This window comes from Dendroctonus ponderosae, unplaced genomic scaffold (assembly GCF_020466585.1).
Source record: "Dendroctonus ponderosae isolate FM_Combo_2020 unplaced genomic scaffold, Dpon_F_20191213v2 Dpon_F_20191213_8, whole genome shotgun sequence".
NCBI lineage: Eukaryota > Metazoa > Arthropoda > Insecta > Coleoptera > Curculionidae > Dendroctonus > Dendroctonus ponderosae.
In genome coordinates, this window is record NW_026019016.1 from 3,314,492 (window position 1) to 3,419,728 (window position 105,237).

General features: G+C 36.2%; 6 protein-coding genes and 2 long non-coding RNA genes across 14 annotated transcripts; 6 read left to right on the top strand and 2 right to left on the bottom strand.

Annotated features, from left to right (window-relative positions):
- Nucleotides 1–19,603: 19,603 nt before the first annotated feature.
- Nucleotides 19,604–31,767, top strand: LOC109546468 (limbic system-associated membrane protein). 3 transcript variants are annotated; one of them, XM_019917443.2, is made up of 10 exons: nt 19,604–19,914; nt 26,027–26,254; nt 26,306–26,559; nt 26,618–26,831; nt 26,889–27,086; nt 27,402–27,613; nt 28,425–28,599; nt 29,392–29,460; nt 29,608–29,658; nt 29,796–31,767. In XM_019917443.2, the coding sequence occupies exons 1-10, from the start codon at nt 19,839–19,841 to the stop codon at nt 29,876–29,878; spliced, it is 1,560 nt and encodes a 519-aa protein (XP_019773002.1). In that variant the 5' UTR covers nt 19,604–19,838; the 3' UTR covers nt 29,879–31,767. The 3 variants fall into 3 exon arrangements, with proteins under 3 accessions (XP_019773002.1, XP_019773001.1, XP_019773003.1); XM_019917442.2 differs by lacking the exon at nt 19,604–19,914 and adding an exon at nt 20,464–20,675; XM_019917444.2 differs by lacking the exons at nt 19,604–19,914; nt 29,392–29,460 and adding an exon at nt 20,467–20,675.
- A 263-nt stretch (nt 31,768–32,030) lies between these two features.
- LOC109538430 (iodotyrosine deiodinase 1) lies at nt 32,031–33,562 on the top strand. Its single transcript, XM_019905658.2, has 5 exons — nt 32,031–32,169; nt 32,341–32,543; nt 32,598–32,825; nt 32,899–33,215; nt 33,269–33,562. Exons 2-5 carry the CDS (start codon nt 32,393–32,395, stop codon nt 33,449–33,451), a joined length of 879 nt encoding a protein of 292 aa, XP_019761217.2. The 5' UTR covers nt 32,031–32,169; nt 32,341–32,392; the 3' UTR covers nt 33,452–33,562.
- Nucleotides 33,563–35,315: 1,753 nt separating this feature from the next.
- On the top strand, nt 35,316–77,471 carry LOC109546463 (ribosomal protein S6 kinase alpha-5). Of its 3 annotated transcripts, none has more exons than XM_019917428.2 (8): nt 35,316–35,849; nt 51,772–51,840; nt 55,149–55,367; nt 59,302–59,417; nt 63,913–64,104; nt 73,041–73,182; nt 73,245–73,422; nt 73,966–77,471. In XM_019917428.2, exons 1-8 carry the CDS (start codon nt 35,648–35,650, stop codon nt 75,677–75,679), a joined length of 2,832 nt encoding a protein of 943 aa, XP_019772987.2. In that variant the 5' UTR covers nt 35,316–35,647; the 3' UTR covers nt 75,680–77,471. The 3 variants fall into 3 exon arrangements, with proteins under 3 accessions (XP_019772987.2, XP_048525436.1, XP_019772988.2); XM_019917429.2 differs by lacking the exon at nt 35,316–35,849 and adding an exon at nt 39,554–40,268; XM_048669479.1 differs by lacking the exons at nt 35,316–35,849; nt 51,772–51,840 and adding an exon at nt 39,553–40,268.
- Nucleotides 77,472–79,137: 1,666 nt separating this feature from the next.
- On the top strand, nt 79,138–81,349 carry LOC109546471 (V-type proton ATPase subunit d). The gene is made up of 2 exons (XM_019917448.1): nt 79,138–79,373; nt 80,156–81,349. Exons 1-2 carry the CDS (start codon nt 79,253–79,255, stop codon nt 81,079–81,081), a joined length of 1,047 nt encoding a protein of 348 aa, XP_019773007.1. The 5' UTR covers nt 79,138–79,252; the 3' UTR covers nt 81,082–81,349.
- A 419-nt stretch (nt 81,350–81,768) lies between these two features.
- On the bottom strand, nt 81,769–86,318 carry LOC109546472. 3 transcript variants are annotated; one of them, XM_019917449.2, is made up of 6 exons: nt 85,360–86,144; nt 85,098–85,245; nt 83,015–83,218; nt 82,762–82,961; nt 82,463–82,704; nt 81,769–82,409 (listed from the first exon to the last, which is right to left on the bottom strand). In XM_019917449.2, the coding sequence occupies exons 1-6, from the start codon at nt 85,603–85,605 to the stop codon at nt 82,187–82,189; spliced, it is 1,263 nt and encodes a 420-aa protein (XP_019773008.1). In that variant the 5' UTR covers nt 85,606–86,144; the 3' UTR covers nt 81,769–82,186. The 3 variants fall into 3 exon arrangements, with proteins under 3 accessions (XP_019773008.1, XP_019773009.1, XP_019773010.1); XM_019917450.2 differs by lacking the exons at nt 85,098–85,245; nt 85,360–86,144 and adding an exon at nt 86,163–86,318; XM_019917451.2 differs by lacking the exon at nt 85,098–85,245 and having other exon boundaries at nt 85,360–85,446.
- Nucleotides 86,319–91,669: 5,351 nt separating this feature from the next.
- On the bottom strand, nt 91,670–92,787 carry LOC109546448 (neurogenic differentiation factor 1). Its single transcript, XM_019917413.2, has 2 exons — nt 92,602–92,787; nt 91,670–92,544 (listed from the first exon to the last, which is right to left on the bottom strand). Exons 1-2 carry the CDS (start codon nt 92,751–92,753, stop codon nt 92,064–92,066), a joined length of 633 nt encoding a protein of 210 aa, XP_019772972.1. The 5' UTR covers nt 92,754–92,787; the 3' UTR covers nt 91,670–92,063.
- A 3,334-nt stretch (nt 92,788–96,121) lies between these two features.
- LOC109546454 lies at nt 96,122–96,652 on the top strand. The gene is made up of 2 exons (XR_002172777.2): nt 96,122–96,332; nt 96,433–96,652. It is a non-coding gene; the product is annotated as an uncharacterized LOC109546454 (long non-coding RNA).
- Nucleotides 96,653–99,036: 2,384 nt separating this feature from the next.
- LOC109546453 lies at nt 99,037–99,577 on the top strand. The gene is made up of 2 exons (XR_002172776.2): nt 99,037–99,247; nt 99,348–99,577. It is a non-coding gene; the product is annotated as an uncharacterized LOC109546453 (long non-coding RNA).
- Nucleotides 99,578–105,237: the final 5,660 nt, after the last annotated feature.

A 105,237-nucleotide genomic window follows, 5' to 3' on the forward strand; every position in this document is an offset into this window, starting at 1 on the left:
AAGATTTCGTAGATAACAGTATTTGAAAACCGTCGACTTTTGGATAACACAAATTAAAAAAACATGAATAATGTTAATTTTTGGCAAGCACAAGTAGCAAACCACCTCTGAAGATGCAAGCCACGCGTGCTTGCAAAACGTCTGCATAAATTATTTTCCATCACAGCTTAAAAACGCAGAAACTCATTCGATTTATTCTAGTATATATTTGTTTATCTAAATTGATATTTGCCGATTAATTAGCGAGCGGCCGTGGCAGAATGTCATCTCCGCTCTCAAAGGCGGACGAGACAAGTTTAATTTTACGCTCAATTAAACTGTTGGGGTCAACAAACACTGTTCCAACTTTTCTCTTAATGACTCTGTATACGAATTTAAATATAATTTAAACTGCCGGCCATCGAAAGGACCGCCTCCCAGTTAAATTGTTCAATGAACGTGCCCCGAATTCAACTGGCTTCAGAAGCCGATTAAATTGAATTAAATTTTGGTAAACGATTACTACTGAACAAACATTAGGAACTTGCTTTTACATGATGGTATTCCGTTCCGCAATTGATTGATCGATTTGAGCACGAGCTGCCACTGATTCTTCAATACCCTAAAGGTGTGCAAGGCAACCATATGGACGTGTTTCAAATGGGTATTCGCATGCCTACCGGTCATTTGACGAAAATCAGCTGTCCGGAACACCTACGTAGGGGTACTTTAAAGCACTGTAATCTCCCCCTAGTTTTCTATTGTCATTTTGCATGCAGACCCAGCTTTTATCGTCGACTAATCCCGCTTGTACTTCCAAACGGTGTTTGTTGTTATTGGAACTCGACGAGATCGCAATTTTTCTTAAAACGTTCATACTTTCACCAACATAAATAATCGTGACCATGGAATTGGATAGACAGCACCCGAAGCTTCTCAAGTAGTTCACTAATTGATTTAAACATGGAAACTAATCGTTAAACGCACCTGGTAATTTAGCTAGCCTTTCTAGATTAAAGTTTAACTATCAGTTGCTCCATACTGTTTCTATGAAACCGGTTCCAAACCCATAGAAGCATTCTTAGAGCGAACAGAAGTCAGATGGTTTTTGTCTAAAAAATGTATACTGCAAAAATTATTTAAACTTGGTCAGCATTGTCAAACGCATGAGTAAAGTCGCGGTAAATGGTTGAATACAGTTGTCAAACGCGCAGAAATCATTAAGGAGTGTTTCAAATGTTGTCGCAAAAGCACTTGGAAACCTGCAAAATTTTCCGGAAAATCGATGCTCCTCTTTTTTTTTCACTTTATCTTTAATGACATCAAAAATGCCGATGACAAAAACTATCGAGCTCTAAGCCATCGTTTAGAAAAGTAATTCATTTATAATACCCGATAACCAAGACAATATGATTTTATACCAAATAAGTCATTATAGTTTAACTGTTTTGATGGATTATCCTCCATCTATTCTATAATAACACAAAATTCCCTGAACATTAAATTTTCCGCTCGTCTGTCGAAAAAAAATGAGTTGCCAATCACAAATGGCTTCAATTACACTTACCTATTCGACTCTTTCGACACCAGATTTTTCTCAATATGAGCAAAAAACTGATTGTAACAGTTACTGCTCTATAAAGCAATTGCTTTATGAGAAATTAGCATGAAAAAATGCATCCAATTGTAATGTAATATTTTGGGAAATTGCCGCCTATTGGCAAGCTGACCCCAATAAAACTATGCACAACAGAGCAGAACTTGGACGGTTTTTACAACATTAATTAGTCGCTCCAAAGTACTCCAATTAAGATATTTTCGCTGTTAAGCAAGGCAACTGATGGAATATGGACTATAAACTTCGGATTTTCCCATAAATCCTCCAAACTACTATCAACAGTTTGGAAGGACCAATGGAACTAATGCATGTAAAAATTCTATGCTAAGCTACATGAACTGTATCTGTTGTATCTAAATAGTTAAATCTTGCAGCTGCAACTTGTAAAATTTTAGAGCGAATTTAATCCTCCTTTGATGATGAAGATCAAAGAACACCACTGTTAATTTTAGGCGAAAAATATGATTGATGAACACTAAACACTGCCAATCTTTAAAAGCTTACTTGTGTGGATCTGCAATATTTTTATCGATTTTGAACAGGCACAATTCGATTTTCCATGTATTTGAAGCATGCATTGCAATAAACATAATTAACATTAATGGACGACCCATCAAACAATCCGCTCCTTTTAGTCAAGCTCATAAAAGCATGTTTGAGGGCATCATTAATGTTTTATAGGCTTGTAGTAGAACATGGGCTTGTCACATTCCCAGATTAAACGGGAAAAATCTGATTTTTATTACTTTATTTTGCCATTAGGGCATCAAATGGGGCCACAAATAAATCATCATATGCGTAAATAGTTTAAGAAAATTGTTTCAAGCAATAATTGCATAAGTTAGCCGAAATAGAAGAGCACTAAAACTGGAAAAGTCACTGAAAAAACACCATTTTGACGAAAGAAAACAAACCAACTGACTCAGGGAAAGGCAATGTCGCAATGCAATTATGTGCATTATATCGGAATAGCCTCAACACCAGTTTATCTTCCTGGTTTATAAATAATTTAACTGCCAACCTGACATATTTGACCCGGAAGTGTGATTTTACATGGTCAGAAGACCGTATTGCTTTTGATGATGAAACTCGAATTTATTTACATTGTTGATATGCGAGCGAATTTAAAACTTCTTATTGATGTTTTTCGTAAATGCTGAAATGAAAAAATCAATAAACCATCAAAAAGTTGATAGATAATCCAGACAAATGAAAGTGAAGGGCATTGCCAATCAAGTATGCTATAATTTACTATTAGAACATAAACAGATTAACATCTACTTCAAATGAAAGCTTTTAGAGCTGTTTGGTTCAACTTTTGAAATTAATCAGGCTGACATACAAGGCTAATTTTGTTAAAATATTTACGAAAAGAAAGTGACGCAAATTGAAAAAGTTATTGGGTTTTCATTGACCCGTTGTAAATAATATAAAATAGTCCCAGTATTTTAAATGTTTGGGATACAGAAGCTTATTTTTAATCCAAAATGACTGTATCCTCTTACTACCAAAACAGACCTAACAGAGGCAAATCCGCTATCTTTCCCGGCGTCCCTCGTACCAAAATTTCTCCTGGATTTAATGTAATGTTATCCAGAGCATGCCGGTTAAAATTGCATAAAGCCGATGGATATTTGCCAAAAACACATCATTCGTTCGGTATAGTGCGTTTATGTTCACTTGCCAGACAAGAAATAAAGGCTTAATATGAACATCTAAAGTATGTAAAATCGAATGAAAGTAAAATTTGGTTAAAAGCAATGAAAATGCTAGTAACAGTTAAAATCGGGTATTGGAATGTGAAAATAGGACGAAAAAACGGAAATGCACTACCGAAGGCCCGAGGCATTTAAAGAAAAAATACGTAAATTTTGGAGGCTCAACCAGGAAAAATCCATAGACAATTTAAAGATTCATGGAAATGCGAGCAAACAAACAAATATGGCAATAAACATGCAAATAAGGTCTGATAGGTTCTGATCGGTTGTAAACTGCTTGTTAAAACATTTCGCGTCTGCTGTCTGTTATGACCTCGATTCCTTTAATCACTCTACGTCCCATACCACTTTCGAAAACTGCTCGACTCTCAAAGCTTGCAAACTTTTTTCAAGTCACAAACGAAATCGGTGTTCTTGCAACTGAACCTGAAATACCTCCGGGAAATTCTATGTAGGAAATATTGCTGTTTAGATCTGCGCTATTAAAAAGGGGTTTAAAAATATCAGTGAGCCAGTAATACAGAATTTTCGAAAATCAGTTTGTTTCCTCATGGATTTGAAAATATATCAAACACCCACACTTCTAGCGCTGTGAGACGTTGATGCAACGTACAGAATAAGCAAATAAGATCGTTAACCGAAATCTTTGCGATCTTTAGAACAAAAAGCGGTCAAGTTGGACAGCGACATTAAAACTTCACAGTGTGATGTGTTGGATGCCAGAAAGTCCTCAGGGTAACAAAACGACTGAATTTACGGAACTTTGAACTGTGCTGTTGAAGGCCTGTACATATTTTAATATTATCAAGGTAAAGGCCATTAAAAACATATCGGAACTCCATATTAGAACCATGACGAAGAACTGTGGAGAATAATTTAGTCAGCAACTTACATCACCACCATGTCCACGTCCAGTACTTTATGCATACTGATCAGCTTTTATGCGACTTGAATAGTTAAATTCAATCTGCTCCGGCTCAATAATCAAATATTTATGTCATAGAAAACGTGCCAATCAATGACAATGCGTTGTAATAACTCTGGTTAATTTCGGCTCCCAAAATAGCACATGCAAATGTTGAACACTACGGTTCCTTGTCGAGATTTGCGATTAAAAGGATGTCGTAAATTCGTAGAATGTTGACAGACTACACGGAGTAGTGACTAATCGCCCTAGCCAAAAATGGCTCAAATTAGGCGGAAAGTATGGATAGAAACGGGAGTTTTTTGCGACCTCATTTGCATCAGCTAATGACTCATATAATTCAACGACTGGTGTTCTAAATTCTAAATAATACTAAATTATTGCGGTTGGGTAAATTGGAATATGTATATTGCGCTGCGCCTCAAATTTAACGCACAGCTTAAATATTCCTTAACTTTTAAGTAATTTTTTGATTGGATCATAACTCTATTGGAGGACAAAACTTAGATGGATTGTTCAAATCGGAGCACCGAGTGATAAAACATTCAGTCAAAAGTCGCGTTCTCAACTCCTTTGCCTCTCGTTTACTTCATACGATTTTCCGATACTTTTGTCTTAGGGATATTTTAATTGGAGCAAAGTTAATTCAATGTCTAAAATTTATTTATGGAAATTTGCTAGCAAATCATACAAAACACATTAATCATCAGCTGGCCTTAAAATGGAAAATTCGCTCATGTTTCCAGTACATTTAGTTAGTTTCAGTTAAAACGCCTAGTCACTAGTTCTGGATGGTCTGTTAATTGGCCTTGACCAAAATAAATTAGCCACACTTTTAATTCAGACTGGCAAACGAATTTCTCCAGTTTTTCCAAATATTTAGGTTTTCCAGCTTGGCGTGTATAATTTTAAGTATTGAGGAAGGAAGCCGTCCTCGCCAAGTGGTTATCGCCGAAAATAAACTGTTTGCACTAAGTGACCTCAAACGAGGCACTTTGAAGGCTAATTAGTGCGGCTTTCGATAAAAATATTCAATGAAGATTCAACAGAGCAAACAAGTCGCATAATTGCTGCGAAAGAAAACCGTGCCGCCCTTTACAAAGTCAACCTGTCCATACAAATATGCTTATTGTAATTAAAACTGGTCTGGTTAAGGAAAAGTTAATGAACACCTGTGCAGTTGGCTTGTATGTAATAAAGCGATTCTTATACGCATTTATTGCAGCAGTTTGCATCAATCACACTTTCTAACGTCATTTATGGGGATTTTTCACCGACCATTGGCAACCTTAGTATTATTTATTGACTGAATTCTGTACATCTCAGATTTGAAACTCGAAAGATAATCTTCAGGACTGATTCATGAGGACAAACAGAAATGCATACATGTTCGAATAAACATTGCGCGTTATTGGCGCAGCCACTTGCAGGGGTTTGCTTAGAATTTAAAGCTGCCTATCTTGGAAACCAGTAGTTTCTCAGCCTTATTGTAGAGAACTAAAATTGTTGCAAACGAATTACGGAAACCCATTTCAATCTAAGTGCCAATTATTGTTACCGATTTGACACCTTGGGGCGGACATAAAAAACCGCTCGAGTACCAACATCTGCACGAACTGGCTAAGTGAAAAAAAATAAACAGTTCAACTCATTCGCTCCGGTTGGGAATGATAATCCTTTATATGGGAAAATTTCGCAGCGTCTCAGATCTTCATAAATGTATCGCTTAAAGCTGCGATTGTCATATGGAAAAGCTCAGGTTATTTCTGCAGCATCCGATCTCTAACAGTCTGAACTTCATCTGGCGCTCAGCTCACAAATAACACATTCAAGGACGCGACATGTTTCGTTTTTTTCGTCTGTTGGAGAGCCGGGACCAGGTCTCGGAAAAATGCACTCTGTATGAAATATTATACTGTAATTCCTTTCTTGCGTTACGAGATTCGTTTTAAAGGTAGACAAAGCTACTTAGTCGTATAGTTTACGTAGGGGATATGCGATAAAACATCGATATGGATACAGGTAAGCGAAACGTGAGACTTGCTAATGGATGTGCATGCTGTGGAAAAAGGTGTTTAAGTAGGTATTCTAATTACGCTGCAAAGATTATGGGAGCTGGCGTTTTTCCGCTGAAATGTCCTGTACTGCAGTGTCAGCAAAAGTATTGCGTTATTTTAAACTTCTGCATTCTCTTTCGATCTATTATTAATGCTTCCAATCAGGTAAACTTTCAATATATTTGAAACTTACGTGGAAAAACTTGTTTTTTCTCGTTTTTAATCAAATGTGCCTCTGGTTCCATCCTGGATACATAAGACAGTAAAAATATGTAAATAGAGCAGCTCGCCGCATCAGTTAAGGCATCTTCAGCATGATAATATGCAGTCTCCAAAAGTTCCCTTCAAACTTGATATCCTCATCTGCATAAAAAGATTAATGGTTGTGGTGGGCCTCGTAATGTATTCAAATTATGTGGGCAACAGTATTTGGGATTTGAAACAGATCATTGCACAGAGAAGAATAGGTATTGTATATACAGAGTGTTGCACTATAATATGTTTATATACAACAGCGGGCGTTTAAATAAAGTTTAATAAATCTATTTTGGAGCGCTGATTGGTCATTTCCAGTGGTTATGGAGTACCTAGACAAAGTAACGGATTTTCTAAATAACGCGTTTTTATCCCTATAAACCTTTTTGACCCGAGCCCTCACAATAATTCGTAAATTGCCATTGAATCTACAAAGCAAGTAGTTAAAAACTACTGTAAATTACTTTTCAGCCTCGGTAAAGTTTTCGAAAATTATTGTTTTATAATGATTTGTTCCTGAACATGAACTGCTGTGACTTCAATACATTTATTAACCTTTTCAAAAATTGTTTGTTGTCTTGGAAAAATTGTTTGTGGTTTCGGGAGTTTTCTGCAGTATTGAATTTTTTCTTAGGCAAAAACACAAATCATATTGGGCATTTCTTCATTGGAAAATAAGCTCTGTCGGAGCACTTTCAATAATTTCAATGTAATAATACAAGGAAAAATATTTCTTTTAGCACTAAACTGGTACAAAATTGACAGAAAAACACATTTTTTACATAGTCCACTTTGAAAATATAAACTGACGACAATATTAGGGATCCAATTTAAGTTAGGTCAAAAAATCCCTAGAGGTTTAAATGTGAAATATCTCGAAAACGGTAACAGATATCGATTTGAAGATAAGCTGCTAACAATAAGAACTCATTGTCCTCCTAACAATAAAGAAGCCGGATTTGTAGGTCGGCGGTTTCATTGATTTCTTCAGGATATTTTTGCCGTTGTTTTAGAAGAAAATCACCGATTTGCGCAAATTTCTTAGGGCGAATTTGGATGATTTGCTCCAGAAGCGGACGCACTTCTATACCTCTAAGTCATGCGAGCTAGCAAAACGTCGAAATCGAATTCCTATCAACAACACTAAAAAGTGAAAAAAGTTTTATTAAAAATATTGTTTATAGTGCATGATCCCGGTTAAGTAGTAATAAAAGCTCGCGTATTAGACAATTCTTATCTAATCCACATCAACTTGTTTTACTGCAATGTTTTAGAAAATTTCATTTTCATTAACGACCTTCTAATTACTTAATTTACTATCACTTTATCTTTAATTAGCAACATGACGGAGACATAGCCGTGAAAAACGACAATCATTATTAAAAAGATTACAAGACGATAACTCATGAACCTTGTAGGTTGCGTCCAATACCTGGCGATCCGCTCACACCTTGAAACTATACACGCTCAAAGAGAGAGTTTTAAATAATGCTCAATATGTATCGCTTCCTTTTAAATGTCAAGTTTGGATATACTTTATTTGCTGGTTAGTTTGCTCGATGATGGTGCATGTTTACCACCCACGTTTGCTTGAACATGGTGTTCTTGGTACTTTATACCTTTACTAGTCATGAGAACGAAATCGACTAGAGGATTTCACTTTTTTTCATTTGGGATGATTTCTGGCCAGAATAGGAAATGCTTGCGGATGCTTAGAAAAACTTCCCGGTAGATGTACAAAAGGCGTATTCAATTTACATATTTAATTTACATTTCAATTTAAAAATAAATAGAATTTAAATTGCGACGTTCATTGAACTTTACCCCCGTTCTGAAGCTGCGTCAAGTTTGAACAAGTGAAGTGCAGTTGATGATATATGCATTGCAACGAAAATATTTCCAAAACCAAAAAGTCCAATAAGAATCTAACAACATTAATGAAAACACTTTAAAGGACTAGATATTCCCAATTAGTATTCAACATGTTGGTTCGATTTTTCTGTGAATTTAAAGCTCTCCGGTACTGGGACTTTGCGAAAGACCACAGGAAAAGGACTTCGTGATATGACGGGCATCTTTCGAGTGGAATTTTAAACAAATGGCTTTACTTCTTGAATAATGAATGATGCACCATGAAATAAACCTAACAGTGTGTTATGTGGCTCGGCCACAATACACACGAAAATGCATGTTATCAACATCAAACAATTCCACTATGACCTCTTAGCTGCATGAGTAGTTTCTCTTATCAGTCGAATATCGGCTAGCGGGTCAGGCATTTCAATTATTTCCTTGTTTGGAACTATCAGAACTGTTTCTCGACCTTTACGAGAATAATAACGCTGAGCAAGATCGATTTTTCCGTCTAACATCCAGTAGCCGCCCTCATTTCTAGTCAACTAGGATAAGCGGCGCCTAAAACGATTTCAGAGCCGGACTGTTCTGAGACTTCTTACCGAAGAAATCAACGCCAGCCTACTCAACAAATACCCTTTTCAATGTTCAAACAACATTTTTCGGATTAAGTGAATCAGGGGAATTGAACCATGCATCTTTATCGCCCGTGTACCAGTCGTGTATAAGCGGCTTTTAAATCCTGCCGCCTCTTCCATTACAACTTTATTTTTTCTTCGTTTCGATGGTCTGAACAGGTTTTGATCATTTTACTCTTGTGAGGCTGTTTAATCTAGATGTGTATCTAGCATTGGATGGGGACGAACCACCCGATACAAATATGTATAGGTACCGACTTCCATCAGTTGAAACAGTTCAAACTATGCGTAAATTTAGGTGATGATTTTGAATTAAGGAATTAATTGAGAAACCTCATCTAACTTCTATAGAGCTTTTAAAGTATTTTTCTTGGGTCTGTTGCCTCAAAATTTTTTAATTAAAAAAATCAGAAATTGTTCGCTTTTTCTATTCCATATTGATAAAAAGTGCTTTTATTTCGCAATAAAGAATTGTTTATTAGAAGGTAAACATGAGCTACAGGGTAGACAAACTTAGGCTTAAGCTGTAAGCGAAAAATTCCAATTACTAAACTAATTAATTTAGGATAGTTACCTTGACGTTTCGATAGCAAATCTGCTACCGTACTCAAAAACTACCAAAACCTGACCACAAATGTTTAAAAAATCGCTCTGAGTTTTCGGTTTCTCGCAAATTGTCATTTTTTATTTTCACTTAAATCTCATGGATTGAAACAAGGAATTTGGTTGAAGTCTGGTTTAGATGTACAAGTATGCTTCTTTGGTTTAGTTCAGATGACTCAAATTACTTTAAAATGAGAGCAACAAATTTGTTTACAAAACACAAATCTTGTTTTAGTGAAATGAGTTCTGTTGTTGGTTCCTTTGCTAAAATGCATGTTCGCAAATATGTGATCTATAAAATTAATTGTTTTTTATGTATGATTGGTGTTCTCGTGTATTTTTAATGTTTTCATGCGGTTTTGTTTTTGAAACTTTGCTTCGGATTGTATTTTCGGTTTTGAAGATAGTTCTAGTATTGAATTTTTACAGGTTTGCAAAGGGTTCAATTTGGTTTTATTAAAATTTAGGATTTTCAGCGTCATTAAAACATTTGTCCATAAATGAATCTGGATAATTGCTGAGACTTAAAACTTCTTTTATTAATTGTTTTTCTTTTGCAAAATTAGATTCATTACAAATTATTTTTGCGTTTTCATATGAACTTTTAAAAATGCTCTTTTTTCATTATCGGGTGATTTGAGTTAAAATTCAAATATTTATTTGCATGAGTAGGTTTTCTATATACATTTCGCATAAATATATTGAAAAAAGGTGACTTTTGATTATTTTGAAAATAAGTCGACTTACACATATATGTGTTAATATTTAACGATTTTTCTCTTACAGCTTAACTTTGTCGTCCCTTTAAGTGATGGCCCTCGCTTACCTCTTGATCAAGAATTCGTTCTTTATTGTGAAATAAAATCACGTTTTCTTAAAGGAAAACTATGTCATTTTAAGAGGCAAAATACCCAGGAAAAATGGTATTGAAGGCATGCATCTGCCTCAACCATATGGAACGTATCTTCTCTTATGTATCTTATTGGCCTAAAACCAGATAGTTTAAATCTAATATACTGCCAATGACCTGTGAATACCCAACCTCAGAACGCTATAAATTGCGACTTCCTTCAACAAGCTGCTCTTAGATCATATGCTAAGTGTGTCACACATTACTTATAGCGCTCTTGGTGCATTAATATAATGCACGCAATTAAGATAGTAAGCAAGATAACCTAATAAAGACTGTAATCATATACGGCGCACACCTAAAGCAATTCGACGATAACAATCTGGTTAGTACTTTTGGGATATTGTTGGACATTGACGGAATTAATGCAGTTTAGAGTAACGGTGAGGTACTTGTGGCGCTTAGGATTATGACCTTTTGGTCCCTATTTGAGGACAATCTATTTGAGGACAAGGCATTTTATATGGGCAAAATAAACCGTCTCTTAAAATAAGCTCAAAATTCAGCTCTCTTGCAATTTGAACAACTCTTGAAACTCAAAGCAGTCGCTCTTATTAAAAACCTTGGAGCTGCTAGACATTAGGGAGTCGATTTGGGTACACCTGCCTAAGTTTTCTACGTGAATGTAAATACTTCGTTCTTACATGGCAGGGATTCCCTAAGGATGGTGGGAGGATGGACTTCATAAGCAGGGATTCCCTTTTACTTGGTATTTATTCGTCTGCGTGTGTCACAGCATATAAAGTTTGTACAAATAAATAACCGTTACTCGTTCCAGGTTCAGAGAAGGGCTATACAATATGTGCTGAAGATAAGGATGGTCTGTTAGTTGATGGTAATCTTTGTAAACATGTTGCTAAATCTAGCGTGTTATCAATGGAGCGGATTTTTCTTAAACAACATTTTCCTTTTACATCGACAAATGCAAAATACATGGGCTACATAAAGTACAGTTTTTCGGAGTCGTATTTTCAGTCATTAGTCAAACATCCCATTTACAAATCAAATTGGCAATTTCTTCGACTATTCAAATTTATCCATATTTTCCACTTCCCATACTGTCACACCTAATGGTTTTTCTAGAAAACAACCCAGCACGTTTCTTGAATCGACAATAAATTATCATGCGTGCAGATATGCATTGGTGCCCGCACACCTACCAGTTCTTTATGATACATTTCAATGGAGAATATTTTATTTCTACATTCCAACGACTAGTACTTTGATCGCTCTAAGCACCTTCTGCTTAGTGCACCTGCATTTTATATTGTCCATTCGAACTCATTGTTACTGAATAAATGTCGAATCAAAAGATGATCGCCGGCCGTTCACTTCTCAGAAGATTAATTTCAATGTGAAAGTGACCAGGCTTGAACTAGGTTGCATGGTCAACCATCAGCGACATACTGTCTGATCAGTGATCACGTTAAAAAGATCGGTAATAGCTTAGACTCGACGACTTCGTGGCCAATTATTTAAAAATTACCATCTTCTAAGTCCCCTATTAAAGTGGCTATTAATTTTAACAATAATGCGTAAGAGTTATAGCCAGTGGGCTTTGTAGGTAGCCGTCGACTTGCGACATTAATCCTTACCTCACAGAACATGAAAAATGTGTGTACTTAGTGAAACGTTATGAAATTTAAAGGTGTAGGCATGTTAATTTCCTTATTTGTTTCAATATGTTTACGCCTATTCGTTTGCAATTGAAGATGTGATCGAGTGGAAATACTTGTACGCAACACCTAGCAAGGAATTGAAAATCTTAGCTCGAAGGCGTTGTGCTAATCAGTTTGGAAGTGAGGAATTTTTCACTTTCTTAGTTCCTCCTACTAGGCATGGAAGAACATAATTTACAAAATTTAGTCAAAGACAGAGCGGCAAATTTTGCACTTTCATCATTTTCGGTCCAAAGTCCTACGACTGATCTTACACGCCCCGTCCGTTCGACTCTAAATTTAACTAGTTTAAAACAAGATAATACACATTCTTTGTCCTCGGATTTTCACGGTTTGGGTCGGTAAAGTACTCAAGTGGACAATTCTTCTCAACCTATTAGAAATGAATGCAAGGAAGTAGTTTCCACTTTTACCAGGAAATAAAGAAACTTTTGGTTCAAATGGCAAATGAGCCAGTGTTGGGGCCGCAATTGAGCAGAGTGAAGATTTAGTGAAAATTATTCTTAATATCCACATCAATCACCAAATAGGCACTGTAAATACTAACTTTTGAATCTTGACTGTGTGTGATGCGATTTGAATATATTTTTTCATTCATTGCTATCTTCTGGGACAAAATTTAAATCGCAAAATGAGCAAAAAAATCAAATGAACGTATGGTACAGGGTGTTTAACTACTGCCATCTTTTCTTGGTCAAAGTTTAATTTCGCCTGCGGGCAATATCGAGTAGCTCATACCGAAAAAAAATACAGTGTTTATAACCTGATGTCTTTTGAGTAATTTGAATTTTTAATCATCCGTTTATCTTCTGCCAGTAGAAAGATTTTAATTTTTTATGGCCGGTCATATTTTCCGCGCAAAATTTGCCTAAACTTGTTTTTAATTTCCTGCGGAAAATGTGACCGGAAATAGTGAATATCTTTCGACTGGCTCAAGATTAACAGACGGTTAAATATCGAACTTACTCAAAAAACATGAGGTTAAGAAAATATTCCCAATCAAAACTTGGAGAACTTTTTAGATTTAGACGTAACATTTGGAGCGCAGTTTATTTGCTTTTTTAAAACTATTCTTATATAAATCAAGACCATCCTGGTGTGATTCTTGGCCCGCTGGCCAATGAAACAAAGAGCTTTTTATTGAAGATGTAGCTCCATTCATAAAATCGAGAAGTTTATAGCGAATAAGGCAAGAGGATTTGCCGTTATCGGTCAAGTGATCTTGAAAACGTGTTCTACTGCAGAATTCCTCCGGTTCGAGATGGTGGAAACGTGTGGCAATGCAAATGGGAAGCATACTCACCAAACCGGTAGTGTGACGCTTTTGTGGGTAAAAAGAGTTGCAATAACGAGCATTGCGAGAGGTAATGGTTGCTTGATAAAGCCCCAAAAATGTCGAACCCTTTGTGTGGATCAGTGGAAGAACGAGAAACCCGGCCACTGTCTAATAAATCAATTGAAAGCAATTGATTTCAATCAATAACGTGCAGGCCCACAGTAATTGTAGTTAAACGAACGTTGACATTTGGCGATCAAAAATATAAGCCCCTTAAGGAAAATTCAAACAAAGAGATCCAAGCCAAACGTTGGCAAACAATGGTCAATTGAGAATTTAATGTTCAAATCGACCAGATATGAACGAGACACTTTTATCATAAATAGGGTAATGTTCTGGCAAACAGACTCGGATCTGAGGCTTGATTTCGTCAGTTTTAAGCCAACAATTGAATATTGATTATATTAACTTTGTTGGAATGACACTCCTTTTCTTACTGCCTGCAAATGCAGTCCAAAAATCGTATTTAAATTGATCACTTAAATCCATTTTTTGAATTTGAACTGCGATGGTTTCTCACTCCTAAACAACTAAACAAAAATGCATCGGCTCCTTTTCTTATCTCTGATTTCTCGCAAATTTGACTTTTTAATGCAGTTCGCCAGTCATTGAAAATAAGCAACAAATAATCAATTTTCTGTGCTTAGAGCAATTGCAAAAGAAGAACAGTTTTTTTGTATATGATGTGATAATTTAATTTTTAGAGACATTTTTAAACTGATTTAAAGCCCTGGCTTTTTATTTTTATTACCAAACCTTATTCTACTATTAATTGTTATGGACAATTGTGGAATCAGGCTCTTCCCTGGCAAACATAAACCATTCCCAATAATTCTTTACTGCCGGCATAAATCAATGCATGGGCAATGTGTGTTTTGGCAGGCTGAACGATGTTAAATCTTTTTGATTAATGGTCGATTAAACTTAAAAATAACTGCGTGTTGCAAAAATTCTATTCGCTGGATACTCAATCAGCATGACTAAGAGAAACGTTCAATTGAAGTGGTGCATTTCACAAATTTTGCGAAAGATTTTCCGAGCAATCCGACAATGCTGATTTGTGGAGCAACTAAATGCGGTTAAAGAGTCAAGAAACCAGGGCTAATCCAGGGAGTGATCAAACAGTGCACGCCACAGTTGGCTAAAGAGTTGAAACCGGGTGTTTTGAGACAAAACAGTGCAGCAACCATAATAAATCGGCTTAAACGGCACTTTAATAACATAAATAATCACCGGCTGAATCGAAAACCTCGATGACTAACACGAAAAGACACGGTTATTGAACTTTCAAAATTGGATTCGATGATATGGGGGCGCAGTTTTATTTCAATGATGATCATGATTCGGCCTCTAACGTGAATAATTGGGCATGGGACATCGACTTTTTCATTTTTCCCAAGTGATTTCCAGCAATGTTTGCACGACTAGAAATAGCTGAAAAATCAGTGTAGTTTCTAATTAGGCTTTGGCTGGTTAAAGCAATTCTCACAAATGGGAAATAATATATTCAGTCGCACTTACTTATTCTGGGGAGGACTGCTGGTGTATAAATCCTCCCTGGCCAGAAGGACAATAAATAAGACATGGAACTATCATTAAATCTCGATCCCCTAGCGATAGAGTCATTTCCTTTTGTTAGTCATCTCATTTCAGTTGAAATGTGCATGGCCAGGAGGGCACTTTGAGCGTTTCCAGTCTTTACCATCTCAATTTACCCGGCTAAATTGCACACAAATTTAAAAATGGCCCGTTAAACTAACAAAAACGCATGATTGTATTTGGAGTAGTCTTGAATGTTCCTATCATTTGCGGCCATTTTTGAAGAAATGTGTTTTTTAGTCATTAGATCCAGGTAATTTGTGAATGGTTTGATTTTAATTGCAAGTAAGAAATTTGCTTGATTCGGAAGGTATTTCAGGATGAAACTTCTTGATTTGAAACTCATAGCCGTGATTTTTAGTTAAAAAATCAGGAACTATTCAAAATGAGCAAAAGTTCTAAATTACGTATTCATTGGTACATGCAAATGTACGAACATTTTTCAAATTATTTGACGATTAAGCATGTTTCTGCAAAGTTAAGAAAACTTATTTACATGTGGCTTTTCCAAGTTTCAAGATAAAACTTCTCTCTTTGATGAAATTTAATTTAAAAAATCAACTATGTATTCCAAAAAAACCAGAATGCCAAATCATGTATTCATTGATACATGTAAATGTGTGTATGTTTTTTATAATCATCAATTAAATTATTTGCTGATTAAGCACATTTTTGCCAAGTAAAGAAAACTAGTTACATGTGACCTTTCCAAGTTTTCCATTAATACATCACGCTGACCCTCATTTGATATGATAGATCGCCCTTTTGCCAACACACAACCGAAGTTTGTGTTCGGTATTCATTAGTTTTAATTAGACTTTCAGAGGAATTAAACGGATAAACACGTATGGATCAAGTCTCCGGGTATTTTTAGACGGCAAATGGGGGCTTTCCAGTGACATTATTACGTTCAGTGTGCGAAGAAGTTCATTTTCTTGCAAAAAGTTCATTTTCTTGCAAGTTAAATAAATGGGTGTATGCAATAAACATCAGTGACCATATTTTCATAATCGCTAAGCGCCGATACTATTTTTAATTTAATGATGTAAGGCGACTATGGGGAATAGAAAACCCATAAAACCCAAAGTTTACTGGTAATTTTCTAAATTGGTCCGATATTGCTGGGCGAAATTCACATTACGCCTTCAATGTTTATAATTTGCTACTGTTTCATTCAAAGAATTCATTTTTTATAGCACAAGTTTTTAATGATTAGAGCGTTTAATGTAAAAGGTTTAATATTAGAAGTTTAATTTCACTGTAAAAATCCCTGGCAAATTTTGATGTCGGACTCAGATGAAAACCGTTTTTTTAATGACTTTTAATGTGTTTTCTTTGCATACCCATTAAGTTTAGTGCCTAAGCAAATTTCATACAAAGTATATTGGGCAATTACCGGCAAATATTGAAACAACTTAATCTCCGTAAGAGAGCTTATGAGCTGTAATGGTTATGATCCCATGCTAACAGCAACAAAGTAATAGAACTGAGCATACAAAATGTATTCGCTGGCTTAATGGAAAACGGCTCGTAAATAAAAATATCGGTCAACAACCCTCTAAAGTCTAAATACACCCGGCAGTCTGCACTTAGGCAGAACGATCCCCAATCCCCTTGTCAAATGATTTATTTGTCTTTGGCATCGTTCCACCCCGCCTTTAACAGTGAGGTGTCAACAAATTCTTGTGTGGTTTGTCGGCTGGTTCGACGAGAGAGCCTGTGATCTGTTTGACAAGAGCAAGGGTCCTTCATGCAGTGTTTTCCTTCATCCACAAAACTCCCAAGATTTACGACCAGTAAAATAAAAAGTTTCCTCACTATCAGAACACGATAATGGGAATCTCGCAACTCACACAATCCGGGGTATAATGAACCTGTCCAAAGCATCCGCGTTAATTTACTTTTCTTATTACGAGATGCGAGCTTTGTTCTAGATAAAATGAAGAGTAAATATTTGAACGATCCGACGTAAATCAACTTCAAAGTTTGAAATGCCTAACGTAACTTATTGCCTTGCTTGCGAGCCCAGAAATGTTCAAGAATTATGTTTCAGTCTCGGTATCATGACAAGCTTAAGATACGACTCGACATCAATTACTTGCCAGCCTCAAGCAGGAAGTGCAGGAATATCGTCCTGTAGTGGGTTAGCTAACAGTAACATGTCTGATAAGACATTTTCTGCGCTCTTGCTTTGGCATTTGAGAAAATAAAGAACCTTCCTGCAGCTTCTTTCATGTGAATTCTATGCGATGATAACTTTTATCAGTCATCAGTTTTGATAGAGTTCCTATCGTCAAATTGTAAAATCATCTCAGCTTTTGCAAGCAGAAATATTAACTTAATAAGCCTAGAGATTAAAAAACGTTTCGAGAAGTTTGCGGCTAATTGATTAACATCGCATAGTGAGTGCACCCCAGTTGCTTTAGCTAATATTAATCGCTATGGGGAAAAGAACCTCAACTTTAACACCCGGCTTTGCTGCAAAAGCTGCAAAAGCGCACTCTAATAATGAAGAGGTTTTGTGGTCGTATTTATAAATCGTTTAGTCAATGGAATCATCAGCTCATCCTAATTGATTAGGCAACATGTTTCAATATTTACTTTGACGTGATTGAATGCTAACATTGCGGCCTTGTACAGGAATAATTAAATGTGAATGAATGACACTTTTTCGCGTTACCTAACGCCAATATTTCTTATTAATCAACCATTAAATTTAGTTATGATCAGCAGCTTTACTTAAGTAAAGTTACTGTGGGCTGAAGCATATAAATATTCTGTTGTCAGGCCCTACCCTGAAAGACAAACAGATCAATAATAGTTCCTGGCTTGTTTTCCTGATAACGGAGGATTTTTCTTGTTTCGTTTAATTTTAGCACAAAACACATGATAAGAGACTTTGGGGCTTTTCACCAGACCCGGCCCAGTTCGCATCATCACCGCAAACTTTGTTACAAATATAATCGGAAACTGCTACTCTTACAAGTTTTTAAACTGTATTTTCTGTATTACTTGATTCAACTATTAGCTAGACCCAGACATCGATCATTTTATCTCTCGATTGAACTGAATGTGCCCTTATGTCGACAACTTTATCAATAAACAAATATTTCCGCATGACATCAAAAGCATACAATTCTGAATAGTTCAAACCGGGAAGCCTGTTAGGGAAATTTAGCAAAAACTCGACCAAACTCATTTGTCGACGAAAAACAAAAGTCCGAAAATAATTCACCCCAAAGTCGGTTAGCTATAAAAGGAGCGCCCCCGCCCATAAAACAAACATCTGGCAGGGCCTTTCTGGTGGTTAAAAAAACAGCAAATATTTGAACAAGACACACCTTGTCCATGACGGGCATTAAATTTTTCTCTTTATGGAAAGAATGTTAACAAGTGTGCCATTTATTGCATTGATGGAGTTAAATTTAACCACACATCATCGAGGCAATCGTTTTTGTCCATCGCCTGTTTAATTGGAAGAAATTGTGCTATGCTGCGGGTACCATAAATAGATTAAAACGACCTCTTTGCCAGCATAGAATCACTAAAGGATTTTCTTCAAATTTCTTCCATAATAACTAATATAAAACAGCATTGCAGTTTAAAAGCGTTGACCGAAACGGCAGCGCCAAGTTTTTGCTGGATTCATTTGTAAAAATTACGTCCATATATGTAAAAAATTATACTTTTGCACCTGCGTACGACCTCTTATTTCTTACGGTTTTGTTGGCCGCAAAGCGTACAAATAGGAAAACGAGAATCCACATTTTTTGTACAAAAGCAGGCTCAATATTGAAAAACTTTCGGCATTATTCGGGCAGTCAAAGGTGCCTGTGGTAAGTAAAATGTGCTAACCTCAGGCACCCCCAGGCCAGGTATAGGTTAACTATTAACTAGGTTTAGCCAGGACAGCAACACTCCTGAATCCTGTATTTGTATTTCGCATCTGTACTTTTAATCACACAATATTTGTTTGATATTCGTGACAAAACGTCGGTATTTTTGCATCCGATTTCGTTATTGGATTGTTATTGGATCAAAACAGCCATCAACAAAAATCGCTAGTTTGCAGATTAAAGTATCAGCGAACCAATTAAACGTTGATTGTCTGCTGCTTTATCTCTAGATCTGCTTCTTTTTTATGGTGATTTACTCATTGACGGGGAACCGTTTAAAGTGAGAAAAATAGCAGTTGGAACTTAAAAATTGATTTTGAATTTGTTAATTGGCGAAGTGAATTTCTGTTTGACACCAAGGAGGTTTCGGCGAGGATAAAAATGATGAAAAATTGATTGATCGCGCAAATTTTTTGGTTGCACCTTGAATCATATGGGCAGTGCAGATGATGGCATTCTAAACCTAAAGTCTGCAAGCTTAGGACGAGGTTGCATTTTCTTTTTTTTTGTTTTCGACTGCAGTGGGGACGCGGATGGCGGAGAAAAAGCGGCTGCTTTCGGTCGCGCCAGTTAGAGCGCTGGTTTCAAGTCGAGTAAACGCGCATGAAAACGACAAAATTTCTCTCCATTGCCGTAACTTTTCTGAAATTTACCGTGTGGTGATTGTTAATTAATGAAAGCCGTGATTTGACTGTGATTTCTATTGTTTGTAATTTTATCAGTGAGTTTGAAACGTGAATTTGTGCCATATTTCGGATTATTTTGAGCAAGATGAGGTTCTTGATACTTGCCTGCATTGTGTTGGCTTGTTCTGGACTGCTAACAGCAGGAGTTGTGAAGAAAGATGGTACGTTGGGTGAAGAAGATCAGGGGCGGATCAAAGCTTCACGAGGCCCGGGAGTGAAATGAATATGGGGCCCACAATGTAAAAATTTTTTAATATCAGGGTTCGCCCGGGACAACAGCCTCTGCTAGCCAGTCGGTTAATCCGCCCCTGAAGAAAATGAAACTGAAGATGCACTATGCAAGACATTTTTGTCTAAATCCAGTTTAAAATTGGATATGAAAACGTGTGGCGCCTAGGCGGAAATCTGAAGTATTTTTATACTTTATCAGCACTTGAAGGTTAAAAAATCAAAGTTCACCGAATCAATTGAATAGGCCACGTCTAGTTTGAAATAACTGGCTTCTTAACCGCTCTTCAATAAAAACTTTGTCATAATCGGTCAATTTTCAGACTAAATAAACTGCATGGTAATTTTCAGTAAAACCATCAGTAAAATCTCAATTTAATTCAAAGAAGCACATCAATCACTTACAAATATGGAAACGGTTAGTCATTTGCAAATAGTGGAATCCCTCGGATGCGGTTAACAATGCAAATAGAAGGAACACCTATTAAAATGCTGGCTTTTCAAAGTTTGCTTCAGTATTTGGCTGCATTCGGGACGACATTCAAAGTTTCAAACCAAAAGCAGGTTTAAAGTCAATTTCTCTTCACGATGAAAATCCTCCGAGTTCTTTGTGTTTTCGCGAGTTGTGTTCTTGTATTAGAAGCCTTAAGTTTGCCGGTTGGTAGGAGCATTGAAAGTTCTCTAGACGATGAAGGTAATGTTAAAAGCGCTAACGCAAATTCAATATTAAGGCTGCCCCCGATGTAAAGCTATAACTAAGCTGTTATTTCCAAATTATACCGATAAGCAATCGTACTGAGCGAACCGATAATTCAGCTTGTGCAACAGCTGCCGTTCATAAAAGTACCGTTTGCTTTATCATTTTTGTCCATAGTTCAAAACAACAATAATATTCCGACACATTCCCAAACTAAATTCAACATCCGACAAGGCTTGGAAGATTAATATAATTTGGCTACGGCAACAAAGCGCCGTCTTTAGCAAATCTCCTCGCATTCTTCGCTCCGATCTTCGAAAGCCCTAAATTTACCTGCATTACCAAGGTGGGTTTTGATAGGTTCGAGTTGGCCTGCATGAAGCCCAGCTGCCGTCGTATTTAAAGCTTTTCGGCTTGGCACACTTAATGCTGAATTGCATAATGCGTCCCATAAATCTGATATATTTTTGGAATCGCTTCTAAACAATAAATTCGTTCATGTTTAGCGTTGTTGGCAGCTTTTTCAAAGCTCGAAATCAGTTTTTCCCCAGTGAATGTTGAGACAATTGTTTCATTCATTTTGCAATTGTGATGATCTGGATCCAAAGACACTAAAAGTGCAACATTTTAAGTTCCGGTTGACTTAATTGAAATCTTTCAGAAACCCAGGTCTAGTTTGACGCTGCTGAGGATGCAATCGAAATATTGCCAATGCTTGAAAAGCAGATTATATTATGCTAAAGTTGCAATCATTAATCAATGCCGACTTTATTTGAGCAGTTGCATAATTAGCAAGCTTTCATGAAAATGTTGAACTCCTCATGGGCGCAATACAGAAGCGCAGTTGAAGAATGATTCATTGATTAAATGCAACGAATATGCATTATGTATATGGAAATCTTTTGGAAGTCATTGAAATAAATTGCTGCAAGCGACCAGGATGTTTCCTAATTTTTCCTAAGTGAGGAAGTTAGATTGTCTATGGAAACTTTTTCCATTGTTAATTTTACGGATATAAATTGCTATTAACTAAACGTAATGCTTCGCAGTGAAAAAAATATGAAATTTGCTTAAGAACATATTTAAATCTTTTGTGATTTGGAGCGAATGGTTTATTAAGCATAAGAACTTTCTCTTCTGTGAAATTACTTCGATTCGATTCAGCGCTTAATTTTCACACACATTCTCAACACTTGTTTTTCCAATGAATCAGAAGCCATCAAGCCAATACTTCACGTGCTTCTCACTAGCTTTAATATAATCAACTAGTCAAATTTTAGTGGATTAAGTGCGAAAATCTCATCATTTCTAATGTTCCGGGAGGCTCTCATTGATTTTCTGAAGTGTTTGTTTAATAGTAAAAATAAATTAGTAGTAATGCAAACTAAAATCGATGATTGATGATTTGATTTGATAATCTCAGGTTTCGCATCATTTCTTAAATTCCTATCTGAAAAATCCAGTACCAAGAGAGCAATGAACTTTGCTATGATGTGCAATATATGAAAAGTCAATATCGAGTTTCTTCATGTCCCAATTTATTGTGGGATAAGAAACGTTCCGATCACATGATTCCAAGTGTGTTTGTCTGCCTTTAACTGAAATAGATTGCTTAAAAATAATGAGCTCACACAAATATATCTAAAATCTGACTTTCCATGTTGATTTCTTGTTTCGAATGCAGTTCAATGGGAAGCAAATATGATTTTGGCTCCACATCAAAATCGTTGGGAATCTGTGTTCGTCTGTGATTGTTAGTTGGCTAGTTTTTTCGTTATAATTCTTATTGCTTGTTAATTAGGAGTTTAATTTATCATCAAAGATAAGAATTATCAGTTTTTGCAGGTACGTCACAAAAACATCGCTTAATTAATTCACATAATCGCATAACCAATATAATAGTCTACGCAATATGCACATGATTTTTCACATTGCGCTCAATGGGAATTGTTCAGCAGGAAAAATCAAAGGTGTCGCTTATAGCCCTTTAACAACTGTTCTCTTGAAAATGACCAGTTTTTGGTACCGTTTTTTATCTCGGGTCTGTCGTCAATGGGTTCTTTTCCAGTCGCACAAGCTCCATTAACAGCTTACTCACGTCAACGATCAGTTAAACTCGCCTATTTTACTAATGCTTTTACCTACTTGATGTTGGATTCTGGTTGTTGATTAACTTAATTGTTTTGTTGCTTTGCCATTATGAAGCATATTTTTGTTTAAATATGCTTCAATTATTCCAAATGTCACGATCTTGAGACAATGAGTTCTAAATTCTTGATAAAACACTCGGATAAACCCGGCCATTGTTACTTAAACCTAAGAGCCTATTATATTGTTGAATGCGATGAAGGGATGATTCCTAGTAGGTAGAAATACTTCGCATTCGATTACAAAAGGTTGATGACTTAGCGGTTTCAACGGCCGTGCTTAAGAAGGCAAAGTGATACGAACGTGATTTGAAATTTTCACGAGATAATATTCACAACACTTTTTCTATGCTTGGAACCTGATGTTGCTCATTTCGGCTAGTCGAGTGAGACGTTGTTTTCTCACCACAGCCAGGTATTTTTCTAATGAGGGTTAAACCACCCTTATTGCCTAACCTTCCGCAATACTCGAGGCAGAAGGGTAGGGCAGCTGAAAAAACCACCGAAATAAAAAGCTGAGCCCCTGCTGCTTTATTTATGGATCGCACATAATTATTGTTCTTGTTTGCTTAAGAGGAAAAGCCAGTTTTTTTTCGAATTAACCAAGTGTTAAGTTTGGTGTGAAATCAGTGGCGCAGCACGAGAACTCATTTAGCGTAAAAAGAGGCAAAAAGTCCAAATTAATTAGGATTGGAAAAATTTCTGATGTTGCAGATGAGGATCGTTGCTGTTACACAATGAGAGATAATGGAATACTATTAAATCGATAGATTTTAATTCGATGTGCTGCTCTGCACATACAAATTCATTACGCTGTAATTGCCACATAAAATAACCAAAAACGGAAATTTGTATGTATAGATTAAATTGATTACGAAAAAATTCCACCGTCCAAAATTATTGGTTTTTTTAAATAAATTCATTCCAAACATTTGGCTTTCGCTGTATGTAAGTGGGCAATAAAATAAATTAAAATATTTGTTGGTTCATCTGTTCGTTTAAAGATACCCACGTAGGAACACAATGAAAGTGTTAGTCTTTCCACTCTCACTACTGAAAGTGTAAAAAGTAAATAAACTCCTTCTGAATTATGGCGGTCGGTTAAAAAGATTCATAAATTGCTGGTCTGTGCTTAGGGAGTATGAGAATGGATTAAAACGCGCCGGGGGGTAAAAATGACAAATTAAAAATTCGAGCCTAATTTATTAGGTCGACTGTATTATGAACCCAGACTAGGAGTGGTGATTACGTCTATTAATTGCATAAATTAGTTTTTTCCGCGTGTGAAACACATGGACTGATCTGGTAAAAATAACGGCAATTTATGCGGCAGCCAATAAGAAAAAGCCGAATATTTGTAGCGTTTATGTGTTCAGAATTTAATGACGAAAACTAAACAAAATTAATTAAAGCGGTGCTGTTAACTCACATTTTCTCATTGCCATTGCAGCTTTTTATGCACCAATATGGTAAACAAGCTCGTAAAATAAGCAACAAAAGTGCATGCATAACCGTCAATTTTCGTCGACATAAAATAAACAAATGATTTATTTATTTGTTCGCGGCATTTCGGTTAATATGTCTCAAGGTGTTAATGGAGTCTGAGAAAAACGACTCCAAGTTGACCTAAAATGAAAAAACCCTCATTGCCAAATGCATTTAATGAATGCAAGTTGAAATTATAAAACCATCTGCCATGGATTTATTCAAAATATACCGGATCTCCTTTATTCCCGATATCTTTTTATATCGCGCATTGTCTGATCGGTTTTTAAACAAAATCATCCGTATGTTATTGTCTTTGGTTTAAAACGTTTTTTAATTAAACTGATCAGTTTCTCAGATTTAGGCTTGCACCTTGGTGGTTTTTTCAGTAGGGCATAGAGTTAGCTTGGCTTAGTTTCGATTAGTTTTGATAAGTTTAGGTCAGTGTACGATAGTTTGGGTTAGACTGGGTGAATTTCGGTTAATTTTCTAAGCGCTGCAACCTCCCGTGAAGCAGCTTGTGCTTGCGAAACGTTAGGGAAATAATTTTTCATGACCGCTTAAAAATCCGTAAAAATCTTTCTTAGATAAATCTCGATATTGATAATATTTTAACTCTGTAACAAGGTTGTGCCCGTTCATTGATTAAGGTTAAACGTGCATTTAAATATTTGAAAATTCAAACAATTAACATCTATTGCTATGATGTTTAAAATAACTATTTTGATGTTAGAGGCCACTTATTGGCAATGTTTACAGGACGATGACATTGTTTAAATGTAATAATATAATGTAATTAGTATTAAAAATGGTCTTACCATCAGCCGGAATAGTATCTAGTAATTGCTAATCAATGAATTTAATCAGGTACTTTATCAGTCTTACCATAAGTACATGACGTCAATGTTTTATCTAAAGAAGCTTGAAGTGGCGCACTGATTGATAGGTACTTTAGGGAAAAACGTATTTTTCTCAAACTTAACTTCATATAATTACAGTCGCTTAATATAAAACGGCGGCATAAAATAATGAGGTTTCAACTCTCCCGATTGGTTATTACAAATTCAATAAAATAAAATTAAAATTTTTAGAACAAAAATGGTTTTCCATTTGAATGGAAACATTTGTGAATTAAGCTCAACAAAACCAACCATTCCATTAAGAGCCACGCCCGAAAAAATTGGCGCATCATTGAAAAACTTCTGCTACCACAGAAATTCCGAACCATTTTCCAAACGGTTTTCTAAGGCGTTTAGGCCATTTATCATTGAAACCGTTAAGACAAGTACAATGAACTGTGAAATAAACAAACCTGGAAATTAAATGAATACCGTAATTCATGATCAAAATTCTAAACCGATCCTTTAGATGTTTAGCTGTCCTAATTTAAATACCAAATATCCGTGTGAATATTTCAGCGCAATCAGCTATGTGGGTCAGCTTGAAAAAAACATTTTTTCTTCTGCAATAGACATCAATGTATATGAAAGTGCGAGTGGTTGCCGACAAATATCACTTATTTAAGTACATGTGCATTGTAAGTGATGTTAATGATGTGGTTAGCCTCAATTCATTTTTTCTATCTAGCTTCATTATACCAATGTTGATAATATGCAAACTAAAAAAAATCCTCATAAATTGCACGTTTTTTAAATCAAATTGGATTTTTTGCAAATATTTAATCTACCGCTTTACTAAACAGTGGAATTGTTTCAGTTAAAACGAAAGATGAGGAAGACATTTATGGTGATTTGGATGAAAACGACGACATTCAAAAGGACCAAGTGGTTTATTACGACGACGACAATGAAGAAGACCCCGATAACAGCCTTGCTGATATTACGGAAAATAACGGAGCTAACGTTAAAATTATATCAGCACCGAATACTTTCGATGCTAATATAGGCGAGGTGGTTCGTTTGCCTTGCCTTACAACTTCAACAGGTAAACATACGTTTTTCTCAAACAAACTTGCCTAATCCGGGATGTTTTCAGATGACCTAGTAAGGGTTTGGTCTAAGGACTCAGGCCTGATCTATCAGGGCAATATTAACACTCGCGATGACGACAACTATAAATTGATCGAAAATGGGACATTGGAAGTAACTATTAAAAGCCAGGACGATACCGGAAATTATGCTTGCAAAGTAGCTTTAACTGAAACCAACCAACCAGAAGTAGTTCATCATGTTCTAGTCAGATACAGTCCTAACATAACAGCCTTATTTGTCAAAGACGGCAAAAAAGTGGTAAGTGATTGAACCTCCATCATTCAAACTAGGTAACTTATTTTCTTGTGATTTTCAGGTGAATAGTGGAGATACTGTAACGTTGACCTGCCAAGCCAATGGCTACCCGCAACCGAAAATTTCTTGGTACAAAGGCAACGAAAAATTGGTGACAGAAGGAGAAAGCTTAACTGTTGAAAATATTAAGCCGAAAAACGCCGGCAGCTACCGTTGTTTGGCGGATAACAACATTGGCAGACCCGCTCACAATTATCTGGAAATTTTCGTTAACCGTAAGAGACAAATAGTTGGAAAATATTTGAAAATGCTAACGAAAGGAATCGTTTCAGATGGACCGATAGTTTCAGTGGAAAAGTACTTGGTACAGTCGGACCATGAAGAAGATGCGGAATTGGTATGCGATGTGAAAGCCTATCCAAATGCCAACGTGGTCTGGCAACGAAACGATGAAAACATCATTTCAGATGAACCGAAAATCACTTTCAAACGAGAGAGGAATAACGAGAGGAACATCCTAATCATTAAAAGTTAGTAGGCATCATGTTATGGAAGAACTTGAATATTCGGTCCTGGAAGCTTCCTGGATTTCGGGAATAAGGCGTTTTTCTGTAGAAGCTGAAAAATCTCGTTGCTAATGTTGTCTTTGAACAGTAGAAAAAGGATTTTTATTAGCACACCAAAAAGCTGAATCTTCTTCAATGAATAAAAGTAATTCTATTAGGCTGCGTGAATTTATAGTCGCGCCAAATTCGTCCTCATTAAAAATTTGAATCGACAGATTTTTAACTACATTTTTGAAAAAACCTTGCACAGAACTTATCAAGCAATTTAATTCCTTGCAGATCTCACCGACAGTGACTTTGGCCAGTACAGTTGCATGGCGAGTAACACATACGGCAAGCAAACTCGCAACATCAAGTTGGTAAAATTGCCTCTGGTTGGAAAATTCGTCAAGGAGCAATCGACTGAAAGTTCGAAAGACGTACATCTGCAATGGAAAGTCGAGTCGAGAAATCCCATAACCAAGCACGAGATTCAGTATAGAAGAAAAGGGGTAAGAAAAAAATGAACGTGCGTTTTTCCACAGGAGTTCACAAAGCGACAAAGTCCATGCAAATAAATGCAACGCGAGTCGTTAAAACCTGTACTCGATTTAAATCATTAGGATCTTTTTGATAGAGAGTGTTCGTTTGATGCGACATTCCTAAGCTCTAAAGCGAAAGATGCGAAAATGTTCACATTTTCGGGACCTTGAAGCTGAAACACCCTATATATCCGTAACCGAATCCAAAACCTTTTAACCAGAACTTTTATCAAAATTAATTTTCGATAAAAGTCAGACACTTAATTCGAATTATTGTCTTAAACTGATCAAACGGCAAGTTTGTAGTGTTTTTTTGGGCTTAGTGTCGTGCCGAAGGGCTGAGCACCACTTCGCTTCGAAAGTTGTCTGAAGAAGTTGTTGTGCCGAACCCTTTGGCCACGACACTGATTTTGGACAAAAACTAATCAAACGACAAGTTTAGCAAAGAAAAGGTGCGACAGTGTCTTTGCGCACAAACCAGTGTGGTGCCCGAAGGACCCAGCACAACTTTCACATCGAAAATTGTTTAATCTAGTTGCAACTAGCACAAACTGCAAGTTTATAGTGTTTTTTGCGCTTAATCCAGTGTTTTTCACATCGAATAGGACATACTTACGGTATAAATAGGCTCTCTTTGTGCCCGTGGCAATGTTACATGCAAGCACTCTCAGTCCCTTGGTAATAGTTAGCAATTAATTGAATTAACTTTGGATAACTTAACACCCAAACTACGACTTTTATGTCGTTTATGTTTATTAATTTATGTTATTTATGTGAACAGGAGACCAAATGGGAATCACAACCTGTGAATGTAACGGGGGGCGAAAAAGACAGCTATTTAATTAAGAGCACGTTAGAAGATCTCAAGCTCGGTTCAGGCATTTGGGAGACCAGAGCTAGATCACTAAATTCGCATGGTTGGTCCGATTTCTCGGACATCGCAGTATTCCAAGGAGGTAAGTGATTTGAATATGTAAAATTAACAATTCGAGTCAATGTTTATACACGTAATGTAAAAAATGCAATGTCCTTTTCGTACTGCCATTCACTGAGTTTGTGTATGTATATCTGAGCACTACAATGATTCAAAATATATGCTTATCCCTAATCCACCGTTCCGGTGGTCGAGTCTGATGCTTAATTTACCGTTTAATGATGGAAATGTATATTTAAAAACACATAAAATGTAATTACGCAGATGATTCTATGTAAAGTCACCTTTGTATAACAGGGCATTTGGTAATTTCATAAGGCAATTAATATTAATAACAATCCAAAATACCAAACTGAAAATTCAGCTGATGTATATAAATATTCAAATTCAATACAAGTAGTTTCATTAAAAAGAAACTAGATTCTTAAAGCAACAACAATTGAGCCGAGAACAACTTTTTTTTAAACAAGGAACATTACAATTTTATTGCTCTTTATTTAACTCTCGAAATATTTTTATTCGATGGCGCTTGACTTCAAATTCAGGAATTAAAAAAAAATGCAGCCAAAAAACTAAAGAACTGTTAAAGATCGGTTTTTTAATTCACAGATTCTTCTCGCTCTAGGAGCAGTATAAAAACAGGCCAAATAAGATTTTACCTTACTTTAATTCGGATCAACTTCAATTGACTGTTTTTGTTGTCTAGTTTTCAATGTGCCTTTGTTGAGTACTTTATCCATATTTTCCATTTTGAATCATTGTACCCTTTTTTGTTGCTCCTTTTCACGTACTAATGCTTCCTGCACAATTCTAGCGAAACATGGTTCGCATCATGCAAAATCCAAGCATAGCAAAAAAGAACCGAAAGAAGAAAGAACCACAGGTATATGTACATTGTAAATAGCCTTGTAAAACAGTCATGTTTTAGATGAACTTTGTAAACTAATCATTGCATGCTCATGTTTGTATTTTCCTATTTTAAGCAAATTTTAATTAGAGATTATTTTAATTTTGCTTATTTTTTAATTAGATTCTTCAACGCCGGCACAGCATACAAGCGAAAAAGAGGCACCACTAGGAGGTATTATTATTTAATTTTTTTAAATATATGTGTGGACACATATTTTTGCTCTATCAGTTTAAAGGATTCTAATTTTGAAAAACGGTTTCAAAAATCCGATATTTAAACGATAAAATAAAGTTTTTTTTACATTTCAGAGTCGACTTCAAGTAGTATATCGCTGACTTCTTCGTTAGCGCTGATTGTTTTTACCATATTGGCAAACCAAGCTGGACAGTGAAGTGGCAGCTTAAATCAGCTAATTAACATAAAGCTCGCACATAAATAAATATATTTCCCGACATTCTATATCGTGGGCAGCTTTACCAACGCGACAAGAAAGGAAACTGAGAACCAAAGTATTTTCTTATTAAGTAATAGTAAGCTACTTTTCCGGACATTCTGTTACAGTAAGTTATTTATGTACATATCGGTAAGACTTCCCCAAATTACCAGGCAAAAATCGATCAGTGCTGTGAAAGCAAAACGGCAGATTTTTGTTTGAGATCAAATCTTTAATTTGTACCTAGCAAATAAGCCTACTTTAAGCTTATTAAAGAATCTATGTGCAAGGAAAACTGACGTTTTACAAGACTATTATTAGATCACACATTTAGTTGTCTCAGTCAAGTCTCTTTACTGAAATATATAGAATACATATTTATTTTCTTCAATCTGTTTTCATCAGCACTGTGTGCGCTCTATAATATAAAATAGTGGCCATATTAAGCATTTTCAAGTTAACATGACTTTTGAATCAAGTGATACTATAAAAATGTTTCTTCCAAGAAATTGGGCGGTCGCCAAATCGATTTTTAACGTTTAATTCGCGTTTAGAGGATTTGAAGAATTCTGGCTATTATACTTTTAGTTACCTGTATAATTTTAAAATGTAGGCTATTTTTATTTTTTTACATTATTAGATTTGGTCAGTATTTTGTTGACTTTCACCTTTTCGATCGATTTGATAGTGGCTTCTCTAGTCTAGATTAGAATTAGATTATTTTTAGTTCTACCCCAAAATGATCCAACTGAATTCACGACATAAATGATTATCTTAAGGACGTTGATTTGTTTTCGAACAAAATAAATTAAAACTGTTCAACTGATCAAATATCACATTTTGCGAGCTGTAGGAAACCTTCCCCTTTTGTACAGTTAGTTGTTTTATTTTTAATTAGTCTTGTTCGTCTTAGTTATTTAGTGTTGAAATGAAAACCATAAAGCAGAGTATTGTTGCGAAAACACCCACCTTGTCCATTTACAATTTTATTTATTTAGGCTTAGTTTTGAGAAAAAAAATGTCACAAATTTATAAAACAGCCTCTGCATTAAGGTGCCTTCCATCTATTTTTATGTACATAGACCAGTGTTTTTCAGATTGCGCGTGATTGTGTAATTTATAATAATTTTAGGCATTTAGTTAAGTTTTCTTAGTAGGTAGTTTCGCCTTAAATGCGGGACGATTCATTAATATTACCACCACTATTTAAGTGCAAACAATATTAATGAATCATGGCGTAAATATATGGAAAATTGTATAATAAAAGACAGGGTAGACTTCAGAGATAGGCGCACCCTTTGAAAATTCTATCAAGGAAACTAACATTGCATATAGTCGTAGACCATTAGACTGCAAAGGAAAATAAATATCCGTCAAAGACTGCATGCATTTACTTACTAAAAAGGCTTCCACTGTTTTTAGAGCTGCCCTGTATATTTACCCCCACTTTGAAGTGATCGAAACGAAATATAATGCCTTCCTTCGTACCTACCTAAATATATTATTATAGTTATATTTTATTACTGAAAGTAGGTACTTAACAAAATGTTGCTTCAGTTGTAGTTAAAAAGCAAGTCATATATTTTATGAAAGAATATTTTTAATATCCTGTATCTGTTTTTGTATGGTTAGTCAATGGAACAAAAATCTCATCTCTGTTCAACGTTTTAATCTCGTTAAGAACCAGTTTATATTAGCCAAAACAAACACATTAAAACTGCAAAATTTACACTTGTTCTTATCCTTTATGTATATTGATGGAATAAAAATAATCCTTCATAAAATGTTGAATCTTACACACTGTATATGAATGTATAAAAGAAGAAATAAAAATGATTGGAAATGAAGTTTTACTTTACTCAGTTTGGCTAATTTCCATCAAATCCCGCCATGCTTACCAAAGGACTAGGCACAAAAGTGGACATTAGTGGTATGCTCCATTGATTTTTAATTATACTAATATCTATTATTCACGAATGGAAATGAAATATTCATACATTTACACACCCTTTTATTGCAGGAAAACATGCAAGCTTGATATATCTGCCATGTTTTCCAATTTACTTTATTACACAAACGTTTCCACATAATTTTGGCCCATTAAGCCACACCTTTGTTCAGTAGTGTGATGGTGGAATGAGGAGAAGTTGATCTTCGTAACTCAAAAAAAAACTGTTTTAAGCAAGTATAAGTAGTCATCATTCAACCAACTAGAGATTAATTAAAACCAAATATAATAATTTTTCCATGTAAGTAGCCTAAGGAGATACATCGGACTACAATACAAATTGCATTAAATAAGCCATTAAATAAACAAACTGTCCATGCAGCGCCGGAGGTCGATGTGCTTGGATTGAAGATATAATTGTCTAATCTTTGTGTGTCAATGACATACTGCCAGTTACTAATTTTCATTCCAGTAGTCGCAAGAATTGGCACAGATTAGCACACAAGAAGAGTGGAAGACGCGCAATGTTTTTCGAATTGTACTGGCAATATTTTGTGGCTGGGCTGGCTCTTTGGCTAACCGCAAAAGTGGGCATGAATATTCGCAAGAAATCATCCTCGAATGGACCATCAACTATTCAAAAAGTGAAGGACTTTAAAGAAAATGATAACCAAGGTAAGCAAAAAATACCACCACTGTAAGCTTGGGCGATATTTAGCGAATCTGTAGAAATTGAAAGCGACGATAGTGATCTGGATGAGCAATTCGAAGATATTTCGCCCGCTTTACCTAAAGATCTAAAACACATTCCTCTCCCTTTCAATAAAAGGCCTGTACAAGAATCTCTAAAGAGGTCGCAGGAGTTTTATCAGCTGCTGAACATGAGAAGGACTGTGCGCCGATTTAGCTCAGAAAATGTCCCAGAAGCTATCATTGATAATATAATTAAAACTGCAGGTAAAAACATCATTTTTTTAATCAAAAGAGTTGGGCTTCATTCATTAATTCACCTAACTCGTTTTCTCTTTAGGTACGGCTCCCAGTGGAGCACACACCGAACCATGGACTTATGTAGTCATAAAAGACCCCGAAATCAAACAACAGGTTCGTCAGATAATCGAAGAGGAAGAAGAAATTAATTACAAAAAGCGAATGGGCAAAGTGTGGACAACCGACCTTCAACCCCTCAGGACCAATTGGGTCAAAGAGTACCTAACAGATGCGCCTTATCTGATTCTGGTATTCAAGCAAACCTACAGTTTGAAGCCTGATGGTACCAAAAAGCTGCATTATTACAACGAACAGAGCGTCTCTATTAGCGCTGGAATATTGCTAGCTGCGATACATGTAGGTAGTCAAGTAAAAGTAATTGATTGAGATTTGAGAATTATTTTTTTTAGTACTCTGGATTAGTCGCTTTAACATCCACACCGTTAAATTGCGGTCCAGCTCTGCGCACTTTGCTTGGCCGTCCAAAGTCCGAAAAACTCACTTTGCTATTCCCAGTTGGATATCCTGCAGAAGACTCTCTAATACCGGACTTAAATCGCAAGCCTCTGGAGGAAATAATGGTGAAGTTTTAATATGGAGGAGTATTTTGGGAAACTTATTGAGTTTCTAGCACGAATTTGCGTTTTCAGTTTGACTCACTTAAAAAAACCTTATTTGTTCTTAAATAAAATATTCTCTCAATATCTAAAGCGTTTTATTAGAATAGTTGGTAATAGTGTAGTAGTTCTTTGTACAACTTGGCACGGATATCCGTGGCAAGGCAAAGTCCAGGCTTAATATATGATATTCAAATTTCGCTTTCTGGGTTAAAACTACTCGAATTCTCAATTCTCTATCCAATACGAATTATGTGGCTCAATTCGGGCATGAGAGACTTCAAATTTGCAAAAGCAGCGTCATGTTTGAGTCGATTTTGCAACTCAAAAAAACGCAAAAAAAACTTTCTGAAATCAAGATTTTTTTGAGAAAACTGCCAACATTTCCTTATCGATAGTTCACTTTCTAAAAAGGCCATTTGGTTCCCTCTAGAATGATGTGAAAATGAGCGTTCTTGCTCATTTTACTTTCGAATAATGAGCAATAGCGGGACGAAAAACATGAAATTTTGGCATAATCTTGCACCTAAGTGTCTGATATTCAAATTTTTCTTTCTGGGTTAAAACTGCTTGACTTTCCCCACTCATGTTCTGATGACCGAATCGGATTTTCAATTCTCTAACCAACGATGCCAAAACGAATTCTATGGCTCAAATGGTTCTTGAGAAATTTCGAAAAAAGAAGCGTGCGATTGAAGTCGATTCTGCAACTGAAAAACACGTAAATCTAAAACTTCTTGAAATCAAGGTTTTTTTGAGAAAACCCTCAATATTTCCTTATCGATGGTTCACTTTCTAAAAAGGCCATTTACTTCTCTCTGCGATGATGTAAAAATGAGCGTTCGTGCACATTTTCCTTCCGAGAAATGAGCAAAAACGGGACGAAAAACATGAAATTTTGGCATAATCTTGCACCTAATTGTCTAATATTCAATGTTTGCTTTCTGGGTCAAAACTGCCCGAATTAAAACCCATAAGGTGGTACTCATGAACAATTTCGACGCCAGACATTCCTTGCGGATCAAATCTGGACGTAAAAATACAGCCGCCCATATATACAACAATGAGCTACACGTTCTGCCTCCTTTTCTCTGATGCATTCTCCACACAATGTCAGGAACCCATCTTTCCTTGACTTGCATACATCGTAAATTTGCACAATAGGAATTTTTTTCCAAATTTTTTTAAATTTTCCAAACACCGTAAATTTGTATAATTATGAAGCTCTTTAAGTCGAGAGCAGTCAAAAACTCGCATGTGAAATTATTATTTTTTTGGCGAAAATTTCATAAGAATGGAGGTGGGTGTTTCCGGAAAAAAATAATCTAATAAACTTTCCTAAACACCGTAAATTTGCATAATTAAGAAGCTCCTTAGGTCGCAGGCAGTCAAAAACCTGGCATGTGAAATTGTGTTTCTTCGCCGAAAGTTTCATAAGAGTAGAGGTGGATGTCTTCGAACAAAATCAAAATTCTCCAAGTGCCCCAAACACCATAAATTGGTATGATTAAGAAGATCATCAGAGTGGTGGCGAATGTTTTGATCCGAATAATTTCAGGACATCAAGATCACGATGATCTAAAATGCTCTTCTTGAAACACCGAGATGGAAGGAAAGTGAAACAGAAGTTAAAGCTGAGTGCAAATGCAAAAAGTTACAATTCGAAATGTTTTCTCCGTGTATTACACGCGTGCATTGTGAAGGCGGGAACTAGTCAATCTAAAAATAAGCGCACAAACCCAAATTACAATATTGTTTCCAAGGTTGTTTCTACGACTAAACCGGCGCAAAAATTGAAACAAATACTAAGGCGATTAGATAAAATATCTGTTTTCGGTTTGAAAGAATGCTGGTTTTCCATTAGGCATAACCACATACGGGCAAAAATAAGTTACGGGAGAACCGGGAGAATTGGAGAAGGACAGCCCCAAGTGCGACAGACCAACGAAGTGAGCGACTGTGCCATGCGATTCAGATCAAGATTTCCGAATCGTGAGTGTGTTGATGTCGAGCGCAAATTATATGTGAAAATGTGTGTAAACAAATACGAATTAAAACGCGAATCTTAGATAATCCAACGACGGAGAGTTGCTAATTGTTTGTGTGCCTTTGAAAACTGTCACTGTGCCGGAAAATCTGAAAATCGATTACCGTCCAATTGCCGGGAAATTTATGCGGCACGTTTTTGCTCTGGTATACAAGTTTGCGGAAAAACTCACCATGGCCTTTACACAGAATAAGAGTGACAATATCTATTTTTGCAAAACCCCAATACCAATCTCAAAATCCTCATGCCTATCACCGTCTATACGTTCTTATACGAAGACTGTTACCGTGTCGCTGACTGAGACTGTGACCCACGAAATCACATACGGTAAGTGCACTGTGCAACAAGTTTTATGGAAAAATTGCGTGTGGGATGGTTGTTTTTCAAGTCGACTGAAACCGAAAGTAGAGCCTGTCGCTTACGAAATTTGCTGAATAATTTACAGTACCTAACCTTTGGGATCAAGCATTTACGAGAAGTAATTGGAAAATGAAATTTGAAAAAACTGAATCGACTTTCTTGATTCTTTTTCGAACCCTGGTTCCAACATGTTACTCAAATGTTCATGAAAGTAGTTTATTGCGATAATTATCACTGGCTGGTAGCTGGGCGCAGCAAAATAAACTGTAAGCCCGAAATAGCCCAATGGCAGGTAATTAACAAATGCTATCCCAATTTTGAACAAAACATGTTTGTCATGAATTAACACAATTATTAATATCTCATATATATCTTGTGTAATTTCATGAATGTCCAGTTTTATCATTGATTTTCCAAAGTATTTGAAACTATTGCGATAATATGCAGCGTCTGCATCTATCTTAGAAATATTATTTGTAAATGATCGGTAACTGCAGTTTGGTTCAATTTTGCTCGGTTTTGAAATTCAAGTTCTCATACAAGGTGTTACATGAACGACTAGATGGGAGTCCAATTCCTCATAGCAAACGATAAAACTGAACAACGTTTTTAAACGTTTTGTTTGGACGGAAATATTTCAAATTGCCAACTTCCACAAAATCACGATACGCCGATTTACTGCTCTATGTGGCTTTTTCCATTTGCCTTAATTTCACTCAATTTTTTAGGTCGACTCTCCTTTTGATGGCTTAAGGTGAATGTCTATATCGAGACATCAGTAGTTTTGATTAGCTTCAGTGTCATTTGAGTTGAGATATATTTCTTCTTTACCAATGTGTTTTCGTACGGTCCATTTGTCGTTTTAGCTTTTTTGGAGACAGAACTTAAAAAAAACTCCAAAAGAAACTGATGAGTTTTCGGGCTCGAAAAAACTCGAAAAACTCTTTTGATAGCTCCAAAAAATCAAATTTAAAATCGTGCAGAGAAAAAGTTGTGCAAAAATCTATTCTACGTTGATTGGCTACTGGTTTTTCCAACTGCCTAATCAATCTGGAAAACGAGGATCTTATTTTCTTTCTAGGATGCACCGTTTTTGAGAAAAAAAGTAAAATCGATTACTGCAAAGCTCAGTCAAGTTTCAATTAAGTTGAAAACTAGCAGAAATCGTAGGCTTATATTGTATAAATTGTTTACTGTCTTTTACTTCTTGTTGAGCGTTTCTTTTTAAATCAAACTAGGTACTTTACTTTTGACACCCATTCAAAAAAATTAAAAATATATAAAACTACAAAACATGTAAATTTATTAGGTCTCGAAGCCCGTAAAATTCCATTTAAATATTCCAAGCGGTTTTCGCAATATGACGAAATTACGTTTGTGGGGCGCTTTCGGAATCTAGAGCAGCTTTACGCTTAGCAAAACCATAAAAAGCGCCAAATTCTAACTAATAATAAAGTAAAAAATTTACCTCCTAAAAGAACCTCAAATTTTCAAATGCGCCTATTCAAATGATGGTCAGTATTTTTCGCTCATTTTATTCTACTTTCTCTTCCATTTTCAAAGAATTGCAATACCAAAAAAATGTTTCCGGTTGAACAGAGAATTGCAATTGTCTGATTTATACAAAACGAGAATCAACGAGCTTTTCCAGCTTAATTATAACATTTTTTTACAATCTTGAGGCCTAAAAGTTTCCTAAATTGTTGCCAGATATTAGTAGAAATGACTATTTTTAAATCATATTAAAAAATTACCATTAAGTAAGTAGGTTGTATTTTTGGTTGGGTAATAAAATTATTTTGCCAGAACCGATTAACCATGGGAAAACAATTTAAACAGAATTATTGCTATTTTGTTAATTTTAACGATTTAAAGTCCTGGACGAGTTCTCAGAAAAATTGCATAAAAAATAAGCTTTTTAAAAATTTATTTTTTGCATAAAAAAATAAGCTTGTCTTAAAACTCCTGCAGTTCGACTTAAAAAAATCCTGTTCGATCCAAAATCATACTCACTCATTGATGTTACCTTTGTCCCCTGTCTCGTCTTCCTATTATCTAAATCGCTCACGACCTAGTAATTGACTTAAAGCCAATATTTACTGTCTTTTTATCCATTAATTGGAACATGATTCCATTAAAAAAATTGGATCTTAAATAAAGTGTCTATCATTTTGCGAACTGTTCCCTTGTGAAATGTGCTGCCATCTAATCGATAGCGTTGCTACTGCGTAGTGGGAATTGTGTGGTCGCTTTACGTGCTAGAGGGCTTTCACCGAAAAATCACAACTTTTACTGATATGAACTAACAAAAGTAAAAAAATTTAAGTTTTGATAAATATTACTTCCCAGGTTACATTGGCGGATCACCGATGTTGGCCGTTTGAGGCCGTTACGAGGATTTATGAAAATTTCACCTCACAAAGCTTGTGGCAGTTAATTAAGAAAACATGTAAATTCTAATGGTTTACAAAGATTATTTCGAATATGCTCACGCAAAACGTTGTTTTGTCACTTCCAATTCCAAAAATCAACGCGAAAATATTTTCCAATGATGAGCAATCAGTTTTACATGGAAAAGTAGGATATTGGTTAGCTCTGTTGTCACGTTTACGATTGCCTTTTATTCGGGCGAACAAGGGTTTTTCGTCCTTAGCAGCTACTTAAAGGACCGATAGACACTTGGCGCCCTTGACTAGAAGTGTCACATTTCACATTCCCTCAATCAGTCCCATTGTGGAAACGTTCGAAACTAATCCAGCTAGAACACGAAAGTTTTCAGAAATCGGTAATTTATTGACTCAACAAGATTGTGGGATCAATACATGTGGAGGTAGTCATAACTTTATTTTTAAGTATATATTTTTAGTTTTACATACTTTTATATCGTTTATTTCATAACGTTTCGGCGAGACAACAGCGCCATCATCCGATTTAAAATTCATAGAAAACTCATAATTAGAAAATTTTTATTTCACACTGACTAAAACCCAGGAAAGAAGTAATACAATTATAGTCATAACATGAGATCGTATGATCGTCATGCTACCTTTAATAAGCAACAAGTTAGCCAGAATCAATTCAATGTGTAAATGTTTGTGTGTTTATCAAAATAGTAAATTTGTACCAAATGAGGATTGTTGGTGAAGAAATGCTTTGAATAAACTTCCTTCTCGAGAAAGCTGAAAACCTTTAAAAAAGCTCATAATACGAAAATGTCAAATAAATCTTGGCCAATATAAAAGTAAGCTGTCTTCAAGTAGAAGAATCAGAAGATTGAAAAAATGAATTTTCCCTTTTAAGAAAAATAAATACACAGTTTTATACATAAATTCAGCGTATTAATTCTCGTCAATTGACCTAAAAAAGAAAAAAAAAGTTTTTCTAAAGACACAACTTTAATATGTTTTGCCTTCAGAAAAAGAATGCATTTAAATGTCACATAATCAAAGAGTTTTTCTAATGAAAACCTAATTCTATGTATTGCTTAACAAGAGAAAAATTGTTTATTTTGTGTTGCTCAACAGATTGGTAGACTATCAGTTCTGACCAAGTAGCCAATTTTGAATGTGACATCCAATTTTTTGTATGATTTTATATTAAAATTGATAAATTTCGCGCATTGGCAACGTAGCAGACGACCAAGACACGTGGTGGGGATTTGTAGAAACATGGGTTGTGTTGTGTTAGTGTGATTTGATCGTGCAGTTAGTTTTTAGCGCGGCGCGTTGCTGTGTAGAAGTATTCTTCGATATTTTTGAAAAGAATACATTTTTTATTGTTTTTCTGTTAAAGAAAACTAATGTTTCACGAAAAAAACAAAACCGGGCAGTACAGTTATAGAACCTGTTAAAAGAAGCAATCCTAACCTATGTTTTCATAGGCTTTGGACATTGACTTTAAATTGGACTTGGTGACCAATTATATTATATTAAAAAATGTCTTTTTAATATTTGTCCGTGTTCCGAACATGTCACTGTTGCATTATGTGTTCATAGTTCAAATATTCCGAACGGCATTGAGTTGATCTTAACAGTTCTTTAACGACCTACTTTCCATTTACTGTTATCCACAAGTGGGAAACCCATGTAATTTCAATTTCCCTTATCGAGCTCAAAGAAAGTACAACGCCGAATTACGTAAAGCATTATGCGATTGTCTGACTGACTTTGAATTTTACAAAAGTATTTCGTATCAATATAAGAAAAATGCGTGGACATAAGAAAACTAAAGAAAGTGGCTTCTTCGAGGGCGATTCTACTGAGACTGAAGTAATGACCAATACTTTGAAAAGGACTAAAGTGTACACTACTTCTGGTGATGGCAGACGCATTGTCGAATATTCACAGGAAGACTCATTGATACCGAGCCAAAATCGCGAAGCAGAAGGTAGGTGGCTAAACACTAGGCATGCTTCATTTATACATGTTGCTTGAGTACACATCTAGACATGCGGTTGATGTTGAAACAAATATATGAACCAGACTAAGATCATACATCAAGGTGATTCTCTTTGCTGAACAGGGAGTCTTTAAAACATCTGTTCTTCAGGCTAGTTAGAAAGCCTTTTTTCAACACGTTCTTTCACTGCTTCTATGGTAGTTCTTAAATTGCAGTTGGGTCTGATTAAAATGACCGTTATTTTGCTTAAAAGTTTGCCTTCGTCCAGTTAAAAGCAACTATTTCGGTTTTTTGACCCTAAACAGAACTCCGAGAACAAAAAAATATCCGTAAAGTGATGTCGACATTCCAACTAAAAATGGTATCCTCATGAGCATTCAAATCATGCCTTAAGTACCAATACATACAATACAAATTCTACTTAATTCGGCCTTTAAGTGGACAATTGAAGACCCTGATGCAAGAAAGGGATAGGTAACATTTATTAAAAAAATTATTGAAAATTGAAAAATTAATTCAAAAAATTTAATGGATTTTATTCTGGATAACGTTTTCAAAACACTAGGATCAAAATGATGCTGAACAGACTAACTTGAATGAAACTATGATGCTAAACGGACTAACAACGACCAGGGGAAGAGCACTCCATCATTATATTACGAACAAAACCTTTTGTTAGCTCAAAAATATTAATCAAGAAGTGCCAACCTCGGTCTACAACCATAAAACCAACTGGATATAATTTACTCAGCACATGGATCAAAACATCGACCTCAAAATACCATTCAAAAACCAAAAAGACATCAACAAAGCAATAGAACTTATTAATAGATGAATTATTATGAAAAATTATTATGAAAATTATTATGAAAATCCACAGAACAACGTCAACAGCAACTTCGGAGTTAATAAAATCTAATAACGAAGACTTATACCGTATGGAAATCCTTAACAAAGTCAAGGAAAGACGGAAGGCTAGAAAAGCATGGCATAGATGGCTCAAGAAGACCTAAAGATAAAGCTTAACTGAATATGCTATCAAAACAACTAAAATACACCATCAAAGGCGCGAAACGATTACCACCATTTACCCTACCCATGTACCCGATACATATCAACCTTACCCCTTAAAATAACATCGCTTCGATCTGTCCCCACTACCGATAAACAAACCAATAAAACCATCCAAGCTGATATTTATTATATAATAATAATTATCTCTCTAAAAAAACAAAAAGACACCAAGACACGATTTAATAACAGCGGAAATACTGAAAAAGTTAGGAGCAACAACTCTAACTTACATCAACTCAATATTTAATGCAATTCTCGGAACCAACTGTTTTCCAAAGCAATGGAAAGCTTTAAAAATAATGATCCTGATGAAATACACAGCTGACCTAGCACAGGATGAAAATGTCATAACACCCACATTCGCTGATGATACAGCTATACTAATATCAGACCACAACCCAATTACCGCATCACAAAAACTGCAAACAGCAATCAACAAAATGGAAGAATGGCTAACCAAGTGGCGAGTAAACGAGGACACGTGCGTCCAGGTCCTGTTCACGATGAAGAGAGGGGAATGTCCTCCAATCACAATCAACAACACCCTAATTAAAACAACAGACCATGCAAAATACCTGGGCATGCACCTGGACCGACGACTGACCTGGAAAACTCATAAACATAAAAAAAGAAAAGAATTAGACTTAGAGTCAAAAAAGGTACTGGCTTCTAGGAAGGAAGTCCGCGTTAATTCTGGAAAATAAAGTCCTAATTTATAAAACAGCTAGCAACAGCAACATACAGAAATATTACAAAGATTTCAATCAAAAACCTTACGATACATGACGTACATAAAGTTGGCGTCACATAAAAGTAGACGATTAAATAGTTGTTATGTAAATCTGACTTTCTACCTTTGCGTAAATGACATACTCGTAAAAATTGCGTAAATACACATTCAAAAAAGTATTTGAAAAAACTCGAATAATTACATTAATCGAGGAAGGATGGTCAACGAAAACAGTGGCTGAGAGATTTGGAACAATGATGAGCAAGATTTATAGAGATTAATTAAATTGTAAAATTAAAAAAGTTTGTGATATGTCGCCTTGTTTGTGATAAGTCGTCTACTTTGATGTGACGCCATCTGTACGTGAGAAACGACACTCTGCATGTGGACAAGAAATACACAGATTCGATGAAAAATATCACCCGCGAATAGGTTGCCACCCAAATCCACTGACAGATGACAAGATGCTCAAGAAACTAGCACCATAGGCCGGGGTAACACTGTGTTGAGTTGCGCTATTGAGTTGTTGCCGCTCTCTGAGTTAACGACTTATAACTCATCGGTTAATGAGTTATAATTCATTTGTTAAAGTTTTACGAGACCCGAGACTAGAATTTTCACATCTTAAAAAGGGCTATTAACATTTTTTCTGAGTAACGAACTACTTTGTTCAAACAACTAAAAAAGGTAATCTAGATTTTTCCAGCAACAGAACTGAGTCCAAAGAAAGTCGACGTTTTCTTGTAAAATCTCTTTTTTTTTGCATAAAAGATTCAGTTTTCCAGTATTTTACAGTAAAACGTTAGGAAAAATGAGAATTTTCTGTTTAGAGACAGTGTTGTTTAGAAATACTGACCTAAAAGTGAAGAAACTCCAGTTTTCAAGAGTTTCCCAAATAAATGATTACAAACTTTCGCTTTTTCAGTTCGGGAAAATATTTTATAAAAACACCTAGAAATAATTATTGGGGTTTTGTCCATAATTCGAAGCTGCAAAAAGTTTTGCAAACATTTTTGCAAAGCGGTTAAAAAGGCGAGTGTTCCAAAATGTATCTTATAATTTTTCACAGAAAATACTTGAAGATTGCCAGTATTTTAAGCAAAACTAAACAATAATGCGTTTTTGCGTAGAAGAATTTTTGAAGAAACTTTGTTAAAACTGGAAAGACCTGAATATTTACAGGAACTTTTGAAATCTTCAGAGCGATGAGGGCGGCGAATTTACCCAATCATTTTTTGAAATTTTTTGCTTTCTGGTCGTTTTTTAAAGATGCTAATTACTTTCAGTAAAAAACTGAATAAAATTATTTGGTTTTTGTGCCAGATTTGAAGCTGAAAAGAGTTTTCTAAGGTTCCCTGCAAACCGATCAATGGGGAGAATTTTCTAGCAAAATTAATTTTGTAATTTTTGATTGAAAACACCCCATTATTGTCAAAAAAGAACAAAATCATAATAAAATAATGCTTTTTTGCGTTTTCGATTAAAAACTTTTAGTTTTGTGATCGGTTTTGGAGAAAACCATAATGGTTTTCGTGAAAAAACGGTAGGGATTTATTTTCGTTTTGGTCCCGAATTTGACACTAAAAAAAGTTTTTGTAAATTTTTTACAAAGCTATAAATTTATCTTGTTGTTGAGTTTGAGCGTAAAAGTCCTCCAGATCGTCAGTATTTTTAAGTGAAACGCTACAAAATAGAGCGTTTTTGAGTAGAAAGTAAAGCAAAAAAAACTCAGTGAAAACTAAAAAACTACATTTTTTAACAAATTATACAGTGCAGAGGAATGGACGTGACGAGATTTCCAAATAATCTGTTATAAACTTTCGCTTATTCTGTTGGATTTTTGATAGAAAATTGTTTAATTTTTGTTCCAAATTCGAAGCTGGAAACGGATTTCAAAACATTTTACAAAGCGACGAAGGATTCGAAATTTATTTCATAATTTTTCGCGGAAACTACCCTAAGATTGTCCGAATTTTTAAGTGAAACTTTAGAGCATTTAGAAGGAAGAATAACTTGGCTAAAACTGGAAAATTCCGAAATTTAAAGACATTTAAAAAATATTATTACTAAAGTAAATCTATAAAAAGTTTTTAAAAAGTCATCAACATTTTTCCAGCAACGGAACTGAGTTGCTGCGCCGTTGCGTTGGGTTGGCGCAGCAAACCATTTGCGCAGCACTGCGCCAACTCCTAAAAATCCACTGAGTTACCGAGGCCTATAGTAGCATCCGACAACCAGGCAGAATAATCAGAATCAGGCTCTACCATATTCATTGAAATTGAAGACAAACCTTATTAATGCCAATAAGCAGGCAGATTGTAGTTAGTTACTAATTAAAAAAAAATATTTTAACGCTTCTCAAGACTTATTTTTTCGGTTATAATTCCGCAGCCATTCATCGCACAAGTGCCAGTTTTACACCATAATGAAAGAACATATTCTGTAATGTAACAAATAATCCTAAACTGAAAATAGCAGGTACTCAGAAGGTAAAGTAGCCACTAAACCATGGTCACAAATGGAACCCATTCAATATAAATGTCTACTTCACGCTTGCACTAAAGTGCCGTCTGCATCGAACTTTATTGGATACACTAATTCCAACATGTTCATTTGTCATTCTACACAATTCTATTTTAGCAGCTTTCTGATACTCGTCAACGGTGTAATAAAGCTTAAGTAAATAGTTGAAGCCATGTAAAAACATTCCTTAGAACTAAATCGAAATAGACAAAGAAATGTCGAAAATCTACCTATCTTTCTAGTGGAAACACAAAGATGCAAAATGTCGCACCTCTTGCTTCGATTTTAAACCTTGGTCGATAATATTTCTTGGGTATTGCCGTAGACTGGATTATTTCGAAAATGTTTTATCTTCTGCTGTCATTAGACTTAGATTTGTTAAGAAAATGTAGGTACTTTAGTCAAAATTGCAGGAATTTAAGCAGTTGAATCCTGACAGCGTATGGATTGTATATTTTTAGATTAGGAACTAAAAAAGAGGCTTAAGCTATTTAACAAATAAGATGGGGAAGTTTTCAAAAAAGACATTAGAATGGTACTAATTAACTTAGACGAGTAAATATAACCTAGATGATTATACATGTAAAAGTGTCGGTTAAATGAAGAATTACTCTTAGATTAGTGGTGATTGTTTGCAACCAATTATGTAATTTTATAGCATGTTACGGTTTTCTTGACGTTATGTCTTTGTACCAAGTATCAAATAAATAAATATTATTATTACTATTATTATTATTATTATTATTATTAATCCCAGTCTTCAACAATTTCAAAAATATTTCATCTGCTGTTAACTTTTACTTAAATTCATGACAGCCTTCCATGAAAATGAATATTTTGCATGTTGAGCTCTCTCATCAAGTTCTACAGATAACTGATAAATACTCAAGTTTGGGAGTTCGTTGCTGGTATTTGCTGTGCGAAATACTTTAAAGCATTGTTTTTGATTTAAAAGAGTTTCAATTTGAACTTTTGGATGGCTGGAGAGTAAGAATTTTTTTTAACCCGCTCTAGTCGACTGATGAGTTCAGATTTGGGAGCTTCTGAAAAATCAGCGTCTTTATGTATCTGCTTGGATTATCTACCAGAAGTACTCCACTACACTGTTTTTCTAATGCAAAAGTTTCATTATGCTGTTTGAGTTGGATGGGGAGTTTTTTGGGAGGCATTTTTTTAGAATACTTCATTTGGCTCATAAAGACCCAAGTTTGGGAGCTTCTGAAAAATCAGCGCCTCTATGTATTTGCTAGAATTTTCCATGTAAAGTACTATAAAGGTTTGATTTTGCTCGGAAAGAGTTTCAATTTAAACTTTTGCATGGTTAGTTAGCGTCTGATAAGTGTTCAGATTTGCATTTGTATATTGTTGGACAGTTCCTTCTGGTGAAAAAAGCGATTTTGGATAGAAATAAATTGATGCTTTAAGAACGGATTTTCATTTCTTCATGAATTCTGCTATCAATTTTAGGAATGGTCAAAAAAAGTACGGAATTCATATTTAAAAGCAGTAAATATATTAATGGAAAATAGGTATAATTTAAATTAATCAAATGGAAGACAAGATTGAATTCAGCTTTTGAAAGCGGTTGGGTTAGCAATTTAATCAAAGTTTGTTGAAACTGAAAATTATGCATAAATAAATGTTGTACTCTTAAAATTCGACAAATTTTAACAATAGTTAAATCCAGAATGTCTTGCAAATCTAAAAATTACAAAAGCACAGACAGGACTAACAAAATTTTAATGGTGGAAAAGGTTTGAAACCCTCTTGCTGAACATTTAGCAACTTTCTCTAAGCTTTCGGACTTCGGACTCCAAACTACAGGGTGTTATTTTCTGAGTAATTTTAAGCAGAGAAGTCTTGGTCATTCAGAATCTGGCCAATTATTATTTTCGCATTCTGCTAGAGCTTTCTAGTTTTTCCATTCATGCAGGTTAAATGGATTATTTATTTTCAAAGTGCATATTTTGCCCTTGTTAATTAATTATACAAGCAGAGCAAAGTTTACGTAGATATGATTATCGTGAATGCATTTGGATTTTGCAGTGATAGGTATGTGAATATTGCAATACGTGCATGCTTTCGATTGCTATCCAAATCCAAAATCAACCATGTGATTTTGTTTGGTTTTTGTTGTAATTAGCATGCCAAAACTCGGTCCGATTATTTTTTAAGCGCATTAATAAATCGTTTTACTTGACTAAACAATGCAATTAATGAAGGAAATGGGGCAAAGATTATGTTCTCGTATTAAGACGCAGAAGGTCAATTAAAATCAGCTGCTTGATAACCTGTTATCTCCCCTTAGGTCTATCATCTTGTTCCACTCAATTTAAGTTCTATACGTATAACTTATCGACGTAATATTTCAATGCATCTCTCAATTTTTGTGGCCAATCTGGCGTTGAAAGACTCAAAGGTTTTGGCAAAAATCACTTTCAATTTGAATGCACGTTTATCTAGGCCACATTAGTCTAATGAAGGTGGGTGTGCCGAAGAATTAAGCTGTTGTTCCTTGTAGTCGCGGCCCATGACCTAACATTGGCACACTTCTATCGTCATTTCGCGATATGTCTACTGCTTTTACGTCATGCGATTATATTTTCATTGTAGTACATACACATGTATAAACGCTCAATTTTGCGTCATGCTCGATGAAACTACGCTATTTGTTGTTTTTTTTTGTATAAAAACACTACGCTTGTTTTTGTTTTCTCTTTGGACTGTCTTGGGTGTCTATTGATTGCCATGATATTCTCCATAGTAATAGAGTTTATTTGGCTAGAGGCTCACAATATTAAATAATGTATGAACTCCTGGATCACTAATTAATTTGCTTAATGGTTACGAACTTAAAAAACCGACTAAGTACAGAGATAAAGGTTTAATGCAATTTATTTTTAATTGAAATCGCAATTTCATGTTTTTATACTATGGACTTTGGTTATGTTAATGCTGCAAGTGAGTTGTTGTAATAACGCACGATGATTAAAACTCTTTTTGACTTTATCTTGATTCGATCTCCTGCATAATTAACAGCACTGCAATATTCATGAACAAAAATGAACTTTTTAAGTACTTTTTAGTACGCGGTGGTTTCACTGATTAGCCTAAAATTTTTCAATTTGTTGCGATTCCTCATACCAAGTACCCTTACTGGAAATGGCATTTGTGTGAGTTACTAGTAGGTATTTCTACTAATAGTTTTAAGTAAGTTTTTATATTATTTAAATCCAAATTAAAACGCTGTTAACGATGGCAACTGCCAATTATAATCTAATTATTTTATCATTTTGGAGTGTTTGTTTTTAGTTTTAAACTGCCCTTAATTACTCATTAAGTAGTCTCTTATCGACAAAAGCATACAATAATTTGTGAAAACCCTTTTCAGAGTCAAGACAGATAAAGTAGAATCAGATCTTTGAAGTGAGAGAGAAGTAAACGAGAGAGAGAGTATAAACCTCTAGGTTCCCCCACCTAATGGGTGGGGAAACCTAGAGGCAAGGAACCAGGGAGGGCTGAAGTAGTAGGAGCAAAATTGTAGGAGGCGTTTTCTATTTTTTATAAATTTGATTTATACTGATCTATTATAGGACGATTATGTCTAAACCTGCCATTGATAACAAAATTGGTTTTTTCAAAAGCTTTAGGCGAAAAGGAAATTGTATGGATAGAAACAGCTATAACAAGAAATAGCTAAAAACCCAGTATAATATGGAATACCTAGACAGGGTGAGTCAACGAAACGAGACCCCCTCTTAGATTAGAAAATAATTTTTAAGAATTATTAGAACAAATGTTCTGTTTTCTTGTTTTTGTTTTGTTCCGGTCTCAAATTATATCGTTAATTTTAGTAAAAAAAATAATAGTTTACTTTTCACTTTACGAATTTAGTCACATATGTAGTATGTTATACAAAAAATACTTCGATTAATCCAGAATCTGAATCCGGATTAAAAAGTCGGCTATTCCATTTAAAAAAATAAACGTGACTATCATCACTTTATTTTGAGGTGCCTTTACTTTACTTTACTTTATACTTTAAGGTAACAAGAACAAACAGTTTGGCGACAAGCACAACAGTTTTATATGAACGCGTTTTTTTGAGTCGCTATATCTGTACGATCTAAGAGGGGGGTTTCGCTTCGCTGACTCACCCTGTATATAATATTATAAATACATGAATATGTTCAATCAAAAGACAGATAGAAATCACTAAAAAAAATTAAAAGAATATTACTAAATAAGAATGTAACGTGTCAATAAAGTTTATTAGACTTTAATGGGATTTTCAAATTCTTAATGGTCTTGGTCGTATTGGTTGCACTAACTTGCCATCTTTGCGATAAGTGGTCGGGTCGCATCCCTTCCAGTAGAGCAGTATCTGACCAACTTGGACTGTTTCTTCATTTGGTCATTCAGTTTCGTCTCGATATTTGGACTTGTAAATGTCTTACTGTGATCAGTTCGATACTTTGAGTTACTGTGACTAGTTGGATACTACGATACGCTTTGTGTACATTTGTAATACATTGTATAATAACGATGATAGGATTTGATTGTTGCTTTGCAGGGGGTAAGTTAGTTGTGTTTATTGATTTTAGATAATTGTAGTTTTTTGAGTTTTTGTTCTTTAGCACCTCTAGGTTTGTAGCAAATTATTTGTCAGTAAATCCTAGGGAAACTTTGTCCATTGCTCATTTTGAACTCATTAGTTACTTTTTCTTTTTACATTTACATTACATTTTAACATTTATTCTGTGTTCTTTCGTGTTTTGTCTAAAAGACCAAATTTGAACTATTTTTCGTGCATTTTAAATTCTTTGCATGAACAAAAAGCCATGTTGACCAAATTCTTATGTACGATGGCACAGAATATCACATTGGTTTTGCAGCTTTTTGGCTGTAGAAAATAGTTAAGGCAGCATAAACGTTAATTGAATAGCCGACAACATATAGGTACACTTGTACTAATCAATGTTTGAATTTTTTTAAAATTCTTTTATACTTGATTTAATACCAAATTTTTGTAATCAAAATTAGTGATTTGCATGTTACATTTCTGACTACTTGTGTCCCAATTTTTTATGTTGGTTCTCCGATCGTAAACGCGATTGTTGCAAATTGGGCGTTTAATTCCTTATATCAATCAATTAGTTTGATTTTGTCTTCCCTGTTTTGCATTGAATTTGTAGAGTTCTTGTAGCGATCTATAATTGAATTTATTTAGTTAGTTTAAATATGCAAATCCGCAGCCCGTTCAAATGTTTGCCCACGGTATCGTTTTCTTGTAGATTGATAATGTTCCTCATTTTCTACTCGGTTTATCAATTTGGTTCCTTGAAAAGCCCTAGATCGCCTTCGGAGCTAATAACTTTTTGCTGTTTAGCAGCTTAATTTTCAATCATACCAAAAGTTCTCTCGCCGATGATTAATAAATAATTGAGCCACAATCTGTGGGCCCAGCCGCGGCCGTTACCTCATAGCGGCACTTCCCTCCAAGGCCGTTTAAGGACCTCTGCGTTATGATGACCAAACCGTGAAACTGTTCAACAAACTTGCTCTTTTCCGCGGAAGATCAATTATGAGGACAGTTACCCAGTTACTTTACTGGTAGGTTCGTGGATCCTAGATCGGGTCAATTGACCGGCACTTTGCTTTCACATTGGCAATTTAAGGTTCCCTGGTGGGTTTCAGGATTGATTTATTTGCCTTTTATCACACCCTATAAACTTTTATGATCTTGAGCCCTTTATGGGTGAGATGGGTTTAGACATGACAACGAATTGACTTGACCTTCAGGTACTTTTCGTATTTCCCAACCCTTTTAGCATGGTCTATATACTTTTAGTTTCATGTGACTTACTTAACCCATTCGGTACCCTAATTTATGGTGAGATTAACCACAGGTTGATCCAAATGCGGAGATCTGCACATGATTGAGATATATTTGTTGGAAATCAGACTGATGACTTTTCACTTAAGTGATGTGGGTCGAGTTTCATCGACTAGTAGGTACTACCAGAGACAAGTAATAATTTACCCCTTGTCTTATCCCCTGTTATCACTTGTCTCTGTGTGCTATTGCCATGTTATGAACTTATTGCAATATTGGAGCTTTTCGAGCCCACTGCAAAAGTCCCTTATCCTACATGTTCATGTCCTGTTTTCTTTACTTTTATAATGGTAACTATCCCGATGGTGATATTAACTAGTTCTTTTCAGATCGTCCATATTTTTATTCTATTTTGTACGTTTTCAATGAATTCATATTTCTGTTTTAGCAATCAAGGGTACTTCTTTGTTAAACTAAAAACAAAGAAGTAATAGACCGATTTTAATCTGGGAAATTGCTCGGGAAATTAGCGTACTTTTAAGCGAAATATGCAAACTGACAGATTATAGATATCGATAAAAGCAAAGTTGCAAAATGCAAATGAGGCAACACAACTAATATAAATTCGATTGCATTTGTTAAATACGTGCTCGAATAGGTAATGGGAAAAATCGAGTTTGGGTGTCATTCATACGGGCATATTTAGAATGCATTGCTCCCCCTCGAAGGCGGAAGTGCATTGCACCCTTCTTTCCACATTAAGACCAGTAGGTACATATGGGTAAGACTTGTGGAAATGCTAGTGGATTTTCAATTCGTCATTAATATGCAATTATCAATAATCCCAAATTTCCCCATGATTTCTAAAAATAGAATAATAAACCTTTTGCATAGGCCACATTCTTGTATCTCTTTTCGTAGCGCAGCAGTTATGGGTCGTCTGCTGTTGTAAGCAATATCTGGTCGTTCGTTGCCCCTTTAGGCGCTTTCAGCTGCTCATTTCGATTTGTTATAGTATTTTGAATAATTCATTCTTTCATACTTGAACTGCTCGAAGTTCAATAAGGTTTAATTGCAACATACGATGGTTTATTTGAGAACATTGCAGTTAAATATTGTTCAGAGAGCAAACTACTGGAAATTCTATGCGATGTCGAAATGAAGTGCCAGGAAGTGATACCGGATGGTACTGCTCATTAGTGTACGTTTTCTTGCTCATCAAAGTCACCTAATTCTAATCCCTTGAGGATGGGCGTTATGTTATTTAAAACGTGCTATTTCCTCAATTTTGTTCTATATTTGTAATAAATATATATTTTTTATTTCAGTGAATCTGTCGGGATACGAGAGAGTCGGAATGACCGACTTCAACGTCCTGACAGTGCTCGGCACGGGAGGTAAGTTATCATTTTCTGCGCATCTGTGTAAATTATTAAATATTTATTGTTCAACACTGTGGCCTCAAGCCTCAACCTTGATCATTTGCAGTGTAAGTTCACTTTTCACCTACCACACCATAAGTGATACTTTTAAAATGTTTCAATGAGACTAATGTCTTTGGGTAAATACTTCTATATTATTTTTCTCCGGTTTTGTAAACATGATAACAGTTGTGAGAAAGTGTAATGAACCAGGTGTCTGGCAGATAACCGAAAAATCGCTGCTTTTTCAAAAACACACTCCCCTATGCGGTTACAATGTTGAACATTATTTAGGCAAACAACTTTGTTGCACATACATGAAGCCAAACCGCTTTGTATATTAGCCGAATGGCTTGAAATCAGTTCACAGTTATAATAATTGCTAAAGTCGCATTGATGCCTCGGCCAAGACAACGAAGTTGAAAGTAGATAAACCATGCTAGGAAAAACCAAGGCAAATGTCTTCAATTACTTACTTGGAAATACCCTTCAGGGCCTGATTAAGTGGCAAGTGGCAAAGATACACTTAAAATATTTTTTATTTTAAATTGGTATTTTCCCTATTTCTTTTGCACGCACAATTATTAAGGAAATTGATCTAGCTTTGGTGGTTTATTAGGCGCAACGCTCAATATTTGGATGAATAGAGTGGAATCCAACTGGATTGGAACGGTTAGACACTGAAAAAATCATATCTTGTTCGGTTCAATTTAGATCAAGTTCATTTATTATTTGCCGTATTGCAATCAGAAGGGCAAACATGAAATTGATGTAAAGTCTTTGATCGATTACACAGGCCATAATAAATGAGCCATAATGAGTCACGTTGCTTATTGTTATTAGAGTAAAAATTTTAGTCTAATATCTCTAATTGATACTTACTAGTCATAGGCAGAATATCATGTTTCCTTTTTTGATGTTTTTATTTTAATTATTAAATGATCGGCAGTAAAATGAGTCATTATTCAGGCAATATACTGCAATTTTATCGTATTGGCTTTTTACATTTCAAATTTAAATCTTGGAAACTTGAAAGTGATAACATTGATTGAGCTCAAAACAACCGGAGGCTTTGGTATTTTCTATCGACAAAAGTTAGGGTTTTAGCCGCAGCTAACTGATGTTGCTTCAAAATGCCCAAAAACTCTATTTACCAAAACTATTTACGCCCCTAATTTTGCTCTCAACTGTCCTATCTTTGCTCATCATTCTATTCATAAACACTTAGCCTATAGACCTAGTTTATGCAAACCATCATCGTTTGTTAACGGAAATTCAAACAGTAGCTAACGAAAAATACCTAGTGAATGGCAAGAATTGCATCGACATCCTTCTTTTGCTCTACAGTCTGGCAATCATTGCGTCCTTTTTACAACATTTCTTATTTGCCAATTACTAATATTAACAGTTTTAATTCTTCCTTGATTTAAAGATATATACATGACTGCAACCATGGCTTTTTAACCTTCAATGGTACTTATTACGGTATATACCAGGCGCAGTTGTGCTATGCATATACTTGTTTCGACCTTAGGCGCGCCATGTTCGCAAATACTGCCGGAATTATTTGATAAATGTCTAGATAAAAAATATATTAACTGCACATGAAACATCGATATTCTGATTTTGTAAGCCTTTCATTCATTTTTTGTAGCTGATCACTGAAACGCGCATATTTTATTAATCCTGTTAGTGAAAGTACCGATTTGTTGGTTTAACTACCTACTTAATTACATTTTTCTTCATATAAATTTGGTAGCAACGAATCACGATGGCAACGTCGAAAGACGGGGATTTTTGACCTCAATCCTCACTATGGGGCCCGCGACTGGCAAAAACCGTTGGGTTATCGGAGGCGCAATTTTGCGGGGTGTTTGCCCCCTTTTACGGGATTAGAAGGGGCCAAAGGACGCTCCGTTCAGACACTTTTGTATACGTATTTCTATCATAGAAACTCTCCACCAAATTTCTAATAGCAAAGTCATGTGAATTGGACTCTTTCATTGACCTAAATGTTATTTATACTTTAACTATTTACTATTGTAAAATTGCGAAATTCGTTTCGGTGGCGTGTTATTAGCAATAATTGCCTATTATTTGCCCAGCAGAAGACTTAAAAAATTGATATACGATATATATTAATGTATCGCAGGCACTTTCTTTTTTAACGCAATGCTAATTATCCTATATATAACCATGGTCCAAGTAAAAGTTGCGTTATGGGGGCCTCGAGTAGTAAAGATAGAAGCGATAGTGCGGTTTCAGCCCATTGGCTTACCAAATGTCACTTATTCATTATATAATTACATACGCGATGCTAAAAACGTCTTCAACTGCTTTGGCAGTGAGAACTTGACCTAAAATCATTGTTTTATCTCATTTAGATACATGTCGGACAGCATGTTTAGGTAAAGTAGTAAATTCCAAAGTCATTCGTACTCGACTAGACACCGATAAACTAAAGTTTGAGCAAACAATTGATAAGTTTTCGAAATCATATTTCCTTTGTTGAAGCGGAAGTGTACCTACGTTTCTTGCCAAATCAAGAAAATTTATACAAACGCTTTGTTTTAGAGCAATTTTGAAATTCGCAATGCGCAATAAGGCATAATGCCAAAGGTCGATTTAACCGATTATTATCAGCGAATACATACAGCAAATGGTTCGCTGGTTACAAGTTTTTTTTTCAAAAATCATTTTCTAATTGCGATTTTCGCAATATGATTAGCTGGTTTTGATAATTGCTCGATTATCACCCTTAGCTTATTTAATGTTTAGCTAATTAAACTACAGCTTGATGGTTGTAACCAAGGTTGAATTATAAAATTAAAACTGATAGTAGGTATGCTGTTTATTAAAACTCACTTTGGAGTTGATTCAAGGATCTTTCAGAATTATTGCATAATTCTGTAAGACTGGGATACGAACCGTAATTTACCGATTTTATTAATTTCCTGGAAATTGTGTGTACTATTTAGCCGGATGGCGATAAGATAGATAATTGCTGAAGACAGATACTGCAAAAATGGCAAACATATTTTCCACTTGCGTGCCATAATTAACGAAAATCCTTGATTTAATGTTGTTTTCTTTATCAATGTCATTACTCCAACTTGGCCAACGTATCAACATCGGGAAAATACAACACACATTGTTTCAACTTGGTGATTAAGCACCGGCTTAAATGGTTGATCAATGGACCGACCTTCGGAATATTTGGGCACATTTGCACAAAACGAATTCTTGTTATTGCGAAATTTATATTGTTTTTTTATTGTTTACAGCTTATGGGAAAGTCTTCCTAGTTCGCAAGCAGGGTGGTTCTGATACTGGCAAGCTCTATGCGATGAAAGTGCTTAAAAAAGCAACCATCGTACAGAAAAAGAAAAGTACTGAACATACGAGGACCGAGCGCGAAGTGTTGGAAGCTATTCGCGACAGCCCTTTTCTGGTTACCCTCCACTATGCCTTCCAAACGGAATCCAAACTGCATCTAATATTAGGTAAGTCTTTTTTTAAGTCATTTATGTGAAATCATTTCGACATGCCGAGCTTCCAAGAGAATATTCTTGCGCTTCACTCCATGTTCGGCGTTAATTCGATGAAGTGCCCACACGGTCACACAATGGCAGAACTTAGTCATCAGAAAAGCATTTTAATATGTATCTTTCTTTGTGTGCGAGCAGAGTGCAACTGGGAAGAGTTATTCTAACTATTCAGCCATTCATTGGTTAACTAATTAAGCTGAATGTCGTTGGGTAATTGATGAAGGTGTCAGGAGTAAACTGGCGTCTGATTTAATCAGAATCATCGTCAATCGTCAATATTTGAGGCCTGCACTTGCTTTAGTTTTTGTGCATCAAGAACAGTGAGGAGTCAATCAAAATAAACAAATTTTTCGCATTTCTAATGCATATTAAATTGGTTCTTGAATATTGAAGGGTGTGCAGAAGCAATCTGTTCACAGAAGAAAATGATCTCTTTCTTAGTTGTAAATATTTAATTCAAACTATTAGGGGTGCTCTGGTGTGGACACGTCTGATTCTTCTAATTTCCCATGAAAATTATATCAAGTGTTGATTCTGGAAGGGCATTTGCTGAAAAACTTCATTCATATCACGGTTTTAATGTGTCATTATATCTCCATTGCTTATCCATTTTCAATCGACAAAATCATTTCTTTCTAACTATGACTTTCTACTTGACTTAATGTTCAATTAACGCTATAATGGATAGTTTGATATTGCAAACTGCTTTCGAATAGTTCATTTCCTTAAATTGTTTATATTTTTCGTTAAATAACATCATTTGAGGGGATAATGTGCACATTTTAAATATTAATAAGTTTCTTCAAAAATTACTAGGATTTCAATTAGTGAATTCTTTTCATTCAGTGTTCTTGATTCAGTTTTGCATTAAAAAATTAACTGTTATTTTTATTTTCAAAATATGATCTAAAATTTCATCTCTAAAAATATTTCTATCAATAAAGAAAATATTTGAATTTTTATGAAAATCACTAACAAAATTATGCGTAAAATCGCGCAAATGCTTTATGTTGCGATGGAGAAGATTTCGCAATGGAAACCTGTCTCGTTTCAATCGGCTGATTGAAAATCCCACTGATTGCTAGTTTTGTTCTTTTGGTTTTACTTGTCTAAATAATTTATTCATCAAGGCTTCTAGTTTCAGTTAATTTTTTTCAATTTCCAATTAGTCTTGAGTAAAGTTAAAACGTTTTAGAGACAAACAAGTTGGAAGGTAAGTACCGGTCAGTTAAATAAGTACGTGTTGGGGCTTTAATGTACATGTATATTTTTAACGATGAACTTTCCAGCTCTTACCACCGAAATTTTTGTAATTAATTAAGATTACATTGTGCTACGAAATGTCAATGCCATTTAACCGTTGTTAAAAAAGAGCTTGCAGCCTTAATGATAATCATGCTTAGTTCAATGGAGAAACGATTTAAAGGCCTTGTATTGATTTATTCACTCTCAGATAAACTATTAGGATATTTAAATTGAGATGTATAGCAGCTGAATTAAAGTCCCATCAGTCAAAATCTCCTCACACCAGCTAATAGCAAGCCTCAGACATCTCTTTGTGGTCATTTTGTTTCCGCATGAAGAGCCATAAACTAAATGAAACTTTTTCTGGAATTCGAATTTTCACTTCGGTTAAAAATATCTAATTTTCTTGAAATACCGGATTTTGTTTACGAATTCGTGTGGTGGACATCATTATCATGGTTAATATACCGGTCAGGTTGCCTTTGAGAGTGACATTTTTCAAAATTTAGGTCATTCTTATCGTTATACAACGCAGCAGAGTTGCAATGCGTGACGAGACCGACAATACACCTCAGTTCCTCAAAAAAAAGAGAAACGTCGTTTGCGTTATGAAATAATTATCAATTTGGCCTGGTGCGTACCGATTGCTTTCTTCACCATGCTGAAACTATTAGAACATCCATTTGTTTTTCGTTTACTTGCTAACTTCATGCGATAATTCTCCAAATCAAGCCACAAAACACTGGTTGCGAGAGGTCTTCAACGAATTCGACAACAATGTTATGTTTGGCCATACCTGTGAAACGAGGGATTTTGTCCATTCTTTTAGAGATTTATTGCCAGTTCTGACCCTGATAAATTGAGTGGTTTTTCCTAGTGACCGTTATTGGGATTGGGGTTGTAGCAAGTGCAATGTTTTGGACCTTCAGCTTTCACATTCTTTATGTTTCAGATTCCAAAGTTAAGGAATCTAAGGTCTTATTTATTTTGCAGCATATTTAAGCTGAATATTCGTTTATTTCTGTGTAATTAGCGATAAAACCAGCTATTACATGAAAAGTCCAGACACTGGTGCTACCACTGAATTGCTAATTCGCCCTTGTAGAATGTATTGGAAAAACATCTAAAACTATAACACTTAGGCAACCACTAATGGCATTAAATCAAATCTTGAGAAGAGAAAGTGTACATGAAAGTGCCGTCTCACTTTCACTGGTGCAGAATTCACCTTCACAAGTGCAAAGCTCGAAACCACAAATGTAAAACATTGGTGATTTTTTAATGATGCAATATTTCAACCAGAATTTGAAGTTTTTGTAACTGGGCATCAGCGCGGATGAAAATGCATGAGCGATATTAAGTTTTTCATTTTTCTCTTCAGGCCCATTAACACAATTTTAATTATTGAACTACGCCGGTGAGTTTAAAAGTGCACAATGCAGCGCAAACTATGCGAAATATTTCGTTAATAATTAGAAAATTCCCCGTACGGTTATACGATAATCTAGAGCTCCGCAAGCTAAGTAATTTATTATGCCGACCGAGATTCCGACCTTAACAACCGGTATAATTCTTACATGTTCTCAATTATTCATCCCCTATGAAACTATTTTTTTATATTTATTTCATTACTTTATATATATTATATTAGTTATTTAAGATAAACATTCTCTTGAGTGGTTTAAACTCTAATCATCTACATTTGAGAAACGTTTCCTTAAGATGTAATTATAATTACATTTAAAAAAAATTACCTAATACCATCAAATTAAAATCGCAATAGTACGACTCCCATCCTTACATGAATAATGTTGTGCAAATTTTAACAAAAGATTAAATTAATCGCTAATTAAGCAACAATTTTGAAAAATTATATGAAAGAAAAACGCGACCGCCAAAAATTGTTTAATACCATTTTGAAGCCGGCTTACTTTTCTATACCAGCAAGGTCGCACCGTGGTAACAATAGCTACTCTAACAAGGTCTATTAATTTATTGAAGGTTATTTTTCATTTGTAATCGTTTGTTGAGTCGATGCACACCCATCTGCACTGCAATAGTTGTCCCTTGGAAATGAAAATGTCCTTATTTTTATTACATATTTCGTGGAACTGAACCGGATAAAGGTCTGGCTTAATTCGAAATTGTTTGTCGAATACTTTATAGAAATCTTCCAGAGGTAAATATTTGTTGTTGATGTCCCATGCGGTTAATTTACCAGTAATCTGTTATTGACAAAAACAAGTAAATTTAGCCTGATTATGTCCAACGACCCTTGCTCTGTGCCTAAATAAACAGAACGAAACTCTTTCGTATACAAACGGAGATAATCTCAAGATTATTGTGTACTGTAGATTATTGGTAAATATCAATTAAGAGCGATTCGAATGAAAATTACAAAACGCTATTTTCGATTCGAAGGAAGGAATTTTAATGGATCTGTGCCATGTTTTGCTGGACTTTTTGCGAAACTTTAGCTGCAAATGTCAGGAGACGAAATTAATTTACTCGTGGTCGTAAAACGGGTCAAGTTGGAAGCTCGGCTTGTTTTTTTACATTAAACCACCTTATTTTTTTGTGGAAAAATAAGCCTCGCATTACTGCGTGTGATGACATAGTCAAATAAATGTATGTTCTATTCCAGATTATGTTGCTGGTGGTGAACTCTTTAGCCATTTGTATCGGCGCGATCGGTTTACTCCAAGCGAAGTCAAGGTTTACGTCGCCGAAATCATCATAGCACTGGAAAAATTGCACCAGGTAAGTTTTTGATATAGATTAAATCGGGTAGCTGGTGTGGCCGTTAGAGCTCAAATCGGCCTGTTTGATGACGACTTGCATCTATGAATTAATACGCATTTGACCATTATCAAAATAATTAACCTTGGGACTTTGCCAGGCAGGTCTTTGATTCTCACTGCCAAAATTATTGTGCTGCTCACGGTTGGCCTCTATCTTTTTTGCTTATTGTGACGTGATCATAGTTATATATGTGACGCACTATACCAAGCCAAATAGCGAATATTCCGAATATTCACTTGATTTATCTCAAGTCCTAATGTTCTAAATAGCTTAATAAATGTTCAAGGTATACAACCTTTGTGATGGGCTATTTGATGGAAAAACTGTTACTATTTGCTTTCGACTTTGATCTTTTTGCTTATTCTTATCAAATATAATCATTTACATAAATAGCTTGAAGCTTGGATGCGTATTTGTTTTTTTTTGTTCACCAAAGGTGAGCGATCTGATCACGATCAAGAGAGCAAAATACATAGAAAATCTTTATTGTGAATTCGCATAAATCCACATTTATGAACAATCTTGTTTATTTGCTAGCAATATTTTTATTTGAACAATGTAGATTTAGAACGACGAAGACTGTTTTTGTTGTTATTTGATTTAAATCACTTTAAATACCTAATTCAAATTTTAATTTTATTGTTAAATCTGCTGTTACGTATTTACGAAAAAGTCGATTTACTTATGCCAGCTTTGTGAACACGCGCACGTGTAAACAAAGAATTTCTGCCTTCTTATCTTCAAAGCTTCTGATTTCCCACTTGATCGCAATTGGCTGATGCTTATTGTATTACTGTATTTGCCATTATTAAATGTATTTTCACCTCCTTCTCCACCACCACCATCTTTTGCTTGGCTATTGAACCATAATTGATAATTGTATTATCTCCAAGTTCCATGATATTTTCCAAACACTTACGCAACTGACTTGCACAAATATTCCCGGAATTAATTCAACTTAACAGTTAACAATTAGCTTAAAATTTTGATTAAAAAAGCCATTTTCTGTTGATGGATTCGGAATTGCACATTTTTAATAATCTTTGTTCTGCTGATTGTTTAAATTATAACACTACGCTCTATTTGATTCATGTTTATGGGTTAGATCGTCGTAGTTTCGTCCTTGACTGGCTAATAATACAGAGTGTTTAAACGCTTCATTTACATCGAGGGATTTAAGTTTCCGCGTTAACAACAAAAAAAAACTGTTATTGTTACAACAGGTAGTTCAAACTAATTACATTTTGCTGCTAAACAAGCCCGAGATGCCTAAAATCGGACAAGTGGTTTAGACATCACAGCAATTTAAGTGTTAAACATTTCAACAGAATTCCCCGATATTGTCCAGTTTTATTCCAATACTCCTACTCTCTGGAGCTTTTTTGGAGCTGGAGTGTTTCAATTAATTGCTGTGGAAAACTACGTGTCTTCTCACGATGTCATTGTACAATACGAACAGACCCTATACAATTGAAGAGTTTAGCTCCTTTTTTTTATCAGAAACAGCCAAAACTCGAACACTTTATATACATAGTATTTATAGTTACATGAGATGAATTTATTGTCATCTTATGTTCGTGGGTTTAAATAAGAGTGGGTCTATTGTTTATACCCATCGAAAGCTCTACCAATTAGTTAGCCTTGAATTTTGGGCCTTTCCACCCATGAAACGTTTATTACAAGGAAACAATGGCGTTTAGGCCAGGCTTTTAGAGCTCAGATTTTTTTTGGAGACGACCAGTATATCGAAACCTTGCACTGCAAGCTTCAGCGTTACATAATTTTTCCGAGCAAAAATAAAATCCAAGGTTGCAGGGTATTAAAAGCTTAAAGTAGCGACTGGTACACTAATTTTTAAATTATCCTGTAACTTTTTGAAAAGTTTACATTTAGTTGATTATTAATTATCAGTTCTTTGATTTGAGTGGCGTTTTCGAGTGTTGTCTGGATCACATCTTAAACGAATTATTGGTTGTCTAAATTGATCTCCATTTGGTTTTTTGTTTATTTTTTGCACCGATTGAATTGTTTTTCGCAACGGAATCATTACTTTGAGACTTTCGCCGTTTACTGAAAATGCGACTAAACTGGCTTCAATAATAATTTTGCTGATGCACGCTTCAGTTTAATTTAAACACGTCGAGAACAAATATGTTTTTTGAAAACCACGAGGCAAAGTCACCTATACCCAAGTCCGATCGATTCGGAGGTTACTTACCCGATTTTTATTTATGCAGTTGACTTAAATGTTGCCACGAACCTGTTTAATTATAGAAAAATGCAGGCAAGGCTTTTGCGAACAGCTGCATAGATACCTACTCGCTGTTTTTGTTTTCACAAATCGAGTGTTTTGTTTTTTGGGTACGTGGACCTCACAAAGTGAAGGTTTACAGGCTTGTAACTTTGTGCACTTTGAATGGAATTATTCTGCGGGTTATTGAACGTATGTCGTGTTAATTAATTGGGCCTTTTCCGTCTTGCAACTGTTCGTGAATCGAGCACCGCAAAACGGTCTGAAAATCATGAACCCCGGGGGCGGTTCGGATCTAGTGGCACAAGCAGCCAGCAACAGCTGGCTATTTTTTCTCTCAGACGAGGTGCATCTGTTTCGTTTCATCACCCATAAGTGAAAAGCCACTGGTATCATTCGCCTGGCCGCCTGGTGCAAGAGAAATGGTCAAGAATTCATGGTTCACTCTGGTTTCACGCACCTCGGATGAGTACGATTTTCAGAAATATTTTCAAGGCTTCTGTCGACTTACGGACTAGGAAATACCGATTCTAGTCCATGTTGTGTGGAACATTTGGGTTTTTTGGGTTGCATTGAATTATTCGAGCATTTAGTTGATACATTGATTCATTCAGTTTAGCTTTCTATTCAAGATTTGATATTTTCAAAGAAAAATGCTATTATGGCTGATAAATGAGTAACATTAGGATTAATTGAGCCGAAAATAGTTTTTGCGTCGAATGGAAATGGCCGCATAAGATCGTGAATTTTGAGAAATTGCCAATGCACGAGTCTGGCTTGTTGGACTTTTGAACTGGTCCAGGATTCCACCTTACAGTGATTCCCCGATGTCCTTTCCAATAAGAAAACTGACCGGAAAGCAACCAAATTAATAGAACGAAAATCCTTGCAAACTGCGGTACAAAACGATTAAAATAATTGAACAATTTGCTTTTCGGTTTCGGCGTGGATGGCATTGGCCATAGATCAAGGTTCCCATCAGGCACGTGCATCCGATAATCAGCTGCTTTTCCATCGCCTCGCGTGCGATTTTATTTCTCATTGAAAATAGATGTCGAAATTGCTATCAGTGTAATTTTCCTCAGCAGAACGCATAAATATTTACGATAGGTTCCGATGCAGTGGAACTTGGAATTGTTGAGCCCAGTCTCGGGTAAAAGACCCCACCATGGGTTTCACGTATTTTATCCATGAACCAGGTGTTTTTCCTGTACGCCGAACGGTGTCACGCAGGTTGCAATGGGCGAAAGAAGGGCACATATTGTATAGTCTGTTTACGGCAAGCTGCGAGATTTATTATACAGATTTTTAGGGACCTAAAATTCACACTTCTGGTGGATGTATGTTTTGTGATATATCAGGAATTCCTCTTGAAAAAATCTATTTATTTGAAGATTTATTGGGGAGTTCACATTCCAGTGAAATGTCCTTAGAAACCTTATTTCCATTCTGTGCCTCTTGGCTCACCAGTCCAAGTTTCTAAGCAGGTATATTTTGTGACATGTTCCAGTTGATTACCTATGCAACATTATAATTCCTTGTACTAGTAGAGTTTTTGTCGATGTCGAGTAATTTTTTTGCTGTTGAATGCCGTTGTTTAAGCCATTTTAATCGCGTCCTCAAAACACTTTATGAAACCATATGGCTCAAAAATACTCGTTTTCAATAGTAGTATATGAAAATAATTCCCATAAAGTTCTGTATTATTACCTTAATTTAAGCGTCTTTGATAGCCTTCATTCTAATGTTTGGCCGTGAAACCTAAAATACTTTCATTGCCAAGCCAATATGTATATCGCACGCGAAAACTGAAGGTGACAGAATTAAGATAAAAATTTCGAATTGACCTTCTATGTTATATCGTTAAAATTGAAAAAACCCTCCTGTTCCTTAACTGAAAATTCAGGAGAAAGTTTAAGAAATTCAAGAACAATCAATATTTTTCGGATTTAGGCAAATAATCCCTTGATCCTTCTTCATTTATAAGACAATCAAATGGGGAGTTGATCTGCAAACCGTAGTTTTTCGTTTGAGTTGCGATAAGGTATGTTAGGAAATTTATATCGGAGTTTTCGTGTTTGGTTGATTTTGCAAGCGAAACTGCGGTTTGCGGACCCCTCCTCCTGAGTTTTTAAGCACATTAATTTAGTATTGTCTAATTGCTACCGAACTGGTGATTAAAAATATTTAAATTTGTTTCAGCTGGGCATCATTTACAGAGACATTAAATTGGAGAATATTCTAATTGATTCTGAAGGGCACATCGTTATCACCGATTTCGGCCTGTCCAAGAACCTTGGCCCCGGTAGTACTGAGCGGGCCTACTCTTTTTGCGGAACCATCGAGTATATGGCACCTGAAGTAATTGAAACACCCCCGACCGGACACGATACGGTAAGTGCTACTTAACTACTCTGATACGGAACTTTTTCTGCATGAAAATTAATGATGACCTAATAATGAGCTATGTACTGCCTGCTCAGAAACCTCTTTAAATCTTAGAATTCAAGAATATTCAAATAAATAAACACAAATGCAAATAATGACTTTGAAGCCTTTTAAACAGCCCGAAAGATCTCATTTGGGTTTACGTAACCGATGCAAGTTAAATTAAACGTGAAAATCTGCAAGAATCTCATGGTCGAGATTGTTTGCACAAGCTGTTAATCTATCTGGCCAATAGTGCGGTGCGGCAGATAATTATCGACAAAAAGAGAAAGCAATGCCCGACATTGTCCGCTGTTTATTAAATACAAGTTTGCATTTTGCATTATCGATGTTAATAACATGTCCGTATCGGGTGCACCTGTCATTGTTTAAATATCACAGTCTCAATATCGATAAGGCGGAACGTGAGTGGTTATCAAGCTAAACATATTCCTTCTCCGATAATTGCTTCTCTAACTTTCGAACCCTTCGTGTATTCCAGATACCCAGGCAGATTGTCATTGGTAATTTATAAGAAAATTACACAAGAGCGGGTTTTTGCAAGCCTGTTATTAGCGCTCGAATGAATAGATATATTGAAAATAATTATTCTACAAGCCGTATAATTAATTTGGGTGCACGCGATCTTGCAGATGAATTACGTCTTTTTCGGTTAATTAGACTTTTGTCATCATTTTATATGATCCGCGCCTGTATACTCTCTAACTTATTCTCAGCCATCAACTACGAATTTTACTGTGCACTTCATAAAATTAATTTTTCCGGCTTATCGCTCTCTCATAGATAGCATGTCACCGAAACAGTCAGGTCCCATAATGCTAACAAGAAGATTACAATATTCTAACCAGTTGAAAACCAATGTTGAATTATTCAATACTCAGCGGGACACGTGCATTTTTAATCAGACTTCTGTCCTCGGCCATGCTGTTTAGTGCGACAATTAAAATAAAAAGTTCAACAAGCTCATAGTACATGTCTGAACAAATTATCCTTACGTGTTTTGGACGTTATTGATTCAAATAATTTAAACAAAAAAATACTAAATATTTTTCCAATGCGGACTTTTACCCTAAAGTTCGGGGGCTAAAATATGCCGATCTAACCCAACGAACCTCAGTTCGACAGTGAATCAATTTCAAGGTTCAATTGAATTCATTCAATTCATTTCAATTGAACATTTCTTAAAAGCATTCATTTATAATAACTATTTGCGGTTGTGCGTCACAAAATTACTTTTTTCTAAATTATGTTGAACCATTTTTTTCCCACCTTTTAGAGATACCCCGTATATCTGGGACAGGCATAAAACCGTGTTAAACGTCCATTAAAGAGCATTTTTAAACGTTATTAACCGAAATGCGATAAGTATTTGCGTCCATTCTGAATTTAGAACACTAAGAATGTAACTGAAAGTATGGAATTCGCCCACATCGAGGTGGAAAAGTCTTTGGAAAAATCCATAAATTGAATAGTTGTTGTTGGTGGTGATGAACATGATGGTAAAAGCACAAGATCCACTCATGGAAAACTATCACTTGGGGAAAGTTTCGCTATTCCGGTGTGGCAACAAAAGGCAGGTTGAAAGCTTGTAAATAAAAATAATAATGCAGTAATAAAATGGTTGTGAGCCGATCGCAATGATGTGCAAACGTTATTAAGTCATGACCCAGAAACCCACTTTCCGAAAGAATGTCTGTGCAAGTTAGATAATTTTGTGGCCGGTCGTGCGATGGTGTGGAAAGTAAAACCAACAATAGATGCATATGTTTCATGGATACTTATGTGATGAAGTTTGGTAAATTGTAGATATAATGGATATAATTTCTCAGCAAATTTTATTCATAAAGCTTTGCAAACGGAATATTTTTTTGCCTCCTCAAACCGACAGACCATGAGGAAGTAGTTTCAAAACTGATCATTTTAAATTGAAAGTAGAGAAAGTGAAGATCAAGTCCAGAAAGCACAATATGGGGGATTTCCAAATATTAAATAAGCGTCTAATTAAGCGCAAATTAGAGGATTGGAGAGTCGTAGACGAGGTGAATAAAGAAAATTGAGAAATTCTAGGTTTTGCAAACTGATCTAGTCAAGTGAAAGTTTGCAGAGTAGGACAAGGTTTTCGAAATTTAAACCATTTGTTAATTGCAAAGGTTGAGTCACGAGCCAAGTCTTGGAGTGAAGAATTCCTGAACATTGTATTAGTACTCATTAATTTTAATTTTAACGGCGTTTTAAAAATTAAGCTACTCAGGCGCGACAAAAGCAGAACATAAGGGTAACAAAAGGTGCGGTTCCGAATGGTATGTCGGGAGAAATAATGCAAATTCGTGTTTTCACCCCTTGGAGCGGTTTTTTAAACTAGAAAGTAACAGCCGGTCAACCCAATCCATATACGACAGACAATACTGACTTAAGCGATTTGCTACTTTTTATTCAGCTCGTTTAAGGACCTTATTACTAAATGTACTAAATAAATTGTTAATGAAGCCCGATGGCTTGAAATAAATGCGCTGGCACTAAGCACAATATAAAGTTGTTAAAATTCTGGGACAAGAAAGTTGATCATATGCAGCTGGTTGCAGTTGAAACGAGAGCCGATAAAATTATTTTCAAAAATGATTACCAAGTGGTCTACATTGTAAACGCGTTATTTATCGAGCTGATGCGAAACCTTCATTAATTTCATGGGGTTTGCCCTAAAAACCTACATTTTCGCCGGAAAATAGACTCTCGTGTGGGACAGAATCGATTAGGGCGCTATACAATACAATGGCCCACCGTTTGAGGGTCGCGAAAAGGGCTAAAAGTTGTATCGACAATTTTGGAGTTTCAATTTAATTAATTAGTCAGTTTTGTCCGTTAATAGAAAGATGGGCTGTGAGCTAAGTAGTCAATGGAATTAGCATGTCTGACTACCGGAAGAGCAAGGAAAACGGCTCTAATGTCGTGTCCGGTTTATACAAGTCAGATTGAGGTCAAAGTATGCTGAAAAACTGTTACTCCGTTACACTACTTGCTCAGAGCCTGGTGCGCGTGCAAGTAACAGTACTGTCGTAACACTTTTTCGGCGGACATAGTGAATTTACTCTCATTAACAAGGATTCCAACTTGTTCCCATGGAATGGTTAATTTGGTGTGCGTTTCTTTCCTTTTACTTTGGCTTACTTTTTTTTAAACCGATTGCTTTTGCGTTACGATGGATCAACCGACCATTTCATATCAAGAGCTTCCGAATGACTGCTTAAATGCGAAAACGCGAGCAAACATGAGGCGTTTCATGCACGTGTAATGGAAACATCGGAAAATTCTCGACTTGAAACTACATTTGCGTGGCCTTAATTGAAGCTCTGTATTCCGGCGAGTTTGGAAACGTGCATCTCGACTTTCCATACACTCGCAGCACGTGGAATCGTTATTGACCGGAATTGAATTTTCACTCCCACATGCTTCGGACGACATTTGCAACGACCTTCCGAGTAACATATTTCAATTATCGAACGACCTATAGACTTCAGTCGCATATTTCCACTCAACTTAGTAGTTATTACATAATTGTAGCATGCGATTCCTCCGCACAGTACGACCTTCCCAATAATTAAATTGATATCCTACTTCCACCTGACAGGGGCCATTGAAATGAAATTTTCGTGTCTGGGCGACAACAAAATCGCTCAATTATCGAATACAACAGCCATCATAATATTGAATGTCCGACCTCCTTACATAAATTAGCTGCTGGTTAAAGCAACCAGCCCGTTTTCCATCATTATTTAGATGGTTGCCCAAAAACTATTGTGTCGTCTGCATCAAGAAGTTCTTGCATACGTTCACAAATCTAAATGTTTCATTACTAAAAGGGTTCCTATTTTTTACCAGCGTGTTTAAACGCAAATTTTAGTGGCAGTGAATTTTCAATCTTTCTTTTAACCAAATGCCAAATCATCTGTTTTTCTACTCCATCTCTTGTTATTCTCTATTATCGAGTATTTTACTTAAAAAAAGGGAAAAAATGCCGGCCCGGCATTGCATCGTTGGCATCGTGTTGCAATGTATTGGTGGTGACACACTTTGATGGCCCAGATTTTGGCCAATCGCAAGAACTCGCTTTTTCTGTTCCATGTCGCGTTTGATTCGAGCAAATGTAACAACTTATTGGCGATTAGATACGCGAACTTGCACATTATCACCTTGGAATTTCGATATTATTTACTTCTTCATCTCAACATTGGATTGAAGTTATGTAGGTTAAATAGTCGAGGCGCTTATGTTGGAGACCCGCTCATATATGTAGGTGAATAAATAAGGGTGTGCAGTAATAATGATAAGTAAAATGGTTCAATCGCTCAAGGTTGCCTCCAATATTTCTCAACTTACTGTTTATGGGGATTTTAATAATTGGTGACTAAGGTAATAGTTATTATGACACACTTGCCTTCCTTCGCTTATTGACGAAGGGCCAAATAAATATTAATATTAACAAAATATTGATCCAAACGTTCGTTAAGTTCACTAAACGTCCCTCAAACGAAAAACAAGAAACTTATCTTAAAAAACAACATCAGACGTTCGCCAGTATGATCTTCACGCTGATCTTCACCGATAATTGCCAAATATTAATGAATCTTCCTTACAGTAGTTGTTTTCCACTTTTAAATTCAAGCTTGTTAATGATACGGTTTTGTTTATCTGATCTCAGGGCTGATTAATATTAATATTTATTTATTATTCGGCAGCTAATCAAAGTTAAATAGATATTTTAATTTTGCCTATTACTCAAATCGATGTGCAGCTATTAGCGCGTATGAAGATATCGGAAGGTCGAATTGTTTCCACAAAAAAAACCTTTTTCTAATAATTAATGTACTATAAATCAAGCAACATTCTGTTTTGCAATCACTTACAGTATCAGTTTGCAAATTTACACGTTATTACTGTACCCTTTGGTCTTTAGCTAGTTATTCTCACGCTACGAGCTAATTTGAAATTTACCATTTCAGTCTGAAAGGAAGTGGCAATGGTTTGCATGGAAATCTAGCGACAATTTATTAAGTTCTGCAATAATTCAAAGCAACTGTTACCTATATTAAGTCATAGCTTTAAAGCCAATACTTAATTGGTATAGATGGAACTAATTAGGTTGGCCAAAGCTTTCACAACGCTTTGAGTGAAAACTTTTCATGGCCTCTATCAGCTTAAAATTCCCAGGTGTGAGAGTTCTTTCTAAGAATTCCCTACTGTGTTCAAACAGAACCGCTTTACCAATTGGCCATTTCAACAACAATGCAAAGTACACGGGTTTCACATACAGTTAAGGGGAATAGTTTTTAAAGATCAGGTGTTTATTTTTGCAAAAATCACTCGGACACATCGATTTTTGTTTTTAATTGCACATTTTATGAACCAACTTTTATGGTTCAAAAGTTATGATATCAAAGCCAGAAAAACACATTTTTTTGTAATTTTATTCAGTTCCCTTCAAAATTCTAATCATTTTTGTATAGCATACCTCATATTTATATTTAAGGGTTTTTGGGAAATTGGCCTCTGAAAGTCGTAAGCAAAATTGCCACCCAAATTGGTAAACTAATTAAAATTAAGACTAAAATAGTTTACATAAAGACATTATTGAATGCGTTTCTGTCAATATTCCTAAATTCCTGCCTGATTTCGGTTTCGATATTTTGTGACCGATTTACTTACATACACCTTGGATTGTAAACAACTCTTAGGAGTCTTAATTTTAATTAGTTAAGTAAGTTTTAGTCAGTAAATAAAGATAAGCATAGGGTGTTACATAAAAAATGATTATAATTTTGTAGACAATTGAATAAAATTACAAAAAAGAGATAATTTCAGTAAATGTACTGCCGCTCACTGTATAATGTTAAAAGGTGCTTGAAGCGTTTTGCCTGCACAAAATCGAGCAAAAGCGAAGTTACTTCATCCAACTATCGAGTACCGTTAACAGTGTCCTTTACCAGGTATGAAGTAAGCGACCGTCGAAGAAAGGAAAGTGAAATTGTCTTCAGATATTAAATGGAAAAAGAAAGAGCTGAATCGAGGTCGATTCGTTCAGTAACCAGCTTAGACGAGCTCTTTTGTGAGGCGAAATAAGAAAGTGAAACTTCTGGTTTGATGACAATCTGATCAACACAGTGTGGATACTGGGAACAGTCACTAAGACACTATTTTAGTTGGTTCGTTGTTTTCTACCATCCAAACGATATGTTCGACTTGTCTAAGTCAATTTAACAGTACCACAGCTTACCGACTCCGCCATACCGAAACGGGGTCACCTTTTGAACCAAGGACGAATGGTACTCGCTTATCTCACTCTCTTTTTACTAATACGAGCAAGACAGCCTCGGAGAGGAACCTGGGTACCCTTTGCGTCATTCGCGATTACACAATGAGGTCGTAAGCCATAAATTGCATGTGATGCAGGTAAAGGTCGTTGCAGCAGGATCAGTGTACCATTTAGTGGAGGCGTGTGCCAGGTGAAAAGGAACGAGGAAGCACTTTTTACATTCTGAATTTTGTAACTGATCGAATCGAAGTAGTAATAAAATTCTCTTTCTTCCGCGACCTACTTATCCTCAGTTCGAGGTCTATTTTTATCCGGCCATATTAACCCGTTGTATGAAGATGTCTGAAAGAACAGTTACATGCGTCGTTTATGTAAACGTGATTGTGTTTTATTATTGTTAACAGTGCACTTGACAGTCCGTTTTAGTTGCAGCTGATACGTATTGAGCTAATATTGAAAAGGGAACGCTAATCAAAACATTCTCAGAATTTCTTTCGGGTGGGGAACCAGCGTGCAATGTTTTGTCGGTTTTTTTGGTACGCTTGATAAGCTGGAATGTTACTCTTGCTGGGGGATATAAAGGCTTTTATCGTGGCATGACATTAGTCATGATTCACGAAACAGGAGAATCTGGCCTGTTATTCCATAACTTTTCGAATAATACTATTTAGGTTGGCATCATAATAACAGAAACTTTATAGACAGAGAAGCAGAAATTACTGCGGATTTTTTTCTAAATTTTGATTAGCGTTATTTTTTTGATCGCCACTGCTACGCATTTGCTTTAATATTTCGGTGTTCCTCGTTTCAAATGATGGATTCATTCTTGTTTACTGTAAAAGAGGTTTTAGAGAATCTTAAAGTATGGTGGCTTGTGGGTTTTACCATCTTTTATTGATCTATTTGTCACTTTGCCTCGTATTGTTGTTGATCGTTAAATAGACAAATATGTTTTGCATCCTGATCGCATAATAAACAAATTAAAATAGCATATACCAAATAAACAAGCGTATTTGTAATTCGAGACGTAGTAGTGTGACGAAACAACTGTAACTAAATTAAAGTATTTTTGGATTTTTTAATGCGAATGTTTCATTAGCGCAGGTACGAGACAAATGGTAAAAATAATCAACCTGATCTTTTTTTTTGATCAAGCGGAGTAATTATTACTGCCAACTGAAACTACCATCATTCGAAATATTCAATCAAACATTCTCTTTCTGGAACAGGGCATGATTAAAATTGGGATTTTTTTGGTTTTCTGATCCATGCATTGAGTATTTTCGAATAAATTAAAGCGGAAAACCCAAAAAACACTTAAATTCCTACACCTGTTTTAGAAAAGCAATCGGATCTGAAAATTCATTAGTGTTTAGTTCCACAGCCCGAAAAAGCCCCCTTAAATTCGCCAGAGGCTATTTAAATCAGGCACTCGAAAGTGCAAAGTTTATTTGGCTTTATTTATAGTTCGATGTAACTTGTTGCTTCGCAAAATCGATTTGTGCATACGTACTTTCAAAATGCAAATAAACCAGTTTCGTAGGTCATGGAGGACTCAATATTATATTTGTTGGCCTGCTTTTTTGAACTAGTAACCACTCATTATATCGAAATTTCACTTATGAACAGCAACAAGCAGTTCAGCCATTTGAAAATATGTTTAAGTTTTACCATAAAAGTATTGTTTATAATACGTTCTGTTATTAAAAGCTTGCAATTCCAATGGGCACTTTAATTGACAATCCGTTAATTTAAAGGAAAGCAAATTTGTTATTCAGTGATTTTCCAATGAGATCTAGTATCCTGTAAAGCCACTGGGAGCATTTTTGAGCTATCGTTTATCACGCGAACTGAGATTATTTTCGGCCGTATACCTGGTTAAGATAATGCCCGTTATTCGTGAAACACCTGGTTTACTATGGGCAATGCGAATTTTTCCAGGCAACCATCAAGGTGTCTCGGGTGGGTGTGTCGGAAATTTCAATAATTCGCTTTGTGCTTGTGAATGTTTCGGCATTCTCCCATATGTTCGCGTGTTCAATCAAACTGATATAAATTAATACATAAACGTCTTGATTACAAATATTTCGTTCTCCCAAAATAAAACTGCAATGCCCTCAATATCTCGCTATAAACGCGTAATTCGTAATTTTCGACCTAGAAAACTGAATAATCTAAAATCGATGACGCTTAATTTTATCCTTGAGAAATTCTGCCACATTCAAAACTGTCGAGATCAAATGGAACGATAATACCTTTAGAAAATAATTTTGATTTGGCACACAGTGTAGAGGCACGATCATTAAAAAAACTCGGAGCTTGCCTCTTTCACGCCATTTGGAAATCATGCTTTTGTATGAATCTATTTTTAAATGGAACATTTCGGGTCGCCACACCGCTTTGTCTAATAATAACAAGGCAAGATCACTTGTTAACGATATTCATATTCAGTTTCAACTGTCCAACTAACATCAATTTGCTTCAAAACACCGGAATATTAGATGAGAAAACTACTAAACAGCCTTATATCTGTTTACAGTCCATCTAGAGAATTATAAATCTATATTTTTTGCAGACGTCTGATTGGTGGTCGATAGGTGTGCTGACATTTGAAATGCTGACTGGGTCCTCTCCATTCAGTGTAGAGGGAAAAGGCAACTCCCAGGCCGAGGTTACCGACAGAATCATGAGAAAGCCCATTCCCATTTTACCGCATAGTAAGTTTTACGTTTTTACATGAAAATGAAATAAAACTAACGCAATTTTCTTGTGATTGCAGCTTATGGAAAAGACTTATCGGACTTCATCCGTGAACTATTAATAAAAGATCCACGCCGTCGCTTGGGAGGTCGTGGAGAAGATGCCTTAGAGTTGAAAAGACATGCGTTTTTCAAGGGTTTGGACTGGGAGAAAGTGGCCAGAAAGGAAATTCGTCCGCCTTTTGTTCCCATTATTAAGTAAGTATTATTTATCAGAGTATACAGGGTCTTTGGGAAATCGATGTAAGAGGTTTTCTCAAACTAACGAACCCTTCTGTATAAAAGGTTGCATCTCAGAAACTAAAAATCTTGCATTCTTGGAAAAAAATAGTGAAAACCACTCTTTAAGATCTCTGTCTTAACCGACTGAAAGGAACTAGACTGCTGTGGAACAGAGTTTAAGTGCGGATTATTGTTTCCCTTTTATTTTCAATTTTTCACATGCGCTAAGTAAATGTCTAAGCACGTTAAGTAAGGCGACCTGGCTGACCAGAAAAATATACTGCCGATACCGATTCATATTTCTGGACAGTAACATCTACACTTTGCCAAGGCGATTGATAGCGTCAACCAGGAGAAACCTGGACTTGACTGAGTTGATTATTAAAAACCTCTATTGAGGATGGCTGGCATAACATTAGAAACTTAGATCAATTGTCTGTTTCTGAGATACAGCCACTACTTCTCTTAGTTGCTGAAATGTTGGGATGTATGTGCTAATATTGGTTATTTGTTTTGTAGGGGAGAATTGGATGTGTCGAATTTTAGTGAAGAATTCACTAAGATGGAGCCAGTTATTTCACCGTCTCAAACTCCATCCCATCAGAGAGCATTTAGAGGCTACTCGTACGTGTCCCCTTCAATCGCATACGCCAGGAATGTACTGACAGTGCCAGTGTGTCCGCAACGATGGCATGTAGATCGTCCTGCAGAACCACCTGCAGAGGCACCTGCAGAGTCTCCCGCAGAACCTCCTGCTGAGCGATTACGTCAGCATACATTTAATATGCAATATGGGGCGCAATTCCTAAGCAAATATGATATCAATGCAAACGAACCGTGTCTTGGCGAGGGAGCGTCTTCGATTTGCCGAAGATGCGTGCAGAAGTCGACTGGCATAGAATATGCAGTAAAAATCGTGTCGTCTGATGGACGCAATTTAACCGAAGAGATCAACTTACTAAGAGCATGCCAGGGCCATCCGAATATTGTCAAGTTAGTTGACTGCATACAAGACGATCACCTAACCTATTTGGTAATGGAATGCCTCAACGGTGGAGAACTTTTTCATCGAATTCGAAACAAAACTAGATTTTTGGAAAGCGAAGCTTCCGTTATTATTAAAAAGCTCGTATCCGCTCTCAGTTTTATGCATGAGCGCAGGGTGGTCCATCGAGACCTAAAGCCCGAAAACTTGGTTTTCACTTCAACAGCTGATGACGCTGAAATTAAGATAATCGACTTTGGCTTTGCCCGATTGAAAACCGAACAGGAACCCCAACGAACAGTTTGTTTCACTTTGGGTTATGCTGCTCCCGAAGTGTTAAGAGGCGATCCGGAGGGTTATGATGAAACCTGCGATTTGTGGAGCTTGGGGGTGATCCTCTACACGATGCTTTCCGGAAAAGTCCCGTTCCACGCCAGATCGGACGAAGAAACTGTCAGCTCAATAATGAATAGAATCAAACGGGGACAATTCAGTTTTGACTCTTCCGCATGGGATGATGTATCGCAAGATGCTAAGAATGTGGTAGCCGGCTTGTTAACCGTTAAGCCTAGTGATAGGCTCCGAATGATCGATCTACAAAACAATCACTGGGTGCAGGGCAGCGACGGGGCTCTTGAAAATGTACTGAGAACACCAGACATCCTTTCAGCAAGAACTAGCACCGAAAGGACTTTGCAGACTACCTTCACTGCCTTCCATCAGGCCGAACGAGAAGGCTTCCGATTGCAAGAAGTGCGCAGCGCTAAATTGGCCCAAAGACGCAGAATGAAGAATAGTTACACCGGAACTAATTCGACTTCATCTTCTAATAAGACTGATATATCCTCAACTAACGGTACCACCAGTGGCATTAGCTCAGCCGGTACTAGCTCAGGCGGAATTAGCTCAGGGGACGAATCGCGATTTTCTAATCCTGAAGTGAGCAGCGATAATAGCGTAAGAGAAATATCGTCCGATTCCAGTAGCATTCCTATATCTGGGAGGAGCTCCGTAATTTCTTATAGACATGAGAGAAGAAGAAGGAACCTAGTGGGGTGCACCCCAATCAGGCAAAGCGAAAGAATCCTTTGTCGAAGACTGGAAATCGACTGCGATCCATCAGTGTTCATCTCGCTCCCGAACAGCACCAGAAAGCGAAAGGCTAGAGCGTCTCAGGAACTCATTTCCTGCACGAAAGTGCGCAAAACGGCTGTATCTGGTAATCCAAGAAACGAAACCGCTAAGTAAATAAAATTAAATTGTCGAAAACAATATTTCATTGACTAAAGATTTGAGGATACGTTTTGTAACATTAGGAAAACTTATTTCAGTGTTTTTAACATTGACAATTTACTTTTTTTTTGTTTACGAAAGAAGATGGTAAAATTTGAGTTATTATGAAGCAGTGCAATTGAAAAATGAGATTTTGCTCGAATTTTATGATGTATAGGAAATAGAGGTACAAGTTTTGCAACTTTTATCAACTATTTCTTGTTTTTCTATAAATAACTGATGAACAATATACTCTGATGGCATGCTTACAAATAATATGTTACAGCTGAGAGGAAACGTTTTCGTCATTTATATTTAGTTTTATGCAACTTTTTTATACTTGTTTATTGCCTAATTGATAAATCTTACAATTAGACCATCCATGGACTTAAATAAATTTTCCTAGAATTGTGAACTTTAGTTACTAATCTACTGTAACGATGGCAGTAAGCATGTTTATAAAATGTCAACAAAAAATGTATAATTGTGAATTTTATAATTACGTAATATGATGTGTAAATGAAATTTGGTCTGCTGATAATTTCGCTTACAAAACGCAACCGAAATCTCGTCGATTGACTATTTTGCCCGATGTTGGATTACTAAATTAATCAAAATTGCAAATTGATAAATGTGATAGCAGTACATAGCAGGTGAAAATCGTACATTTTATATTTGGATTTTACTTCGGCAATACCTACCCTAGACTTTATAAACGGGTAGTGGCAAGTGAACTTGCAATGATTTAACCGGAAAATTCAAATAAAAATGCAATGTTTTAAACCAGGACTCGTTCGTGAAGAGTTCGTATTTTTTACTTGAAAAGTGCACTTGACCAGAAAACTTGTTAAAATATACATTTACCAAAAAAAAAATATGTAAATATACGTAAATTGTAAGGATGCATAGGTACTAATTAATTGTATATAAACTAAACTCAGTAGATTCAGTATGATCAGATTTAACAACTGTTGCTGTTGAAGTTTGCAAATGTTTAAGGCGGTTGCAATATGAAGCTTTTCGAGACAATGCATTCACGTTGTGTGTAGAAGTCGGTTTTCGAACAAATCAGTATTATGAAGATACAATCATGCAAAATCTATTGTCCGTAAATAATCTTGTTTTTAAAGACTATTTGCTGTGATCTCAAGTATACTTATATGGTTTGAATTTTTGCTCACTAACTGTAGCTCCTTATTTTTGCAACCGACTAAAGAACTTGTTACTTAAGTAAATTAAGAGGTTTCTAAATGGCGAACCAATCATAATACTGATCTATAGTCAATTTCATGTGAATATATACTAGGCCAATCATAAATTTAATTTTTGTCTCAATATAATTTTATGTGTTGCACTCAGGAAAACCCTTATATATTTATATCGTACGATAATTACCAAATATTGTCGTTTTGGGAAAAACTTTTTAGTCTCCACCAGAGACGCTATGCCAAATAATTATTTTATTATGCTTCAATTCTCCAAACGACCATATATCTGTTCTAGTAGTTAATTTTGTACCGAGAAAATAAATTAGTTTAATTTCTAAATGTGGAAAACGGTTTGTTTCAACTAATAAATAATAAAATATTTATTTTATAGATACAAAGAATTAGATAAGTAGAAATAAGAGAATAGACCAAAAAAATTGGACAGTGCCTTGTTATTTTTGTTATCGTGGATCTGTCGCATGACGGCGGATTTTGGTTGTAAAACAATGTTAATGCGGCCCTGTGTTTAGTAAATTAAACTACTTTTTGATCCTTTGAAATCGGTTGATTTGTTTTCATTTCCTGTATTTTTTGAACGCTGTACACTTTGAGGCAAAGTTTTGGGAAAAGCACATATTCCAACTTTTTGCTCTAGGTTTTACCACTGGTAAGTAATTTTTGATGGGAACAACAATTCGGAATCGGAGATTTTGTTAAAAGCTTTCAATACACCAAAGTCTAAGAAACCAACAATAAATCTCAAAACGTCCTAACAAAATGGTTCTTAGGACGTTTCAGATATTCCCTACCGTTTGCGAAATATATGCATTTTTCAGTTTTCTCTTTCATTCTCGAGACAGACTTTTTAATGCATTTTATAACAATACGCTTAGAATTATTTTTGCCAGTTTTTGGCGAAGGTCCGGTTCTCTTTCATTCGGTCACGGATATTCAAACTTCTGTTTAGCTCTTAAGATGACTCAAAATAAAGTCGAAAGGTCGGGAGTTTTCCTAATGAAGAAGTGGTTAATGTGAATGTGTTTTCGGAGCACTCACAGTTTTTACAGTGCCCCTAATTCTATATGTGATAAGCCACAAACCTCTAGAGTCGTTCTTAAAATTATGTTACATAATACGCATGCATTAATTGCCTCTTTTACAAACGCTAAAACGGGGGCAGCTCAGAAGAAAATGCAAGCGACAAGAAAGTTTTGAAATTTTCCAAGGTGTTCGCTCTACGCATAAATCGAGCTGGTAAAAGGGCGCATTGTGCTTAAAAAAGCATTGTACATGACTTCACACATTGCGTTATGTACAGACTCCAATGGGAAATCAAGATTATACCTACATTTAACCGGAATATCCTAAAAAATAATCCGTAGAGATTAAATATTTCTAATTTTTCTAAAACAAGGTATCGTGGAAACAAAGTGTTTGCGGTTGAAATTTTTTTCAACCAAGAAACCGGCAGATACGTGACTGATAATTGTAGGGCTTGCAAAGTTTGAGGGTGTTTTTTGGATATCTTACGTCGGAATTTTGTGAATGGTTAACTAAGACGCTGTGAGCTACATTAGGTGCGTGCGTTTCGAACATTTATATCGTCATCAGGAAGTCGGGGACATTAATCAATGTCTTTCATTGCTGTTGAAAGTTAAGTGAAAGAAAAGCATTATGAGTATATTCTGAAACTCACTTAAACGCACGTAATTTAGCATAGTTACATCAATTGCTTAATTCACAAGCGAAAAAACCGTGAATGCAAGCTCGATAACGGATAATCTTTGAATATGATATATTCGAAGTTATTAATGATCTGATTAATTGTGACTTTTAACACAAAATATTGCGTGATTGTAACACGAAAGTTTGTTGGACACGTAAAAAACACAATTTTTATGCAACTAATGTCATATTTGAACTTGCGCGAGTGCTGCTAAAGACAGAGAAATGTAGCCATCTGTGTCCCTTGTCAGTTTTCCGTCAAGACAAAAAAGATTCCTTTTTTTCTTTCATTACCGGTCCCTTGAGTGGCTTTTGGGTCTGAAAAGCGTTCAATTTCGTGCATTCGTAGCATTTAAGTTAGACAATTGAACATTTTGTAATTTAAAAGGGTCTTGAAACTCTCTTAACCTAAAACGCCTTCAAAAAGCACAAATTTCGACGATCGAAGATAGTGCCGCCATCTTAAAGAACTTCCTCAAATAACCCGCTTTAAAGTTAGAAAAACTGCACATGACAATCACATGATCTGCCAAGGATTGTCAAAATCATATGACGCTCGGGCGAGGTGTATAGATTTTTGGGCCCCGTTTTCAATTCGAAACCACACAGCAACAGGATGAAAGGCTGCCTTTTCAATATCGACAATGGCTATTTGGAGGGTTTGTGCAGAGGATTCAAGTGCGGGATCCTCAAACATGCTGATTATCTCAATTTGGTGCAGTGCGAATCTTTGGAAGGTAAGTCCAATTGGCTCATTTTCCTTCGTTAAGGCCGTTTGCCTCATTAGCAATTGGTGATTTTAAAATCAAGGTTGCTTGTCTGGGAGCTTTTTACCTTCAAAATTGAAAACCTGCCAGGAACCACAGATTGAAAATAAAGCAGTAGGGGTTTAAGGGCACTCAACACCAGTGTTTATGTTGTCTATGTCTATGCGATATTCCAACCCCATAAGGCCACTACACCCTGTTTCACGTTATCTTTTATGGATAGTCACATGCTTTAACCCTGATTATCCACGTATTCAGTCATGGGACCCGCAGGTTTATATGCATACATAAAAAAGGGAACACAAATCAAACCTATGCAAGTGGGAGCATGTTCGGAAGCTATTTATTAGGCTGAGTTAAGCAAGGAGAAGACCTGTTAATTAAAAGACCCTAAATAGGTTCTAAATATGTATGTTTCGATTTCTGTTAAGTACCTACACTATAATCTAGCAATACATCTAATATAGTAAATATTAACAATACACGAAGGTAACTTCGTAGGGGAGTTCAGCTTTTTAAGGTTTGAAGGCGACAAATACGCTGCAATTCTCATAAAGATTTGCCGCATTGTTTTTTACAGATACATTTTATAAGAACATAATATTCCAAGTTGAAAATGTCCGGGAGTTTACACAAATGTCGCAAATTTGCTTCATTCTTTGAGAAATCATATCGATTTTTCTCGTACACATATTTTTCCGTACCTCTTATATAATGGAGAATCAGGTTTAATAAACTCTTTTCTATTACAGATCTGAAGCTCCATCTTCAAAGCACAGACTATGGTACATTTCTGGCAAATGAGCCATCACCGTTGGCCGTTTCCACCATCGACGATAAACTTCGCGAGAAACTGGTGATTGAATTTGAGCACATGAGGAACCAAGCAGTGGAGCCACTTTCCACGTTCCTGGATTTTATCACTTACAGTTACATGATTGACAATATTATTTTGCTAATCACTGGAACGCTGCATCAAAGGCCTATTGGGGAGCTGATTCCCAAATGCCATCCTCTTGGCAGTTTTGAGCAGATGGAGGCCATTCATGTGGCATCAACACCAGCCGAGCTGTATAACGCAGTGCTGGTGGATACTCCTTTGGCCCCGTTTTTCGTCGATTGCATTTCCGAGCAGGATTTGGATGAGATGAACATTGAGATCATCCGTAACACTCTGTACAAAGCATATTTGGAATCTTTTTATGACTTCTGCAAAGCCATCGGGGGCACCACTGCTGAGTCGATGTGTGAAATCCTGCAGTTTGAAGCTGATCGCCGAGCTATTATTATCACCATTAATTCCTTCGGAACGGAATTGTCTAAAGACGATAGAGCTAAGCTGTATCCTCGCTGCGGAAGGCTGCATCCCGATGGACTTGCTGCGTTAGCAAGAGCCGAGGACTATGATCAAGTTAAGGCTGTTGCCGAATACTATGCAGAGTACCAAAAGCTGTTTGAAGGAGCTGGAAATAATCCGGGAGATAAAACCTTGGAGGACAAGTTTTTTGAGTACGAAGTGCGTCTGAATATCAACGCCTTTATGCAGCAGTTTCATTTTGGTGTATTCTATTCCTACTTGAAGCTGAAGGAACAGGAATGCCGCAATATCGTCTGGATTGCCGAATGCGTCGCCCAAAAGCACCGAACCAAAATTGATAACTACATCAATATCTTCTAAGTCAAACAAACTCATCTTTACCCGATATTTCCATTCCACAAATATGTAGATAAAATTATCAAATAAGATTTTTAATTGAGAAAATTGTATTCGGAACAAGTATTGTAAGTATTCTATTGTACCAATTGAACTTTATTTTAAGATTGCAACACATTTTCTTCAGTTTATTTACAATCAGATTTACTATTGTAATTTTATTGTTTATCAATTCATTGTATATTTATGTTTTGCTGTTACTAGATGTTGATATTATACACAAAGGATAGTTCACTGTTGTTTTTTACCGATAACAATATACAGGGTGTTTGGTAAGTAGATGAATTTCTTGCAGGAGGTGATAGTGCATCAAAATTTGCTTTTTTTATATACTTCGTTATAAAACCATGTTCCGGAAATGCTTAGTTTCCGATCTACAGGGTGTTGACGTTTTAATTAAAAAATGTATATTTATTAATGTTGCGGAAGCCGCTTGGACTATTTAAATTAAATTTTACCGCACCTTAACAACAATACATGTTTTGTGATAAAAATTATTAAATAAAAAAAATGTTTTCAACTAATGTGAACTTACTCGAAATTACGTAAAACGCGAATAGAAGTTACTCATGATTATAATCATGAGGAATAAGAGACTTTAATTATCAATATGTTAGCAAAGGACGAAGGAGGAGAAAAAACAACTCTGCATTTTATTCAAATATTTTATGAAAAATATTGCAGATTTCGACATCAAACCGGCTTAAATTCAAAAATATCTACTAAAATTACCCTAAAAGCGACAATAGACATGAAAAAAATTGAGATCAACTTAGGGTTTTTTTATACAAATTGCAGAAGTATTTACAAATACTTAACAAATCATTACGCACTAACACTTACGTAGATACCCTATAAAAGTGTCGAAAAAAGAGCCGCCTGTACACAGAACAATTAACAGTGTCATTGTACAAAGTGTTAATTTAACCCAGACACACACACACACACTGATAAAATAAATAACAAGAGGAACAAATTACAATTATCAACAATATAATATTCCTATCACGATTCTTATTGGAAAATGTTTGAATCTTCACTTTTCTGATCGCCTCATTCAAACCCTTGGTCAGGTAGAGTTTGGACTATTAGAAGCGTCAAGTTTTTGCTTAACTATGTAGTCTATCCGTTCTTCAGTCAATATATCAACGATCTTCTTCTGGCACTTCAGCGCTCTTTCTAGCGGCAATGTCTTCAACTGGCAGGCAACGTTGTTCGTGAAATAGTACCATTCGTCTTTTTGGCCTTCGTCTATAGGGGTTGTTTTCGGGAACACCTCTATAGAATCGGCCCTAAAACCCGCAAATTTTCTCATTGAGAAATTAGTGAGTAAACCACACCCTACTTTGCTTCTTTAAGAGGTTCAAACACCAGATGATTGCTCATTTTACGCTTCTTTGGCGCTAAGGGTTGCGAGATGTTGTAGTCATCAATATCAACTTCTTCCTTAATCTGGTCAATGGAGATGTTGTAAGAGGAAATTGGTTCGGGAGGATCCGCAACACATCCATTGCTCAGCTCTGTTTCGACTAGACCGCACAAGGCGGATGGATTGGGTTGTAAAAATGACGATTCGTCGTCATCACCCTGCAATTGTTTATTCATTTGCCTTTTTTGTATTGGTTTTTTAGTTGTAAACCTCACCTTACTGGCATAATTTTTGGTGCCATTAATGACTGCACCTAAAAAGCGATCAGCAATTGGAAACCAGGCCAGGTTAGTTTTGTATTCCTCCATCACATCCCCAACAAACATCTGTTTGGATCGCTTGATTTTATTGACCTCTTGCTGATAGGTGCTTCGAATGTTCTTTATTTTGTTCTTCAGCTCGTTTACACCAAAATCTGCAAAATTTCCGTAGGTAGAGAATCTTCAATTTTTTATAACTATGTCTAACCAGGTAGGTTCATTTCCTTGATGATGTTCTGGATGGCTTTATCTCTGGCATTGCGGTGCTTGTAAACCGGGTGTCGAAAGTTCCATAAGCACTCCTCCTTCTCGTATAGTTCCACAAACTTGATGGTGTCCGATTCTCGCCATTTTTTGCCCGAAGCCATTTCCAATTTCGCAGAATTTGATGTATTGATAGCGAGTGAAGAGTCTAAAAAACACGCGTAAATAATGCGGCGGTTTTTTATACAAAAAATTGATTAAAATTCCTAAAAAAATTTCACTTGTGAAACTGTGATGATTAATTTTTGGCTACGATCTGTGATTTACCTATCGCAATTGCTGCGGTTTTCACTTATTTTTTTAAATTCTTGAACTGTTCGAAATTTCAGCAAATGCCGCTTAATGCTTCTTTTCTTTATTACGTACGGTACGGTACAGTTTTTGCAAATTCATCTAAATTAAAAGAAAGCACTGCTAATTGTGCAGGATAAATAACCAACTAAAATAAACTTAAGTCGGCCAAAACTGAATCAAACGAAAAAAAGCAGAACTTTGTAAGAATCAAAGAGCGTGACTGATCTCATGCAGTCGCTAGCATTTTCACTGGTTAGTTGACCGTTAGGTTTGCTCTCGACATAAAAGGGATTTTTTTCCGCGTCTTAAGCGGACAAACTATTTTGAGAAAAAGAAAAATTTATTGCTTTTGGCGGGACCTGCGACCTCCGCGTATATGAAAATCCAAAACCATCACCTAATTCAGCAAAATAGAGATAAATATTGCAAAATCCAATTTTGTAGTATCTCTAAGTAGGTTAATTATAACTAAAGCGTCTTTATTCATACCCAGGTATAATCTTGGATTATTTTAAATTTTGATAAAAGTGTGCTTCTCAAAAAATGAGTGAACTCTCAGACAAACTGCCTGAGAATTCTGATACGTTCCCTGATATTTCACTCGTTAAACTTGACTCTGATGAGGAGTATAACTTTTTGGTATCCGATTTTCTTTTATGGGAGATAATGCAATCTAAAACTTCTTAAATCCAAGCCTTTTTTGAGAAAACTGCCAACATTTCCCCATCCATGGTCCACTTTCTAAAAAGGCCATTTATTTCTGTTTAGAATGATGTACAAATGAGCGTTCTTGCTCATTTTGCCTCCGAGAAATGAGCAAAAATTGCACGGAAAACATGGCATTTTGGCATAATCTTGCATCCAAGTGTCTGATACTCAAATTTCGGGTCAAAACTACTCGAATTTCCTCACTCACGTTGTTACGACTGAATCGAGTTTTCAATTCTCTATCCAACGATGCCAAAACGATTTCTGTGGCTCTAATGGTTCTTGAGACACTTCGAAAAAAGCAGCGTCATGTTCAAGTGGATTTTGCAACTCAAAAAATACCACGCAAACCTAAAACTTCTTGAATTCAAGCATTTTTTGAGAAAACTGCCAGCATTTCCTTATCGATGGTTCACTTTCGAAAAAGGCCAGTTACTTCTCTCTAGAATGATGTACAAATGAGCGTTCTTGCTCATTTTGCGTCCGAGATGTGAGCAAAAACGGGACGGAAAACATGAAATTTTGGCATAATCTTGAACCTAAGTGTTTGATATTCAAATTTCGCTTTCTGGGTCAAAACTACTCGAACTTCCTCACTAACGTTGTTACAACTGAATCGACTTTTCAATTCTCTATCCAACGATGCCAAAACGAATTCTGTGGCTCAAATGGTTCTTGAGAAACTTCAAATAAAAGCCATTTAGTTATCTCTGGAATGATGTAAAAACATCATCTTGCTCATTTTGCTTCCGAGAAACATGACGGAAAACACGAAATTTTGTAATAATCTTGCGCCACCATGCACAAAACGACGATCATTTTTCTAATTTCATAGACAACAGAAGACTGTATTTTTTCTACATAACCCCCCCTTGACTTTAAAGCTGGAACCCCCCCTGACTACAACTAAGTTTTCGATTCTTGAAACATCTTTTGCTTGTTCCTATTAGTGAAATGTCTCCTCTTCAGGGTCTGAATGCATCTAAAGCGTCATTTATATGTTAATAATTAATAATGTCTATTACTTTGCAAAACAACGGCTCGTACAGGAGCGTCACTACTGCGATTTCTGTCTTTTTGGCACGCAAATTTATGTGGAACAACATCTTTTTTCATTCTTTTCTGTACTCCCATCATTTTCCACTCCATAAAATTTTCCATGTCATTTTCAAGCTGTGAAATACAATAAACAAAAATTGCACATAATGAAACAAAGGTGAAACCTAAATCTAACGAACGCACCGCGTTAAGAACCCGATAAATAAGATTGCTTCTATGCGAACTTACATCGAAATGATCCTCACAGGCATAAATGTTACTTTTTGCAGAACGATCGGTGCAGTGTCGCCGCGCTGCTTCCAACCACAATTTCCGTTTCTTTTCGTTTAATGGCACTTTAATAAATGCTTTTCCTGGTGTAGACGTAGTGGTACTTGTACACTGTGGCACCATACAGTACTTATACGCCATTTTACTTTCGATAATTGAGAAACAAGCGCAAACCACCAACACACGATATTCACGTGAGAGCATGGAAACACGTATAAGCGCTGAATGTGGCGGAGCACAATGCTGCTTCGTGACGTCACATTACGATAAGCCAATACTCGTCGATTCGGCGCGCTCTGTGTAAGTATAAACTTTGATTGCGGATAGATTTGGTACGACTAGATACTACTCAGTTATATGAAAGAAAAAATGTGCAACAACCCCATTATTTGCCCGCTCAAGCCGCGAAAAAATCCCTTTTATTTAGAATTTTCGGACATCGAAAAACTCAGTTTTTGCTTCCGACAGTTGGCATAGTCAACGATGTAACTTTGTGGAACACTGGCGTGCAAAATATATTTTTTAAAACACGAATTAGTAACTCAATTATCTAATTTTAGTCATCGTTGATATCTGGAAAAATTTTCTCCATCCAACAAAAAAAGTTGTCCGTTAGCCGGCAAAAGCTCATCCGAGCAATGTCCTTTCCTTTGCTTCTCCATCCAATGGAGCTAAAGCTCTTTAACTGATCCACCCAATCTCATTGCGCATTTCAACACTGTTGTAGTCTTGCCTCAATGCCAGTAAGCCTTAAAAATTACCTGCAAGCTTCGCCACGTTGCGAATTAAATGGCAACCAAACCAGCGTGTCTGCCGGTTGCACTCAGCTATCCGATCGATAAGCTGTAGCTAAGGCGCTAGCAGGACGCCGGACCAAACAAAGGACAGCAGGACAACAGACCCACTCACTAGCACGATTCGAATCGACTAGCGGATCGGCTCGGGTCGGTGTTCGTTCGAGGCGCTTTACATTGACCGCATGCGCTTTTCTTTCATATACGAGTGCACTCGCTATTAAGGCTTGTTCCATGCAACCAGTGGCAGGACTAGTGCAAGCACAATTTACTTGATTCGTCAGATTAGCTGACTATCACGTCATAGTGTTCAGAGATACGTCCATGTGACGGTTTGGTTCGTGGGAGCCGTCAATAAGACGTGATTAGGCGCTTGGCATTCAAAATGTATTTGCGCCCAGTTTATGTATGAAAAAGTCAAAAAAACGCAAGAATGGGCGTTAATGAGAGACCGCTCTTCAGATATGTGGTCTGTCTTTTAACGTTTGGAAATTAAAACCTTGCGAACCGGTTTTCCATCAGATAGCAGATGCAAGAACGGTGTGATGGTAAAAGTGGGCGATTGTATCTTAAAATGATGCCTCAGAAAGTCACATGTACAGATGTTAAAAAAATGACTCGTTAATTTGATGCACAATACATGTTCCTGTGAAGAAGCGTCAGCATATGTTAAGGTATTTACTTTTTCGTATGCTCTAATCTTCTAGAGAGTTCGATGTTCAGCCAAGCTTCTATTTAAGCTTCTAGGCTTCTAAAAAATATGTATTTTCTCAAGCAACATCAGCAGGTAATCGACACTAACTGAGCCAAACCCTTTAATGTAATCTTCCCTCTCCTTCCGAAAGTTTGCGATCCAAATGGCAATTTTACCGTTGAAAACTTGGATGAGCGGTCACCTCCTCATCTTTCAACCATTAATTCTGGTGCCTTCCTACTGACATTTTACCCTGTTCTTTGCCTTCTGGCATGAGTTGAATAAATTCGTAGTTTTCTTCTCTCAACACATGGCCCAAGTATTGAACTCTCTTCTCTTCGATGGCGCTTAGCAATTTTCTTCCTCCGAAAGCCTCCAAAAAAGAGCTTCTCGCGTTCCTGGTTTGTTTCGGAATCCGAATTGCTTGCTATCTATCCGGTATTCACACTTCTTGTACGAATCCCTTTCTGTCCCGAATGTTACGAATGTTGACAATAGCAAATCTRATGGTATTTTGACGAATATCTTATTGAATAATGATACTATCAAGTTTAGGATTTTGCTTTYGTTTTCTGCGATTAATTAATGCATTTCGGTGCTGATGAATCCCTTCTTTGGTTATTTCTGGCCCTGTTTYATTGATCTCACGGTCGATGGGCGGTGGAGAACACAGTCTATGAATTAATTTATAAAACCAAAATATCGAATCGGATTTTCGGATAAACAAAAACTTTTGGATACAAGAAAACCCTCCCGCCTCGTGTTTCTTGGATCGTTCTGAGGCCTTTTATGCTCATCATATTCCATTGAGAAATCGGTAAAACAGCATWCAAGAATAGTTTGCTCACTCATAACGCTTGTGTTGAAAATAGWTGCATTMAATCCCATCCGTTGAGCCACTCGCCATATCTAAACCAGCCCGATTTAAGCCAACTTCGAAAAACTTTTTTCTGTTATTTCGAGTCRAACTTCGTTCCGGAGTTTCAAACAGCTAATTTTCTTTATAAATTTAGCACTTCTCTCGCGGYTGATGCGTCCCTTAAATAATTCATCGGCTTTATGCAGTCGCTGCCGTATGCTGTCAGCGATTTTGCGGTCCTGCAATAAGTCGCTGATGATGGAACACCGCCCAAGATTCCTCCAATTTGGATCTGACGACGTTGCCGAAATGACATGCAGACATTCATGAATCCTTTATGACGCATTCAATTGCAAATCAAACTTTGACTAACTGGATTTGCACTAATTTGTGTAATGGCGTGCAAATCACCAAAATGACGGTTAAACCTCTTAAATGATTAGATAGTTCAGGTCGAATATCGAGGATGAATCAAACAGTGTGGAAGTTGAAAATCTGGACGCTTCCTTGAAAATCTCATCAGGTTGTTTTGTCCGACTAAAAACCGGTTAAGGGTCAAGTTGGAAAAAGATCCAATTTGCGAAAGGTTCAAAATTATTACACATAAAGCTGTTCCAAATTCGAAATCGCGAACTTACTTTAGTTTTGTTGGAATCCGACATATCTAATAAGAAAGTTTTTTTATATTGGCACAAGATGGCCAATAAGACGATACAAGCATGTTATGCACCATCGAAATTCTGTCCCATAATACAAGAATTTCCGAATTTCAAATTTTCCAATATCGGCAAATCTCACTATAGTTACGGAACTACAGATTATTCCAGTTGAGAGGGCAAAAATTTCATATCATGTTGATTTTGGATCTGGCCGAACGTGTCTCCCCTTTATGGCGAAACTTTTGCCAAATTCCGATTTTATTAGTACAACTTTCCGGTTCGCATGTGTTCTGTTGCGAAATAAGAAATTGTATTAAATCATTGCACAGCAGCCTCATATTTCTCCACTAATTCCATCCAACTTTAAACTAGTGTGGGGCAGGAAAGTTTTCGGTCCCGGAAAAAATATAATTTTATCCTCTAAAACTATCTGGGAATCGGTAAACGATCCGATTCCATCTGCCTCGAAAGTCGAAAATTTATTCGGAACTTCGAAGGTTCACTTCGGGCCGTGATTGGAATTCAAATTAAAACCCTGTAAGTAGTCGAACGTATTTCGAATCAGATTGGCATGTTAAATGACTTGAATTCGGAAATTTTCTGCTCTTAAAATAATACCAGTTCCTTGCACATTCAACCGTGATATTAGATCTCTATTTTTTTTTCATAACCTACTATTTATTCTTTAAAATATTTACGATAATAAACTTTTACATTTCCTAATTTCATCCATCTTTTAGGTTTTTTGTATGACAACGAAACAAAAATGCGGTTTCTTATTCCAGAATATAAAACATAAGTAGCAAAACAGTTTGGAATCTCTCGTAATCGATTCCATAGGCAAAAAACGAAAGTTTGTAAAAGTTTAATACTACATATGAAAATATTGTTTCTGTTTTTGAATCAACAATGATTTAACGCAGAGAACTAACAAAGTTAATGTAATTTAAGCATTTTTCAAAATCTAAAACTTTTGTAATCAGCACCTAAGGAAATGAATATGGCGAACTTCAAAAAGTTTCCAACCCGCGAAAGTTTCCAGTTGCTACTAGTCTGAAAGCTGGAGTTAAACCCGCGGAAAATTCGTCCTGATACCCGATAATAACACTCATTTAAGAACTATCGAATAAAGCCTCACTGAGAGGATTTACGACCAATATCGTTTCATTTAAGCTGGCAACAATAAAACGCTGAAGATTAGTTATGGGTGTACGCAGTGCAGCCTTCCTCGTTAAATTAATATGATGCCCTTAAGGCGACCTTAACATATGGTTTTCGAGGTATTTAAACGCAGTACCTTTGGAACCTTAGGGCCGATGCGAGATATCGGAATAACAGCCAAAAGGCTTTGGTCCATAGGCGTGCATCTGTCTCTACTTGTAAACCTTTCTTATATCGCTCGATATGTAGGTGAGACCAGGTCGGACACTGTTATTGTTATAGCACGCCGCTGATTTTTCGCATTATAATAATTATGAGTGTGCAGCGGAAGCAGCGTTTTCTTACAATACGAGCAAATTCAATTTGGCCCGAGCACATTTCAACTGTTAAATATCTGTTATTACGACAAAGCGTACCCTGTAAAGTCGGCTTTATTACTCATTCTAAACGATGTGGATCTAGATAATGACTTGTCGTGTCCAAGACGTTCAGAGCTTCCTATTGGAATAAATAAACTTAGGTCTATTTTTTGGTTTTTCGAGTAATCTGGCACGGAAGGAGCATCGACAAGAACAAGATTGGATGAGGGCGCACTGCTTCTTTTGCAGCAAAACTCCTAAATTTTCATTGACTTGACTGAATTTCAATTTTCCCCGAGCTACATTGAGAACTCGCTTAGCAACTATGTCGTCATATCCGTTTCCGGTGGCAGTATCCTAAGTTGGCCCGAAAAGCTTCCGTTTCTATTTCCGCTCGCTTCCGTTACCTGAGTTCGCTAATTTCAGCCTTCTCCGCTGGGGTGCTTTTCGGGACCAGTTTTGGCTGAAATTCCGTAATAGATGCTGTTCTTGCGGTTTTCTTGTACGTTTCCGCGGGAAATTACTCTCTGACAAAACGACCGACAATTACATAGAATATAAAACTACCTTTTTACGCGCCATATGAAGGCATACATATGTGAAAAACCTGAGATGCAACTTCCAAAAGCTATGATCAATCAAATCCCATGTTAGGTACCATTCCGCCTTGTACAATGTGCGCTTGTAATCTTAAATTAATATTTCATTCTGCTACTTATACTTCAGCATAAAGGCTAATCAAAACCGTGTCTAAATATACCAATTAAAACGACCCAGTGGAAGCCTTTGCTGGCCGGAAGCCGTTAATATGGGAGGTCTAAGATGACGATTGATCTCAGAATGGGTTAATCAGTACCCTGATGGAACATTGAAAACCCATTGGTATCGATATTTGGGATTCCGCTCGGATCAATTGGTACTTGCCGGATGCCGAATTGCATTTTGTTCATTGACCACATTTTCAGGTGTTCTTGAACGGATTAATACTTTCCCATGCGGTGAACAATGAGGAAATTAATACTGGCTCGACCCGATCGGAGTATACATTCTCATAGTAGGTGTATAATAGTGAAACGCCCTTCATCGGTTTCACAGGGCGTAATTAATTATTGTTTTAATCGTGTTTAGACAGGATAAGGGGTGAATTCAATCAAAAGCCGCTAGTTTGATGATTAGTTTACATCAGTGAACTTCTAACCTATAGGTGGTTTCCCCAGAAGGCTCTGTGCTTGGTTATTCTCCGCAAAAGAACTGAACTGAAAGGTGAAAAAATGCAATAACCTATCGAATAGGTCAAGCAAGGATAATTAAATATCGCGCCCACCCGCAGAATAGTGGGTTCCCTTATATGCACCTGCCAGCTGGTTCTTGATGTGCAGGAAAATAGCGAAACTTTGCGCTGAATTTATTCTTTTTGCTGCGGCGCTAGATTCTACAGGTTCCGGTCAATTGGTCCGATGCCTTGAAGAGCAAAGCTCCTTTACACTCATTGCATAATTTACAGATAGAAAAGTTTGTTAAATCTAATCTAATTTCAGATTAAACGTACAAAGAATGAGGAGGCACAAATAAATCCTCTGAAATTGGCCATCGCCTCTTGGAAATCCTCATTTAATGAGCGCATTTTTGCGATAGCAAGCGATGTCTAATCAACAAATAATGATACTGTCTACAGCAGTGATGTATTGAAGTTTGCGAATAAATAAACTTGCAGTTAGGATTTAAAATAATTCTATAGGTACTTTGCATGCACTAGTAAATCTTTTTATTAAACTCAGTGAACAACTGCAGCTAAGAACGGCAACAATTGGAGGAATTCTGATGAAATTTCTAGCTCATTTTACCTGCCAGTTCAATGCATTTAAATAACAAACTCTGCCAAAACTTCCACAAAACTTATCTACAAAACACAAAAACTTTATTAAATAGAAGTTGGCCTTAAGCAATAAACCCTGATTAGATCACATCCATATTTGACTAACTAATATATGAGAAAACTAATACATAAATTAACTAATCTGTATCGATGGGCTGATAGCATTAGCACTAAAATAGGGTTCGATAAACATTTTTGTGCGCAAATTCATTAGCGCTTTATTAAATTGTTATAAATTGTTGCTGGAAAATCCGGAAAAGCTACCTAAAGCACAAATTATTGGCATTATTATAATAATTTGGGACCCTGTAATTATCACTGCCCGATCCGAAATAGTTATCATAATTTCGATGTCTTCCGTACAAAATTCCATAACCGCTTAATCGGTTGTTGCAGTAATTGGAGCAACAAAAATGCCTGCTTTCGTTCTCACAATTATTGAAATAATCATATTTCTTAAAATATGTATCAGGTTCTGCATAAGAGTCCTGATCAGGATTGTTGCAATATGGGGAAGTGTTCAGGGTTTTCATTAAGGTGCCTTGAAGGAGATTCGCAGTGGTTTGGCTCAGTTCTTGGGATAGGATTTTGATGAATCTGACCAGATCCATAGAGCGGCCTTCGTGAAGAGTTTGCGACATGGCGGATATGTAGTTTCTAGCCAGTCGCAACGTTTCGATTTTTGATAATTTTTGCGGGCTCGAATTGATCTCTGAATGGGTCACTTTGAGAGGGACGCATCTAAAATCCAATTGACACTAAACATATCTGTTAATACCACTCGGAAAATCCACTTACTTTCTCAAAGTATCCAGAGCGGCATTCAAGCCATGCATTCGGTTCCTTTCCCGAGCGTTTGCCTTGTACCGTCTCATCCTAACTTTGGCGTAAACTTTTCCGCGAAACTCCCTTTTCTCGCATGCACTCGACACTTCTTCACACTTTTCCATCTCATTAGCGAAAACATTTTTCCTTTTCAAAAGCCCTTTATATAAACTCTTGGGCTTTTTAGCTTTATCTCTTCTGTTTGCGATTCCACTTTGCCATTAGCCCGATTTCAGGGTATCAAGTGCAATCGACCAGGAGTGGAGTTGGGGTTTTTTTTAGGGGAATTTCGCTTTTGATGATTGATTCGTTTGGTTCATTTTAAGGACGAATCACCTGAAAGTTAGGAAAAAATAGCAACAGGTTGCATCGAAACATACCTACATTAGAGGACTTGGTTATTTTTGATTATGCAAGGAAACCGTAATAGTGTGAATATCCGCAAGTTCAGTTCGATAGAATCTTTATTTATTCGAAATTCTATCGTCAACAGTAAAGAAAAAAAGACGGTTTGCTCGATCTACCGAAAACTGAAGTAATTTCCTTTGGCAATGTGAGTTTCCGGCAGTCGAAACTCGAGAAAAAAAACCCTTTTCAAAACCCAATCCTGTTTAATCTAACCGATAAAGGGCAATATGTTGATATTTGTTTTATTCGACCATATGTCACTACAATATGGCACACGATCCGAATCGTGAGAAAAATTTATATTATATGCTAAACGATTGTTTGTTTAAGATTGGCGGCGCACGGTGGCCTGTATCTAATTTATCGGAAAATTGGGAAAATATACCAGAATGATAAGGCTAAAATCACAAAGAGAATTTATCGTTTCATAACAATGGGGAAAATGTCTAAAATATATGTATTTTTTCTCTAAAAATTCTATTCTGGGTTGAATGTTGAAATATATTAAAACCCCGATACTGATCAGAGAGCAAAAGCATTTCCATCAAGTCCATTCGGACTGATTATGTGCGATTGATTTTTAAGAGCTTTTAATTTTCAATCGTTAATTGCCCCCGGCCTCTTTGACACTAATACCTGGAGTTTTATTCGCTACTTTTTTTTTTGATACTGAAAGGCCCATTTGGAAATATTCAACAAGCCCGAATGGCAGTTAGCGTTCGTTTGTTTAGTTGCTTCCCCAAAAAAAGTTTGATGGAAAACAATTCCCTCTGATCGCACACAGAGTTCATGTTTAAGCCTAGAGGATATTTTCTGCAGGGTTGGAATTTTCCTCCCCCGCGCTAAGCGAATGCTATCAAATGGAGGGCAAACGAAAAATTCATAGGAGTCGGGGTGTAACTTAATGCACAGCTTCCAGAATTTAATATTCAATTGTTTATTACATTCTTATGTGTCTCAGCCAACAGTTCTGGGCATCTGTCTTTCTATAAATATTTTCCCAGTGTTTCAAGTGAGTTCTAAAAATCTGTAGGTTTATCAACAAGCCAGCTAAAAAAGAAATATGCTTCTAATAAGGGAATGTACCTGGTACGTGTGGGCTACGTGCGGAAAACCCGACGCAGGTTCGTTATATAACTACCTGGGATAATGAATAAAAGCAGTCCTGAAGGAAATTTTAATAATTGTGGTCGGGCAAAGTTGACTCGCATCCCTGTCGGGTCTGTGGCCGATATGCAAATCGCCCTTTTGTCCCGTCCAGGAATAAATAATCAGGAAACTCCACTGTTAAACCGACGAGCAATGTCATGAAACCCCATATTAGCTGCGATTTGATTCAAACAGCTAATTCACAATGTGGCTATTGAGTTTATCGTCTGAAAATAAAATTGATTCCCATCACCATCATTAACAGAGATTAATAAGGTTGGGTTGGTCGGAATTGGTTCTTCTATGGCCGATTTCTAACGTTGCTCTCATACCAGACCAGCAGTGTTTTCAAGTTACAACTGTTATCCACTTTTGAAAAGTTGGAGCCATTGGAACCACTAATGGAAACATCATTTGAAAATCAACTGCAACAAAACGTGTTAAAGTAGCTGTTATTTTCAGTATCTAAGCATTCTCTGTTCAAGATCTGTTGCTAATGCAAAAGTTGTTGTTTCCTTGAACCTGTACAACTGATTTCCGTTGGTATATTCATTGAAAATGCATATCTTTAACGGGTGCAAAATTTCTGGACTCTTTAGTCCAAACAGTTATGTTATGTTAGATACGTTTCCTGTTTGATGTCGAATTGTGATATCCAATGCGCCAGTTTGCAAATCGAAAAATAGATACATCAACGTGTCAGCATGAAAGAGAATGTTCCCCATTGCGAAAAAAACAAAAGAAAAATGAATCATAGAGCCATTATTTAGTTCGGCAAAACCGGACTTGCCATGAATGATGTTTTCTAGGGCGAAAGAACGCGGATTTTTGCCCGCATTCACTCCGCTGCTTTAGCATATCAATGTGCGCAAGTTTAGGGCTTTTTGATGCTTGAAACTATTGCATAATTTAGTTTCTGAATGCGACTAAATACTGCAGGGGAAGATAGATATCGAGTAAACATTATGGAAATTAACGCAATCTCCATTATGTCTGCCTACAGCTAAATTTCTCCAATAATAGACTCCATGCCATAGATCATCTTCGGTCGCGTTGCAGCTAGCAAACTTGACATTTGTACTAAATATGTCACCCAGACAATCTTTGGCCGACCTTTTCAACGGCCTGTATTTATTAACGGCTTGCTCTTTATACCGTGCCTTGCTCAACAGACTTCCTTTGATTTATTTCGGGTAATAACAGGGATAAAATCGTCACCAAAAGACCCAGTGTTTCCGAGTTAACTTCAATTTTAAACAGCAGGAATATTAAATATTTTATTTTTAATTTCTATAGGTGTTCTCTGTCTCTGTACGCTCTAAATTGGGATCTTTGCCAAAATACATGAGTTCGAAGTGTATTCGAAGAATTCTTTTTATTACACAACTGCTATATCCGTTTTCCTTTTGGTTGGGGTTTGCTCTTAAAACACCAAAGTTTGTGATTTTTGCACTATGATATCTTGACGCAAATTTTTCATTGTTGAGATCGATGTTAGAGCAGTTGGTTTGCGGTCTTCGGGTCTCACGACCGGAGATGAGCTGCCCCGTCCGCATAATAACAGGTAGCTAATGATGGTGAGTGCAAGGTCGATGGACCTGCGATGGACTCGTTAACTCGTATATAGAACGGTTCTTTTAGACCTAGTTTTGCAATTTTCTCTCAGCAATTTTTCGAAGACCATAGAGCGGATTTTTTCTTGTACTTTTCAAAACTTTTCATCGCTGTGCAAATATAATACTTTCGAAAATAATCACACTCCTAAACCATTAACTCTTTAGGATAACTTAATCAGCCAAAGACTACGCGAAATAATTTAAGTTCACTCAAAAGTTTCAATTTATTTACAATGGCAAGTGTAAATAAATCCTTTAATGACTCAATTTCACCCAAACCTGATGTTTATTAATATTTCACGATTACTGGTATTGTTTGTTGCAAGTTGCAAGTACTCAGTCATGGTTTGAAAAATGTAAATCCCCAGCCTCGGATGGGTTTGAATAATTCATTCTTTCGCCTAGTATTTAATTGAGGATTTTCCTGCAATCCACATCATATTCCTGCTGATTTCGACACCGTTTTAATCATGAAATATTCAGTCGCAGTGTGCGCTTTAGTGATGGTTTTGTACGCGGTTGCATACAAAGGTAGGTACTATTTTTTTGGAAAATATTAACATCCACTGAAAAATGTCTTTTGCCGATAAAACATAAAAGTTACTGGGTTGACCGGTTAAACATTTTCTAGTGGAAAGTTCTTCACTTCGTGAAGATGTTTACTTGTGCTTGAACAATATTTGCCAACAATGGTGTAGAAGAAACCACCCTGGAATGCAAGAAGACTGTTCCTTTACGACTCCAGCTGGACCTCATTGTCGATGCAAGCCGCTGGCGCGACCGCTGAAGATTTGAGGTTTAATACAGAACACTTCTTTGATTTTATAATACAAGAAAATTATTTAAGTTTTGAAAATGTTTTTTTTGCCTTCACAAGGCTTCCGATTAATAATAGTCCAAAGTATGCTCGATCTTTTGTCGGTAAACGAAGTTTGAGCCTTGTAATCATCGAAATTATCCCTCCAGAGGGTTCGTCCTGTAATTTTATCGTGATTCGTGACGTATTAGGGTGTGGATTCGATTGATTTTACATTATAATAGTCTACAATTAGATCGGTTTTTCCCCAACTATGCTACTGATTAAAATTTCTTGCGCCAGTAATTTGCAGGATTTTCGGAATTTCCTTGAGCGAGCACACAAAGCGTACTCGCGCTTTATTACATATTAAGCGTGATCCTGATCTAAATTACCCCACATGTAGGAGCATTAAGATTTGCATTTACCAAGAAGCAGGATTGCACGAATCCATTATATGCCTAAGAAATATTTCCCAAACAAAAGCACAGCATAAATGTCTTTTCTGATACAGCACCAATTAACAGTGAATAATGGCGGTGCCATTTCTCATTTTCGTTCTTTAATCAGTAGCGCACATCTAAAGTGGTAAAACACTGCAGCAGATGTTGCACCTTCTTAACACATTACTCGTAATGCTGTACCAGATAAATTATCGCGCATCTTCCCCGCCTATGGAGGATCAAATTTTTTCATGTCCTAATTGGAAGCAGTTTATACTTTTCGTTCATCATCAAATGCAAATTGTTTCGCGTCTATCAAGAGTTTTATTCAGAGCGGCCATTTAACCTGTCCCTCCAAAATGCGCGTTTCCAAATGTCAGCAATAACGCCTTAGTCAGGGGTCTAACGGTTGGAAGCATTATTTATATGGTTCTGTTGATTCAGGTTGCTTTTGATCGTTGCGAAATTTTTCTAGGACCTCTAGGTGACAAACATTTACTTACATTGTTTAAACAAAAATACCGCCTAGTAGTTTCTAGGTTACTCTATCTTCCAATCCAGGTACGTCCACTGTGGAACAGAGGCCTCCTCTAAACGTCTCCAGTACTCTCTGTTCTAAGCTGTTGCAATCCATTTTGTTCTCATTCTCTTCAGGTTATCTGTTCATCATGTTTGGCCCTGCGTCGCTTGTCGGCTCTCGGTCTCCATTCTAGAAGTCTTTTGGTCCATCTTCTGTCTCTGATTCTAGCAATGTGCCCAGATGATATTGTCAACATAAGAGCTTTTGAGCCTTCGTCATAAAATCTGATCTTCCAATCTTTAACACTTCTGTAGCGACACCAGAGTCCCACGGAGCCTTGTTATTCTTCATGCTTTCTAGAGTCCTCTTTATGTCGTCTAGCGAAGCTCCCGGCATGTTCTCAGGACCCTGATTTCGAACCCTTCTCTGCCGGTATTCACCGAGTGAGAGTAAAATCTTTTTCTCTCAATCTCAAACAAATGTTTTCTGTTCGATGTTATGTTGACATTTTGGTGCTTGGGTTTGCGGATTTTCTTTTATGGTTTTGACAATGTTTTACTTTTTATTTATTTTCTGATTGCACTTGATATTTGCGTATAAGTTGCAGCTAGCAAACTTGACATTTGTACTAAATATGTCACCCAGACAATCTTTGGCCGACCTTTTCAACGGCCTGTATTTATTAACGGCTTGCTCTTTATACCGTGCCTTGCTCAACAGACTTCCTTTGATTTATTTCGGGTAATAACAGGGATAAAATCGTCACCAAAAGACCCAGTGTTTCCGAGTTAACTTCAATTTTAAACAGCAGGAATATTAAATATTTTATTTTTAATTTCTATAGGTGTTCTCTGTCTCTGTACGCTCTAAATTGGGATCTTTGCCAAAATACATGAGTTCGAAGTGTATTCGAAGAATTCTTTTTATTACACAACTGCTATATCCGTTTTCCTTTTGGTTGGGGTTTGCTCTTAAAACACCAAAGTTTGTGATTTTTGCACTATGATATCTTGACGCAAATTTTTCATTGTTGAGATCGATGTTAGAGCAGTTGGTTTGCGGTCTTCGGGTCTCACGACCGGAGATGAGCTGCCCCGTCCGCATAATAACAGGTAGCTAATGATGGTGAGTGCAAGGTCGATGGACCTGCGATGGACTCGTTAACTCGTATATAGAACGGTTCTTTTAGACCTAGTTTTGCAATTTTCTCTCAGCAATTTTTCGAAGACCATAGAGCCGATTTTTTCTTGTACTTTTCAAAACTTTTCATCGCTGTGCAAATATAATACTTTCGAAAATATGCACACTCCTAAACCATTAACTTGCTCTTTTGGATAACTTAATTAGCCAAAGACTTTAAGTTCACTCAAAAGTTTCAATTTATTTACAATGGCAAGTGTAAATAAATCCTTAAATGACTCAATTTCACCCAAACCTGATGTTTATTAATATTTCACGATGGCTGGTATTGTTTGTTGCAAGTTGCAAGTACTCAGTCATGGTTTGAAAAATGTAAATCCCCAGCCTCGGATGGGTTTGAATAATTCATTCTTTCGCCTAGTATTTAATTGAGGATTTTCCTGCAATCCACATCATATTCCTGCTGATTTCGACACCGTTTTAATCATGAAATATTCAGTCGCAGTGTGCGCTTTAGTGATGGTTTTGTACGCGGTTGCATACAAAGGTAGGTACTATTTTTTTGGAAAATATTAACATCCACTGAAAAATGTCTTTTGCCGATAAAACATAAAAGTTACTGGGTTGACCGGTTAAACATTTTCTAGTGGAAAGTTCTTCACTTCGTGAAGATGTTTACTTGTGCTTGAACAATATTTGCCAACAATGGTGTAGAAGAAACCACCCTGGAATGCAAGAAGACTGTTCCTTTACGACTCCAGCTGGACCTCATTGTCGATGCAAACCGCTGTCGCGACCGCTGAAGATTTGAGGTTTAATTCAAAACACTTCTTTGATTTTATACAACTTTTGAATACAAGAAAATTATTTAAGTTTTGGAAATGTTTTTTTTTGCCTTCACAAGGCTTCCGATTAATAATAGTCCAAAGTATGCTCGATCTTTTGTCGGCAAACGAAGTTTGAGCCTTGTAATCATCGAAATTATCCCTCCAGAGTGTCCGTCCTGTAATTTTATCGTGATTCGTGACGTATTAGGGTGTGGATTCGATTGATTTTACATTATAATAGTCTACAATTAGATCGGTTTTTCCCCAACTTTGCTACTGATTAAAATTTCTTGCGCCAGTAATTTGCAGGATTTTCGGAATTTCCTTGAGCGAGCACACAAAGCGTACTCGCGCTTTATTACATATTAAGCGTGATCCTGATCTAAATTACCCCACATGTAGGAGCATTAAGATTTGCATTTACCAAGAAGTAGGATTGCACGAATCCATTATATGCCTAAGAAATATTTCCCAAACAAAAGCACAGCATAAATGTCTTTTCTGATACAGCACCAATTAACAGTGAATAATGGCGGTGCCATTTCTCATTTTCGTTCTTTAATCAGTAGCGCACATCTAAAGTGGTAAAACACTGCAGCAGATGTTGCACCTTCTTAACACATTACTCGTAATGCTGTACCAGATAAATTATCGCCCATCTTCCCCGCCTATGGAGGATCAAATTTTTTCATGTCCTAATTGGAAGCAGTTTATACTTTTCGTTCATCATCAAATGCAAATTGTTTCGCGTCTATCAAGAGTTTCATTCAGAGCGGCCATTTAACCTGTCCCTCCAAAATGCGCGTTTCCAAATGTCAGCAATAACGCCTTAGTCAGGGGTCTAACGGTTGGAAGCATTATTTATATGGTTCTGTTGATTCAGGTTGCTTTTGATCGTTGCGAAATTTTTCTAGGACCTCTAGGTGACAAACATTTACTTACATTGTTTAAACAAAAATACCGCCTAGTAGTTTCTAGGTTACTCTATCTTCCAACCCAGGTACGTCCACTGTGGAACAGAGGCCTCCTCTAAACGTCTCCAGTACTCTCTGTTCTAAGCTGTTGCAATCCATTTTGTTCTCATTCTCTTCAGGTTATCTGTTCATCATGTTTGGCCCTGCGTCGCTTGTCGGCTCTCGGTCTCCATTCTAGAAGTCTTTTGGTCCATCTTCTGTCTCTGATTCTAGCAATGTGCCCAGATGATATTGTCAACATAAGAGCTTTTGAGCTTTCGTCATAAAATCTGATCTTCCAATCTTTAACACTTCTGTAGCGACACCAGAGTCCCACGGAGCCTTGTTATTCTTCATGCTTTCTAGAGTCCTCTTTATGTCGTCTAGCGAATCTCCCGGCATGTTCTCAGGACCCTGATTTCGAACCCTTCTCTGCCGGTATTCACCGAGTGAGAGTAAAATCTTTTTCTCTCAATCTCAAACAAATGTTTTCTGTTCGATGTTATGTTGACATTTTGGTGCTTGGGTTTGCTGATTTTTTTTCATGGTTTTGACAATGTTTTACTTTTTATTTATTTTCTGATTGCACTTGATATTTCTTTGCTCCTATTTATATTATCTGGATTTTCGTTTTCGTCGCTTTTCAGTATCCTCGTTTTTTGCATTTTGATGTCTGATGTCGCTTCGACTTGGCCTGGGTAACACTGTGTTGAGTTGCGCTTTGCGTTGACGCTGCTCTGTGAGTTGGTGAATCATAGCTCATCGCATCGCACTGCGCCGCACGTCGAAATGCGCTTGTGGCAAAATAATTCTTGAAATAAAACTTTTAAAGGACATTATTCATTAGTTGAAATTTCGTTCGTTTCTATTATTCCTCGGAACTTGAGCAACAGTGATTTTTTCAACTAACTCTAATTGGATTTCTAAGTAAAAGAAACTCCCCTGAGATTTCAAATTCAACAAAACTTAACAACTATTGAAGAGTTTTAGTCAGGAACGTTAGAGCTACTTTAAACTGCTTTTTAAACTCAGTAAAGTCTTCGAACATTATATTTTTAAAATAATTGTTCAAAAGGATCTCCTCTGCCTTTAATACATTTAATAGCCCTTCCCATAAATAATTGTCGCATCGAAGAACATACATTTTTGCCTCGGGAGTCTTCTGCAGCTTTTAAAGTTTTTTTTGCGCATAAACACAAACCATACCATTCAATAAATTCAATGTAATAGTAGACGATGAAAAAATCACTAGAGATTTCAAAGTCAAATATCTCGAAAACAGTCAGAGTTATCGACTTGAAGCAAGGAACCAGTTATTGATAACAAAACATTGAGAAGTCCAGTCTTTATGTTGATTATTTAGCCACTAATATAAAAATCAAACTTTTCCATGCGTCCAAATAACCTACGTAACGTAACAAGTAATATACATGAACATGAGCCCTTAGACTAAATGTCTTAGCAGTCAGCCCTCGAAAATGTCGAGGGCAGAATATGGTTTTCGCGTTATCAATAATTAATAGTTTTAATTGGCCAGTATCCATTAAGGCTTCGCTAGAGCTGTCTTAGCTTGTAGGGCGCTTCATTATTAATTTTCATTAAAGGCTACATCAGAATTGGGGTTGTGATTTGTTAAAATGTCACGGAACTAATAAGGGTATGTCGTGTGTTCCGGTCGTGTTAGTAGTGAATAGGGACGAAGGGATATCGGGAAGTGAATACCGAGAAGGCAACTTTGACTACATATTTAGGGCATTGCTCAATAACCGTCCCTGTAGGTGATTTAACAATGTATCGCATTAGTGTAGAGGGAAATGGACATTTGTCGGGTTGATGATGGTTGATGTCAGCAACTTTTCGTCACAGGCGCCTAATTGTATTTATTTGGTTTTGCGCTTCGAAGCAACTTTTAATGGGAGTTAGAATGCAAACTGTCTCTCCACTGCTACCTTTTATGTAAATCTCGGTTTTTATCTTGACAGGACAGCCGAAGGCGGACGGATAATGGCTCCATAAACTCCTCGGGAGTATTTAAAAGTGTCAAGAATTACATGTGGGCTGTCTTGTTCTTGCCGATATCTGTCTGAGTCGAATGAGCACTCTATCTCAGGCCAAGCGACTTTGCCATGTAAACTATTTTAGATATTTTCCCAAACTCCAAATTAACATTTGCGCTCCTGATGGCGCACTGCGGTAAGTCTCCGTAATATCTTGGGAGTATTTTACACCGCGAGCTCCTGGCAAAATTATTTCCATGTGTCGGTCTGGAAATATCGATCCGGGGCCGAAACCGTTACCTAGGCTAATATTTGAGGTATAATGTCTTCATCCCTGCACCCTTAATTCTACACTAGCACAAACAACCGGAGTTTATCTCGCTGGCACTTGTTTGCCGTAATAAGCTCACGATTTCGCATGCATCTTCACTTCTTTGAATTATCCGCATTTTCAACACCAGGTAGCATTTCGTGGTTATTTCAACTGTTATAGGGCTTGAGTTAATTACTCAATAATACCGAAGGTTCTTAGTGTTGGGCAGTTATGACTCTTTTCGCATGCAAAGTTGATTGTATTTGACATAATTTTATTTGCTCTAACATATCCTCCATCGCTTCAATGTATGTCAAAGCGATCCGCATATAACAAGTTTAACAAAGCTAAGTGCGGACACATGGGCGGATATTTGCCAGATTTGTGACATCAGCAGTCGTTCATACATTAAATGATTTACCACCATCATCTATTAGCCGAGCTCTCACAATAAACAAATGCATTTTCCGGCTTAATGCGTTTGGTGGTAGACTGCATCTCGATTTAAATACATCAATGAATTAAATAACCGATCTCCCAGGTATAATCACGAAATCCCGGGGTCGTGGATTATGGATCGTCCTCACATAATACGCAGGCAGCCCTCGGATGTAAATTTCCCGTATTGACGCGATTTTCATTAACAATGATTTGCGGCAGGATTTGATTTGTTGCCGACGGTTAGAGGTGGGCAGCCCATTGGGACACAATCGGTGCCGTTTGTAGCTCTAAACCGACGGGCATTGTATCGATAGAACGGCCCTTGTTTTGCTCAATAAGTCCCCTCTAAGTTTGCGCGTTCGAGCACTTGCTCTATGGAAAAATTGCGCTGGGCCACTACAACTCTCGCAATCATTTTGGACGATAATCACAATAATGAAAGTCGATTTCCATATTTCCAAATCGAGCAGTTGCTGCCGTTTGAACTTCCGACTTTCAGGCAGAAAGTTTTCGAATGAAAAGTTTTTTGCCCTCGAAAAGGCACTCTGTGTACTCGGCAGCAAATTGAAACCATCGAAGGAACTTTTTAAATGAGCTAAAGGAAATTTTCGAGGAGCGTCCTTTATTGAATATTATTTTTTATTGGGCCTCTGCCGACTCTACCGAAAACCGACCTTATGCTGCCCTAAATTGACACATTGCTACAATGTACATCGTTTTTCTTTTAGAATTTTCTGATATATTCTAATTTCGGTTTTTTTTTTCAGGAAGTTTCTAAATTTTAAAATTTGTTTGGGAGTTTTTAGCATAATGACAACTCATATTTTAAGCATCGGATTATTCTTTATAAATTTTAACTTGTAAGGTACTACAGGGTGTCTCATGCGGTCAAGCTATGATTAGAAGAAATTTCAAAATTGGACAGTATCTGTCAGTCACTGAAGCAACCGAAGTCACTGAAGAAGCTTTCAAGATATACCGCAAGCAGGTATATACTTGGTAATTTTAAATGAAATACTCCGTAAATGCTTACATCTTTGGATTCCACCTGAGCCTAACTAAAGATTCCACCTAAAATATTCAAAATTACAGGCTAACAGTTACAGGAATTAGAATAATTATTCATTTCGGTTGAAACACTTACTTTAAAATAATTTTGATTTCATTGTGATAACTATTAATACAAAGCTATAAAGTTGAAAACAACTGCCTAAATAAAATCACTGTTTTAAAATGAAAACCTTTACTTTTGATTTACTTTTTCTGTCATATTTATTATTAAAAATAAAAGTCATTCTGTGGAAGATTCTTTATTCCAAAAGTGTTCGAAATATTGTCATTTAAATTATTTATTTTTTTGCTCGCAGCAAATAAGGAAAAAATTATCGAAATTCGGGGTTTCCGTAGGAAACAATCGATGTTGGGTAGCTTTTTAATTTTTATTTTGAAAGTTATTTTTGCAAAGAATGCAAGGAAACAAACCGATAATACATATTATTGCTAAATTAAAAACAAGTTGCTTATAGTGATCAGCATAAACTGGTAAATGTGCCAACGAGATTTTCACGTTTAATCTATGCCACAGATAAGTGAATCGAGCAAAGCTGTTATTGCGCGGGTTTGAAACAAAAAAGAAATGTAGATAAGTTCTATATTGTTGAGGCGGATTCATTTTTTACAAACTTGTTGTTGGGTATTTCGCCTCAAAAATTTTTGCCTTTATAAAAGACAGAATTTCCTCACGTCTTCTATTACAGATTGATAAATAGTGCTCCCATTTCGCAATAAGAACGAATTATTTATCAAAAAGTAATCAAGAACTATCATCTAGAGGTATCCTCATTGTTTAAATTAATAAAAGTAATGTTAATTAATAATTTTGGTGTAAATTTAATTTGGGTGTATGTTTCTCTGGTTTACTTCAGATTGTAGCATAGGTAACCATGTATGAATGAAAATTTATTATCATAATTTATTTCATTATTATTATCATAATTAATAATTAA

Bases quoted from the DNA above. Each gene is read 5' to 3' on its own strand.
- LOC109546463 (XM_019917428.2), top strand. From the start codon at position 35,648: ATGCGGCACGTTTTTGCTCTGGTATACAAGTTTGCGGAAAAACTCACC. The intron at 51,841-55,148 runs GTAAGTTATCAT...TATTGTTTACAG, and splicing joins GACAGTGCTCGGCACGGGAG to CTTATGGGAAAGTCTTCCTA. The intron at 73,183-73,244 runs GTAAGTTTTACG...TTGTGATTGCAG, and splicing joins CATTCCCATTTTACCGCATA to CTTATGGAAAAGACTTATCG.
- LOC109538430 (XM_019905658.2), top strand. From the start codon at position 32,393: ATGTTTTTCGAATTGTACTGGCAATATTTTGTGGCTGGGCTGGCTCTT. The intron at 32,544-32,597 runs GTAAGCAAAAAA...GCGAATCTGTAG, and splicing joins TAAAGAAAATGATAACCAAG to AAATTGAAAGCGACGATAGT. The intron at 32,826-32,898 runs GTAAAAACATCA...TTTTCTCTTTAG, and splicing joins TAATATAATTAAAACTGCAG to GTACGGCTCCCAGTGGAGCA.
- LOC109546471 (XM_019917448.1), top strand. From the start codon at position 79,253: ATGAAAGGCTGCCTTTTCAATATCGACAATGGCTATTTGGAGGGTTTG. The intron at 79,374-80,155 runs GTAAGTCCAATT...TTTCTATTACAG, and splicing joins GCAGTGCGAATCTTTGGAAG to ATCTGAAGCTCCATCTTCAA.
- LOC109546448 (XM_019917413.2), bottom strand. From the start codon at position 92,753: ATGGAAAAGTGTGAAGAAGTGTCGAGTGCATGCGAGAAAAGGGAGTTT. The intron at 92,545-92,601 runs GTAAGTGGATTT...ATTGGATTTTAG, and splicing joins GCTCTGGATACTTTGAGAAA to ATGCGTCCCTCTCAAAGTGA.
- LOC109546468 (XM_019917442.2), top strand. From the start codon at position 20,570: ATGAAAATCCTCCGAGTTCTTTGTGTTTTCGCGAGTTGTGTTCTTGTA. The intron at 26,832-26,888 runs GTAAGAGACAAA...GAATCGTTTCAG, and splicing joins TCTGGAAATTTTCGTTAACC to ATGGACCGATAGTTTCAGTG. The intron at 27,614-28,424 runs GTAAGAAAAAAA...TTATGTGAACAG, and splicing joins TTCAGTATAGAAGAAAAGGG to GAGACCAAATGGGAATCACA.
- LOC109546472 (XM_019917449.2), bottom strand. From the start codon at position 85,605: ATGCTCTCACGTGAATATCGTGTGTTGGTGGTTTGCGCTTGTTTCTCA. The intron at 83,219-85,097 runs GTAATAGACATT...CGTGTTTTTTAG, and splicing joins ACGAGCCGTTGTTTTGCAAA to ACTCTTCACTCGCTATCAAT. The intron at 82,962-83,014 runs GTTAGACATAGT...GAAATTTTGCAG, and splicing joins CAAGGAAATGAACCTACCTG to ATTTTGGTGTAAACGAGCTG.